Here is a 144,179-nt window from a genome sequence, read left to right as displayed (position 1 = left end):
CACACAATCCAAAAAAGTATAAGCAAGATTGGGATTGTAACCAACGAAAAGGAGGGGGGGAACAGAGGGCAAAGACAGTGATGGAGGCTGGCAACAACTTAAAATACACTTCCTGTTAAAACACGCTTGGGGGGTGCGGTCTAAAATACACAAAATTAGGTGGGGGTGTACAATCCACGCTTTCACACAGACAATGAAGCTAGAGAAGGACAACAGATTTAGAGGTGTGTTGAGGATGTTCATATGACTGATATCTAGAAGGCATGTGTATTTGAAAACAGGAAAATGTCAATAACAAAGAGAAGTAATGCCCTAGGCATGTAAGTGTAAATTGATATTAACAGCTAAACAGGGGAAACATGGTTCTATGTTACAAGTTTTTTTCAAATGCTGAATAGATATGTATGCTGAGCAGAACTGAGAAACAAAAAAACCCACACGTGAGCCATTCTTATACCGGAAATTTCATATGTGTAGATATTGTTCAGGCAAAAATTTCAGATTTGAGGAAAGTGATGATACTTGCATAATTTAATACAGTCACGATAGATATGGCACTTTCTGTTTAGTAGTGTGGCCAAGTTTTGGTTCATACAAGGGTTTCAATCCTATATCCAGCTGCCTAAGTGCTACAGCAGGCATCTCCAAACTCGGCCCTCCAGATGTTTTGGGACTACAACTCCCAACATCCCTAGCTAACAGGACCAGTGGTCAGGGATGATGGGAATTGTAGTCCCAAAACATCTGGAGGGCCTGTGCTAGAGCTTCTGAATTCAATGACACTTTGAATCCAGCTATAACAGATGTGGGAGATCTTTGGCCCTCCAGATGTTGCTGAATTACAATTCCCATCATCCCTGACCATTGGTCATACCTGCTGGGTCTGATGGGAACTGCAGTTCAGGAACATCTGCAGGACCAAATGTTCCCCACTCCCCATCTATAGGATTGTGCTCAACTTATAAGTATCCTCTGCATTAAAGCACACTTTCTTTTTTATCTGAGAGACAATTTTTAAAACTGGACATGGAGCATATTGATTTGAATACTGGAAATGAATGTGGTGCTGAATGAAGAGATTTGGGGGGGGGATTAAACAACCATCCAATAAACATATCCATACGCAAGATATACATATACCAGGAGAAAGAGGAAAGTGCAAAGTGTATTCCGTATGGTTTCATAAGAAGCTTGGGGGGGTGTTATACTCCACAAATGGGAGAAATAGCAGCTGTTTTTGAATCATATGATTGTGCACCACTAACATATGAAAAGGCCTGAATATCCTTGGCAGGAAAGCTAATGGCAGTGGATCCACAGAGTCCATATGTGTTTCATTACTATATCAATACAGTGACTCAGGATGGCCATGCAATTCAACACACAATTGAAATGCACAGATTGGAGTCAGAAATAAAAAAATTGTGTCTTACCTACATGAACCTACACTAAACTTTAACACAATCATTTTTAGGTACATTAACTCAACAACCCACATTAGGCTTGTTACTGAATTAAAGGGCAAGGTTGACTTAGGTAAAGGTAAAGGACCCCTGACAGTTGAGTCCAGTCGCGAATGACTCTGGGGCTGCGGCGCTCATCTCGCTTTACTGGCCGAGGGAGCCAACATTTGTCCGCAGACAGTTTTTCCAGGTCATGTGGTCAGCATGACTAGCATGACAGAGCAGCGCACGGAAACGCTGTTTACCTTCCCGCCAGAGCAGTACCTATTTATCTATTTGCACTTTGACATGCTTTTGAACTGCTAGGTTGGCAGGAGCTGGGACCAAGCAACCAGAGCTCACCCCATCGCGGGGATTCAAACCACTGACATTCCGATCGGCAAGCCCAAGGCTCAGTGGTTTACAGCACAGCGCCACCCGCGTCCCTTACATGCATGCAAAATCATCCCTGCACAGCAACAAGAAAGCGACCTCACAGCACAGACATTTACTATTAAATTGAAATTTCCTCCTGGACACCAATTAAGCTCTCACCACCGGACATTACCAGAATTTTCTGGTATATATGGTGACCCTATTCTTGAATAATGTCTCTCTACTTTCCAATCATTTTATTCAAACTCCTCTTCCCAGTTATTTGTCCTGCAGCGTTTCCCCCATTCATTTTGTAAAACGTTAACCAGGTCTCTCAAAAATGTCACCCTTATCTCTTTTTATTAGGATGGATGCATCACCTTTAACTATTTCCCCTTCAGCTCCTTACCTTTCTTCCCCAATCAGTCTTTCTCCCACCTACTATGTGTTTTAAGGGCTTATTGTTATGGTCTTCCTGCTTTGATCCTGCTTTTTAGAACAAGGAAAAGAGACAGGCAGATAGATACACAGAGTAAGGTAGAAAGTGCTTATTCATAGCAATGAAACAAATCATTTCCCCTTTTATCCAGCCCTACAGAGCCACCTGCCCCACAACTCCTTCAACATCGCAATTATTTCTCCCCATTACCCACCACTAGGAAAACCAGATGAAACTGTGGACAGAATTTTAACAGTTGTATTGCAGGGAAATTTTGTCCTGTCTTAATCCTGCAGGTATGATACAAATCTGCGCTTGCTGAAATTCCCTCTCCTACCCATCTATTAAAGGGGAGCAGAAACCTTTGTCTCCCAGAGAGATAGCTGTTAGTCTATTGCAAAAGAAAACACAGCATCTGGTGGCATCTTAAATGTGAAGAAGTGTATTATGGTATTTATTCGTAGATTAGCAAGGGTATTGTTGGAGCAGAGTAAGCCAACAGGATACCCTGTTGTTAGACTACAATTCCCACCAGCACCAGCCAAAATGGTCAGTGGCCAGGAATGATGAGAGTTGTAGTTCAGCAACATCAGGAAGGCTTCACATTTGCTTTTTCTGTGTTAGAATGGGGTCCACCCCCCCAAGCCTTCTGTACTGAACCCTAGACCCTGTCCCCTCCCCTCCCTTTTTATATCTTCATCATCATTGCCAACATTATTCTAAGGCAGGTGTGGGGAACCTTTGGCCTTCAACAGGCATAGGCAAACTCGGCCCTCAAGATGTTTTGAGACTACAATTCCCATCATCCCTGACCACTGGTCCTGTTAGCTAGTGATGATGGGAGTTGCAGTCCCAAAACATCTGGAGGGCCGAGTTTGCTTATGCCTGGCCTTCAAGTAGTTGCTGGACTACAATTCCCATCAACCCTGGTCGTTGGCCATGTTTACTGGGACTGACAGAAGTTGTTGTTCAGCAACATCTGGAAGGCCAAGGGTTCCCCACACCTGCCCCAAGATTTCCAAGCAACTTATGATGCATTTGAAAACCAAATGCATTACACCACTAATTCATATAAAACACATGCCATTCATTAATATTAATATATAATTTTGTAGGAATGTGTTAATGGCATAATGTGTTTATGATTAAGTTGCCAGGCTATTTACACATAAAAAAGCCCTGCATAACAAGATACAGAGCTACCTCGGTTTACAGACTTAATCCGTTCCGGAAATCCGTTCTTAAACCAAAACCATTATTAAACCGAGGAGTGCTTTCCCTAATGAGGCCTCCCACCACCGGTGACCTTCCACTGTTTGGATTCTGTTCTTAGGCCAAGGTAAAGTTCGCAAACCGGGACACTACTTCTGATTTTGCAGAGATAGGGGCACAGTTCCTTGGAGACAAGATGGTCCTTTAGCACTGAATTCTCAGTGCTAACGATATTTCCAGTTCTCATAAAAATGAGGACAATGCAAAACAGGCTAAAATTCAGGGCAATGAGAGTGGAGAGAGGAGAACTGGAAATTTCAAAGGAAACATCTCTCTCTCTCTCTCTAGCTATCAAAATTTATTATACTATGCTAACACCACCAGAGGGATACTCTGTGTTACTTTCGCCCCCTTCAGAAACATACTTTCTTGTGTATTTTCTTGTGTATTTACATGAGTATGTCAAGTCTATTTACATATCAATTCTTAACCCAAAACCAAACCTTCGTTTATTTACAATGCATAGTTTGCCACATACACAGGCACACACTTTGGCCAAGAAGTAGAAATTCTGCAGTGTAAATGTGCTAAGGTAAGCTTTTTTGGCTACTTTTGAGTAAAAGCAAACATATTTGCAGTTGATAGCTGTATTTTATTTTAACTATCTCACACAGCCTTTAAAAATAAGGAGAAAAATATAGCCTTGTAGGTATAAACAATGGGCTATTTAGAATTTTATGTTATTTAAACTGAAAAAACCCAAACAAGTTAGTTCAAACATCTCCTTTTATCTTGGAACACATCTGGAACACATTATTCAAAAACAACAATTGGAGCTACTATTCCATAAATCCACAACTGCTAAAAATATTTTGCCAAATAAAATTAAGACAGTTTGTAAAAGAAACCAAATGGATGGCTCCTAGCCCAGTGACCCATTCACCCCCCTACACCTACACCCACCAGAAATTAAAGATTATGGGGAAATCCAAGCCTGTCGTTCCTCTTGCAGAGCAGTGCAGGAACCAGTAGAGACATCCGCTAATGCAGGAGTGGGGAATCTTTGGCTCTCTGGGTGTTGCCAAACTACAGCTTCCATTGGTCCTCAGAAGCATGACCAATGGGAGTTGTAGTTCAACAGCATATGGTGGGCTAAAGGTTCTGTACACCTGTGCTAATATAAGAACTGGGGAGGCAATTTTTGCAACTATAACAACAACAACAAAAAAACCCCTTTCTGATGCAGCCTCTCGTGCTCCCCAAATTCTGAAGGACCCTCTATACCTTCACATTTTAGGTCAAATAGCCCCTGGCACATATCAAGATCATATTCAGCTTAGAGAGTGTGAATGGATTGGATCCAGATTCAAGACATGCATATAGCAGACCCACTGAAATAACTTCCAAACACAGCTGAGATTGCAATCCTAACTCCACTCACCTGTGAATTAGCCCCACTGGATTCAATAGGGTGTACTACTTCTAAATAGATGTACTTAGGACTGCTCTGAAAAATTGAGATCCAACTCAATGTTTCTCCTAGGATATTCTCCCTTTTCAAAGCAGCCACTAAGCTATAAGTAGGGGGTAGTTACCCTTTCTTGGCCCAAGGATCACATTCAACTTTGACCACCCTTCTGGAACTGCACACAAGCAGCAGATGTGGCCACCACATACTCTCTGCACACGTGTACAAGTCAACAACAGCCCACCTCAACTAATCCAATGCAGGTGATCAAGAAGAAAAGGTGCTTTGCATTTCCATCAGGGTGCTTGGTTGGACAAGATTTAAACCTCTCCACCCAATCCAGTGCACTGTCCAATTTATTATTATTTTTTCCTTTTTGCTATCATTGTCAAAATTGGGGGGGCAGTCAGGGGGTCAGAAAAAGTGCCTGGGGGGGCAGATCAAGCCCCCCAAGCCTGGGGTTAACTGGGAGCTAGAGCCTTCATTAGAAGACTGATCAGGAGCCAAAAGACTGAAGGCTGTACAATTTTGCTCTCAGAGTTTTCTAACAGGTATAATTCAAACACTTGTTTCCCACAGAACTGAAAACCAGTTATGCAAGAAAAAGAGCTGCACGCTGAATCAACAAAGATGGAATTCACAGGCTTTCTGCTGTGAAGGACAATATACAAAACCACTAACAGATGTGCCAACACACAAAAGCCTCCCACAAGATGGCAAAACCTTCATGAATAAAAGCAAATGAAAGGTGGTTTTATCAAGTCACTTCTTTTTAGCTGTAATAGTAGAAACAAAATAAAGATGAAGTTTATATACCTGGGGGTGGAGCAGTTCATTGTGCCATTGATTAGCATGGTGCATGGAGTGTTAAGACTGAAACAGGGCATTTTCAGTGGTGGCCACCCTATCGTGGAAGTCCATCCTTAATGAAACCCAGTGCCCTCCATACTGATGGGAGCCTTATGCCAAGTTAAGCCATTGTGGTTCATCTAGCTCACTACTGTTTACACTTACTGTTAGCACCTCTCCAGGGTTCAAGGTAGAGGTCTCTTCCAAACCTAATTGAAGACATCCGAGGTTGAACCTGGGACTTTGCACATGCAAAGCAGATGCTCCATCATGGAGTCACAAGTCATCCCCTGATAACACTCTGGTGTAGATTCAAAATGTATGTTTTTCTTCCACCAGGTATTTGGAACATAGTTGTGCTGGAATTTAACAGTTTTATTGCTTCCTGCCTCATGTTTTGATTGCTGATAAATTTTATGGAGATGTTATGGATATTTTAAACATTTTTATGTGTTCGTATTTTATTGTTATTGTTAGGGCTGGTGGGCTCCAGGAGGAGGAAGGGTGGCTTTGGAAAACAAAGAATAACTAAATATTTCAAAGCACTCTCTTATGCAAGGTGATTCAGCCACAGAGGCCTGTACTTACCAAGAGTTTGACAGCAAAATGCTAATTTGAATAATGTGCCCACACCCAATTAAAAGTATCATTTACATAAAAAAAACCTGATGGGTGCCAAACTACTGTCAGAGGGGCTGTGGCATACTACTTTTACAATTAGCACATACAACTATAAACAAAACTGAGTAATCCCTTCAGGAATAAATACTTGACACTGGGAACTAAAGCTATGGGTTTCAACCAGTTGCAGCTTCCTGCCATTAGAAGGTTCTTCAGTCCAGGAGAGGTTTCCATGAATGGAAGAGGAGAAAGCAATTTTTGCCAGTTCCCCCATTCCCCTGCAACCTTCTTCAGATCAAAGGCTTGGAGGACCTGTTTTGAATACTATGGGGGCAGCAAGAGAAAGGTAGATTTTTCTTTTTAAAAAAAAAAAACTTCCCTGCCCCCTCCATTTTTTGGAAGTCAATCTGCTGGAGCAAAGAGCTACCTGTGAACAGAGGGACACAACCCTCAAGAATCCACGCATTAGGCAAGGTGAGGCAACAGCCTCAGGCGGCTGGATCTACATGGGCAGCAGATCCCAAGGTGGATGTTTATTGTTCCCTGCTTGTTCCTGATGTTGATCCTCACTCACCCCTTCTTCCCTGGAGGGGAAGTGTCATTTTGTGGTTCACCTCAGGTGTCAGAATGTCTTATGCTGGTCCTGTGCTCAGTTGTCATCAGCCTGTTTTGGGGTTAGGGTTAGGGAGATGGGGGAGCAACTTCTGCAAATCTTGGGGCTTCTGAAGCCTGCTGAAACTTCCATCTTGTGACTGGCTATGTAAGAAGTGGCACTCAAACTGTGTTTGCTACTATTATATAGGATATAAGCCTTCAAAGTAGGAAATGAGTTGCTAGTATCTACAGGGGCACTGCAGAGCTTTGAAATGCAGGCTTCCCTCTCCAGTACTTCAAAAATGAAACCTTGTTCATTTTTGCAGTTTAAGTGCAAGGAAGAAGGGTACAAAATAGCTGCAACTCCAAGCCTACCAGTCAACAAACAGATACGGGTGTCCAGGAGAAGCTGTGATGAGTACTCTCAACAAATATTTGGAACTCACCAAAACCGCCACTATAATCCTATCCAGTAGAAGAGCAACTGCCAAATGCATTCCATCTCTGCTGATCCTCCACTAAAGTTATTCATATATTTCATACTGCATGAATAGCCAGCCAGTCATTTTCCAGCATTCCACCAAAAGGTTGCCAGTCTTGAAATGTTTTAAGAGCATAGGAAGTTGGCTGCAGCCAAAAAAACAACAACAAAAAAAAACAGAAGCGGGTGGGATACAGTGGTACCTCGGGTTAAGTACTCAATTCGTTCCAGAGGTCTGTTCTTAACCTGAAACTGTTCTTAACCTGAAGCACCACTTTAGCTAATGGGGCCTCCCGCTGCTGCCACACCACCGGAGCCCCATTTCTGTTCTCATCCTGAAGCAAAGTTCTTAACCTGAAGTACTATTTCTGGGTTAGCGGAGTGTGTAACCTGAAGCGTATGTAACCTGAGGTACCACTGTACTTTTGGACATCAACGCAAGTTGGGGGAAAGTGGCATCTCTTCAGATCACTGGAACATAGGAAAGTGTCCATCCAGCTCAATACTGTCTACTCTGACTGGCAGAAGCTTTCAAGGGTTTCAGACATGAGTCTCTCTCAGCCTAGGGATTGAATGTGGGACCTCCAGCAGGCAGGGCTGTTGTTTTACTACTGAGATACAGCCTTTCATGAGAGCCCTAAAATAGGAAGCCCCTTTTTTATCCATACACCCCCAAACAAGCTTATGCCATGATACGCTTTCAGCAACAAGAGGGTTATAGAACTACTCTTTGGAATACTTCCCTACCTGTTGCTTATTTGTCACTGAAATACATGGACTCTAGTCTTTCTCTAATGCATTTTTATTTCATGCTGGGCTCCCTCTAGCCACGGCTGACCAATTCAAATCTAATAATAATAATAATAATAATAATAATAATAATAATAATAATAAGTTATTTATACCCAGCCTATCTGGCTGGGCCTCCCCAGCCACTCTGGGCAGCTTCCAACAAAAATATTAAAATACAGTAATGCATCAAACATTAAAAGCTTCCCTAAACAGGGGTCCTCCTTTTCTTTTTTAAACTCACAACTGCATGGGGAGGAGCAATCTGGATCAGATTGATGGCGTCCTGAGGTTTTTAACCCTTTCATCCCATGCCATTTTCTCTTCTGAAAATTACTCTGCACAAAGCTGCTATTTCCCCTAAAGCTGCCATTTACAGCAAATTTCATAGACAGGACTTACTTCCAAGTTAATCTATCAAGGATAGGAGCCTCCCTGTCTTTCACCTAGCTAGTTATAAACCTTTTTATTCTGCCAGGCTTTTGCCTTCTAAGGTCATTGTTACTTGTGAGCTCTGCTGTTGTTGCTTTTAAATAAATTTTAATGTCATGTGTTTTGTGCATATAATTGCAGAGGTGGGGCAACATGGCCTAAGAGCCACATTCCCGTCTTGGCAACCTTCTGGGTGCTATATCAGAGCAACTAGCGTGAATTTTGTCTTTAGACAGTAGGCTAGTTTCTTCACAATCACACAACCCATACAAGCAAGAAAGAAGCATTATTGGAGTTCAAGGATACATTCCATCGAGGTAAAAACATAGTTTTGGTGCACAGCAAGGCTAGTGGTGGCATGGCTTGGGAGGGCAGTAAGTCCAGAGGACCAGAAAGAGAAGACTGGAGGGCTGCATTTGGTTCCCCAGAACTGGTTTAAAGTATTATGATTTTAAACAGTTGTCAATCATGGGATACCTTGGCCACAGCTGCCCATGCGCTGGCACAACTGGATTGCTGCAATGTGCGAGCCAGCAACATCTGGGGAATGAAAGGTTCCCAACGCTACCTTACAGACTTATTTTGCATTCAACAAGAAGCACAAATTTCCACTTACATGTATTTGGGTCTCCACAGCCCAAAGTGCAAGGATGGGACATTATTCAATCTCCCCATTATAAAATACAGTAGACAAAATAAGGTGCATTTAGTCCTGTGTTTTCTTAAGTCTCCTTTTTATAGCAAGTTCTGTCTCTTGCCATGTAATTAACTTTTCATTTTCCTAGCATAATGATCCCATTCCAACAACAACAAAAGATGTCATTTGCATTATACTTGACTTAATTTTGAGCACTGCTTCCTATAAAAGGTATTATCAGCACCCGAGAATTCATCTTTTGCTTTTTAATTTTTTTATTTTTTTTTTAATTTGCAAAATAATATGACTCTGACAGACTACTGCCAGGAGGACATGTCAAGAAAAGGTAAAGCAGAGCTAGAACAATTCTACAAAGTTCTACCTAGCTACAAAGTTGATCCTGCCACTGAGGTATCCAACAGGGTAATCTTAGGCTAGGGATGCAAGAAAAAATCAAATTCTGACCCATGTTTGTCACATACAGCACTGCTTCCTTTCTACTGCAGTTAGTTTGGCTTTCAAAAAAACTGTTATTCATCTCTTTGTCTGCTGGGCAAAATTTTAAATAATAAAGTACATAACTGATTACATTATTTCACGCCATCAATTTCAGTGCAGAGGAAATGCGATGCAGATGGGAAGGGGAGCAATCAATTACTTATCATTTACAGCCTGAAAGACAAAAGTGAATACTGATTGTTTTCACCTGACTGATTTGCCTTCCAGACATGGAAGCAAATAAGTGAGTTTCACCAATTTCTGCTCCTGTTTCCATTTGAGTTCTTTGACACCCCTATGCTGTGCATGTCTGCTACTTAGAAGTCACATTGAGCTCCATGAGACTTTGCCCCAGGTAAGCATGTACAGAACTGCAGCCCTATTGTGCAAGCATGTGCATGTTTAATTGGAAATCAGCTTCACTGTGGTCAATGGGGCTTAGTTCCTGGCAAGTGTGTGGAGGATTGAAGCCTTTGGCTACACTTGTACATAGATACTTACTTGGGAGTAAATTCCATTGAGATCTACAACTCTTAAATGTGAGTAGGCACATGTGCATAGGATAATATAGTCACTTTTCAGACCTCGTCATGCCTAAATTGATGGTAGCTTTTATGGGTTAATTCTTTCCTCTAGTAAAAGCATTTTTATAGGTGAACCTGGAATCTACCGTGTCTACCTGGAGTAAGTTCCACTAAGCACAATGGAATTTACTTTCAAGTAAGCATGAATAGGATAGCCCAACAGAATATTTATACGAAGGATAGGAAACCTACACCCCGCTCCCGAAGATGTTGGACTTGCAACAACTCTCACTCCCCAGCCAGCATGGCCAGTGGTCGGGAATGATGAAGCCCAACAACTTCTGAATGATCAAGGTTCTCCATCCATGATTTACGTAGTGTATGTTACACGTCACAAACTAACTTAAAAAAGGGAAGGTACATGCCCCAAAGAGCACACAATCTACATTTCAGAGTTGTTACAGAGGAAGACAAGGACTGGCAAAGGCAAGAGCAGGAGTTGGCAACTTAAGGCCCATCGGCCACAAGCGGCCCACAGGGGTCGTTTAACCGGCCCATGAGCCGCCCCCAGACCAAGCCACCTGCTCAGCAAGCCCCCATGTGCTGCACTAAACCAGTGCAGCGCAGTGTGGAGACTCGCTTCCACAGTGCTGGAAATCACGTCTGCGCAGACGCCAGAAACAGCAGGTGTGGGTGCGTGATCCGGCCCACTGGAGTGAACCAGCCCAGGCGAGGTAAACCTTGCCAACCCCTGGGCAAGAGAAACAAGAGATGGCTGTGGCTAATGTTAGGCTTTAATAAGGTTGTCATCAAGATTGTTTTAAAGGAGGGACATGCTGTTTTAAGGAATTTCATTTTCGTTCCACCACCCCTAGGTGCGTGCACACAAACACACACACACCCCACAGGCACCGGCAGGAGTTGTTATGCATAAAACATATTCAAATACGTCAAATAAACTTTCAGTAGATGCCAACTGCCTGCATAAGACTAGAAAAAGAATACAATGAGTGTTTCAAAGGTTTACTGTTCAAATGCAAAACATTTTGACCAATAATACCAGCAGGGCAATCTATCAGTATATTTGAATATTTAAATATATGGCATCCATTTTCATATCCTCTATTTTGAAGTTATTTGTACAATTTCTCCCAATCAAGTTTAACCATACCATAAAGCTTTTTGTAGATGGGGTGAGGCCATAACGCAGCAGTGGGAAACCTGTGAGCTGACCCTCTACGTCTTGTTCAACTCCAGCTTTCATCATCACCAGCTAACACTGCCAATGGTCAAGGAAGATGGGAGTTGTGGGCTTGAAACATCTGGGAGGACCACAGATTCCCCACCCTTTCCCATAAAGCATTCAGTATTGTACATTTGATTGCTATAATCTGCTCTATAACCATAGGGTAAAGAGCAGATTAGAAATAGGATAAGCAAACATTTAAATTAGCAGCATAGTATTTTCTTATGGATGGCAGCACTGACTGCAAAACATTTCACATAATGCACATTTAGGTATTCAGTTAAGTACTTTTATAATGTGGTGCTCTGGGACAGGGAGAGGATGCACATTTAATGTACAACTTAATAAAGTTCTGGAGATGCCTAGGCATCTCTGCTGAATGAAAATATTGCCATATGAAATTATTATTCAGTCATGCAGAAAAGCATGTGCTACAGCCCTCTGACATGTCTGAACCACCTCTGGGGTTTGAGAGTTTGAAAACATCATCACCTTAAAGTCCTCATACACACCCCATACACTGTGAGCTGGCATATCTGAGTGAGAGGCATCTCTCTCCAAAAACAAAGGGACTCTTCATACATTAGATTTTTAAGTATATGCTTAAACATCTTAAGTGTGCCCCTAAGTACACTAAGCACGAATGCTACAGGTTGATGTTTGTGTACCATTACTGTATATCATGCTGTTGTTGCACTTAGGAAAACAAGATTGTCTGGAGCGTCCTTCCAAATAACACTTTGTTGCAAATCTAAGTTTGCTGTGGTGCAATGTTGAAACAATCCCAAACATTAATTGTTTGGGAAGCAGAGAGCAAACAGCGATAAGCAAACTTGAAACTCTGTCAAAACCCTTTGAGAATCGTTTCCCACCTTTTAACCACACAACTGAAGGAGTCTCGTGAGCCACCTCTCTAATCTCTTTCCCCTACCCACTTGCAACCATGCATAACCTGATACTGTATTCAGCTAGAGGAGTTAAGCTAAGACCTTGTATTCCAAGAAGTTATCAATGGCTGATATAACAGCGGAAGATAACTTCTTGAGAACAAGAGTATGAACACATTTGCCGAAAGTAAGGGGGGTTGGCTGCAATGCCCAAACAAGCCAATTTTATTATTTTTTAAGGAAAGAGAGGTGTCAAAGGGTAGATGAATAACAGAGCCCAAGATTCTTAATTCACATTCTTGCCAGTGTGGTGTAGTGATTTGAGCATTAGACTAGGACCTGGGATCCGGAGACTAGAGTTTACATCCCCACTGAGCCACGGACTCCAATGGGTGACCTTGGGTGAGTTACTATCTTGCAGTCTAGCCTACCACACAGGGTTGTTGCTAGGATAAAATGGAGAAGGGGAGAGAAACAGGTATGCCACTTTGAGCTCCTTGGAATAAAAGTGAGATATAAATACAATAAAAATCTATTTCAGGCAAGTTTTCTTAGAGCAAATCCATAGCGTGCAAAACAGCAGCAACCTCCAGCCTGTTATATGTGTGATACCCTACTTCCCAAGGTGCCTCTGCAATCATCTCCAGTTGCCTGTTTCAAAATGAAAACTCCATCATGCACCACCTTTCATTTGGCTTTAAGAAGTGCTGGGCATGTCAAAGGCAGTGCTATATAAGCAACAGCACCGTTCTTTTCACGCTGTCCTGTGGTTTGCAGGCAACATGCTGCTGCTGCTGCCTCTACCAGCCATTCTGATATGACTCACAACCTGCTGGGCTTGTCTCTCACTAAAAGCCAGCTCTCCTCTTCACAGCAAGGCATTTTCTTGCACTTTGGATGGGGGTTCAAGCTGTGAATAAAAACACTTCTTAGGAGCTTACATGCCTCGATTGGGGGGGGGGTGTCCTATTTTGTTTTCCAAAATAAACAGATTGCTTATTTTCCTAACAGGGGCCTTTTTTATTTGTATTTCCTTATGTCATTTGGATTTTGCCATGGATTTGGTCCCCCACCCAGAACAAGTAGCACTGTGAACACACAAGACTTATTTGCCAGCTTCCTTTGAATCAAGAGTCTACTGTGTTTTGTTATTTTCAATGCACGGTTCTAAAATATACTGGGAAGTAGGAATATCAGCCGAAAAGGATTGTATGGCTTACCCAAACACCCCTTCCTGTAATTACCTATGCTCTCTCTCAATTCCAAACAAAGTCCCAAAAAAATTCCCCAAGCTGCAAGATAGAGATGAGAACTAAACATCTCTAGAATGAAAGCCTGCAATCAACTTGTCAGTCAAATGGAGAATTACAGAATGTATTTTCTTTCCGTTTTAGAAAAGGGATTGTATCTTACAATAAGGCAGAAGAGCTGAACATTACAGATAGCTATGTATTCTGCCAAAACTACATCAGAATAATAATTATTATTTATTTTTATTTTCCAGGCGTCCTGCAAATCCAGTAAAAATCCAAGCAAGCTTTATATGCAGCAGGAGGACATGTGAACTCCAGTGGACAGTGTGCTCCAGAACAACAGAGCAGTTACAGTTCTGGGCATATTCTAATTTTGTTCAGCACCTCATGGAACCCACAATTAAACAGTTGCTTATGTTTCCCACCACCCAAAAAGGCAATTGTGCAAAGGAGGGATTTCAGTCCCTGGGGTGTCTTACAGCCTCACTCTCTCCTTCCCCATACAAAAGTAGGCAAACACACTCTGCATGCTGACAGTGTTTCAGGAAGCATGGTGAGGATATGATGGCTGCATCCAATGTTAAGCCACATTCAAAGAAGGCCCACCAAAATGAATGAAAGTGACTAACCTATGCCCAATATCAGTGGGTTTACTCTGAGTAGCACTTAGTTGGGTACAGCCCGTAATTTGTGCAAAATGTGACCTGCACAATTCTAATCAAGGCACAGCTATTTATCTTACAGGAAAATAGAACTCACTTGAAAGAATTTTTTTAAAAAAGAAATCTAATTTTTGCTTTAGTTAACCAATTCTGTGTTTGAGAGCTGAAAGGAGGTGGAAGGAAAATAAAGCTCGGAGTTTATTTTTTAATAGCAGAACTCAGTTACTGTTCCTATGCATGAGAACTCCATGATTTCATGTTTAGGGTTTTCTCTCTCCGGCCTGGACTAGCTGGAAAGCCTGGGGCTGGATTTCAAGTCTTTGCAGTAACCACAGCTCACGAAGAGAGGGGGTGGGGTGAAATTTACACGGTGCAGGAAGGAATGAAAGAAGGGTTTTTTTCTTTCAAAAATAATAACAACACAGCGTTGTTGTTGTTTATGAAAACCCACACACCTTTGTGGATATAACTCGCTGTTGAACAACAACGCCGAACTACAACTCCGTGTAACAATTGCAACTGGAGAGATGTCAGCCTTAAGTGACATCTAACAGCCTAGCTGTGCTTTGCAACCCTCGGCGTGCATAGGCGATGAATGCAACACAACAGCTCCCCAACACCATCCTCCTCGAAAGAACTACGTGATTGGAGGGGGTGGGCGGGGGTCTTTATAAGTGGGAATGGGGGGAGAGAGGCTGAACTACAGCCACGGCGACCACTTGCTGGTTCCAAACACACACACCCCAGCACAAAAACTGCAACAAAGAGTTCAGGCCCCAAAAGCCACGCGCGACTCTCTTTTGCAACTGTGTATCTCGCCACACCGGACTTAAAAAACAACAGGCAAGAACCACAAATCTCAGCGAAGAAGCACAAAAGGGGGGAAAAGGAGCCATGATGTTCAGCCAGCCCCAAACTCGGAAGCTTCCCATTTCCAATCGCTCTCTCTCTCTCACACACGCACATTCTCCTCCTCCTGGATCAGTAACAGGGACGGATACAAGAGCTCTGGGCGCTTGAAAGTTTACTGTCCCGGGGCGGGAAGGGGGAGGCGGCAGCGGACGACGACGGAAAGCGAGAGGAAGCGATCCCTGCTCCCCCAAACTCTCGTCCACGTTTCCTTGGAAGACTTTCCGAATCCCAGCTCCAGCTCAGCTGACAAAGCTCCCAACCCCGGGCTGGGGGTGTCCCGATCGGAGCCCCCCTCGCTCCTCTGGCTCCCTTCCCCACCAGCCTCCACTTTTTGCCTCTCTTTCCAGCTCCCTCCCCTCTCCAGGAAGCGCCATATTGATCCCAGGCGCCCTCTCTCTCTCTCTCGCTCTCCCTCCTCCTCCAGCTGCTGCTGCTCCTTCGCCTCCAGCCCGTCTTTCCTGCTCACCTCGCCCAAGTTCTCTCCCCCTCCTCGCCGCCCAGCTCCCCCACCCCACCCTTCGGCCCCCACGTCGCGCCCACACACTCACCTTGGCGATCGCCTTCCTGTACCTGGTCACCGCTTGCTCGATCAGACTGAAAACTTTCATCTGGCCGTCCCCGCAGGGCACGACCACCCGGGTCCGGCCGAAGCACACGGTGACTTTCATCCTGCCGCCCAGCGCGGCTCCCGGCCCCGATCCTCGGCCCGCCGCTTCCCGGAGCCCGCTGCTGCTGCTGCTACTACTAGGCGCAGCCCGCGATCGGCGGCAGCGCGGAGGGAGACGAGCGCCGCTCGGCTGGCCCTTCGCGCTTCCCCGCTTCCGCGCCCGGCCAGCAGCGCCAAGCGGGAGCCCGGCCCGAGGGCGGGCGGCTGGCGGAGCCTGCAGCTACTAAGTCCGCGGAGTCCCGTGGCGGCGCGAAGGGGGAGGCCCGGGCGGGCGCCCGTTCACATGCTGCGGGGGGGAGGAGGAGCGGGGCGCCGCCGCTGCCGCCAGCGCTAAGCAGGCATGCTCGCTCCTCGCTCGCTCGCTGCTTGCTCGCCCGCTCCCTTCCTGGCGCGCCAGCCGCTGCCTCTGGCCACCTGTTCGGCGTCTCCTCCTGCGCGCAGCTAGGCGGCGGCTTGCCTCACTCCTGCGACACGGGAAGGGCCGGGCTGTCTCCCCGCGAAGGCCGTGCAGGGCATTGCTCTTCGCCAGTCGCTCTCCAAGGCTCTCCCCCCACCCAGCCCCGTTAAGGGGTCAGATGCATGGCCAGGCGCACTAGGTATCCGCCAGCTCTCTTCTTCTTTTCTCGGAAAGCTGGTTGTTTTCCACCTTCTGACCACTTTGAAAGTTTTGCTCTACTTCCTGACTGTTTGCTTTCCCGCTATCAGGTTTATTTCGGAGTAACTTTCGTCTTGCAAACCGTCTCCTTGCCCAGGGAGGGTGCAGTCCTAAATGGGGTGGGTGCTGGGGCGCCAGGCCTCTCCGCCTTGGTGGATTTAAGTGAGCACGCAGCAGTTGTGGCTCCAGAGATTGGGCGATCCGCAACAGATGCGCAGACCCAGCTGGTTCGGGATTACTCGGTGGAAAATGTGCGCAGCGTTAGGAGAGGAGTAAGGCTGCCGGCCCATGCTTACTTTCCACTGAGAGCAACAGCAGGATTCTGTGCATGTTGACGCACAAGTAGACTGTGGTCTGGAAGTAAGTGGGTTTAGGATTGCACACTTCGACTCCTCAAAGCATCCCTTCAGATTGGTTTTTTGTAAGTGTATTTTGCAACATCCCAGTTTATACAGAAGTAGTACATTAGTGGTGGATTTATGCCAAACCATCCATGCATCATTCCACTTTATTAGTTGTTCTGTGATACTTCCTCTGCATCATCACATTATTGCCATCTAGAGGGGCACTCTTCTGGTATAGCACCACAAAAGTGGAGCATTTGTGGAATAAAAAATTTGCAGGTTCTCAGCAGAAAGTTATGGCGTGTGCACTGGTGCACAGCAGCATGTCCACCCTGAAACTTTTGCAGTTGCAAACAGCATTGAAAGCATAAACCTGTAACTACTAGAAGATAAAGTGAGATAAAGCACTCCAACAGACAATGTCAGCAAGCATTTAGGAAGCAACATTCAAAGTTATAATAGTTAATACTGGACCCCACTCAAAATGCACAGAATAAATCCAGATACTTTTAAAGGGTGCTGGAAAGGGTGTGGGAAGAGAGAAAACAACTCAATCTATGATGGGGGGTGTCACTACATAAATTCTGGGACATAATATTCACTAATACATTAATTATCACAGATCAAATTATGCCTCCAGGTCAAACCCTTAACAATTGTTGTTATTATTATTATTTATTGAATTTATATCTCACCCTTTCAAAGGAGCCCAGGGAGCAAACAGATACACAATTTAAAAACCATAACAAAGCATAAGCATTCTAAAACAGTTAAAGCATTATAAAAACAATCACAGTTAAAAACATCTAAAACCAGTTACAGTTAAAAACTTTCTTCCATTCAGTGATCTCAGGGTTGCCAGTCACAGTATTCTTCAGTCACCAAATGCCTGGGTAAACAGGAATGTTTTCAAATTCTTCCTGAAAGTTGTATATAATGGAATCAAGTGTGCTACAACTGGGCAAACACCACTGAAAAGGCCCTGTCACAGGTTAACATGTGAAGCTGCTCAATTAATATACTGAGAATTAGTGGTTCTTGGGGGGGGGTACCCAGAATTAGCAGGTTACTGAAAAACCACAGGGTTTAAGGTAAAGGGTTGGCAGAATCTGGATATGGCTTTTTCTGAACAATTAACTTATCAGAATTGGATGGTAAAAGGAATTGCCAAAACGGATAACTTTTGATACAATTTTGACTCTCTTTATAGCTAAACAAGGATGGAAATGTACTACAAGTTGGACTAGATGATTCTCAGGGTCCCTTCCAACTCTATGAATCTATAATGTCTTGCCACTATGGAGGGATATTCTCACCATAAGGAAACCTGAAGCCCCCTGAGGGGCAGAACTTAGTAAATGCAGAAGTAGAGCACTGTCTACTTATACTTTCCCCTATTTTCTTACTGTACATTATTGCTATACTCTGCTTACAATGTTGTTTTTCTTGCTATATGTCAAAAAATTCCATAAATAAAATAATTAATCGAAAGCAGGATTACATATAACTTCCCTGATACTGTCATGAGCACCAGTCATCATGAATGCACAATAACGAAGATTTCTGGAAGGTCCAAAGTCAGTAGTGATTTCTGAGTAAGCATGCATCAAACTAAATCACAGGGAGTCATAATTTTGATGCCAACATGACCACTTGTTAGACAGCCTTATTACTATAGATCAGTATAGATCAGTCAGTTTGCCCTAGGGTGGTGGTTGTTGTTGGGGTTTTTTAAAAAAGTGTTTTCTTTCATTTGCTAGTTTGCGTTTTCATTTGATTAGGTTTCTCTCTCCCTGATTCAAATTCTCAGCTGAGGAAATGCTCTAAGCAATGTTAACTACGACAACTAGAAAGAAAAAGGTTTTGCATGAGATGCAAGATCGAACTAGAGTCCCATTGCAAACTTTGCCTCCTTTGCAAGTCAAGACACAGAGGGGACCCTTGAAGGCACAAGCACCAGAGCATTAAAAACCAGTTTATACAATCAGCAAAATCAGATGATAAAGAGGAAAGCTGATCCAGTCAGCTGATGAATGTGCATAGGATTGCAGCAGCCTTACGGGCCCAGACCTGCATAGTGTTAGCAACAGAAAAGAGTTGCTCTGGTTTGGTGGCTGGACCATTATGCATTCCAGATGACATTTGTAACAATTTGTTCAAACACTTAACATTTGATGTGTGTTTTCTTTGAGAAAACGCTGTCTTTCTGCTAGATAGGCAGCTAAAATTATACTGTAGCAACTGAACATACTACATATTTTATTGTGATATATTTGTTTCTGAAATTAATTGGTTACTGTCCCATTGGAATAAAGTAGTGAGTTTGAGGAATATGGCATGTAGCTTCAAATTCCTACTAAGCCATGGAGTTCAGTGCCCTTTAACCATAGATATTTTTTTTTTTAAAAAAAATCTGCTTTCCACCTGTAAAATGGATATTTATTATGTCCTGCCCCAGTGTCTATATTCGAAAGCATGACTAAATACATTTATGTTTACTCAGAAGTAAGTCACACTGTGTTCAATGTGGCTTATTCCTCAGTAAAGCTGTCATCCTATAAACAGTTACTTCGGAGTAAGTCCCAATAAAATTTGATGGAACTTCTAAGTATACATTTATGTTGTTGTTGTTGTTTAGTCATTTAGTCGTGTCCGACTCTTCATGACCCATGAACCAGAGCACGCCAGGCACTCCTGTCTTCCATTGCCTCCTGGAGTTTGGTCAGACTCATGCTGGTAGCTTCGAGAACACTGTCCAACCATCTTATCCTCTGTCACCCCCTTCTCCTTGTGCCCTCCATCTTTCCCAACATCAGGGTCTTTTCCAGGGAGTCTTCTCTTCTCGTGAGGTGGCCAAAGTATTGAAGCCCCAGCTTCAGGATCTGTCCTTCCAGTGAGCACTCAGCTGATTTCCTTCAGAATGGATAGGTCTTCTTGCAGTCCATGGGACTCTCAAGAGTCTCCTCCAGCACCATAATTCAAAAGCATCCATTCTTTGGTGATCGGCCTTCTTTATGGTCCAGCTCTCACTTCTATACATCACTACTGGGAAAACCATAGCATTAACTATACGGACCTTTGTTGGCAAGGTGATGTCTCTGCTTTTTATGATGCTGTCTAGGTCTGTCATCGCTTTTCTCCCAAGAAGCAGGTGTCTTTTAGTTTCGTGACTGCTGTCACCATCTGCAGTGATCATGGAGCCCAAGAAAGTAAAATCTCTCACTGCCTCCATTTCTTCCCCTTCTATTTGCCAGGAGGTGATGGGCCCAGTTTGATGTTGAGCTTTTTTTGCTGTTGAGCTTCAGACCATATTTTGCGCTCTCCTCTTTCACCCCCATTAAAATGTTCTTTAATGCCTAACTTTTATATGCCTGTTGTCTTTGTCCATGGAGTTTTTTTGGCAGGGATACTGGAGTGGCTTGCCAGTTCCTGCTCCAGGTGGATCATGTTTGGACAAAACTCTCCACTATGACCTGTCCATCTTGGGTGGCCCTGCACGGCATAGCTCATAGCTTCTCTGAGTTATTCAAGCCCCTTCACCACGGCAAGGCAGTGATCCATGTATAAATACATTTATAGAATTGTATTAAACGAAGCTTCCTTGCGCTGCATCAGACCGATGGTACAATTGTACTGTTATAAAAGATCAACACAAAAAGAATGACAACATATACATAGCCATTTCCCCCTTGTTACACTGAATATAAATGCTTTTAACATGTTTTCATTCTATTTATATTATGGGAGGGGTCACCTTGAGGGTGAGGGTCCTTTGGAGAAAGATAAGCAACAAAATAGATAATTAATAAAATGTTTATTAGCAAATGTGAACTTGAAACGTAAGTGTAATACCTTCAAGGAGCTCAGGAATTAAGATTCTAGGAAGGAATTACTCTGAGTGGAGAAAACAGTTCAGATCAGAATTGGTTAAAGAAGAGTCCCATTGATTTCATTGGAAGTTGTTGAGTTAAGTGCAAGCCTGCTATTTTTAGCAGATCATGCTGTAAGTCATCTTGAAAGCTTATGATACTTGTCAAAGTCACGTTGACACTTCTGAGAACAGTATTCCTCATTCCTTCAATAGGGTATGTCCAGTTTTGGCTATGCATTTTGAAGTTCAAAAGTGAGTAGGTAAGAAAGGAGGGGGTGGAAGTGACTAGTGTTCCTTTTAGTCTAAAACTATGCCAATATACTATTTTAAAAGGATGGGGAAACAGTTCTACTTTTTGATTAAGGATCTTGTTATTTATTTGATCTTCCATCCCTGGCATCTCCAGGTAAGGCTGGAAGATTCCTGCATCTGAAAACCTGGAGAGCTGATGCCAACAACACTAAGGTAGATAGACCAACAGCCTGGCTTGGTATATGACAGCTTCCTATGCAAATGGGTACAAAATATAATCTTCTGAGCTTTTGGAATGCAGTTCATAGTTGGGACAGCATTTCAGGGTTTTGTAATGTGTAGCTAAACAATGTCCAGATTAATTGAACTGCTATACCCCAATCCTGCAAAGAATGTTTACTTTGACATTGTCAGCGCCAGCAAGTCAGGGACAGACAGCTGCAAGTATCCTACACAGAAATACAAGAGTTCCATGTGGCTTACTCCCAAATAAGCATGGCTAAGGCTGTAGCCATAAGATTCATTATCTTTCCTTTACTTTCAAGCCATTATTTGTAATACATCCTTCAACCCTGAACTCAATACTCTTGAAAAACGTCACTGACTTAAGGGAAACAGTTATACTTGAGATTCAGAATCACCAAGGTATATGGTGGTTGACACAGCATAAATTAAAAATATAGGTCCCTGCCCCAAGAAGTTTTCAATATATCCCCACCCCTTTATCTTTTATCTTGCCCTTTCCCAAAGGATCTCAGGACAACATAGAGCATCCATCTCTAGAACAACCATCTAGTGCCTTCAAGTTGTTTTGAACCACAACTCCAATGACTGGTTCTGATGAGAGTTGCAAACCAAAACATCTGTAGGCCACCAGGCTGGGGAGGGCTAGCACAAAATGCTGCCCCTCTTTTCAAATCCTCACAACAATGCTTTGAAGACCATTAAGCGTAGAAAAACTGACTGGCCCGATATCACCCCTGCCATGGCTGCAGGGGTCAATGGGAAACATAAGGCGGCGGCTCATCTAGTCAAGCATCCTGTTCTGCTCTCAAGCAGAACCTGAGCACAGTGGCACTTTCCTGACCCATGATTCCCAGAAACTGGTATTCAGAGACATACTACCTCTGACAGTGGAGGCAGAACACAACAGTCATGGTCAACAGCACATGAATTTGTCTCATCTTTTAAAGTCATCCAAGTTGGTGGCAATTACTACATCTTCTGGGGGCAAATTCCACCGTTTCGCTATGTACTGTGGGTCACAGGTTCCTCATGCATATTCCAGAGTAAGTAGTTTGTTTGCATCTTATACACTGGGCATGAAACAGATTAAATATTAGGACATGTTGGATGTGTCCCAACTTCATCAGTTTTGTTTTCTTCTGCAGCCACTTGCCAATGCTGAGTTACCTGCCAACGACACTCAGCTGAGCTTAGCCCCAGATCATGTTTTCAATGCCAATAATATTTCAATGTCTGGCCCTCAGACATGTGAAGCAACAGTGATGAAGAGGATGCCTTTGAGCAGTACTCTTCAATTTTTTCAAACTAGGATCTACCTTGATCTGCAGCCAAAAGATGTGGACTGTCTGTACCTTTTCCATGGTAGGTGTACATTGTTAGTGATCTGGAAAACCACACCTTCCACAATTCAAGGAACAGGAGGCCTGTCCACCTTTGCATCTGGTTTGTCCTTCTCTTTCTCAAACGTGCCATTGAAATGTGGCAAAGCCTGTTCTCTGGCCTGGGTGGGGGATGAAGGTGGGTGGGAACCTCTGACATTTTCATGGCTGGAATGTAATCTATTATACAAAGGTAAGAGTCACATCTCTTGCTTTGCCCATGGTGATGAATAGGGAGACCCCACTCCTGCACCAATCCAGTTAGAGTAGCTCACTAGCAGTGACCCATACTGCTTCTCTTTCTCTTCCCACCCCACATGCTTATTTGTCACCTAGAAGATGGGTTGCAGTACTTCTACAGCCTTATGCCGGTATACTCAGAAGTAAGAAAACTACCAGCCCTTTTCAAAGGCTCCTTTCTGGCAACTTTAGCCTTAATTCCCTCCTGACTTCTCAGGCATTTTAAACCAGCAACATAGACCAAAAGACCAAAACAATGTTGCCAGACTAGATCTTAGTCTATTCAAAAACAATTACACTCCAGAAATCTTCTTAAATATCTATATAAGTGGAGAAGGGGGTGAGGGACAAGGGAAGAAACATAGACTATGCACAATCGAAAGGAAAACAAAATACTAAACCAGTATCTAATCCAAGGGTGGCAAATCTTCACTCTGCAGACCAATCTTGGCCCACTAGGGGAACCAGTTTGGCCCTCGAAACCATTTTCCTCAATGTCCACCTGCCCATCAGCTGACAGTCCTTGAGCTGGGGAAACGCCCCACCCCCACTCTGGTTTAGAAATGAACACTTGACCTGCCCCTTGATCTAGTCCCTATCCAAGTTGACAAGCAGGAGGATACCAAATTGTCGGAGAGGGGGAACAGGTAAAAGGAATTTACTTCAAGCTCTGCTTGTGGACTTCATCTGGATGACTACTGTGAGAATCTTGTTGCTGAACTAGAAGACCTTTGGCCTGCTCCAGCTAGGTTCTTCTTTTATTTATTTTGGGGGGAAGCAGATCCAAATAATCATTCATTCCTAGATGTGCCCAACTTTCTGGGAACCTCTGCCAGCAGACATGTCCAAGAGGCCATCATAAATGTGTGCCTGACAGATGGGCCAGCTATAAAAGATTGTCTCCTGTCAATGGAAAGCTTGGCCGTATGCATGTAGAACTTAGAAATAAATGTTCCATGAGCTGCGTTCAACAGAACTCACTCCCAGGTAAACATGGAGGTGATCATAACCTTAATTGTGAGCCTATGCAGCATGCTTACATGGAAGTAAACCCCACCAAGTTCAGTGGGGCCTGCTCTCAAGTTAGTGTGATCATGTTTGTAGCCATAGCCCAGGGATGGGGAACTGCAGCCAAAGGACCCAGATGTTTAGGTTCCATGGGTCATATAGACATGATTTCAAGTGTAGGACAGGTGGGCATGGCTTAGGGAAAACAGACTCCTGGGCCACATTTGGAGCCCTCTGGGGCTGAATTAGGCCCTCAGGCTGCTACCAAAATCCTATTTGGATTGTTGAAGGATGACAGTTTTAATGCAAGCCACTGGTAAATAAGACGATGGCTGCCAAATTAGAGCACATTCTGTTGTGCACTTGCTGTCCATAATTTTCCAGTTGCATTAAAAATGAAACAGAATGTGTAGTGCCTTGTAAAACTAAAACTGGCATAAACAGTTTTACAGCTGATACGCCTAGAGTGAGCAAATGCACTACCTGTTTAATAGCAATGGGTTATCAAATTTATTTTTGAAAACCATCAAGTTTTCCATCAACCTGCTATTGTATTTTCCACTGACTGTTGACATTCCTGGAAAATGTGCCTAGTTGAGGGGAGGAGGATAAATCATGGCATTATTATTATTAATAATAATAAATGTCAACCTGAGAAATGTTGTTTAGGAGCAGTAACTTGAGAGAGGCAATGCAGAGGAGCACTGTCTTTAATAAGTAATTTTTTTACAGTGGCATAGTAAACTTGGCAATATGCAGTTTTAATGTGTCACTTGTCATATCCATTAACTACTGAAACATATTAGCACTGTAGCATATCCAACCGTCTCTCTCTCTCTCTCTTGCAAAATTAAGTACATATAAATAATAAGGTTGCTGGTTGGAAGCCACATTTTTTATTTAGACTCATTTTACTGGACATTATAGAGGGAGAGGAAGGATCAGCTGAAAGGAAATTCAGACCACACATGAGGAAGAACTTTCTGACAGTAAGAACTGCTTGATAGTGGAACAGACTCCCTTGGAAGGTGTGGTGGACTCTCCTTCATTGGAGGTTTTTACGCAGAGGTTGGATGGCCATCTGTCAGGGATGCTTTAGTTGTGATTCCTGCATTGCAGGGGGTTCAACTAGATAACCATTCTATGATGGCAGGATACCATTTTTAGTAGCAGCAGTATATTTATCATAGCATCTGGTTTGGCCCATTTAAAGCAAAAGGACCTGAAATTGGGTATGATTAACTTGCTCCATTAGGGTGACAGAGAACACATTCTTACATCTGGTTACTTGAAAATATGTAGTCTTATTCTCATGCAGATTACATTGGATTTAAACAAATTGAACAGGATCAGAAGCTCTGCCTTCAAGGGCTACCCTTTTTTGCTTCTTCATTTCTCTCAGCATTATGTACTGTTCTCTTAAACAACACAGAAACATGCTTGGAAGGAACTTTAAATATTTCATCATATCCTTACAAATGGATAAACTAGATTTGCCTGTTTTGTTGACTGAAAGCCAATTCTTGCAAACCCATGGGAATATTTTACGTAAGTAATCACACTATCAAGTTCAAGTTAATAAAGTGTTGTTGTTGTTTTTCAAGATTAGGAAGCGGAAGAATTATGTGACTGCCAAATCTTAAACCCAAAAAGGGGTTTGAAAATAATAGAGCAAATACATCTCATCCCTCAACTCTGCCCAGTATTTTGTGATCATATATCCAAAGAGACATCACACAGATGATGAAATAAAAAATGGTCCAGGAAAAATTAAGCATATCTCTGAAAGTGTCAAGGGGTTAACTCCACAAAATACCTGAAATATAAAACATTCCTAACATAACAGATTATAGTAATCAGGAGTAAAACTGGCACAGGTTACTGATTTATACAAATTAGGAATTCTCTCCATGTGCTGACTAGAACAACGCCCCGCTTCAGTGTGGGTGGCAAATAAGTATCTGAAGTTTCTTCAGGTGCCAGTTCTGTCTTTTTGTTTTTTTGCTAGGGGTAATATTCTTCAAGATATGACAAATCCCTCATTAACCAGAGAGTTACTGGGTGATTTCCTTTATGAGGCAATTACTATTGTGACAACAAGGAGTCATTGAGAGTACCAAAAGATCCCTTTACAAAAAAATAATGCCTTGTGGAGTCACATAAGAAATAACTTTGTACCTTGTGCTTCTGTTTGGCCACTGTGAGAACCAAGTGCTGGAGGATCACATATACAGAATCATAGAATTGTAGAGCTGGAAGGGACCACAAGGGCCATCTAGTCTAACTCCCTGCGTTGCAGGAACACACATTTAAAGCACGTTGCTTCCCTCAAAAAATTCTGGGAATTGTAGTTTGTTAAAGGTGCCAGGAATTGCAGCTTCAAGGCAACAGTTCTCAGCACCTTTAACAAATCTCAGTTCCCAATATACTTTGGTGGGAGCCATGACTGTTAAAATGGTATGAGTGATTTAAATGTGGATGTGACCTATTATTGCTCTTTGGCACTTATTTTTCCAAGTTGGTAGTTGAATATATACGACACAGAATTTGACTGATGCATCTGGAAGATGCCAGTCTAGTTTTGGTAAGGTAAGAATATTCTTAATAACTGGACCAGTTTACTTGGAAGTACTGTAGTTTCCCAACGAGTTAAACGTGGATACTTCCAAAGACATTGAGCTGGATTTCAGCCAGGGGTTTTCAGGCAATGCTTATTATGACTCTTTTACATACTGGGATCTATTGACAATTGCCTACTGCCAAAATACACCATTTTGGTACCAGTGAATGTTTCCCACAAGTATGGAGAAATGATGACAGGGGCAGAGCCAGCAACTCTCAAATCTACAAGCACACGCAAAACCCTCTCAGACTTGGCTGCTTCTCCAAGGTCCATCTGGGTATGTGGTCTGGCTGGTACCGCTGATCTGGGAAAGCTTGGGTGGAGCCAGGACTGAGTTGACCAACATAGTACCTAATGTTGGCAGAGACTTTTCTGGGCACTTAAACAGCTTGGGAGCTTGGTGAGTGGCCTGAGGTGTCACTGGCGCTGCATATTGCCCCCTGCCCAGAAGTATTAACTGGCAACAGCTCATACTGTATCTACACCTAGGAATATATAAATGAAAGTATGGATGCACGTGAAGCTGAGGCTCCAATACTTTGGCCACCTCATGAGAAGAGAAGACTCCCTGGAAAAGACCCTGATGTTGGGAAAGATGGAGGGCACAAGGAGAAGGGGACGACAGAGGACGAGATGGTTGGATAGTGTTCTCGAAGCTACCAGCATGAGTTTGACCAAACTGCGGGAGGCAGTGGAAGACAGAAGTGCCTGGTGTGTTCTGGTTCATGGCGTCACAAAGAGTCAGACACGACTAAACGACTAAACAACAACAACATAGATGCACACTAATATTAATACTTATATTAATGCAAGCATAGTTATTTAAGTTGTAGATTTAAATGATTTGCCAGTGATCTAATACTTGTAGTTAGAAGTTTGTTGAGCACACTGTTTTTAAAATGAATCCAAGGCTTTCTCTTCCAAAGTGAGCACCTCAGGAAATCAGGAGGAATTGCTTCATTTACCACAGTAGCGTTAGGGCTTGTTGGATAAATAGCCTTAAGACCCAGGGATGAGCGGCCTAATTAGACTTTCCAGTTGCTCTGGAGAGTTCTCCAATGCTATAGCATTGTTAGATTACAGTACTTCAATCTCAGATCCCATTCCACAAGCATGACTTTCAAGGATTTGTAAGAGGGCTTCTTAGCTGATTAGGGACTTCTGTTTGCCTAAGATTGGGGTGATGCTTGGGTAGAGACAACGTCTCTCTCCTCCTATATTTGAAGTAATTCATAACTTTCATTGACAGGATTTCAATGATAGTTTGAAAGGGTTCAGAAGGCTGTAACAGAAAATGAGTAGGGAAGAACTTGACATGACTTAAGTCAACATCTAAACTCCATAGAGTCATGAATCATTGGAAGAAGCTTGGGTTTTTAAAAGGGATGACTGTATTTTACTAGCAAAATTCCTGCCACTTTAACTGAAGGGGTATTTGTGGAGGGAGGAACTGTCTGTATCAGAAGCCTAGCATTGGGTGGTGGATCACAGTTTACATAGCTTCCCCTATGTACATGCACTTTGCAGAGTACAAGAGGAAAGATATCTGCACTGAGAAGCTTACAATTTGTAATTTGACATAGGGAGAGACAACAGAGAAAGAGCCAGGAGTTTGGAGAAGGGATTAATATACATTCATTTGATTGTATTTAGGCTTAGTTACATAGTGGGCCTTCCTCAACCTGGTGTTCTCCAGATTTTGCAGAACTACAGCTACCATTATACCCAGTGCTGTTTCCCCCCCAAAAAAAATGTTTAGGGGTACTTTCATTTTCCTACTCATATTAAAATACTGCTCCTCAATGAGGCCAAACTTAGATTCACAAAATGTTTAGGGGTATGCGTACCCCTGTGTACCCCCAGAAAAAAGCACTGATTATATCTAACCATCAACTACGGGCCATGCTGTTCCCTCTAAATATTGTCTAACAATAGATGTATTGTCTAACAATATCTAGAGCCCCCAAGTTGAGGAATGCTACTGGACCAGAAGGACAGCATTCAGATAGCAGTGAATTCTATCTTTCTACTGTTCCTTACCTGTTAATTTCCATGTTTTATGTGACCTTTCACATAATGCAAAATCCACTTCTGGAAATCTAGCAGAAGTTTAGTGCTCATTTCCATGGTAATTGTTTCCAGAAAGAAAGAAAAACATTTGCAATCCTAGAACCTAGAATTTCTCATAAGTTTTACATTGTTAATTTCCGGAAGTTTTTGTGAATTAGTTTCCTGCCCTGCTCATGCAATGAAATTTTGGGTGCTATTTTGACATACTGCATGGTAAATAATGGGGGGGGGGAGAGAAATGTGTGTGTGTAGAAAGGGTGAGAGAGTTGCAATATGTCTGATGGTGTTCATTGTTGTGTCACATCACACTTGCAGGTGTGGATGAAATGTAGCATGACATGGCAGTATATCGTCAAAGAGCCACAGTTCTATAGCACAACAGGTACTGCAGTGTAAATGGAAGATTAAAAATCAGGGCAGAAGGGCTAGCATTATAACCAGTAAAACTACCATAATAACCTCCATGTCTGAATGCAGCTATGGTTTCATGAAGGTGTTCTGAGAAGCAGTTCCTAGAATAAGGAGCAGCAAAAGGGAAAGAGGCATGTGAGGAAATCAGTTTTGTCTAACCTCCCAACCTAGGGCCTTATAGATCTTCTATAGTCTCAATGTACTTGCAATACATGGTGGTCTCCTTGGAGTCTCTGTACTTATTGAAGTCATTAGAACAGGACTGAAGAACAATTGCCCATCCTTTCCCAGCCTTGTGCTCTCCAGATGTTTTGGACTACAACTCCTATCAGCCCTAGCTTGTATAGCCAATGGGAGCTGTAGGTCAACATCTGGAGAGCCACATGTCCCCTCCACAACTTTATAGTATCATAGGAGGATGACTAAAAGGAGGGAAATAGATTTACACAATAACATGGCCAAGCATGTGCTCCTAAAATTTATTGAGATGTTTTTTGCTGTCACCAAAATTCAAACCACATATAATTTCCTGTGTAAATATTGGATCCAGAGCAATATTCTCTTTTGCCCACAGAATTAACATATTGTTTTAGGTTGTAAACAAGTGGCTATGTGGGTAGGTTGTTCTTGGAAGAACACCGAGTAAAATTAATTCTCAGGGGCATCACTAGGATTTACTATGACTTTCCAGATTGTTAATTTAGTTCAAGTAATTGTGCAGCTACTGCTCAGTTGCTGTACCTGATCCAGAATGCTTTTCTCCAATATTGTTGTATTTTCCCAACACATAGGCCACAATATTTTGCCCTTTAGAAAATGCAACTCCTTTCCTACCACACCCTTAATCCTACTACATCAATTACAGCTCAGAGTATAGCATGTATCACACTCAGCCAATGTCTGTAGGAGCTTGACTAGTAACCAACACAACTACCCAACTCCATCCACACCATTGTGACTACTTTTTGCAAGGGTTACTTCTGAAACAGTTCCTCCACTCTTTATTGAAACAGTTCCTCCACTCTCCTCTTTATAACTTACCTAGCTTGCTGGTTTCTTATGTTTCTCTTTCCAAATTAAGCAACAAGTGACTTAACTCTCATAACTTACTGGTGGGACTAATTTAGTATTAAGATTACCATGCTTTATTTGGAATGGTCTTTTGTGTTTCAGAATTGGAATGATTATTTTATGTGTTTCTATAATTGTAGATTCTGTTGTTGTAACCCACCTTGGGACCTTATGGCAAAGAGTGAGTAAGAAATATTATATATAAGTAAAATTATTTATTTGTACATGCAAGTATGTCAACATCCCTTTTCTATGTAGATGTACATTTGTACATGTTTCTGTACATATTTTTATTATTTATAATTAATGCATATTATTAATACAACTATAATAAATTGTTTTTTTCATTCTTTCCATAATGTATACCCTACATTACTAATAGAAATAGGCACTTGAAGTAAGAGTGGCCTTTCTTATCCACAGCAACGCACATTGTTTTGGGTAACTTTTCCTTTTCTTTATTAATATATGTAGCTTTTTTGAAAACACACATACCAGTATTCTTCCCCCCTCTCGAGCACTGCAGCACACATCTTTAGGGCTGGAGTAAAGGGCATGTGACCTAGGCAACTGGCTGGGCAACTGGGCTTAGGGGGATGCTAAGTTCAAATCTCACCTGTTGTGCGCTATCTACTTAAGTATCCACGCAACAGGTGAAACAATAGTTGAAACAGTTCATCTTCATTTTCAAACTGGCAAAACTGACTTATTTCCCCAACACAGTCTTTCTTTACAATGTTCGTTTGGTGTGAGCATGTGGTGCTTTTTAGTTTGCAGGAAAACAAATCATACCAGTGCTCATTCACAAACACCATGTGAATGAGTGTTTGTGATTAGATCAATAGTTTGGATCCAGACTCAGCTGGATTTAGGTCCCACTGAAAAATGTGAAAGAGCAGATGAATGTTCAACTTTCATTCTAAAAAGTAAATCTGTAGCTCTTTCACTAAGGAAAAAGGAGCAGGCAGTATTCTACTTAATTCCTCCCTATGATGTAATTAAATGACTTTTAAATAACTTTGAACATATCTGGCTACTTGTATTTATTATCAGGCTGATCTGCAATTTTTCAGCAAGCTCTGTCTGGTGTGCAGAAATATACTGCCTCTGTGCATTCAGGTGGTAGGACAGTCATATGGAAAAGAAGACTCCTGTACCTTTAAGGGTTGTGTAGAAGGATTTCAGCTGGTGTAGCTTGTCAGGCAAGATACACCTGCTGAAATGCCCTCTTCTACATCACTATTAAATATGCAGGGGCCCCACCTTCTTTTTGCATCTGGCCACTGCAACTGGTAAACCTAGACCCATATAATTTATGTCTTTGCCGCCTTCAACGGGTTTCCCAGGGCAGACCAGTGCATATCTTCTTGGAAGTAAGTCCCACTGAATTGAACTGGACTTTCTCCCAGATGTGTATACTTAGAAGAGTGCTATTCATTTGTCAAGGGGCAGGGAGATATTATCAAGACCTCACTTCTTCAGACCTGTCCCCTTCCAGTAAAGGTAAAGGGACCCCGACCGTTAAGTCCAGTTGCGGACGACTCTGGGGTTGCAGTGCTCATCTCACTTTACTGGCCGAGGGAGCAAGCGTTTGTCCGCAGACTGCTTCCAGGTCCAGTACCAAATTGTAAGAAAACAATGTAAAGAAAAAATCAGAAACAAAGTCTAAGAAACAGAGACCAAGAGAGTAAAAAATTCTTTTGAATTATTTTCTCCTTTACCATTTTGTTTTGTTTTGCACTACATATTTTTTTTGTTTCCCCACCATTATTTGGTATACAGAATATCCTTTTCTTTACCACTCCTCTTCACCTTTTATCCACTGTCGTCATCTTCCACCCATACTGTCTTTTCAAGCTATAGTTTTAGCTCTTGAGATGCAGCAAGAAAATGCAGTGAAATAGGAGACCCCTTTCTGCTGAGCTAAACCCCATTTGACAGTATGCCATATACTGTAAATACATCTGCATTTTGCAGAGCATAAGGAAGACGTCTGACAATAAACAGAACAAGATAAGATGTCTGAAATGCAATATTTATGTTGTATGATTCAGCTTTTAAGTCCTGCCAGGCCTGCATTTCAAAATGTGCTCAAGTCCAAGTTTACAATTCTTTCTACCCAATATTTTAAAAACGATGTGTTACCAGTTTTGTTAATGATGTTTTGATGTCATAGCACATTTTGGGTTATATCAAATTGCCTTCCTCCACTTATAAAAGGCTTTTAGATACAACTGAAGCTTCTGGGAAGGGAACAGGAAAGAAGGTGATTTTTTTGCACATTCCATCTTTCTCCTGTAGCCACCCCTGCATAACTTCCCAAGCAGTTCTAAACTTTAGAGGATGGGGTACAGCTTAGGGGTAGAGCATCTGTTTTGCATGCATTAGATCTTGGGTTCAATCTCCAGCACCTCCAGGTAGGGCTGGCAGAGACTTCCTGCCTGAAATTCTGGAGATCTACTATCAGTCAGTGTGGAGAATACTAAATGGGCTAAATGGGCCAATGATCTGACTTGGTATAAGGCATCTCACTGAGTTCCTAGGGTCTCCCAACCTTCTGGAGCAGATTTGGAAAGGTGCAGAGGGATGCAGATGTAAGTGGGAACCAGTGAAAATTGCCTTTCTCCCACTTGTGGAAGACTCTTGAAGAACTGTTCAGGGAAGATGGGAGTTGCAGTCCAACAACATCTGGAGGGTTACAGTTTCCCCACTTCTGGACTACATAGACCACTGCTCAGACCCCCATGTTGCATATTCAGTGAGCTGGTCTGCTTTGACAGCTACCAAAAATAGTTGCTAGCGTTCTACAGCAGAAGTGAGCAGACTTCTAGACTCTACTTTGTGATTTCTTTTTTCCTTTCCTTTCCCTTTTTTTTTTTAACAAAAACCCTGAGATCTGTTAACTGGAGCCTGATGAAAAAAGACACACCTTAAGATTGTCAGAACTCAGAGCCCAGGAATTTGTTTTGAGTATGAGAACTAAACAGAGATCACTGTCCTTCCACATGTACAAATCTCCACTCCTGGTTACCTCAGGCTTTCTTCAGTTCACTAGTATAATTTAGAGCAGGATGAGGAGAACATTAGCTCATAAGAAGAGCTCTGCTGGATCAGACCAGGTGCTTATCTAGTAGCTAGTAGCCATTGATAGCCTTATAATCCAAGATAAGGAGAATCATTTTTTTACTGCTGTTGTTAAACACAGTGGCAGAGTGTAGTCAAAAAGTGCCCAGGGCGGGCACTGAATGTGCTCCCAAGGGGACAGGATCTGGCATGGCCTAGCATATCACACCCCCACCATGCTTCCCCACGCTACACACTGTAGCGTGGTGTTGGGAGTCAGACATCCTTGCCACTCTACTACAAATGACTCAGATATTTGCTGGTCGATCCTGATCACCTTCTCTACCCTACACTTGAGGAATGCCACGGAATGCTAAGAACCATGGGCTGTCTGTAGTACTTGAGTAGTGGTAATTTTAGCACAGATAAAAGGTGCCAGATCTCAGAATGTAAATCTTTATTGTGTTTCCCATTCACCAGTTTTCATAACATTTCTGTAGGCTCAGCATCTCTCTGATTAACACAGTAGTTCAATGGCTACGGAATCTATTTATATATACACCTAGTCCCTGAAGTTGTTTCTTGTTAATGCTGTTACTGGGGGTACTCTATCCACCTCTATAAGCATGCCCACACATGCACCTGCTGATAAATGTGTCAGAGCGGCACATGCATTTTCAGTATTTATTTATGAGCATTAGTAATGCCTGTAAGAAGAATGAGCATCAAGCTATCTGAAGAAGCCAGATGAACTGGGGACAATGTGGCTTTATCGTTAAGGAGGTACAATATGACACTCCTACTCTTCTCTTGATGAGTTTTTTTAACGAACACAGTCAAATCCTCTATATCCTCTCAGATCCTGTTTGTATAGACTGAGGAATCAATGCATTTCATTTGGGAGGGCTGGGAAACATTGCATTGATCTTGCACTATTAAATATATGCTTGTGGGTTACGTAAATACTAGTTACTATTTAAGCCCACTGTGCACCTGTAGCGTCAATGAAGGGAAGCTTTATTGCCCAATGTTGGTCCACTGGCAATAACAAGTCTCTTGAGTCTGGCACAATAGTGTCTGCTTCTGGGGATAATATTTGGATATTATGTGGTAGAGTAGTTAGAGTAGTTTGTCATGGGAGGCCAAGATTAAATACACACTCAGCTGATTGGGTCACCTTAGGCTAGTCACCATCTCTCTGTCTAGCCTACCTCACAGGGTTGCTGTGAGGTAAAATGGGTAGGGGGAGAACCATGTACACCAACTTGAGCTCCTTGGAGGAAATGCAGGATATAACTATGATAATAAAAAAATTAAACTTGGGAAGCTGATTTGGAAGCATTTACCTTTATTAGAATGGGGGCCACCAAGCTCAAGTTGTATAGTGCAACCTTGTATATGTCCATTCAGAAGTTTATTGTCTTTTCTGGGACTTACTCCTAACAGACTTAATAAACAGAAGGGCTTATATAGTGTGCTGTGATTGAAACAATTTGATTGTAAAGTTTGCTATCAGATGTTTTAATTGTTCTTCTCATGGCATATTTTCTCTTTCTCACAGATCATATCATGATTTTGGACTCACTATTACAACATATGATTCTATGTGGCAGTAAGCAACCATAGGCTATTAATAGAGTCCTCCAGCCTTTCTGGGATCTTTGTTGCAACAATAGTCTTTAAACAAAGATCTTTTAACTGTATATTTATATATACAACTCACTACATGGCATAATTGTTATATTATAGCCAGGTTTCTATTTGCTCAGTGCAAAATTCTGTTTAAGTGCAAAAGATGATCCACATTCTGTATATCAGCTGAATTCTACAACTTGTGTACTTTATGTAAATTAAGCAATTTTTGTGTAACTTAGTATACAGCTTGCAAGCATGGGGACAAGCAAGCAGAAAATGTTCCACATTGGTGCTATTTAAAAAGCACTTTTTAGTGTGTCTTTTGAATTCTCAACCATCAAGTGTTTTCATAGGATGTGATTATTACATCTGTTTTGAGGATTGGCATAGTGAGTAGTCTATAGATTACAGTGATCCAATTACTGTACCAAGACCACATAGAATGTTAGGGGCCCACTCATTGATTGAATCTAGGCATATTGCCTTTCACTTTCGTGATTTAATTTCAGAACCATACTTAGGTATCTAAAGACCTTCTTTTGCTACACTTAATGCTATTTCATGGTTTCTCATAGCTCATGCATGGAGCTTTTTTGGAGACCTGTAAAGAGCCGACCATTCATATAGACATACGCAAACCGAACCAAATTGTTAACAGATGCAGTAATATAACAGCTCGGCCACACTTATGCTTGCAAAATGAAGGCTAACGACAGAAAAGGAGAGCTTGTTATTGTCTTTTATATGAAACCCATCAAAGCAACTAATGACGTGTGTGTATTTTTAACCCTGCTTTGGGGGGGGATGCAATGTGAAGTTTAACATTCCTACAGTTTAACATATAGCTAGCTTTCTTTTCACTCCTAAATCTCTCCATGCCAAAACCATACTTTGTCCCCAGACATTTTCCTTTTTCACTCTATCCTATAATTCTCTAACCACAAGGTTATAAGAGTTCAGCTCCAGCGAGATTAATTGAAGGCTGCAGACCTCTCATCCACAGGAGCAGGAGCCATTTTAATTTGAGGGCCCTCTCTGCTAGCTAGTGCAACACCCACAGTTTACACAAAAGTCCATCTTATAATGGTTGTCACACCCCAATCACATAACGCTGTTTCACCAGGCCTAGCAATGAACCCAGTGGTAATTAAAGGGGTCTATAATTCCAAAGTATCTAGCTTGTTTTGTGGAAATAAATTATAACAATTGCTTAAATCTGTGCATTTGGGATGGACATGATGCATTTTGTTGTTTGAGATGACAGACAAGATGATGTCCATCCCCATTCCATGTATAGAAGTTGTGACTGCAGGACTTAAGATAACAGAGTTAATTTAGGGAGTGATGGACATCAGGCTATGTTAGAAGTGTGAGACAGGCTGTATGGCATATACAACTCTGTCAACCAACACCTCACCACCACTTGTCACCCCAAAGCACTCTGTGCTGTTGCCCAGTGGGTCTCCAGGAATATTAGAGTGGCTGGGAAAACCCAGTCAGATGGGCGGGGTATAAATAATAAAATTATTATTATTAGATATCAGGGAGTGGCAGGGCTCTGAAGTGTATGTGTGGTGGAGGCAGGGGATGAGGAGAGTGACCTAGGTGAGGGCACCAGTGATTTGTGGAGTATCACGCCACCCACAAGGAGCCAGGGGATGAGGGAGAGTCAGGGCAGTCTGAAGCAGAAAAGTGAAGAGCAGTGATGACTTCAACCTATCAGATGAGAGTATATAAGCTGGAGGAGGAGAGAGGTCCCACTGTTGCTGCAAGTGCTCCATATGGCCCAGATCAAACCCTAGCTCATGATTACTCATATCTAAAAGCAAAGCCAGGAAGCTGAAGTATATTATTAATATACCAACACCATATGGAAATCCTGCAGTCCTGTCCACATTTTCCTGAGAAAAAGCCTCACTGGGCTAACCAAGAAAGCACACAGGATCAGGCTGCACCTCTCCAAAATGCCACTCGAACAAAAAATTTTTCTCCCCCCTCCCTTAGAGAGCTATAATACAATCACTATGAAAGACAGAAATGGGAACCTGAAATACAAAGCGGCAGGTTATTAGACTTGCTGAAGGCTAAGTAATGAATCAGCTCTTAGACTTTGGGAGTGCCTGGCTCCAAGCTCCAAGAACACAGAGAGAGTTAGAGGATAAAGTAAGCACTAGTTTTGGGGGAAGAGCCAAGAAAACAACACATGGGCAACAGCATGGTTCTCAGGCCAGGGCCATACAGCCTGACTGAAAACACATGATCCAAAATGAAGAAAACAGAAGCACTGCCCAGAATAATCAGTAGCATTTAATCCCACAAGTAACAAGTAATTTAGATGTTCTAAAACCTTCCAAGTCAACCTGGGCGTCACACCATTTGACATGGAAACTCTGTACTGGTAGGTTGTGATGTGCTAGTGATGAGGAAAAGCACTATGTACATATTCAAAGGAATTTTGCCATTATTTATATGTCTCAGATAGAGTTATCACTTTTCAATCAACCAATCAAAACTCTGTGCCTTTAGCAACTGTATAATAAGTAGAGATTTGCCAGTGAATGTGCATTAGTGAGAAAATATTTACATTTAATTTATGCCTATCATGCAACCATTAAAGGCTCAGCAACTTGTCCTGGGGATGTATGTATTCCGTATGCAAATGATTTAGCTATGGAAACATTAAATTTGCTTCTGCTATTTGGTTCAAGCTTCTAGGTAAAGGTAAAGGTAAAGGGACCCCTGACCGTTACGTCCAGTCGTGGACGGCTCTGGGGTTGTGGCACTCATCTCGCTTACTGGCGTTTGTCCACAGACAGCTTCCGGGTCATGTGGCCAGCATGACAAGCTGCTTCTGGTGAACCAGATCAGCGCACAGAAATGCTGTTTACCTTCCCACCAGAGTGGTACCTATTTATCTACTTGCACTTGACAAGCTTCTAGTCCTCACCAAATGACTTGGTGTACTTGCTCTCATTTAATGTTCTCCCTCTTGTTTGTGCAGGTGCAATTGTGGCCTTTAGGAAGGCTCCCATTGAGGACCCACTTCTTGGAATCTGACCTGGTGCCTAAGGGTGAGACAAAGCCAAAATGAAGAGCTCCTGACTATTTGGAGCTACACAGCTAAATAAGAAGAAAAAAGTGCTTGCCCCTACAGAATTATGACGAGTCTCAACAAGTGAATAGTGACTATGGTCTGTGGGAGGAAGCAAAAAAAAAAAAAGTAGCTATGAAATTAACACACCACATCCTGACCCCAACAAGGAGAAACAAACCTCTGAAAGGTACAGACATTCTCATTCTAATTAATCACAGAGAGTGCCAGAGAAAGAATCCAGAGCCACCTGATGTGTGTAAAACGTTAGTTCTACCCAAATGACAATGCAGCAGGTGTGTGCATGGGAAGGCTGAAGGCAATGACTTCAGAAAAGGGAGAATGGCTTTTAGGAGATCTGCCTCAACCTGTCTCAATCCACTCTTGAGAAAGAAATGAATGGGGCCAGGGCCTCGGGTGTTGGCACAAGACAATGTGCAAGTCAAGGAGCAGCCGCACAGAGATGGCTTAAAGCCACCTTTACATCAGTTCAGTTCAGCTGGAACTAGAAATTGCTCCCAACATGCATTGGCCGATAGCTGCCAAGGAGGTGTGAAAATATCAATAATTACACTTATATAGACATTTCAGATTATTACCTAGTTAAGCCTCACTGCCAACCATTTGTGTGGGGGTAAGAAGGCTGTTGTTCATATTCTACTTATCTTTTAAAGATTTGCTAATGTCAAGTTAAGGAAAGATATTCATCTGTTGAGGGCCCATTTCCATATAATATTTTATGTTCCTGCAATGACTTCTGGATGCCACCCTAGATTCTTGTTGAAGCCTGTGCAAGGGACTATGCCTGGAAATGTTACAGGGTTACCTCATTCCGACTCAGCCCTTGTCACACACGTTACAACTTCCTTCCAAATGTTAATGCAGAAGCCCTAAACAATAAATCGAAATCTGAACCTCCAAAACTGCAAAACTGCAAAAGGGCTAATTTTATCTTCAAAACCAACTGACACCACGTTAACATGGCCTTCTTATAAAAGTAGAGCTATAAGCAATGGAGATGAACCCATGGTCATCCAGATGATATGGGACTACAACTCCACTCATTCCTGATCTTTGGTCATGCTCACTGCGACTGATGGGAGATGGAGTCCAATAACATCTGGAGGGCCAAAGGTTGCCCACTCCTGAGCTACAGACTCTTCCAGGGATAAAAGCAAGAGCACAGCTATTTCCTACATGAACAGGGATGGTCAGCTTTCAGGGAGGTGCTCTGTTCTCCCAGCAGTGGTTCACTATAAACTCAAAAGAGTCTAGTTTCCATAATAAAATGATGCAAATATATGTAGACTGGTTGACTTATTAGATAAGGAGGAAGCTCTCTGCTATTGCAGCGGCCTTGAAAAAGGTGAAACCAGATGGAAAGAAGACAAAATGCCTACCAGAGAGGAATGGCAAATTAAGCAGTTGGAGTACGCCGAAATTGCAAAACTGACCGGAAAGCCCAGGAACCAAGAAGAAAAAGACTTTAAGAAAGAAAGGGGGAAAAACACAATCTATTTAGGAGACCACTGTAAGCAGATAAAAACACTTGCAGGATTTTAATAACACTTGTAACATAACAAGCACTGTGGATAATATGGAGAGATAGTTTATGGCCTGTGAAATAATATGCAGTTGAAGATGTTGACAATAGGACCCACGGAGGGGAGGGTGGGAAGTCAGGAGATTCAGAGAACTCTCAATACAGTGGTACCTTGGGTTACATACGCTTCAGGTTACATACGCTTCAGGTTATACACTCTGCTAACCCAGAAATAGTGCTTCAAGTTAAGAAGTTTGCTTCAGGATAAGAACAGAAATTGTGCTCCGGCAGCGTGGCAGCAGCAGGAGGCCCCATTAGCTAAAGTGGTGCTTCAGGTTAAGAACAGTTTCAGGTTAAGAACGGACCTCCGGAACGAATTAAGTACTTAACCTGAGGTACCACTGTATATGGTTTTGTATTTGATATTGTTATAACTTGTTTGTAAAATCAAATAAAAATTATTTCCAGGGGAAAAGGGGGGGGGGAGCTGCACACAGAATCATCTCTGCTATTGCATTTCCACCATCCCTCACATTGTTCTTGCTATAGTTTGGCACTCGCAGGGCAAAGATGTACAGGTCAATACCTGCATGCAGAACTGTTGTTAAAGATATTGGGGAAGATCTGCAGATAAAGTTCGAAGTCACAAGGGGGGGGGAGGCGGAACCAATCTCACCATCTTTGTATACCTGCAATAAATCATTTTCTTTGCCAGTCTCATATCAAGTAGGTGGCCAAATTCCCACTCGTATCTTTTGAATCCTACAGAGATGCAGCCAGCAGTCAAAAATCCAAGAGAAAAACTTGCATTTATAATATCCTCCAAATGCAATTTTTGGACAATATCCCCGTCTGAATTCAAGAATGGGGTGGGATGACTTGGGCTAGGCTGGGCAAAATAATTGGATTGACATCTGGACATTTGCCACCTTACAAATCATTTTAAATACAAAGGGGGGGGGAAACAGGATATAAGAGTTCTGAGTAAGTTATATATTACCTCTGCGAAGCTTCTGCTAATGTATCCAACTTATAGTCGACAATGTTAGAAGGAGCATGGGCAGGTTGGTTCATACTCCATGGAGGAGGGAGCAAAATATGGGGAAGATCTGGAACATGGTTGGTGGGTAGGAGAATTTCTCCACATAGGCAATGAGTACCTCCTAAAAGCCATGCTTCTGGATTCCTACATGAAGAAAGACTTTTGTAAGCATTCATAGACAGGATGTGTCATATAATAACTAGAAGTCTCCCAAGCAAGCCTCTAAATAGCAATAAAACAGCATAAAACAATTTATGTTTTTATACTGTTGTAAACCACTGTGATATGTTTTTTATGATACAGTAGTATATATTTTAAATAAATAAATAAATAGCTAAAATCTGGGAAATGATAACCATGTACAAATTCAATGAAGAAGTACAGAAAGCATATAATTACAGAAGATACTCTGATGGCATATTTTCTGCTGCTGTTCTATATGAAAGCCAGTGAAGCCTCTGATCAAATACTGATTTGATCAACTATAGGGTTTTTCTGACTGCTGCGGTTTATATAATTTACACATCCAAAGTCTCTCCATAGTTAGCAATAACGATTGGTTACTACATATAACCCATAAGCCCACTCATTATAAATTAAGGTGTGTAATTGGCAAGTTTAAATTATTGATTTATTTACTTTCTCTTAATTTATAACTCTCTTTTCTTCCCTCCATCTGCTCATAATGAAAAATCAAAATTCATGTCCAGTTAAACCAGGAGCCCTCTGGAAATAAGGGTTTTACAACTCAGGCAATGATGGGGCATTACACACAAAATCCCCAAAGACAATAGTGGTTAGCAGGGCTTTTTTTCAGCCAGAACTGAGTTCTGGCACCTCTCAGGTGGGTGCCATTGCCATTATAAGAGAACAAGGGAGGTGTTTGTAGTGATTTCCAGCAGCTCTTTTTCTAGAAAAATAGCATTGGTGGTTAGTGCTTATAGGAACTGGGAAGGAGGGAGGCAAGGAGACCAACAGTAGGGGGAACCATCTTCTGAATGACTGGCAGGTGGGGTGGGTTGAGGACAGGCTGAGGGTTGTTGGGGCAGTGCCCCATTAGCCCTAATGGACAAGGGCCCAGGGCCCAAAGAGAAAAACAATGTTAAAATGTGGAGTATTTTACTACTATGGGTGCATTCAGATTATTATTGTGAGGATTATTGCATTAGTTTTCCTAGTTATGATGCTATTCACACTTCTGTCCTAGCTTCTGATGCTCCTTTTACATTGCAGTACCCATTCTGTTCTGGAACTGTGGATTATTTATGTCCTGCTAAATACAGTGGTACCTCGAGTTACAGATGCTTCAGGTTACAGATGCTTCAGGTTACAGACTCCGCTAACCCAGAAATAGTACCGCAGGTTAAGAACTTTGCTTCAGGATGAGAACAGAAATCACATGGCGGCAGCAGGAGACCCCATTAGCTAACGTGGTACCTCAGGTTAAGAACAGTTTCAGGTTAAGAACGGACCTCCGGAACGAACTAAGTTCTTAACCCGAGTTACCACTGTATCTGAGTGTGATGTGACATAACAGCTGATGTCACCAGATATGTCACTCCCCACTCTTTATACACGTGTACTTCTGTGCCATGAAATTGGGGGGGGGGGACTGTTGTTATTGTCATAAAGGGCAAAATAGTTTCAAGGTCCTTTTTTCCACCCGTTTATTATCCATAGATGTGATAACTTGTTCAATATACTCACTTTTAAAATTGCACACAAACTAGTAGTTGAAATGGGCAATTCTTCTTCACCCCATACCTGGGAGCCTATACAAGCAGTTAGGCTAGTCTCACATGTGAAGAGGATTGGCAGCTTTGGTGAGGGAAATTGTACTCTGCATATGCTCAGAAGCACTCTCTTTCATTACTAATGCACAGGGTCCAGGGCTGAGCTCTGGCAATCAAAATAGATTCTGGGTTTGGGCTCTCCTGAGCATCAGAGATTAAATTAAAACCCAAGAATGCCCCTAATTCAGAGGAAAAGAGCTATAATGTAACATTTACCCAGCAAAGCAGAGAAACGTATATTAATGTTTTCTTTACTATGATGCAATTGCAGAATGGTTTAGCCAGCTGGTGGAAAAGCCTTAAGCAAACACTTCTTGCTAAGTGGAATCTGTTTTGTGTGCATGTGGTGTGTGTCTCCCCTTCTCCAAGAGTCCACAACTGCATCGGCTAACATGGGCGGAAAGATCAATGTGTACAAAACGGTAACCGAATCACAGACACCAGATGCAAGGCCAAGTGTTCAGTTATACTGAGACAGCTGAGTCAGGAATTCAAAAATGGGAGGTGGGGTGGAGGGAAAGAATAGTTATCAGTGGGTTAAGGCTGTGTAGCTGCTGGCAGCTGCCACCTGTCTGCCTTTGCTCTCACATTCCTGATCACTGGCCCATAAGCAGTTGTTGACCAACTTGCCCTTCAGTGGCCCCTGTTCCTTTTGCACCAGACCTTTGACAGCTTATCTAGCTTCTGAGGGCAATCATCATTTAACATTGCTCAGGTGTAGGAAACACAGGAAACTGCCTCATTCTTGAGCCAGGGACCATGGGAACATCTAGCCCAGAACTGTCAACACTGACTGGCAGAGGCTCTCTGGGGTTTCAGTCAGGGAGTGTTTCCCATGGGAGAACTCAACACTATTATTCTATGTGAAGGGCACTGCTTGCCATTGTTTACTTGTAATGTGGAATGGTCGCTTCAGTTGCGTAGACTGAAGAGACAAATGTGGCCTTTGAAAGCAGCCGTTCCTTGGCATTTTGGAGTGAATATTGAATGCCCTCAACAAAGCATGCCAAACTGAACTGTTTTTGTTTGTTTGTTTTTTAACTGAATTTGAGAAGGCCATGTCTACAACCCTCAGCAGGCAAACTTGAAATTTGGCGTGGTCTGTCCTCAAACTACACTGGCAAGTTTCAAATCAGACCACTGCTATGCAGCCATTTTCAAGCCATCAAAGTTACTAAAAAAAAAAAAAAGACACCAATTTTTTCAGCTTAATGGCAGAATGCTACTTTCCTGACTCACCCTTGACAAATAGGACTACAGCTGTGGCCTTATAATAAAGACATATATTCATTTTATTTATTTGCATCTCTCTTGTCTCCTCCCCCCCCCCCAGTTTTTCCTGTTCCTCACACAGCCTCATCTAACTGTCATTTTCCAACTGTCAACCTCTCTGCCTGACACTCACTCCACCCAACATTCCATTCAACACCCCTCCCCCTCCCCCCACTTACCCTCTCAAAACAGGTTCATGCTGAGCATTTCTGGGAAGAGCCTTGTGAAATCCCTTTGTCTTGCATTGCCCCCCCCAAGCCTTTAATAAACTACAAACATGTAACACATCTACTACACAAAAGCACATATTAGACACCTCCTGAACCTAAGGAATCAGACAATTCCCCCCCCCAAAAAATGTAGTGAAAACAGAGAAATCTTTATGGAAAGCACACCCCAGGAAAGCGTGTGGAAGAAAAATGCACAGAACTTGTCAACAGCCCCTCGTCAAATGTTGCAATTGTTTTTAAAAAAAGCCCATTATTATTGCTTCTACCCCAAATGCAGCATCCACAAACTTACTGCTCCTGTTCTGTCAAGCTTCAAATTAATCTGTTCAACCATTTTCTAACAATAAACCACAGAACTCCCCATTATAATAGTAGAATGACTTCCCTGATCCCTGAGAAGGATTGTTTTTTTTACAATATGGGTCTCAGCACCCTTAAACCAACAAAGCTGCCAGGATATATATATATATATGGAGTGAAACACGGCTGTTTAAAATGGCTCCTTTAAATATACAGTGCAGATGTGGCGGTAATGAAAATTATTTTTGCATGATGTGGACTGAGACAATTCAAAGAGCAGCCATTAGGATGAATAAGTACTGAGCCACTAAGTCCGTAATAGTAGCTGCTTGTTTGTACAAAGCACATCTTGCGCCTTTGTGAAGATTAGAATGTGGCTGCTACCAAAGGAAAGCTTTGCTGGCTTGTTTACTACAGCCTTTAATCATTTGACACAGAGGAAAGCTTAATTTTTATTTCCTCTTTCATCCGAGATATCAGAGTCTCACTTGTTGCCAGCATTTAACACGATTCCCTCAGGACCAAGCCGCAGATGCTCAGGCAGAGCTGCTAACACTAGAGCTGGCTTCAAATTACTTATAAAAGCACCTGAAATTTCTGCTCTCTGGGAAAGGGACCCATCTAGTTCTCAAGAGAGTAGGCCAGCAATGCTATGAAACACTAAAACACTGTATACGTGTATATTAGGTGTTTTTTCCATGGCTACATAATGAGTGAGCAAACAAGCGCTTTTTATTTCTTGTGTGTTCCTGTGAAGTGCTCAGGGAATAGATTTTTTACCTCAAATCGCAAGCAGGGGTGAAGGGGCTGGTTTAGTAGCAACCTACCCAAAGTAGCTAGCACTGGATGCAACCCTTGATCAGCTACTAGAAAATTGCCTGTGGTAGAGTACAACAACTCTTCCCCATTTTTCATTATGCTTCTCCAGTCTGGAGCCACTAGCTGCTTTGCTCTAGTACCTATGTGCAGCTAGAACACTATATCAAGAAATCGCTTATTTCTGGAGTCATAGAACCAACAACACACCTTAATACTTCACTCCATATTTGCTTTTGTTGTATTTTCCCCAGTTCTGCTACTTTCCACTTCTCTGCCCAATACTCTTTTTGGCACTGACATTAATAGTTACCAATCCACCAGGGACTATATCTAATCATGCATCAGCATGTCTCTACTGTTGCAGGAAAAGAGATGTTCCATTTGAGATTTGTTTTAGATTTGTTCAAATACTAAGCCATGCTTCCATAACAATTGTGGTTTGGCCTTGTTCTTAAAAATGGAGAAATGTTTCTTATCTCATTTTCAAAGTTAGAATCCCCCAAAGGACAAATAGTTAATATTCTCCCAAGTGTGGGAAATGTTGCTCTAAAACACAACTGTATTACATTCAAATAAAAATATATACAAACGCCTTCATTTCCTAATATAAGGCAGCCACAAATACACACAGCAATTGCAACATAGGATCACATTTCCTTCCCTGAAGAAAACGTTCATTACACAGTTTGCTTTTCCTTTTTATATACATTTTTAAAAAATCATCTCAAGGGCAGAAAATTCACTTGTTCTGACTTTGGTCAAAAGAGCTTCTCAAACACACACTGAAATTCCCAGAGGACTTGAAAAATAAACAGCTCATACTGAAGAGCCCAGATTTCCTCCGCTCTTTTCCATAATGAGCTACACAAACAACTGCTTTGCCTTAAATAATTTAAAATGCTCCCACTAGGCTCCTCTTCACTTAATAAGCAGGAGCAAATCCTGCAATTACAGAGTGCTTCCCACAGCATGGAAGTCATGCCATTATCATAGGATCACTATCTAGAACCAAGCCTCAATTTTCACAAGAGAATGCCAAGGGGAATATGCACACTGTTGCAACCAAACAATTGCTGAAATTCCAATGTAGACCCAAGTTTTGTACCATTTATTCTGGGTAATGTTATTAAATTTGGAGGAAAGGCAAAACTGATCCCAATCAACTGCAACAGTGTTTTTCAGAATCCTATCCAGTTTAAGAGGACTAGTTGTTAATAAGGGGAAACATGGCTGCTTCTTTTTTTTTAAAGCTCACAGCAGAATTAAATATAGAAAGAAGAATAAATATCTCAATCAGCTGACAAATATACAATGCACTTCAATTAATTATAGTGTTCAGTTAACTCAACTGCACAATGCTATTATGTAAAAAATGTTCTGGAGAAAAGTCTATCAAGCAAAGAGATAGTTGGCTTGCCTGTTTGCTACTTTTTAGATATGTCATGTGTTCCCTGAGTGGAAATGAGAGGTTTGTTTGTTATGATAAAGCCAAAGGTGGCAGGATAAGTAATACTGCAAATTCTTCTATTTTCTGCCATAAGCAATTGCATCTTCAGTTTGGGCTAAAGCACTGAATCTGGAGATGGGAGACTAAATTGATCCTGGAAGAGAGAAAGGAGCACATTGCAGGCATAAAATAGCCTTCTATATTGCAAGAAGAAAGTGGGATGTTCAGATGAAGAGGAATTGATCCTCTGAAAATGAAGTCAGCATCCAATAATCAGACAGAAAACCTGTGTTGGGCTTCAGCTTTCCCTTTTCCCTTTTAATTGCAACAAATGTGTTGTCCCCTGCAAATTGGCACAAAGTTGTAAATTAAATGTTACACGATGACACCTTTACCTGAAGGAGCTCAAGGTGCAATAAATCAAGGTGCCATACTCCTTTCTATTTTTTAAATCCTCAAAATAACACTACAAGGCAGATTAACCTGAGAGACTGTGACTGGATCAGGGTCACTTTCATGGCTGCATGGGGCATTTGAACCCTGGTCTTCCAGATCTCTAACCACTTTGCCACAAAATGATAGCACGCTCCAAATGATCTTGAACTACATCTCCCATCTCTCAGCCAGTATGGCCATTGGTCAGGGACGATAGGAATTGTAATGCAAAATATTTGGAGAGCACCAGGTTGGGGGAGGCTGCTTTAATTGGTTATGACTTTTAATTCCGCTCTCCTGATTAGCAGCCTTCATATTAGCTACCAAATAAATTGCCATTTTAAATTATTTTTTTTAAGCAGTAAGTAAAACAGCAGTAAGTAAAACAGGAAAACCCAACCATGTGGTTTCTTAAGCAGAGTTTCTTAAGGGGAAAATGATCTCCCTCCTCAAGGGCTATTTAGAGAAGATGGTAGTATCAGCTAAGCAGGTCAGCAGGGTGGCGTAGCCCAAAACAGCGTGGCAATTATTAGTTGGCAAGCACTGACAGCTGAATAGGCTCAGGAGACAATGGTGGCAAGTGTGGTTGACAGGAAACTCATTTGCATTGATTTTAAACACAGCGCAAGTCCTACTGTCAATGCAGATGGGAATCGGAAACTATGCCTCATATAATTAACCCCCCACCCTCCATTATTTAAAAGGGCCTTCTTTAATTATTATGGGGTGGTAGAAGCCATGTTAGATTAACAAATGGAGCACATGTCTTTAGGATTTTCAGATGCTGCCACAGAACTCCTACTTCTTGCCCTCTAGGCATATTTCCATATAAATAAGTTCAATTGTAAAGTCAGAAGCCCATGGCAGGCCACTCTGCTGCTAGAGATGAGGTTCACTAGTTTCCAATTGCCTGGAACAAAAACAAATTCAATGATAATGCCATACCGGATTACCTGCGAGGTCTCAACTTCAATTTATTATGTGCCTGTTTACACATTGATAGACTGAAGGCTTGCACTGAGATGTCTGATTCATGCATACAGTCCCATATTTAAATCCTCTGCTTCACTCTAGGGCTTCGGTTAAATCTCTGCTTCACAGGGGGTAGATTAAATTAAGAAGAGTAAGTTGAGAGCATTTCATGCAACTAAAGTGCTCCCTAGAAGGGAATAACTACAAATCTATGGCACAATGTTATAGAACTATGATGTAGATAACATATTTTGTTTCGTGTTCAATATTCCTTTTGCTCCCCAAAGTATTAAAATTTACCTCTCTTATATTGTAAAAAATATATATACTAAAATAGACAGGGCTTCCTCCGAATACTTCAATATGAGAAACAGGCATTTCACAACTCTTGACTGTCAGAACATTATTCCCTCAGACAATTCCTCTGCCCATTGTGGGACATCGCAAAGCATTTCATTTTCAGCCCATGCTTATTTTATTTCAGACTGTCCAAGCCCTGCCAACTCTGATTTATTTTTATTATTATTACCTGAATTACTCTGTGTCGCAAGGTGCTGAACCTAACAGCGCTTTAGAGATGTTCCCACATGAAATCTCCTCACGGAGCTGTCAACAAAGCAAGGCATGTTGGGACCCATTCTTCCCGCCCCACACTCACAAGAACAGCACAAACAAGGGAAGGAGTGGGTTTACTGGCCCTGACAGGCCCACACTCCAGAGCTCCTTCTGGGTGTGAGAATGAGTAAAAAGAGAAAGAAACACCCACAGCACATATTTTTATTTACTGGCGAAGCTCCTCTTCAAATAGGGGATTTTTCGTCTCTAACATCCTAGCGGGCTTTTTTTTCTTTTTCTTTTAACAACCTCAAGTTTTGTCAATTAACTGAATTAGCCCAGCTGGATCAGATCACAGACCTATGACAGCACATTCACACCATACATTCAAAGCACTTCAGCTGCCTTAAACCAAGAATTATGGCAGCTGTAGGTGATGAGAGTTGTTAGGAGATCCATGTTCCCTGCCCAGAGCTACAATTCCCAGAATTCCCTGGAAAGTGGGAATTAATTGCTAAACCGCTCTGGAAATTGTAACTGTGAGAGGAATGAATATGGGTTTCCTAACAACTCTCAGTACTCTTAACAAACTACAACCCCAGGATTCTTTGAAGGAAGGTAAGCCATGACTGTTATAAAGTCATACCTTGGATCCCAAATGCCTTGCGAGTCAAACCTTTGTTTCGGCTCCTGAACACCGCAAACCCAGAAGTGAGTGTTCTGGTTTGCAAACATTCTTTGGAACCCAAACATCTGATATGGCTTCTGTGGCTTCCGATTGACCTTGGTTTCTGAACATCTTGGAAGTTGAACGGACTTCTAGAATGGATTACGTTCGACTTCCGAGGTATCACTGTAGTATCCTAGTGCTCCAAATGTATAGTGTGAATGGAGCACCAGTCAAGCCTCCTGTTTCTCCACAGGGGCTGATTAGATGCCTCTGCGAAGCTTACAAGCAGGGCATGAGGGCAATAACACTCTCTCACTGTTGTTCTGTAGCAACTGGCATTTCTCAAGGACCAGTCAGAGCAGCTGGAAGCACCTAGCCAGCTGCAACAAACCTTTAGATGGTTTGATCTAGCAAGACCATTGTTTCACCGTTTTAGAAGCTACATCAGAACACACAAAGCTGCACCTTACCGACGTCAAATCTGTGGTGCTTCTGGCTCAGCACGGCCTTCTCCGACTGACAGAGGCTTTTAAGTGTTTCTGGCAAGGCTTCTTTCCAAACTCTATTAACTCAGGGATCCTTTAACAGGAACAGGAACTAGGCACACATGCAGCATAAAGTAATTTGGTTGGCCGTTAATTGGAGTGACCATATGCAAAAGAAACGAGATTTCTGAACTTTCATTTGGCACGTGTTAAGCTATGGGATTTTCTACCACAGGATTTAGGGATGGCCAGCAACTAAGATAGCTTTAAATGGGGATCAGGTAAGGCTATCAATGGTCATGATGTCTATATTACTTCAAGTGTCAGGTTACCTCTCTGAATACCAGTTGCTGAGCATCCTAAGGGGGAGAATACTATGGCACTCATGCCCTACTTATTTGACTATTTTATTTATATACAGGACCCCAGTCCACTTTTTTTGCATCTGACCACCCTATGTGGCATACTGCCAAATTAAGGTTCTCCTCAAGTATTCCAATTTGATTACTAGGGCAAAGTATAGCAAGTGAAACAGTGAGGGCCCAGAATGTGGAAAAGGGAACAGCCAAAAGAATGTAAGAATCATTTCCTGGATCAGGCCAAAGATCCATCTAATCAGCATCCTGCTTTCATAGTGGCTAACCAGATGCCTATGGGAAGCCTCCAAGCAGGACATTAGTAAACCAGCACTCTCCCTGCTTGTGATTCCCAACACCTGATATGCAGGAGCAAGAATATAGCTTTATCCTCCATGGTACTGTACATAAAGGTGTGGCATTTCACAACAAATGTGATTCAGCAAACAAGCTCTTCCACATCACTAAGCCAAGTTGTGTTTAGCAGATAATGTTATTGACAAACAATGAACATTTAGGATTACACTGAGTTACAGGCTTGAAACAAGACACCATCGCTGGTGCCAAAATAAATTGCAAGGCAATTGCAAGGGGTCTAACTGCTTCACAGCTGCAGCAGAATGCACTTCAATATTGAAGAAAATAACGGGCACTCAAAAGGCCAATAATTATAGTATTTCTCATTCACTGAATGTGCTGAAAACAGGGTAATCTCAGCTGCTGTCCTCTTAACCTTGTGTTTTTATGCATCCATCCCTCTTGTGATAATTGTCTAAGACGTAATTTCTTTTTCCTCTGCCCCCTCCCTCATGGAAGTTTAACTTCAGCTGCATAGAGAAGTATCAAAATGAAGGAATGGCCTGGGTGTGGGAGATGATAGATGCATTTTCCAATTTGTATTGAGGAAGTATTGTCCTCTCTTAGGGAGATCACCTCTACCACCTTGCCTTACAAAATAATATGTTTATTCACCTTTTGGTACAAACAGGGTTTCCAAAGTAGCTTACAAACGTATTACAACAAGAGAAGAATGGTAAAATTTAGCTGAGAACTTAATAGAAATGTTGAACAGTCAACCTGGGATCCCAAGCAATAACCATAACTTTGAATTGTTTGAGTTTTGTGAATTTTTGTTCATTTTATTGCATGTTGTGGATTGTTTTTGTGCACACTGCTTAGAGTTGTGAATGATTAAGCAACACATAAATGTGTTAAATAAAACAAATAAGAGGAAATGGATCACATACAAAAGAGAACAAAAGTGGACAGACTTCCATAAAATTTGCCTGGTTTAAAATATTGTTGCAAATTTAGAAATAATTGCTGTAATTTAAATAGAAATGCAATCCGTCTCAGCAGTGAAGAAGCCTCTGGCCAGTGTTGTCTGCTCACGTCAGCTGCCCTGGTCCAGCCCCTATTCTCTTTTCTTAGCAGTTCTTTATCTTCAAACAAAGTTTGGAGCTTCAAATAGAGTATTTCTGAAAACGGAGGACTGTCCTTTGTCAAGTAGGATATATGGTCATCCTAAGCACATACCATCCACGGCATACACACAGTTTGAACAGTGGTCATGAGTAGGGCAGAGGGCATGAATGTTCAGTCAAGACCTGCAGCTGTTTGAGCATACTGCCTCTCTCATTCTGTCTCTACCTTGCCTATATTGGGGGAAAAGTATTCTTTACTTCAGGCCAAATGTTTTTAAGAGCTGGAGGAAGTTCACATTCTTCCATACATTACCTTGCACAATCTTGGCACACATTTACCCTACATCCTTATCCATTTGCTTAAAATAAAACCTTTCAATGGGGAAGGGAAAGTGTTTGCACACTGCACTGCAATGATGCTTCAAGCACCGGCAAAGTGTGGCACCTCCTGAAATGAAAACTTGACATCCACTTTGCTAGCACAATACAAACTTAATTTAATTCCCGGCTGGTCTAACAGGAGGCCAATGCTCATACCATTTCAATGTGTTCGGGGAAATGTGGTGCTGCAAGTGATGGACATAAAAAGTGGAAGTGTAATAAATAAAAAGGCAATAAAAAAGGAGTAGTTAGCGCTACATTGCTGTTTTCCAGCCAGCCTGATGAAAAATAAAAACATGCTCTAGCAAAAGAAAGCACCAGAGAATTTGGGTTATAAAAGTGCCAAGGAGGTTTCGGAAGAGTACAATATATAAATAAAATACCACTGAATTAGACAAATTGGCATCACTTTATACTCTGGAAAGGGCGAGCTATCTAGCTTGCTAACTGTTCCCGTTCCATCCATTTTTCTTTCAAAAGCCACAAGTTCACAGGCTCTCAGGAGATCTGACTAGAGAGGAATGCAGCCGCCATAGAACTGCTTTTTATAAGCAGGTGTACATTCCACAGTACAATGGATTCACTCTGGCCCTTCCATCACAATGAAAAGAAGTATGCACACCACCCCAAACATTTTATACTTGGCTTCAATGCTCCCTTAAACCTTGACCTCTCAGAAAAAGCAGAGAGGTAGCAAAGCAGAGGGGCAGTCATGCTTTTAAAACAGGAGGCAGATGTAGTGCTCAAGCAGTGGTGTTGCACAGCAAGTAAGTAAGTTAGAGCAGGGGTGGACAAACAAGGGCACTGTGTCCCATTTCACAGCTTGAGGCAAAATGGGAAGTGTCTCCCTGCTCGGCTGCCTCTGCCAGTGGTACAGACATTGGCAGCAATTTCTGTTGAGATCTCACTGGAAATCAGCGCTGATGTCAGTTCTGCTTCTCCCCCAGTGGCGGAGGTGGCAGAATGCCAGTGAGGGTGCTGCCTCAGGGTTCCCACCACCTGAGCCAGCAGTGTCACCCTGCCAGGTGGGATGGTCTGGGCTAGAAAGAAGTTTGGGATCTACTGGTAGATCTCAAGGTGATTTGCAGTAGATCAGAAAGTGTTTGACCCTCCCTCCCACAGTGGTTTCACAATAGCAACCAAAATGCCTTCCAAATAAAGCTTGGAGAGTGGAATTGTGTATGACAGGATCTTCAGGTTATAAAAATATGCTCCTGGGCTGAACATCTGCTCCGAAGTACCTTGGACCTTGTTCCACAGAGTGCAGAAGCCTGTCAATCATAATGTTCTAGTAAAACCACCAAGCAGAACCTGACATCTGCTCAGGGATAGGAACATGAAGGAAGATATGCATTTCTTATCTTTTGGTCAGATGCCATATAAGGGCAAGGAAAGGATGCTGAAATCCAACCAGCGGTAAACAGGAGAGAAAGGGGAATGACTATTCTACCAAACTGTACTAAAATGAGCAAAAATCACAGCAGCAGCATGCAGCAAGTGCATTACGCTTCCTTGTGCTGTGTGGTTTGCAAAAATGCTATTGAATTAGGAAAAAGCCAATAATATCAACCTCCTAAGAGTCCCAACATTTTTAGGGGTAGCAACTAGACCACAAGTAGTTGAATTTGCAAGAACACTGTATATAATTAAAACATCTCCCCTATCTTCTTCATATCCAGCCTCAAGCTCCCCTTCCTTCCCTTTACCCAGCAGTCAGGTAGCTAAGCCAGAGTCCATGTCAACAATTAAATATGTCATGTGCTCAAATATTGTTCTAAAAATCTCATGAATAAAAGAGCCCATCTCCTTCCAGGTCCTTCTTGGACTTTATATTATTCTTTCCCAAAACCTTAATAGCTGGTTGATGTAACTGCTGCTGCTGCTTGCCCTTGTGGACTCATTTCCCCAGGGCATTAGTGCTATTTAAATTCCACTACACTTTTCACAGCAAGACTTAACAAGTTTCTAGCAGATTAAAATTCATCAAGATGGTATTTTGTACTCTGAGCCAATCCAAAGAATTCATGGCATCTTTATATCTAGCCAATGGTCAGGGATTATGGAAGCTGTAGTACAAAACATCTAGAGGGCACTAGGATGGGGCAGGCTCGTTTATCCTAGCAAGGATACTTGCAATTTGCTAGCAGACAGTGATGCAAGTTCTTAGCTGCTATATGCGGCTCCAGTAGCTTTGTCCCACCCCACCACTGCGTGGAAAAAAATTATTATACTGCTATGGTCACTTTTAAAATGTTAAGGAAAAAAACACACTCAGGAATGTGTCTTGAAAGAAATATTGTGCCGATCTTTTGCCATGTTCTACACAAGACTATTTCTTGAAACCTGCTGCTGTTGTACCATGGATGACCCAGCTGCGGCAGCTGCTGCTAATCTGAGCAAAGGAATGGAGCACTGTGAGCCTGATAGAAATGGTGTGCGGTTGCTGTGAGAAAAACAGGCGGTGGTCCTCCAACAGGGCTTTCTGGTCCCAGCACAATTCATTCTGAGTAAGGAGTCCTTCAAGAGCGAGGCACTGTGGGTGAAGTTGCCCTGGAGACGATCTATGCCGCTGCAACTTAGGCAGGATGGTGGCAAATCCTGCTCAAAGTTTAATGGTCTCTGAATGGCTCATCGATAAACCAAAAGTGGAACAATAATGGAAAAGATCAAAAGGAGGCTTTTAAGGATTCCTGGATGGGTCAATGTTTAGAACAGGTATTTCGTTTATGTTTAGGAGAGTCAAAAGAGATGACATACTGAAGGAAATATTTGCTAAAACATCCTTAGGGACATGTTCAACAAAACGCAAATGCATCTGTTTGCAATCCTAATCTAAGTTCAAAGGTTAATCATTTCCCATTGTGCCATTTGCTAGAAAAAGTGCAGCCACAAACACAGAGCTGTTTCCTGGCTCCCTATAACTGGTTCACACACATTGTTCACGTTTGTGTATTCACACACACAACAATTCTTTTAACACTAGATAAATCAACACAAAGAGTCCTAATCATATTGCAGATGATCAGAATCCCCGTTTCCAGACTTGCACTTCAATGCTGGACAGAGTAACTTGGAATATGAACAACTGCCTTAATATAATAAAACTAACTAGACCACAATCTCACTGACGTGAGATAAACCCCACTGAGCTTAGTGGGCCTTTGCTTCCAAATAAAAACACACAGCTACCTGCAGGTAGCTCTGCGCAGCTGCAGAACCCATGGATGGAAGTGCACATAGAACGGTAATTTAGATGTCCTTCAAAGTTGATTTATTAATTAAAATCAAATCACCACAACATATTCCATTTCTTTATTTATTTGACAAGCAGCAGTATCATGTTCTTTTTACATTTTAATGTAGATACAATTATTATGTTATCTGCCATATTACAATATTTAGTCTGTTTTAACTTTGTCTTTTAAGATACATTAAAAAACATCAACTGCAAACGTGGGGGGCATGGAGGGGGTGGAAGGGGGGAAGCATGGTATCCAACCAAAATTTCCACATTTCAGCAATACTTTACTCATTCTCGTTTAGTAAAGTTTTAAGAAATGTCATAATGACATGAGCTTGGAATATCTATAGGCTTTTCATTTCTTTTCGTTGACGCTCATGACGTGGCACTGGTGATGTTGTAAACAGCAGAAAAAACAGGGGCTGCCAAAGTGACCAATTATGGAGGCACAGCAGGCCTGCTTTTTCCCCCCCCCACAGGACACACCAAGCAGTGACAGCAATGATCTCCGTACAACCATACCTGCAGGATATTAACCTCATGCTACATAGCTGTACTCATCTGCTGAGGACTGGCTCCGCTCAATGTATTGTTTGTCAATCAGAACTTCAATACACTTCTTAATCATGCTGATACTTGGATTAAACCTAGCTCTTGATTGGCTAATGACCTGAAAGAGAAAGAGAGAGAGAGACGCTTTATTTAACATACACCTAGTTCAAATGACTTATAAAGCTTCAAAACCAAACCAATGTCACCTTCTGCACATCATTCTAAAAGGGCATACATTCTTTTTTTTCCTGAACTTTGGGACGGTTCACATAATATTGTTTTTCCTCCTTGTGAACAGTCTTGAGCTTTCCACAGAGTATACAGTCGTACCTTGGTTCTTGAACGCCTTGTGACTTGAACGTTTTGGCTCCCAAATGCTGCAAATCCAGAAGTAAGTGTTCTGGTTTGCTAACTTTTTTTGGAAGCCGAACGTCCAACTTCTGACTGAGTGCAGGAAGCTCCTGCAGCCAATTGGAAGCCTTGGTTTTCGAACGTTTTCGGAAGTGGAACGGACTTCCACAATGGATTCTGTTTGAAAACCAAGGTACGACTGTACTTCATGTGGAGGAACGCACATGTAAACCTGCTGGTAAAAATGGATACCGCTGCAGCTATTTCCATAATCAGCACTGCTAGTAAAATGACTTTTGTGACAACAGAAATTATTGCTGTCAGTTGCAGTTCTGGTGTACCACTCAGTTTACAGCACTTCTCTAGGCAACCTCTCGCTGAAACCCCAAGCATCTTTTGGGTTCATTATGACACCTCTATGTTGTTTGATTTGCATCTGCTCGGGGATACCTAACATGGCATTTTGTGCCCTACGTTTTGTATTTAAAGTTGACAGTTCTAACACCAGAGTTCCAATGTATATTTAGCATTAGGGGCTTCCAACCTGGCCAAAAACAGCAATAACCAAACCACTGTCCTTAACAAGATCTCCTACTACATTCTACAAATTTCCACCAGAACAGAATACGTTACATGTTGGCACATGCTCTTACCTCCTGAATAAGAGCATTGTGTCGCAGCAGCTTCCGCGCTTTCATGATACGAACTATAGCAGCTTGAAGGTACATTTTTCTATCTTCATCTACAGCGCTTCTGGTTTGCTCCATTTCCTGCAACACACACACACACATATTAACTGATTTATATACTAAGAGACTGATTCAATAGTCTAACAAGGTATAATTCAGGGGGTTGGCTGTGAAGTTTGCACCAGGAATGCAGTCATGGAATTGTATGTTCAGGCTGTGCATTGCACTGTACTCATAGCTAACACTATGGTTTCTGTTAGTGAATCCTGATGGCGACGCTAATGCTATTGTGCACTTGGAAGTTAAGGTGAGTTGGATCTCAGCAGTGTCTGGATGTGAGACCACTGAAACACTCTCTAAGCTACTTAACAAAAAGTCAGCAGACTCACAGAGAAAACAGGGAGGACTTTGTACCATCCTGGTCCTTGCCTGGTCTGTCCTCCCAGCCAGCAAGTGTGTGTCGCGCTACAGCATTTGATTGACCTGTGTATCATCTGGCTGAAGGTAACAGTGTTTGCTCTGCTTAGTAGCGTGGGTTATTGCCTGATTGCTGGCTGAGTGAATGCAGTGGGGGGGGGGGTTTCCAGGGCCTGCCTTGCTATAACCAGCTTGACACCAAAGGGGTTTGCCACTTTTGAGTCCTACGTCAGGAAGAGACAGGGGCAGGGGCGCCCCATACTGTCAGTCAGGATATAGAAGGCACTGTGTGAACAGGCCTGTGACCCTCAGCTAGGGTGAGAGCCAGGTGGAGGGGAAGTCTGGCTTTGCGGAAGCTGTGAGTGAGAGGCAGGGGGAAGAGAGCGGCTAGGGGATTTAACATCAACTTCTGGCTGTGTAGGATGCATATAGTACTGGTCCTGAGTTTGCTATTCTGTACTCCAATCTCCAAACTGCATATGGGGTGAATGGTGGCTTGTTAATGCTTCTGGATGGGCATGATGCTGTCTCAGTTTCAGTGGTGTTGGGCAGGGGAAGGCACATTTTGAGCAGGGGTGGGGGCTGACCACCATCAGGGACAGAGGCCTAGGGGTTTGGTCTCCGATCCTTATTTCAGCCCTCTCCATCAGAAGTTACTGGTAGCATATCCACTGTGTCCTCTGGTCCGGTGGTGCTGTTGCTGAATGCTAGATTGGTCCATAATAAAACCATGCTCACGCACAACCTGATTGTGCATAACTAGGGAGTCAAGGTGGGGGTGTTGCTATTGTCCATAAGAGCAACATCTCCTAGGCCAGGAAGCCTCTTAATCTTGGGATGGGCTCAGAGGGTGTGCATCTGGTATTGGGCCAGAAAGACAGGGATGCTACTGGTCTACTAAACATCCGTGATCAGGCTTTCTAAAGTAGTCTCTGAGGAGGACCCTAAAATGATAACCTTGGGTGATTTCCATATCCACATCCAGGCTGCCGTCAGGCCAAGTAGAGATTTCATGACATCCATGACAACCATGGGTCTCTCTCAGATAGAGATTGGTCCAAGACACCAGGCAGGGCACACTCTTGATGTAGTGGGAGTGCAAGGCACTTCCTTGTCATGGTCAGACCCTTGTCACTATCTGGTTAAGTTTGGGCGGACACTGGAAATTCTCCCCCGTAAGAATGGTGGGCCCATTCAGATGGCCCACCTTCAGAGGCGTGATGGAGCTGGAGCAGCTCTTTGGTACTCTAAGGAGTTCTAGACCAGGGTTTCCCAAACTTCCCAGCATCCCTGATCACTGGCCCTGCTAGTTAGGGATGGTGGCAGTTATTGTCCAATAACAGCTAGAAACCCAAGTTTGGGAAACTCTGTTCTAGACTATGGACCAGGCCGGAGAAGACTGGAGCACAAGTGGCTAGTCTCGCTCTGAAGCCAACCGAACACTGGCAAGAATTCACAATCATGCTTGCCATGTGGAAGTGTGGGCTGTGAATAAAGCTCTTTTTGCAGTTTGCATTATGTCCTCTAGTAGCCAGCCGAGTAATTATGGAAGGTCCAGAGGTTACTGACTCCCAGCTATCGGCCAGCTGCAATATCCGGTTTTTGGAGAAGGTGGTGGATCAATTGGATCAGTGAAGTAATAAGACTAATTTGATAAAAGTTTAGTTCATTATGCAACTGAGATTCAAGAAATATTAATTCTTAGCTTATCTAGATATCTGCCATGACACATGGTTGAAAGGAATGACATTCCTAGTTCAAATGTTTTATTTTTCAAGCTGTAATCACTGTGAACAAGTTGGAATGACTAATGCTGTTAGCTGTAAAGGACTGATGAGACTTAGAGCAATTCGGTAAATTGGAATTTCCCAATTTAATCCACACTTCTCAATTTGAAGCCCAGTTTGCACTGGATCGCCTTGAAAATGCCATGCTGTCTATACTAGCAACCTCATTGCAATGATCTTGCTTGCCTCCCATTAACTCTTTCTACTTCTAACACCAAAAAGTTAGCAGTTTTAAAAATAGGTTTCAGTTTTATACTATTCATGCAATTCAAGCTAGTTCGTATCAACGAAATTAATACTTGCCTGCGGTGTATCTTTTTGCATTGATGTAGTGATTTTAAATTTTGTCCGTTTACTGCTGAAGTTCATATTTAATGAAAAAGTAGACTCTGCTTCTACATCTTCCTGCAATGAGAAAAGCATGTGTATTTCACACACAAATGATGCCAAACACATTAACAGCTTGTCTGTTTCCCCAGGAACAGTGAACAGCTTGCATGAAAAATATCTAGAGTTACATATGGCTTACATCTTCGCTGTTGAAATATAAACATATTGCTATTTTTTTTCTTCAATTTGGCAGGTCTGAATTATTTAACTTCCCTATGGAGCAGTTTGGCAACTCAAGGCACTCAAGATAATGCATTTTACATATATGATTGTTTTTAAAACGAGCCCAGTGCAATTGTTCCACTACGCTGAACACAAAAATGCCTAATGTTGTTAACAAGATTGAAATATAGCAAGACCAATTACTGGAAAATAATTAGAACATGTTTTAGTCTATCAATCCTGTGACATTCCTGGGGAAAGTTAGAAAGTGCACTTCCTAGTCCTCTTAAATTGAATTACAAAAAGGCACTGAGGAAAAACGGACCATTTCTTACAGATAATCTCATTTCAGCCTATGGGGATAGATACAGCTTTAAGAACATGAGTTTGTTGCACTGTTCAAGGATTAGATTTGCAATAACTGTCTACTGCCTTGTCTAGAAGACCCACAGTCAGGAATGTTCTGGGTAAGCTGTACTTCAGGATATTCTTTTTGCTAACTATGGAAACTCAAGTCCCCTCAGATGCACAGGAAACAGGCACACACAGCACTCCAAGCTTCAGTACTTTAGTTGGGACCCAGTGAGATTTTTGAGGTTTTGTCCATTTTGAGGAGTAAAAGTTCAAGTCATTTTTATAAACTGTTTCTGAAAGAACACTGAGTTTCAAAAGCAGTTTGCAAAGGGGCATGGGGACTGGTACTTGAGAGGGACATGGGTGGGACTGTGGTCTAAACCACTAAGCCTCTTGGGCTTGCCGATCGAAAGGTCGGCGGTTTGAATCTGCACAATGGGGTGAGCTCCCATTGCTCTGTCCCAGCTTCTGACAACCCAGCAGTTTGTAGGCGTATCAGTGCCAGTAGATAGGTACCGCTGTGGCAGGAAGGTAAATGGCATTTCCATGCGCCCTGGCACTTGTCACCGTGTCCCGTTGCACCAGAAGCAGTTTAGTCATGCTGGCCACATGACCCAGAAAGCTGTCTGCGGACAAACACCGGCTCTCTCAGCCTGGAAAAGCGAGATGAGCGCCGCACCCCATAGTCCCCTTTGATGGGACTTAATCGTCCAGGGGCCCTTTACCTTTACCTTACTTGAGAGGCATGAAGTTCAAGGTTTTTAGACAGGTGTAACTTGCATTGTTCTCATGGACAGTGTGTTAGAATTCCTGCTCCACGATTGCAGTTATGGGATTGTTGTCTTTCACATGAAGTGGTATGTTTTGACTCCACAAAGTGGGAAGTGATGGAGACAGGATGTTTGTGTTACTGTGTTCCATGAAATGGGACTATTGTCCTTTGTTCTTTCTCTTTGCTGTCTGATGCTAGAGAGAGACGGAGCCATGTTGCAGTGCTCCATGTGTGTTTATACATAAATAAAGTAGATTAGCCAAAATGCTGAGGTCTGTTACGCAAGCTGCCAAGACTCTGCGGATCCCTAAGTGTGCCGATGTCTGTTGGCATCGTTCGGTGTGATGTTCGGGCAGAAAAAAGCTTTTGAAGCTCCTGAACGAAAGACCAGGAGGGAGAGAACATGCCAGTCGGGCATGTGTCTCTGCCAGGGTCCTACTCGAGTGTAGGACAAGCTCCTGACACAATGTTCCAAAGCCACATAAAAATATGGCCAATCTGATATTCTATAAGCAAAAGATGAGGAACCTGTGGCTCTCCAGATGTTGATGGACCCCAACTCCCATCACCCCCCAGCCAGTATGGTCAATGGTCAGAGATGATGGGAACTGCGGTTCAGCAACATCTGGGGGAGCACAGATTGCCCTCCATTGTTATACAAGCTGTGGGCGATAGGGACAGAAGGCAACACTTCATCTCCCCCATAAAACAAACACAAAACACTTGCAAATGTCCAGTAAGCGGAGACAGAAGCAAATACATTCTATGCCCCTTTGGCGACGTACCTTCTCAGAGTCATGGTTGATCATTTTGACATCAAGTAACGACTTGATCGTTTTTGTCAATTCCTTCTCATTCATCTGCGTACTGTCTTGAAGTTCTCTATAACTGACAGTTTCACTGTTGTTGAAGGCAAGCAGCACTGCCATTTGGTATGTTGTAACCATGGCTACATACGGTTTGCACAAATAATTCATTTTAACTTCACCTGCAAATCAACGATGCGTTTCATGAACAGGTTTAGCTCATATTACAAATTTTAAAAATGGCACTCTCCTTCAACGTGGGGCAGGCATGGAGAAGCCCAAGGCCTGGTGGTTAACCGAACTAAGCATGCAGAGAAGAAATGAGCTAAGGGTTTTATTAACTGGTCCTCTCAGTGCAAGAAATAACTCAAAGCATGTTTCTGTACACAGCTGGGATACTGAGGTATATAAAAATGATGCACAGTGTGAGAAAGTGGATAGCAAGATGTTTTTCTCCTTCTCTCATAATACTAGGCCCCAAGACCACCCAATATGGCTGAATGTTGGAAGATTCAGGTCAGACAAAAGAACAAACGTCTTCGAACAGCGCATAGTTGAACAATAGAATTTACTCTCACAAGTAGCAGCGCTGGCCACCTATTTGACAAATTCATGGAAATTAAGGTTATCAGTGGCTACTGGCAATGATGGCTATTTACTACCTATACTGCCAGAGGCAATGTGCATCTGAATACCAGCTGGTGGGAAACGTAAGTGGGCAAAATATTGTGGAGTTTAGGTTGTGTTTGCTGACTTCCCATAGGCATCTAGTTGGTCACTGTAAGAACAGGATGCTGGACCAAATGAGCTGCCAGTCTGATTCAGTGGGGCTATTCTTATATTCTTTCATTTAGTGTAGTCATCTCCACATCCATTACTCCCCAATCCTGTCTCCTGGTGTCTGCATTAATTTGTTCCTTGTACACACACTTCCATAATGCCCTTCGGTCCCAGCTTTCCAGGTCTTGCTAACAAACCTTAAACTGTTCCAGCTCAAAGCACTGTTGAAGAATCAAACTATGCCGGGTTGCCTGTATAAACAAACTGAATCTTATGCTAACATTTTACTTTTTTCAACCTATACTAATAACTGGGTGTTTTCCAAAAGGCTGTCTCGAAATACAACTCATTTCTGGAGAACACTGTGTTAATATCACAAAGATACAATCTGTAAAGCAATAAATCCTATAGGCAAGCTTCAAAGGAGATGAAATTAAGATACCTATTAGTGCTAAATCAGCACAACCATATTAACAATGTCAACGAAAGTAATTTTAAGAGGGTTTTTAAAAATTTACTAAACTTCCAAAGGATTTATGGGTTCCAATAATAAAAAACCAGTATTAGCATATTAGAAATTTCCAGAAGGTAAAAAGCATGCAGACTCATTTTACCTGTGCAGAGATAATGAAGCCAGGTGAGTTTCCTCCCACTGAAATGCTGACTGTAAAATAATTCAAACTGTAAAACAAAATCATTCTTTGGGTCAAATATTTTAAGAGATTAAGACCTCAGCCAAATACCTCAAGACAAAGAATTCTGGTTAGTGCAGAGCTTAGCATAATAATACACAATAATACAATGAAGCTTCTTCAAATGTCAGCTATAATGCGACATATGCTTGTAAAATCATGAAGCAAAAAGATCCAATCACAAAGAAAGTGCAAACACAGAATCATGGAATTGTAAAGTTGGACGGAACCCTGAGGACCATCTAGTCCAACCCACTGCATTGCAAGAATATTTATTAAGAGTTTAACATTTTAATCATCCTACTCCCCATGTGAATATAACATTTTAACCACTGTAGAACTGGGTACTGTGTGTGTGTGTGTGTGTGTGTGTGTGTGTTGCATCGCTATCAGTACTCAATGCTTTTGACAGCATGGTTTGGGCTAGGCCCCACATCTCTGAAAGATGACTTCCTTTCCTATAGACCCTCTTGGGTGTTAAATTCAGCATAGTATGCTGGAGACATGCATCTTTACTCTGGCTTTTGACACTATGCATTTTCAGGACCTTCTTTTGACGAATCTGTTTTAACTATTTTTTTATATTGAAGTTTAAATTGCTGTAATCTGCCCTGGGCCCTGATGGTGATGGGTGGATAATACAGTTGAATAAGAATAATAATTACTATTATTACTGCCAACTTTAATTAGTACAATTATTGACATGTACCTTTAACTGGATCTATTAGCATTCCACTGCAGAATATACCTTTTTATTTATTCATAGCTAATCACTTTATTGGGACGCGGGTGGCGCTGTGGGTAAAACCTCAGCTCCTAGGACTTGCCGATCGCATGGTCGGCGGTTCGAATCCCCGCGGCAGGGTGCACTCCCGTTGCTCGGTCCCAGCGCCTGCCAACCTAGCAGTTCGAAAGCACCCCCGGGTGCAAGTAGATAAATAGGGACCGCTTACTAGCAGGAAGGTAAACGGCGTTTCCGTGTGCGGCTCTGCCTCGCCAGGGTAGCTTCGTCACGCTTGCCACGTGACCCGGAAGTGTCTGCGGACAGTGCTGGCTCCCGGCCTATAGAGTGAGATGAGCGCACAACCCTAGAGTCTGTCAAGACCGGCCTGTATGGGCAGGGGTACCTTTACCTTTTAATCAATTTATATAGATTCTTAATATGACCAGCCACCACCCTGTGAAGAAAGTAACTAGCTCCTTAAGACACACATGAAGCAATTTCAAGCAAGCAACTTGAGAGGCAGGCAGTTCCCGCTCTTCTTAAAGCTTAGACTTCTGGGCAACTGACAGTGTTTCTAAGGAAATGTGTGTTGGTTACTCCTGAGCACCCCATTGAGTCCCTCTTGGAAGATAGCAAAAAGGTCACTAGAGGAGCCGGCAAATCAGGCTTTGTAACCCGTTTAAGGGTCTCTTAGCTCTAAGAATTAGCTTCAAAAGCTGCTAGGCAAGCTCTAAATTCAGAGCAAGTCATGGATAAGAGGACTACAAAATTTCAAGAGGAGTATTCCTAGTTCCTTTCTTTTTCCCTTACTTTGAGCTAACTAACTATACAGCAGTATCTTCGGAGATGGTAGAATGTAATACCACACACTAGTTAGGGTTAAATCATATTATTGAAACCGGCCACAGAATCTTTAAACACCACAACAGAACTTTGAACATTCTGTCTTTTGTTAAAGGAGGAATTGGGAGAAAAGCCTGCAATTCTTCAAGCAAATCCAAAGAATGTCTCATGCTATACTTATTATAAAAGATAAACCAAAAGATTAATAATTCACTAATGATAATTAATAAAGGTTTATTACTGCAATTGAGCACTAGATATTCATGAAAGTCAAATGTACACGTTGACAATTCAAGTAATAGCCTTTAGAACTGTATTTCATATCTTTCCTATTAAGAAACATTTATCACTCATTACTTACATTAATTGCTCATTAAATAAAACTGATAGCTACAGTGGAGATTGCTAATACAACATCAAAAAACCCCGGTCTAATTTAATTCACAAGCCTCAGGGGTTAGAATTTATTGGGGCCATCTCCCACTGACACAAGGAGGTTCATAAAAAGAAAAAGCACAGGAGACTTTCCATTTCAGAGCCTCCCCTTTTCCTTTGAAGCCTGTCTGAAACCAGCTCAGAAAAAGGCAAACTCTATCTAAATTCTAAGTACATTAGTTAATTTTGTCTGATCAAATAAATTAGAAAGCGGGATTTAGAAAGCAAATCACTGATTAAAATGACAATTTAAATAGCACAGAGTTAAGCCCTTATTAAGGCTGCTGCTAACATTTCAATTCTGCAAATCTGCAAGAAAGGTTGATGTCAACTAACAATTTGTGCATCAGTCCCGTCATTACCATTCGCTATGTAGCAGCATCTGGCCCCAGGGATGTACACAAAAAAGTAAGCAGTATACCTTTATAGTTATGCTGGACAGTCCACTGGTATCAAGCAGTTCCTAATAACCATAGGATTTTAATGTGGTGCATTTCATACCAGTTTGTAGTACTAAAATTTCCTACTAACTTCCCTTGCCCATCTGTAAGGACACACAACATATTTCTGCTTCTCAGGATTGGGTCAATATCTGGTTTTCGACAAGATGATATATCAGCAGCTAAATACCGCAATAGGCTGATATATCACGATGTCTGAAATGTATCTCGGCTGCCTCCCCACTTTACCAATAATTACACTAAAAACAGCAGCGCACCAGCTCTCTCATCATAAGCAGCCAGTTTCCAAAAGCCTGTTGAAACAAGAAAGACTTAACCCTGATGCCCAGTTAACTGCATATGAAACTTAGTAAGAATGTACCACTCGGCAAGTTACTGTAGTTATATGTTGTGCTTGCATTTACATGAAAACCAATAACAATTATTTGGATAAAAAAAAAGAAAGTCTTAAACTGCCAGCTGGAGGACTACAAGGAGGGTGCCTGTCTAGCTTCTCTGAAAGGTAAAGGGACCCCTGACCATTAGGTCCAGTCATGACCGACTCTGGGGTTGCAGCGCTCATCTCGCTTTATTGGCCGAGGGAGCCGGCGTACAGCTTCCGGGTCATGTGGCCAGCATGACTAAGCCGCTTCTGGCAAACCAGAGCAGCATATGGAAACGCCGTTTACCTTCCCACCGGAGCAGTACCTATTTATCTACTTGCATTTTGATGTGCTTTTGAACTGCTAGGTTGGCAGGAGCAGGGATCGAACAACGGGAGCTCACCCAGTGGCAGGGATTCGAACTGCCAACCTTCTGATTGGCAAGTCCTAGGCTCTGTGGTTTAACCCACAGTGCCACCCGCATCCCTCTAGCTTCTCTAGGGAGTTGCAAAATCTGGGAGAAGCCACTGGGAAGTCCCTCTCCTGCATCCCTACCAAGTGTGCTGGGTGGAAGGTTAGAAAGGAATGGCAGCAAAAATCCAACAATACTGTGATAGTATCTGCTGTCTTTTTATTTCAACTTTTTAGGGCAGGAGAGGGAGTAGAAGGCGAGACCATATAGCCCCATCGTATTTGGAGGCAGGAATCCAGTGCAAATGGAGGATGAAAAGAGTGGAACATTTATTAGTTATGCTGCCTGCAGAAGAAGCCGCCAAAATGTGAATTTTACATGGTCAGGTAACACGGTTGGCTCTGCTGAAAGGTGGTTGGTTGCTGAGGCTGTGTCAAGCACTGGGTATTAGTTACAAAGACTGTCCTTACCGGAAAGAAGCCCTCCCTTTATGAACAAACCAGGGACCCGAGTTAGGATTGACCAGCTTCTCTGTACCCAAAAGAATGATCTCCCACCCACTATCATAACCTTGCCACTTTGATTTCTACACTTCTTGGAACTTGTGAAAAGATGAACAAATTGTAGCGGTGGCAGTTCTCGGTTTCCAACCCAAAACCACACAACGACTGATACCACATGAAGGATGGAAGGAACAAGCCTACAAAATCAGCTGTTAGGAATGGGAAAGGTTTAGGAACTTTAACAATGCCTTTTAGGTTTGCTATCATAGGACAGCTATGTTTCTCACCTGGTCTCCTAATATATACGCAGTCTGCCAATCCTCACACTGGTAAAAGTGAGGTTGCTATTTAGAGTGTTCTTGGTACACAGGCCCCCAGCCTATAAAGGCAGAGAGTATCTCATACTCTCCGAACAGATTCTTCCAAAACTCTAAAGCATCCACATTTAATAATAATAATAATAATAATAATAATAATAATAATAATAATAATATACCCCGCCCATCTGGCTGGGTTTTCCCAGCCACTCTGGGCGGCTCCCAACAGAATTTTAATAATGATAATAATAAAGCGATAAAACATCAAACATTAAAAACTTCCCTAAACAGTTAATAGCCTAGCAGCAAACAGGAGCTTTAAAGACTCCATGGGAAAAATCACCTCATGGGCAAAGAGCAGATACTTCCCATTCTTCCACTATGTCTAACCCACCAATCCTGATAGTGCTAGGGAGAAAAAAGCAGTTTTTTAAAAAAGAAAATGATGGTGGAAGAGGAAAGCTAAACTGTTTCTGACTTCTTAGGGAACGAGAAAAGGTTCCCTAGCAGATGGGTGTCAAATTCATTTTATCTGACAAGTTCTGTGTACGTGCCACAGCGGAAGTAACTTCCAGTCTGAAGGCTGACTACTCCTTTCCCCAGAGATCTGAAAAGATATTCAGCAGCCATCCAAGATCTGCAAACAACACAGAACTGGTCGGATTCTTTTCATTTAACTAGTCATTTGAAAACAGAGTGGCCTCTTCCCTTGGTGACACAGAGTTGCATCAAGAGGTTAGGCCGAGCTGATGGCTGTCTAAGTGGAGGAAAATAAAAAGAGGTCCTTAAGAGAGATGGTATTTTCTTTATGTCAACTGGAGTACATCAGGTTGCAAGTACAAGGCTGTTTTAAAAGGAAAAGCCATTCCCCCCCCAAATTGCCACAAAAGCAACAAGAAATCAGGAACTATGTTCAAGAATGAATTCTCTGGCTATAAAATGCACAATGCAGACAGAAAGATGTGTCTCATGGTTTCTAATAATGGGAATATGACCCAATCTCTGTTAATCAAAGTTGCCAGAAAGAAAGAAAATACAAACCCTGACACTAAACATGACATGTGAACTCTTAAGACAATTGTGCTAACGATGAAGTAGATGCAAAAGATCTTCCCATAATGAAGTGATGGAAATTGGAGCACTCTTAGAAATAATATATTCCAATCAAATATCATATGTACTTTGGATTGTGTTTTAGGAGGTAAAGTCTATCATATGAAGAAACTATTTTCAATGGAGGAACAATATGTATATATTTTGCTTTTTCTTAAAACCCAGAAGGAACAGAGAGTTTCTGAACTATAAAATGTCAGTAGCAATTAGTGTTTTCAAAACTGTTAGGAACAAACTATGAGCCAGTGGCTTGAATTCAGTTTCTTTCTTCGTGTGTGTGTGTGTGTGTGTGTGTGTGTGTGTGTGTGTGCGCGCACACACACACACACACACGCAAGTATGATAGAATATATCTTTCAGTAGAATCAGCAAGAGTTTTATGACACAACTAATCTTTTCCTAAGCACCCAACTTATAACCTACAGAAAGAACAGGTGGTTTTTCAAATTATACAGAAGAACATCAAAAACCATGCTTGCCAGGGAACACAGGATTTATGCTAGCTGTACACATGGGGGGGAAAAACTGAATCAAACTACTTGGAAACTGAACATTTTATCCAGACATCTTACTGATATTCCCACATACAAAAAACCTTATTTATTAGAAAAGTCAACAATACTGAAATTTCAGTCACCTTCAAGTTGTAATATACCAGGGTGTTAAAAGTTCCTAATGGTTGCCAGAAGCTTAAAGCTGAGTATTTGCTGCTAAATTTGGGGTGTTTCTCACGATTAGCTCCAAAAAAATATTAAGCAGCAATTTGTCCAAGATGAAAGTGGGCAGAGGCAGTGAAAAAGTGTCCAGAGCATTCAGCGCTCAGGAACAAATACATTTTGCTGGTCTAGAAATTAAGATAAATTTCTCAGCAAGTGAGTATGGAATGCCAATAAGTAAAAGCAGCAGAGGGGAGCAATGAACTTATGAACACACAGGTTTGTTTCAATGCGCCAATACTACAACCATGAGAATGGGGTCAAGTTAATCAATAGTATAAACTCGTTGTAAATCATAACACATAGGAAAATATGTAGCAAGCAACATATACTGGAAGGATACTGATGCACCCCCTTGTTGGAGAAAGTATACAGTATTCCAAACACTTTGTAGGTTTTTTATGCTTGCAGGTTACATTGTAACTTAGAGAGGAGTAGAGTTAAACTTCAAATCTAAATGAGTCAAAATGGGAATTTTAAATATATGTTTACTGGCAATTTGGAAGTGCTAGACATCAACCCTTTTCCCTGCCACAGAAGGATTCTCATAATATTAAAGGATAGGAGATTTGTGCTGTCCTGTTAGCAGAATATAAGTTATCATACCTCACGTTCCTTACAGAATTATGAAAGCACTTTGTGACAGCATCCAAACTGAACAAGCATTTAGGATACAGTGGAACCTAGTGTTACATATCGTCCTCCTTGCGAATGCTGCGTGTTACAAGTTCTGAAGTTCCGCTAACCCGGAAGTAGATGCCCGCAGTGCGGCAGCAGCGGGAGGCGCCACTAGCGAAAGCGCGCCTCATGTTATCAGCAGTTTCGGGTTACAAACGGACCTCGGGAACGGACTGTTTGTAACCAGAGGTACCACTGTATTTATATGGACTGATCAGTTAAAGGCGGCTTTTCTTCTACAAGCTGGTGCCCTCCACATATGTTTGAACTATAGCTCCCATCATCATTGACCAATGGCCATACTGGCTACGGTCGATAGGAGTTGGTTTCCAACAACATCTGGAAGGCAACAGGTCAGGGAGGGCTGGTTGAAGTATTTCAATTCTCAACGTAAGACTGTTAGTTATTAAATCTGCAAGAAATCTCCTACTAACCTACCATCTGTACACTTTTTTCCAGTTCCTGAGGAATTGCAAATGTAGATGAAGGCGCCTGAGTCAAAGGCCATGCACCAGCCTGAAAAATAAACACATTAAATACATTGTGTCATACTAAAACTTTTCTAGAAAAGGCATATAAACCAGCCATCATTCTCTCTCTCATATGCCCACACTCACCCACATTATATTATATATGTGTGTGTGTGTGTGTGTGTGTGTGTGTATACATACATACATACATACATACACATATACATACATACATACATACACACGCACGCCATGACAGCCAAGCTGAATCACAGCAACCTTATTTGAAATTATGGGGTGCAAATGGAAACCCATGGAATACCATAAAAAAGTTTCAGAACACAAAACAAAAGCTCCCCACATAGGAAGAGTTGGCTCAAAAGCAGAGAAAGACTCTCCCATCTGTCAAAGCCAGCTGATAAGGGTTTCAGCCTTGATTGCTACAGGCTGAAAACTATGGCTGCTTTCCCTATTAGCAACCAAGGAAGGAAGGAAGGCTGGGTTGACTAGAGATTGACTGTTCGGGCACATACTGTTTATCCTCCCATACTGCATCCATCCAAGCTATACCTGGTTGTGATCACTCTGCTTTTCTGCTCTTGCCACCTTGTCCCCGGAGTTGAGTGAAACACTTCAAGCCTTGGTTTAAAGCAGACCTACTAACATGGGTCCCAATTTGGCCTGCAAGGTTCCCCATAAACCACACCCATCTACCCCATATCTGCATTTCTGGACACAATTATACAGAGACACCTGGGAGTTTTGAACATGCTGCAAGTTGCTCCTTCGTAAGTGCTGCTCCCTATCACACATATAGCTTGGCCACACTAACTGTATTCAGACATTCAGAGTGAACATATATGAACTTAAAGTGGGGAGCAAGTGACTATGCACATGCAAACCCCAGTTCCAATGCAATGAATGTGGGAACGCCCTCCCAGCAGATGTCAAGGCAATAAGCAACTATTTTACTTTTAAAAGACATCTGAAGGCAGCCCTGTTTAGGGAAGTTTTTAATGTTTAATGCTGTACTGTATTGTGTTTTTAATATTTGGTTGGGAGCCACCCAGTGGTTGGGGAAACCCAGCCAGATGGGCGGGGTATAAATAATAATAATAATAATAATAATAATAATAATAATAATAATAATAATGATGATGATGTCTGAATTGGAACAGGCATGCACAGCAATATTAGCAGCAAGGCCTGCATGCTCACTCCCACCCCCTATCTCCACTTTAAGGCCACATGTGTTCACCCTGAACGCATGAAGAAGGCTATTTGAAATGAAGCAACACGCACACACACATGCGCACAAGCCTCAAATACCTGAAGAACGTATATCTGAAAACTAATTCCCAAATCTACGACGGTGTCCTGATTTTTTATGAAGTTGTTGAATTTGTTATTAAGATCTGCACTGACACTCATGTCTGTATACATTCGATGGAGCTTGCTAGTAAACTCATAACCACAGGCTTGCTGGAAAACAAAAAATGCACATACAAGATTTGTAGTTAAGGCACACATAGACAGTCAAGCAAGTGAGTAGCCTGCTTTTGTTTTAAAGAGCTACATGATAAATACTGAACAGGCACACCATCTCCACTTTTGAGGACAAGTTTTAAAACCACTCCAGCACTTGGAGGTTGGAGGTGTGGTGACACTAGGGTTGCAATTGTATTTCTCTTTTAAAAGCTACTTGATAATAGCGGATACGCTCACACCCTCGACTGTAATCCAGAAAACCACCTAAAAGGGCTTTAGGCATGAGAGCAAGGAGGTGCTCAACCTAAGTGGTGCCATGAGGCTCAACAAACAGAACCAACAGCCATATACACACTGATCACAGCAGTACCAGGACTAGTTTTGGCTGTTCTCAAGATACCAGCTGATGAGCTCTGCAGAACCAGACTGTGGTAGCAGACAAAATTAAGATGCATATTTCATGCAGCAAAAGCTCCACAACGGGTGGGGAAGCTGTGACCACATGTTGTTGTACTACAACAACTCCCATCACCCATAGCCATTGGCCAGGCAGGCTGGGGTTGGCAGGAGTTGAGGCTCCAATAACATCTGGACATCTCAGCTGTACTGAGAATGGCAAGGAATGCAATGTGCCAGCTTGCAGCTTTTGGGCACCATCTGCTGGTTGGTTTTTAAAATGACAAGCATCAGCTTGCTAATTCTCAGATAAAACGTACAGACTGGACAAGCCCACCAGCTTTTCGGGGGTGGGGGTGGGTTTGCAATCGTATGATTTTATAAGCACAACTAAAAGCAGGTTCCTAAAATTAGGTCAGATTCTAAGCATGTTTAGGGACATTTCCTTAGAATCAGCTTAGTAGCAGCTTAAAAGTGTCAAGAACGGCTACTACTGTACTGTTGATTTTACTGTTCTAGTAAGCTGGAAATTACCTTCAATTTGTTAATCATAGCTTCTTCAGAGTCCATGGACATAGACAAACCATGTATAAGTCGTTTTGCCAACATTCTGGCATAGAACTGTATAGAAGAAGAGCAAGAGTTCAGATTTCGTTGCATTTCAAGACACGCTCCGAGAGAGGAAAAAAACAGAATAGAAATAATTTTTAAAATAGCGATTACTTACTTTTTGGAAAACATCTTTGTCGTCAATGTATTTGAAAACAGTAATGAAGCTAGTAAGTTTGTCTTCTACTTCATTTTCTGTCATGCCTTTTGCAGATTTTTTTAGCAAGTTGTCACAATACTTGGCCAGCTCAAGTGTAAAGAAAGAAGAAAAGGACATTCGTCAAGCAGAATAGTGTTAAGGTGGGACTAACAACGTAGTTAAGGCAGCATAGTTGTGTCTTCTTTTGCAAAATGTACATGCCACGGCAAGTACTTTTAAGAATGCACAGATCAAGTGTCCAAAGAGCGTCACATACACTTTCGTTATTGTTAAAAACAGGCTTGTAAGTCAAGGATGGGCAACCTGCAGTCTTCTAGATGATACTGGTTTACCACCAGCCATGCTGACTAGGGCTGACGGGAGCTGGCATCCTACAACATCTGGAGGGCACACAGGTGTCCCACCATAGTTGTATGTTAAGACCAGGGGTCTTACCCTTTTTTAAAAATGTATATCTTTATTGTTTTAAAATAGATACATTTATACCAGGAAAGCAAACAAACCAACAAACGAACATACAATCAAATAAAACTATAAATTGACAATCAGACATAGTTACATTCATAGGATCATGGAAAGAAAGCACTTTGCATTCTTTAAACCAGGCTTCAGCAAACTTTTTCAGCTGTGGGCTGGTCCACTGTCCCTCAGACCATGTGGTGGGACGGACTATATTTTTTTTTGGGGGGGGGAATGAATGAATTCCTATGCCCCACAAATAAACCAGAGATGCATTTTTTTTAAAAAAAGCACACATTCTACTCATGTAAAAACACCAGGCAGGCCCCACAAATAACCCAGAGATGCATTTTAAATAAAAGGACACATTCTACTCATGTAAAAACACGCTGATTCCCAGACCGTCCGCGGGCCAGATTTAGAAGGCAATTGGGCTGCATCCGGCCCACAGGCCTTAGGTTGCCAAACCCTGGTTAAGACAAAGCAAGGACCATTTTGCCTCAACAGGGCATCTCAGTACTTAGATGCACTTGTCTGGAAAAGCCTTTGAAAAATCAGAGGATGTTACCTGAATAAAGTTAATGCTTACAGCTAAACACTTTAAACAAGTATCTGGTACTTACCAGCTCAGGAGCTTTGCAGATAGACTTTGGTTCCCTATAGTTCACTACGGATGTCAAGGCCTATTTAGGAACACAAGAAATATATCAGCCCCACTCACATGGTCATACATAATATCAGAGGCAATTCCAAGTGGGTCCCAAACAAATGCATATAGGCTCTATCATGCTTCTTGAACTAGATCCTGGCAAAATCAAGCTCTTCACAACTGTTTTCAATTACTAAACATTTATTGGGTGTTAGCAGTGTGCTGTAAGGTACAAAAGTGTCTATCAGGTATACACACAAAAACAAGAAACACAAAAAACCCTGCTCTGGCCACTGGGTAAACCTAGTGTAAAATGTAAGGGTGAAAAGTCAAGCCCTTCCCACTAACTCAAGACTGAAACATTCAAGTAACTGCTTTTAAGAAAGTCTCAGGACAATATTGGGGAATAGGGTAAAGGATATGTGTTTTAGGAACACCAAAAACTAGATTTCCAAGATTTTAGAAATTGTGGGTTATATTCAGTGCTGGACAGGTTCAGAAGAGACCCAATGAAGTAAATGAAACTAAGCCATGCCCATTAACTTCAACAGGTCTACTCTGAGTAGGACTAGTACTGGATACAAACCTAATCCAAGTATGTTAGAAAGGAGTTAGTCTCCTTCCAACGTGCAATGAACTTACAGGTATTTTGTGATAATACGCAGGATTTTTTAAATGCGACACTATCGTATAATAATTAAGTGTAACTGCATAAACACTGTATTACCAAAAGGAGTATACTTCTCATAACTGAATGATTAAAAAAACCACAATGGTACTGTATAGGCCATTGACCTATGCCTCCAATTCCAAACTTGTGCGCATTTTCCATAATTGCTCATTTATTGGGATAGAAACCTATGCACAGACCACTCTAGATGACTATGAAAAGCCAATGAGCACCTGTAATTCAGGACCATGGATTATGCTTGTGAGTTTCCCAGTAAACACAATCCATGAATGGTTTGTTGACATTAGATCCTGTAGCACATGTGAATGGTTATCTCTTTTATCCATCTAACACAGTGTGGGAGATTAGCTTAGCAAAAGGTGTGGGAAACCTATGGCCCTCCTGATCTTACTGAACTACAACTGCCATCAGCCCTAGTAATGGTCAGTGGGCAGAGTTGATGGGACTTGTAGTCCAACAACATCTGGAGGACCAAGGTTTCCACTACCTGGTTTCATACATCCATGTACCAAAGCCTTATACGTTTGGGGAAACCTGTGCTTATTTATTTGATTTTGCTTCCAAATTGACTTGAAAACATTAGATAGCCATCCTGTTACAATTACTTTATGTCAGGTGAAATCATTTATACCAATTTATGATACATCAAGCCATATTCACAACTGATATTCAATTTCACTATTCAATGCAACAGGTAGGATTCCTCATAAATTATGTTCCTTACAATTATTTGATAGACGAAGCCTTTTCACTAGGCTTACCTTGTCAAGGGCACTCATAAATCGCTGGTCACCGTTCAAAACGCTGCTGATGAGCTGAACAAATTTACTGTGTACTTCCAACACTGACTCCACAAACTGAGTGGGCATCTGAGGATAGAATCACAGGTATGTATTTTTTTCCAAATGCAACAGAGTAATATTACAAACAGGCACTTTGCTTGGCCAAAAGGTGTTGGGAATTATGCCAGAGAGAAAATGTGAAGTGCAGCACAGGCCCTATAATGTCTACTCAGAAGTAAGTCCTACTGGATTTGATGTGGCTTATTCCCAGGTACTAGGGTGTGAAAATGTAACAGAATAATACAACCTCCAGGGAATATTTGCTGTGCTCAATTTACACAACTGTGCATCACAGAATTCAGGTTGGATTAGTTTATGCTAGCAATAAGTACAGTTACATGTCTCATATAGAAATGTAGTAATTGCACCTCTCTTATTGAAAGATTGGCAGCAAACTGCAGCTATAAATGCATTTACTTTAAGCTACCGTATTTTTCGCACCATAGGACGCACCGGACAATAGGACGCACCTTGTTTTAGAGGGGGGAGAACAAGGGGAAAAAATTCTTCCGCTCTCTGCCCAGCGCCCCTTCAGCAAAGCGGCAGGAGGCGCTGCGCAGAGAGTGGGAGAATTTTCCCCCTCTTGTTTTCCCGCTCTAAAACAAGGTGCCGCTTAAGGTGCGTTCAGGCGGCTACCTTGGAAGCCTGGAGAGCGAGAGGCGTCGGTGCGCACCGACCCCTCTCACTCTCCAGGCTTCAGGTTCCTTTCGACCTGCTCTTTGGGGCTGGTGGGGGGAAGCCCACCACCAGCCCCAAAGAGCAGGTCAGGGAGCAGCGGAAAGGCGCAGCGGAGAGGCTGCTGCCGGGAGAGAGTAAGCCGGGCTTCTTTAGCCCCGCGCACGCTCTCCCGGCTGGAGAGGTGGCACGCGGCTATGGAGGCTCCTGCCATAGCCGCGCGTCACCTCTCCAGCCGGGAGAGGGTCGCGGGGGGCTGCTTTAGCCCCGCGCACGCTCTCCCGGCTGGAGAGGTGACGCACGGCTATAGAGGCTCCTGCCATAGCCGCGCGTTACCTCTCCAGCCGGGAGAGGGTAGCGGGGCTATGGCGTCTTCGCTCCATAGGACGCACACACATTTAGAGCGAAAAATACGGTAGTTCCATTCTATTGGTTCCCTGGGTGCATGAATACTAAAGGACACATGAGCATATTAACAAATGTCAGATTTCACGCTGTGTTAGAAAGAGTAGTGAGGTGCACTACTACCATGTAATCATTTTTGGCAGGGTCAGAAACACAGTAGACTTTCTTACACTGATGACATGTTCAGTAATAAAGGAATGCCATGGCTATAATAATAGCTTCTATCCCACTGTATGCTAAACCACTAGCTCTTGTGAAAAAACAAAAATGGCAGCAAAGAAAGCACACAGATTTAGTATAGACTAAATGGCGACAACCTTATAGAAGCACCCCCTCAACTTCCCAACATCATCTTTATGCTTAGATTGATCAGAAATTCCACACTATTCCCATTGAAGACAAAACTTACGTTTTCCTGAGAGAGATTGCTGGTTGCTCTAAGGCCCTCATCATGGATATGATTTTGTAGTTCCTGAATCATATGAGGTAATCCACTTGGCACAGCATGAAGCAACGTGTACATATTTGCCATGTCTGCAAAAAAGGAAGGTCCAGGTTTTCAGATGCACTAAAAAAAATATCACTATAACAACATCAATGTTTAAACAGCATAATGATACTAAAAAATGAAGGCACCACATACATGCAAATTTGGCAAAACTGCAACAGGGAAAGAAGAGGCTGTGGTCAAGACTATGCTGTAATTCAGGGGTGTCCAATAGGTCGATCGTGATCGACCGATCGATTATGGGACGTCCCTGGTCGATCCCGTTATCCTGATTGATTCCCCCCCCCCCCAAAAAAAACTCAACTTTGGTCAAATCACTGCCAGCTTTTTTTATACTGGGAGTAGATTGCAGTCTCTTGGGAGGTGGACATGCCTGCTTAATTAATAAGAAAATTAACTGAAATTAAAGCAGAAAGGCTCTCAGAGCAGTTTACAAAAATTAGTAACACCCCCCCCCCCAATTCTCATTACTTTACATATCCTAGACCACCACCACCTGAGCAAGCACTGGTTAAGCTATCGTAAGTCACTCAAAACAGCACCAGTGAAGAACCTGTGGTCCTCCGGACATCGTTGGACTCCAACTCCCATCAGGCCCAGCCTGCATGGCCAATGCTCAGGGATGATGGAACTGTAGTCTATCAACACCAAGAGAGTCACAGGCTCACCACCTCTGCTTCCTAACACAGGCAATCACAGCACAACATTCTTCTAAACCTTTGATGTGTTCAGAAATTGTATTCTGTATGGATGTTATGTATCAGAAAGAGCACTTGCTTACAGAATTGCTTTAAAGTAATGTGTGAATATATTGTTACCAATGTTCCTGCTAGAAAATACTATGAAACTTTGTTACGATGTGTGAGACGATGCTATAGACAAAATGACAAAATTGCCCCGGAACAGATTGCTGAGCTGTGATACTGAATCATCAAGTATATGTGGATTCCTTCCAGTGCTACAGAAGACCTCAGTAGGTTACAACCCTGTGTTATTGAGATTACTTGCGACAAGGAAGCTTATTGTGAGGACACTATCCCTTTAAGTGGTTGTGCTTAAGTAAGTCAGGTGAGACTGGAAGGGGCCTCTGGACAGAATGATGCAGCAATAGAGAAGCTATGGCTTCCTTTAACAGAGACTCCTCATTTTGAAAGTTAATAAAGTTTATATTATGTTTATGGACATCCTGGATTCTAAAAGTTATTAATCAAAGAATAACACATGGCACCAGAAGTGGTTGGGCGCAGGCCGGACTGACTGCACAGAGTAACAAAGAAGGTGGAAAAGATACAAAAGACCAGGGAGAGAGGGAGATTTTTTAAAATAAGAAAAAAAGATGGAGCATCTAGTAACTCCAGAACCTCTTGCTTGCTCCAGGAATGCAGCAGAGTGCTGGAAAAGATTCAGGCAAGATTTTGACCTCTTTACGAAAGCAAGTGGAGCTACAGAGAAAGACAGAAAGCAGAAGGCAGCTAGTTTTCAAAATATTGCTAGGTGAGAGGCATTAGCTTTATTCACTCAATTTGCAACTGAGTGAGGAACTAGCTAATTATGAGACCACGTTGCAGACAAATGAAAACTTCGAGAGATACCAGTTTCGTAAAGGTAAAGGGACCCCTGACCATTAGGTCCAGTCGTGACCGACTCTGGGGTTGCGGCGCTCATCTCGCTTTATTGGCCGAGGGAGCCGGCGTACAGCTTCTGGGTCATGTGGCCAGCATGACTAAGCCGCTTCTGGAGAACCAGAGCAGGGCACGGAAACGCCGTTTACCTTCCCGCCGGAGTGGTACCTATTTATCTACTTGTACTTTGACGTGCTTTTGAACTGCTAGGTTGGCAGGAGCTGGGACCGAGCAATGGGAGCTCAACCCATCGCGGGGATTCGAACCGCCAACCTTCTGATCAGCAAGCCCTAGGCTCTGTGGTTTAACCCGCAGCGCCACCTACGTCTCTACCAGTTTCATAGGAGAGTACAAAAGGCTGGGGAAACATTTGAATCCTTTATTGCACATCTTAGACTGTAAAGCAAGACATGTAATTTTGGAGGGGTATATGGGGTGTTGGGGGAGTACGTCTGCTGGGAGACCCGTCGTGCTGCTTCTGGGGTAGTTTGTCCATCTTCGGTCCCCATCCTGGACTCAGCTCTCACCTGTGGTTCCTAGACCTGTCGGCATGCAACTGTATCCACACCCCAGGAATGGCTACGACTGGCCAGCTAAACCAGGTGAGGGTAGCCAATGGGTCTTAAACCCTTGGCAAATTAGGGACTTGTCCAGTCAATCTGCCACACAGAATGGACAAGGCCAATAGCGGGGCTAAAGGTCAAGAATGTGGGTTCTGCAGGTGCTGTAGAGAGAAGTGAGGGACAGATGGGGCTCATCAACCTGGCAAGGTAGCCCATCTAGGAGAAAGAAAACTCTAATCTTAAACCTTGGCTGCCTTGTGGCTATACTCAATCATGAGAAAGGCTTCGGGAGTAAATCCTGAGGAATAATCCGCATCCCACTGCCTTGTGGGACATCATCAGGAGAGGAAAAGCCCAAGGAGTAAACCCAACACAAACCCAGAGTGCAGTCCCTAAGGCGGTTGGATGGCGCCTCTTTCTGCCAATTCCTGCATAACTGAGTGTTCACACTGTAGGAGCAGACATAGACCCAGCCAATGTCCTGCATTTGGAAAGACCTGCAACTTTTGCAAAGAACAAATTCACTTTGCAAAGGTTTGAAAGCAAGCACAGACTGGGCTCGGATCGAAACAAAGAGGATTACAGCACCAGCACAGGAGAAAACTTTTATTTGGGAAGTCTTCCAGAGGCATCAGGATTCAGTTACTGGACTGGACTCTGAATACAAATGGGACTTTTGTTACTTACAAATTGGATACTGGAGCTCAAGTAAATGTATCTGTATCTGAGGCTGCTGTGAAAGACTTGGGAGAGAAAGCCAAGCCATACAGCATGCAAACAGCTCCAACTTAAAACTTAAAAGTGGAAAGCTTATTTGAACTAGGGGAGTTTGGAAAACTGATGTTCAAGTAAGCAACAAAATGGTAAAGTTATCATCTGTAGTTGTTGTTGCTGGAAATGGGATACCTATATTGGGACTGAAAAACATGTCAGATTCTAGATTTTATTAAGAAGTTGTACAGTGCAGAATGACAGGGTCACATGAACACTGAAGATCATGTGTCTTTATTGGCACTGGTAAGCTCTCAGCAGATTATAAAAGAAACTGTTTGAACCCTATTTTCAAGTTATACATGCATCCAGGAATGTCCGGCTGGCTCTTAGAGATAAAAGAGGAACTAGATAGACTAATTAAACTTGACATTATAGAGGAAGTTGAAGAACCCAAAGAATGGGTTCACTCTCTAGTCATAGTTACGAAAAAAGATGGATCCCTACGGCTGTGTCTGGATCCTAAAGAACTGAACAAATAAGTTGAGAGAACATTTTCCAATTCCTACTAGAGAGGAAGTCTTTGGTTAAATGGCAAGTGCAACATTTATTTCATATTTGAATGAATCTTCTGGATTCGGGAAGGTGCCCCTAGAACAAAATAGTAAATGACTGTATGTTTTCAAAAATTTATGGGCATAGCAAACATGCAAAATAATTTCATATTTTAATATATGAACAACCAATATTGGCAGAAGCAGACCACAAGCAATTGGTAGTGCTGCAAAATGGAGTTTAGCAGATACATCTTCCAGGTTAGACAGACTGTTTTCTGAATTACAATCAGATGATTTGCAACCGGAATATAGCTCTGGTAAATGCTTAGTAACTGAAGACACTTTGCCCAGAGTTTATGATGGGACTAAGACTGAGGCAAATTCAGATTCTGGAGTAGTACAAGAAAATCTGGTCTCTAACCAGATGTGGTCCATAATCGCAAGGGCCACAAGCTGAGGATATTATTTTGAAACAAATAATACAAGAAATCAATTCCGATGGATGTGGAAAACACATGAAGTCCTGAGAATTATTTTGCAGGGGACTTGTATGTGCTGGATGGAGTTTTGTTCAAAGGCACCATACTGGTGGTTCCTAGCTCTAAAGGAAGAGATGCTGCAGTGGGTGCATGAAGGACCTATAGGCATGGACAAATGAAGGTTTGCTCCCCACACGGGGGGGGGGGTGCTTCCTGCACAGCACCACCAAAGCCCTTGGACGAAGTGTAGGTCCATAGTTTCCCCTTCTCTCAGAAGTGGGAAACATTGATAGCATTGCAGCCTTCTTTGTCAGGTTTCCCTCAGCGGCAATGGGTGCTTGGAAGCCCCGCAAGAGATTCTGGTGGGCAGGAAAACCTTCTTGTTAATCATGTCACATCATAATGACACCATGCGATAAGCAGGCAGGTAGGCTGCCCACTTGTTAATTCTGACCCATGCGACTTCCGGGTTGGCGCCATCGCCGAATGGCGGACTCCCTCCGAGCTCCGGAGGGAGCCTGCTCGGCAGGGGCTGGGTCCTACCGCATCGGCGACGCGGGGACCCTTAAAAACCACGGCCACGGAGGCCGTGGACATGGAGACTCGGCTGGCACTGCTAGCGCCCTCCCGACTCGTGAAGGAGCCTTTTTAAAGGCTACGGATCGGGTGCCGGGGAGAAGCGTGGTGCTTTGAGTCCTCTGCTATCCCTGCCGAGCGAAGCCGCATGCCATCCGGCGGAGAGCGCTGACTTCTTCCATTGAGAATTCGGATTTGTAACAACAACCCGTGAGTAATTTGGAAACCGGGTTTAAAAGGAGAAAAAAAGAATTTTTTTTTCGGATTTGATACGAGCGGGGGGGGGATCCAAAAAGGAAGTCAGTCCCCCTCCCTACTGTAAACCTTCCAAAACAAGGACTGGGAAACCAAGGTCCAAAAAGAATTGAATTGCTGATAAGAACTAAGAATTCCACGATGGGAAACTACAAGAACTGTGCTGGAGGAAGAATTGAGGGAGAAGGAAAACGTAACCCCCCCCCTGGGAACCGGGGTGATTGAGGAGAGAGCCTGGCGAAAAGCGAAGGAGATTTTGACAGCTGTCAAAGTAGCTGTCAAAGTCCGAAATTTAAAGAGGACTTGATTATGAGGACTTTGCTGGTTAATTTTGCTACAATTTGTTACAATTTGTCAAAACTTGGATATAAAATGGCGAAAACATGGATAACAATCGGACTTTTGGACTAGAGAAAACAAAGTTACAACAATCCCCCTAGAGGAGTTTCGGGACATTACAAAGAAGGTCGTAAGTGGAAAAATACCATTGGAATTCTACAGGACTGGTTATCTTCTGGGAAAGCTGCGAAACGGAAACAATATTGTGTCTACAGGGTGTTTAGCTAAACAATAGAATTTTCTATTGAAGAAAGGAAGGGACTGAACGTATGTTTTTGTTCCTGAATAACAATAATCCCTGCAGACCTACTAAACTTCTGAATTAGAACGTTTTGGCAGCGGAACAAGAGGAAACTGGACTACAACTTGGAAAGAACAATGGGGGGAGCTTTATTAAAGATTGGAAATTAAATGGTTTAAAAATAACTTTAAAAATAATTATAAAAAGAAAAAAGCCAGCAAGGAATCGGGGGGAAAATGTGATTTATGGACTTTAAGAATTCCAGGCAGACAATATGGATTAGTGGTCAGGGGGAAATTAAACCGGGGACGGGGGGGGGAGAACTAGAATCCAAAGGCTTGTCAACTATTTTTTGAATTGGCTTTTTTTCATTTACTATACTTTTTATTTCTTGTTTCTTATTTCTTTATTGTGTGAGGTGTCTTTATCACTAAAAAAAAAGGGGAAATTGTGGAATGGAAAGGGGGTGGGCCCTGGGGAGAGAACTCTTGTCTTTTATTAAGGGTACTGGTGAGGACTGAATAATTTTAAATTTAAATTTGAATAATGGTTTAAACAAATTAAGTTTTAATTAGAACTGAGAACTTGTGGAGCCAACAATATGATAGGGGAATATGGTAGGGGTGGGGGAAGGAGGGAGTCCCGGAAAGAGGGTGTTTGAAAAGAAGGCTTTGAATGTATTCTATTCTTTTTCTTTCTGTATCTCTGAAAATCTTAATAAATATTATTTAAAAAAAAAAAAAAAAATTAATTCTGACCCATGAGGCTGATCCTGACAAGGATCTACTCTGTGGAGCCAAAAGGGTTCCCCCCTATTGAGATACTCGAGAGTGTCCCTTCCTGGATCACTATGCTTATTTATACCAGAAAACAACATAGGTGACTATAAATTCAATTTAAAAATATTTAGAAGGTATATTATATTTTGAATTCAAACTTAATCACCCTGTATGTCTTTACCGTTTCTCTTCTCTTGTCGGATAATGTTATGGCATTCTGCGTGAAGGAACTGTAAGTGATCTGCTACCATTCGCTGTTGGCATTCATTAATTACTTTGCCATAGGAACTGGGGTGTAGATATTTTCGACACCTCATTTCTTCATCTTTTAATCTACATAAAACCTAAAAGAATTTTTTGAGATGGGAGAACAAAACGAAGCACTGCATGGTTATTTAGGGGCAGAACAAACATTCATGTTTAAAGTAACAGAAACAAATTATGACCAAGGGAACTATTTAGGCAGAATGGATGCCCCAATACAATGCAAACTCCTGTCACAATTGCTCATATTCTTGAAACAGAAAGAACAGTGGACCTTATCCTGACTCTTTAGGATGCTAATCAAATTTATTGCAATCTTCTTAAGTTCTCTCAACTATCATCAGCTATGCATGATTGTCCATATGGATAGCATGAGATCTCTGAATGGAAATAGGCCTTCTGAATATCTCTCTTATAAATCAGCATTAGAAGTCAGCTGCATTTGAAGAATGGAACCTACTTAGAAAAATAAAAAAGCAATCAGTTGCTAGATATCTCCATTGCAAATGGATATCCTCTTCACCCTACCAAAAACTTTTATCACTCAGATCAACTTTAGAAGCCCTATTTTGGGTTTCTCCACTGCCTGGTGGCAGGTGGCTGGATATGAGGAGCATGTTAAGTGCCTTAATCAATCGGGCCAAGGTCCACAACTCCAGAACCCAAGGGTAGCACTCCACCTTGCTAGGGGACAAGAAAGCTGAGCCTCATCCCTGAAAATGGTCAAGTTCCACTGCCACACAGGTTGCTCACCCACATTTCTCATATGCCATGGAAGCTGACAATCCAGGGGTCAAATGACCCCCAAATGATAAAGTTTACAGAATGCAAAGTGCTTTCTTCCATGATCCTATGAACATAACTTGCGGAGTATGCTAGCCCCTCCCACTTGCCTTAATTTTGGTTGTTTTGCTGCCTTTTAATGGTGGCAACCTCTACCCTGGCTTATATTTTTCCTTTTCCTGGCAGTGCCAGTATATACAAGGGGGACCCACCTCCTCCCTGCCTGCCTTTTTCAAGGAAGGGAGATGGTACAAAGCCTCCCCCAGGTGAGAAAGAGGCAAAAGCACTGGCAGTGAAGGATGGTCACTGGCACAAGGTGCAGAACCCCTAAAGTGCAGGGCCCAGGGCAGTCACCCCATACTCCCTGAGATGGCCCTGCCTATGATGTACAGAAACCAATGAGCTGGTGTATATTTTCTCTTGAGGAACACTGAATAATTGGCATCTATGCTGCACATAAATATGAGTGTCTTACCTTTTCCATATACTGTGAGCAGTTTGACTCTTGCATTAAATTTGAAGCTTCTTGTTTATAATACTCCCCTGTTTCATTCAGAAAAGGACACTCAAAAATTTCCTGATAAAACTAAAACGAGAGAGGGTGATCAAGTACAAATAAGGCAAGGGGTGGAACAATTGCCACAATAAGCCAAGACAACGAAAGAAAAAAGGAAGAAAGGACCTTTTACCTTCAGAGGGAATTTCTTCTTATACTGTTCAACATGAACAAAGGAGTTAATAACCCCATGGATTACTTTTTGATTTGGATCTTCTCCACAGCGATCACTGAAAGGTGGAAAAAAGAAGCTCTCATAATGCATGCAATTTTACACATGGTCCAGACTTCAAAACCAGAAAGACAAATAGGCCTGGCTGTTGGTAGCCTTTTCAAGGACCAAGCAGTCTGCTGTCTGCACTGTTCAATTCACAAACCCTTTGGGGAGTGCATATGTAATGCAGGGGTAGCCAGTGTGGGGCTCTGTGCATGTTATGGGGCTACAACCTCTAAGCTCCCTGGCTGGGGCTGGTGGGAGTGGCTGGACTGCAGCATCTGGAGGGAACCACATTGACTGCACTTCATTAGTGGAAAAAGCAAAATGCAAACTGACACCTATTTTAAAGTGCAGGCTTGTACTCTCCCAGTCCTCAGGCAAAGTCTTTGGATCTCATTCCCCATTCCCACCCCTTCTGCAGCACTAAGACCTCTCAACGCAAAACAGCCAAAACCAAAATACAGGTAATCTTTGTTAGAGCGTTTACCTTAACATTATTTAACAACTGTATGCTTGTTTAATACCACCACACAAAAAATGTAATACTATCTTAAAATACTATTTCTGTAATACTACCCAAGCATATTTCATTTGAAATGGAACTTGGCACCTAATTTTAATTTTTAAAATTATTTATAAAGTGCTTCTTGATCACCTTTGGATTTCTTGGCCAGAGCTCAGGGAGGCAGAAGCTGGGCTATTTCTTACTGAGAACAGAAGGGAAGCCTCAATTTCTCCTTACTATCAATTATTCAAGCTTTCCAGAAAGCATGGCTTTCTTGCTAGCGGGAGCAGGCAGAGTCTTGCCTCACTTGCACACAAGATTTGGATAAGGCGGTAAAAAAGCATTAGGAGAAATGTTTCTTTTATTATCCAAACTACAATGCAATTGAGGCTTCTGAGAGTTCTTCTCCCCAGAGGGCAATGAGCATTCACACCTGATAAACAGGTGAGGGTGACCCGCAGCGGGGCTGGCTTGCTCACCTATGGTGGGTTGAACAAACAGTAGTCCACTTTTTCCTTTTAAAATGTTTTCAAGGTGAGGCAAAAGCATGAGAGAGAGAGAGAAGAGTGGAGGAGAGCAAGGTAGACCAAGAAAGAGGAGAAAGTTCAAGGTATACTGTACAATATTCCAACTATGTCCCACATTGCAGGCTAAGGATAAGGAGTTCTGACACCATTATATGATGCAGGCAAAACTCCACAACAGCAGGAAGAGAGTCAAGAGAAATGTGTTTTCATTCCACCACATATTAAGAACAGGAAGAGGGGGGAAGGATGGCTTCGATGTTTAATAGCGACACCTTACACTGACCTCACATTCTTATTTATGCCAAGCAGATTAAAACTTGACAGCACTGTTGCCACCAAAACTGGTACCCTCAAGACTGAACAGTGTGAAAATAAACAGACACAAAATTGACCTAATGGCTTGGAAGCAACAAGTAGCAGACCTTCAGTTTCCTCCCACCTTCCTTGAACAGGCAGCAAAAAAGCAGAAGGTGGGCTTCTAAAGGACCAAAATTAAACCCGAGCAAATGGCAAATCCAAAAGTGTCTTAAAATCTGAGAGGGACTTGCTTTATGCTTCCCTATACCAGTTTCAAAACAGAAAAAGAGCTTCATTCGAGGCAGGCAAATGTATAAACCATTTCAGCTACACTTTGACACAAGCTGCATTTTAGAGTGCTCATTATCATCATGCAACAGATAACAGTGGTATGGTAGCAAGCTCTACGCCCTTCTGCACATCACGCTGCATGCCTTTGCAGCCCCTCCTGGGGCCCTCCAAGAATTCCTCGCACAATTTAGAACCCTGCAAGGTGTCATGCTAAAGGGGACAACTCTTGCCAGCATGCCTCTTCCTCCCCATCCATGAGTGAACTTGAGGCCAACTGAATCATAACCTAAGAAGATAATCAGTTAGGTATAACTTTTGTTCTCCAGATTTGTTCCCTGGTCTCTTACTTATGCCTGAGCTAATCTTTCCCTGACTACAGTACACGCAAGCATGAGACTGTCACAGAAAGAGCCATAGAACAACTAGGCTTAACAAGAGCCAAATGGAGTGCTTCCTCGTGACTGGTTGCCTCTTCTCTTGGTGAGATGCACTGACATTTCAAGCAGCAAACCTGCATGACAATGTCTGGCTCACTGTCACAAGGAGGTGCTATGTTCCATAGAACCAAGTCCAAAACACAATTCTAATTGGTGACTAAAAGTAAAGGTACCCCTGACCATTAGGTCCAGTCACGGACGACTCTGGAGTTGCGAGCTCATCTCGCTCTATAGGCCGAGGGAGCCGGCATTTGTCTGCAGACAGCTTCCAGGTCATGTGGCCAGCATGACTAAGCTGCTTCTGGCAAAACCAGAGTAGCGTACAGAAACGCCGTTTACCTTCCCAAAGGAGCGGTACCTATTTATCTACTTGCACTTTGACTTGCTTTCGAACTGCTAGGTGGGCAGGAGCAGGGACCAAGCAACGGGAGCTCACCCCGTCGAAGGGATTTGAACCACCAACCTTCCGATCGGCAAGCCCTAGGCTCAGTGGTTTAGACCACAGCGCCACCTGTGTCCCAATTGGTGACTACCTAGGACTAAATTCCAGCACTGCAGGGGCTTGGATTAGATTACCCTTTGCGTCTGTCCCCACTCTAACATTTTATGTAATATAATCTATGTCGCATGAAGCTCTGGCACAGCGAATTGCTCCAGGATATCCAAGTCATTCCCACTCCCCTTTTCTTTTTGTGTCATGCCTCTTAGATTGTATTTCTGAGGAACTGTCATCTCACTGATAATCGTAAGCCATTCTGGAAGGCTTTTGTGTGTGCTGAAGAACAATATAATAAATAACAAAATCAAGAATAATAAAAAATGCAACGGGAAAAAACTATCTACAGACAGGTCTACGGGAAACCCTAATTCAAACTGAACCAAGCCTCTGGGCTGTCAAATCTCGGTTCTATGAAGTTACTCTTACTTCCAGTTATGTGTGGTTAGGATTGCAGCATTAACAGCTGAAGAAATGTCTGTGGCTGAGCTTAACTAAAAGAAGTATCAGGTGTTCTTATCCAGAGATTTCTCCCCACCCCTTTCACCATGTCAGTTAAGATGACCACAAACAGCCTAGCATGCCTATGGAAGTAAACATCAGAACCTTTTCTTCATCAGATATGACACTTGTCTGTATATGAAGGGGGAACGTGAACTCATGAAACTACTACAGTACATGTGCCAGCTGCCCAATATGCAAAAGTTCTATTGCAATCTTTTAAACATGATATCTTTTCTACATCTCTGCCTTCAATAGTTGCAAACCGAAACACACAAAACCTTCTGGCCACTAAAACACCAACACTTACATCTGCAAAACAGAAACTGATAACCCGCACAATATTCAAGAGGCTAGGTAGGAGAAAAAAAACATTAGGGGCAGGCAGAGGCCAACCTGAAGAGTCCTCCGTACAAACTATAGCAGCTTCTATAGATATTAGATCAGGACAGTAAGAAGCAACCAAGAACAGCTTTACATGAAAAGAAAAGGAAGTTAAAATTCAGGATAAAAGGGGCAAGATATGTCCTTGTGGAAGACACTGATCATGCAAATGCCAGTACACACAGAACAAATCTGGTGGTACTCAGGATCATGGCCACAGGACTGCTAACTTTACAATTCTGCCTCAGTTGCTGAGCACTGGGTCACTGCAGGTTTCACAGTGGTTCCATGGAGCAAACTCCTATTGGGAGTATATTTTTTTCTTTCCTCTCCTGCACTTCTTAAAATTAACAGAAGAGTCATGACTTGGCCCTGGAGTTTAATTATTTTTTTAATTGTCAAAAAGAACTGGTTTCTATGAAACACCCATCCAGGAAGATGTGAATCCTCTGTTCGTATGCTCAGAGAAGCTACTTCCATATGTGAGCTTTAAAGAGCACATTCAAGCTTGATTTAACTGTTATCTGCCCAAAACTGTTGCTTAGAGCTATAGGGAACTTCATCCCTATGCATTTATTTTTGCAAATGATACCAAATATAACCTAGGGCACAGTTAAGCACCTGCAAGATCAACAGGACCGAAGCACACTTAATTGTGCCTTGGATTGTGGCTGCTTTTCGCAACTCCTGTAAAGGTGCCATAAGGAAAATTCTGTTTCACCTGACAGGAGCTTTGGGACAGGAGGTCACAAAGAAACCTTAGTGCATGGTGAAATATAGAAGGTTGGTTGGTTAGACTTGGTTGGCTTTTCTATGCATTTGCTAACAAGCTATAGAATATGCAATATTTTACATTGCTGGCAATCAGAGCCTTACCCTGGAACAAGGCTGACTGACAGAAGTAGCTGAAGCTTGTACTGCTGCTCAGTTCTGTAATACATTCAGAATTTCAGAAAGAATTCTAGATCTAGCGTCAGTCCTCTTTTTAAGAAAAACAATTTATACAATACTCCATAACACCTAATTCGAAGTAACTTAAAAGTACAACATTTGTTTGGTAATTCAATAGATTCAAATGTTCTAGGCCAGACTGCAAAATCACTAGATCAAGATCAAGGTTTCACAGCAAGTAGCAGAAATGAACACTGGCTCTAGGGCTCCAATAACATCCTCTATTTGCTAGGACACACTACCTGCTTTTAGAGCCAATTTCACGTCTCAAAAAAGATTCTGCTTTCCCTGATTATGTTGCCAACATATAAAAACCCAGTTACGATCTAAAGAAACAACAGTAAGAAGTGAATAGTGACGTTCTTAAATCAAGCAATTACAATTCTCGGGTAAGTACAGTAAGTAAGCATATATAAAAAAGGCAACTTGCAGTAACAACAACAACAACAAAAGGATTAACTCACTTTTTGATTTCACGGAGGAGCATTCGAATAAGGACAGCCTGTAAAGGCTCGATCATTAACCTCCTCCACATATCAAGTGCTAGCTGTTATGAAAAAATGCACAACAGAAACATGTCAAACAGAGATGATTCATTTGTTTATTTTAGATTATTTTTAGAATTAAAAACTGCTCAATCCTAATGGATTCAGTAGGGTAATATTGCATTAAAATAGGGTAATATTGTATTTAAATGTAGAAAATAGCAGATTAAATTAAAATAATGTAGGGTTTGGAAATATGTGTTGCTGGCTGGGGCTGATGAGAGCTGAAGTCCAGTAACATATGGAAAGCCAAAGGTTCCCAACTCCTGTGATCAACAATAGCCAGTACCGAACTCAAGCATCCCCTCAGATTAGCTTTGGCTACTCAAAGCCAGTCTGCATTTATCTTTTGAAAAATCCTTACAATACTGTTGGAATGTGCAGAAAGGAAAAGTAGTCCTCTTTGGCCTGCTGTACATGTGTACAAGGCAAAAGAAACCAACAGTAGTAACACTAAGGCTGCCTCTGAGTGTACGCTCAATAGCCATGGTTTGTTCTTGCCTTACCACTCGTGGTTGGTCTGGGGGAGACAAACCACTAGTTGGTTTGGACACAAAAGCTGAGCTCTGGGAAATGTGACAGCAGCAGGACGGAGGTGGGAGGAATCAAAGTGGCCATGATTTTTGCTCCACGCACTTGCATGCTTACTCATTCATGTTTTGCACATAACGCTAAGCCCAACCATGGCTAACTGGGCTTAAACTAGTTGAAATCAATGGGACAAGTTAATTCCCATTGAAATCAATGGGACTAGATAACTAACTTATTGCACAATGAACTAGCCATGTCTTACTCAGAAGTAATCAGTGTTATAAGAAGGTGTCTTATATAGAGTCTAGTTTGATATAACTGCCAGCGGCTCTCCCAGGTTTCAGAGAGAGATCTCTCCCAGTCGTACCTGGAAGTGCTGAAGATTTAACACGGGACCTTCAGGCAGCAAAGCAGATAATCTAACATGAACTATGACTCCTCCCAAGGGGGGAAACTTACTCCCAGGTCAGTGTAGTTAGGTTGCAGGCATAGGCTGCAATCCTATAAACACTGACCTAGGAGTAAGTTCTATTATACTCAATCAGGATTACTTCTAAGTAGACATGCATAGGACCGCACTGTTGGTTTGGATACAACCCATTATTATTTTTTACATGTGAAACAGCCCTAAATAAACCCTCCCTATATCTGGGCTTTCTTTTATTCCATTGGAGATGCAAAAACTTGTCAATTCCAGGGATCAATTAACAGGGTCCAGAGATGAGTGTCATTCAGAGATCAGACTTTCCTCTTTGAGAAAAGCAAGTATGTATGTAGGGTTTAAGTATATGCCACCCCAAGCATCACTTCTAATGAAACAGGTTAATAAAACAATGCCTCACCAAGCCCTTATTCTTGCCTGCTTCATATTAAATAACTGTAAATTATTGAGTGTTGTGCATTTCGTGCTTCTTTCTTTGCAGCTCTTTATCATCAGAGCCCCATTTCGCTTTCTGTATCCACCAATCCCACCAAGATACTGTATAATCTATATTCATTTCAGTAAGTAAATAATACACAACAATGGTCTGCTCACTGAGGCTGGCTAAAAAACCAATAAAAGCATTGAATGCCTCACTGCGAAGACTTACGAAGGCAATAAATGAGGCATTTATTTTACTGATCCAACAAAATGGGCTATACGGTTTTCAACAAAGGTGACCATGGCAAGTTATTGTGAGGAAGAGAGAATTAAGTGCACTTCTTATTAACTTTCTGGAAGAACATCCATAGACTGCCTACCTCTCCAATCTCCATCAATGGTTCACTCATATCCACACCTCCATAACCATACTGAAGATCAGCTTCAGTCAATTTGTTCTTCTTAATAAACTGTGTATTGAGGTATCTATGAAAACAAAACATATTGTGAATGTTTTCAGATGTTTTCTGAAGCAAATCTAGGTCAGGGAAAAAAGACACATCTCACTATCAAAATCATAGAGCTGTAGGCAGAAGACAACACCACACAAGAAACAATGGCTGTGTTAGACATAATTATTATAAATCTTTATAAAATTATTTGCTGTGTCATAAAAATATATATCAAAGTGGTTTACAGCCATGATGGCTATGCTCTGCTGCTGCAGTTGGAGGCTTCTAAAAAAAACAGTTCCTGGAAACTGGGAAGAGTGCTCTTGTGTTTGAATTCTGGTTGTGGGTTTCCCACAGGCATCTGGTCAGCCATATGAGAGCAGGATGATAACTAGAGGAACTATTGCTCTGATCCAACAGGATTTTATTACATTCTTAAGCAGACCCTCCACATGAATGCCTGATTACATGGAAGCCTGATGTACATGGTTTCAGAAGACCTGAAAACCTGCTGGAAACCTAGCTGTGTTCTGAATAGGCTTGTGCATTACTGTTCCAGCTGGATTTATGAAACAGGGTTTATGCCCATAGAAGCATGTTTAAGACCAGGGTGCACTCTCACTTTTTATTGCAACTGAAGCCTGTTCTTGTTCTTCCTCCAAGAGCCACAGTTAACTCTTTTCCCATTCCACTGTTACGTTACTTTAAATGAATTAGTTAAATGAGATCACTTGGTGCCCATCCTACACTATGGTTGCTGGATCCACTAGAGGATAGTGAGGCTTTCTCTGGAAAGGCATAGAATAATTGCAAGGGAAATGGACAAGTTGCTCGCATTCTTCCTGCGCATCTGCTGATCTAAATTGTCATTTAACAGCAAAAAAACCTTTATCAAAACCCCACATTTCTGCATATACACACACAACAAAGAATATATTTCATACAGAATAACTTTTTAGTGGTCATATTTTTATTAATCTGAGTTTTGTAAATAAGAGAAGCATCTACATGTTGTAACCTACATAAATAAAATAATGCTGGAAGCACTTCATAATCCTGTCCTAAACATAGTTTGTCTCCATCTCCCAACAGCTTCAGCTTTCTTCTATATTTTTTTTTGCATCAATTACACTTTTAACATGTTTTCTCCAAAATTTACCTGTATAAACAGTCCATATAGTCTGCCCCTTTACTGTATTCATCCCAGTATCTATGATACATTACCAGTACTTGTTCTTCAGAGTCCATGACTCTCTACAAAAAAAAGCATGAGAGAAAAAGATCAATTCCACAATTTGCACTATAGTAACAATGTCAGAAATGCTGAAGAACAAACTTCTATAATACATTCTGATATCTGCACCGTTTCAAATTTTTTGGGGGGAAATACCATACATATTTACATGCTACTCTCAGGTAGGGTTGGGCAATATCTGGTTGTCAACACTGCAATATATCACCAGCTAAACACTGTGATATACCAATATATAATGATGTCTGAAATAAGGATGGAACTATGTAGACACAAACAGTAGGGCTGGGTGATATTTGGTTTTCAACTTCATGATATATCACCAGCTAAACGTTGCGATATACTGATATATCACAATGTCTGAAATAACAATGGAGCTATGTTGAGGGAACGGCTGGCTTCATGGTTTCTCCTACACTATGATTTCTGCACAGCGCGCACACACATACAAATCATGATGCATAATATATTGCCAGGTCAAAATTAATAAAACCAGTATCACAATAGGGACTTCAAACCGGTTTTGGACTATATATTGATATACAGTAGTACCTCATTGTGAGTCCGCCCTGTTTAGCATCCATTGTGTGGAACGTCCGCAGCAAACCCAGAAGTACCGGAACAGGTTACTTCTGGGTTTGCCGATTGCGCACGTGCAGAAGTGCAAAATTGCTTGCATGCATGCGCAAAGCAGCGCTTTGTCGAGCGTCCCTTTCGTCAAGCATCCGGGGATCCAGAACGGATCCCAGACTCAAAACATGGTACCACTGTATGGGCTAGCCCTACTCCCAGCTTGTAATTCACAAAATATTTTACGAATTAAAAAATGACTGTAATCCTTAACAAATAGTGAAACAGCTTGTATTCACAGTCATGGAATTCTCATACAGTGAGAAGACTCACGTCTTGTACACTTTATAGTTACCTTGTGCAAATGGCGTACATGATTTTCCAAAAAATTCTTTGTTTCCATATAAAGTCTCTCCCCCAGTGGTTCAGGATAGGCCACACACAAAGCGTAAATGTCCCTGGGTTTAAAGTCAAGGATGAAACATATTTTCAAATTCTCTTAACCCAAACTTTTAACAAGATCTTAAAAACAAATGAACAATGTGGCTTGGTTTCAAGGCTTGCACATGGAAAAGTTGCTGGCTTTCTCTTTCGGTTGCAGTTCCATGTACCGCAGAGAAGGCTGTTCAGGAGAAGCCTTCCCAGCCTATAGAAAAAGCATCACAAGTGGGAATGTAGGGCCTGAAAATCACCAGAATGCCATGCATGGGCCTTTTGCCCTAGCCTGTATTTACAGTGTAGCATAACCTGTAAAGAAACGGTATCTTTCAAACAATCCTTTTTTGAGAACAGTGTCTAGAGCAGGAATCAGTTCCTCACAACAAGAGCAAAGTTACCTACAGATTTTTAACAATACACCACTTCATACTAGTAGAAGCTTCAGCATGTTCTTCTTGTAAACTTTGGCTTCCGAGAAGATGTTCTTCATTATGGTCTGCTTCCTTTGAATACTCAACACTAACAACCTAACAGCTGGCCATATGTGAAATAATATCTCCTCCAGAAAAATGTCTTGCAGTCTAATTTGTCTGTAATAACAGGCTACATAGTTCCTAAAATAAGGCTCCCCCCCCCCAATACCCCACCTCTATTAAAGCTTTCCTGGAAGACAGAAGAGAAAAGTAAGATATCTAGCCAAAAAAATGATAATGGCACCACGTTATCATTGCTCATTATAAAAAACACACTGTCAAATTTGTTTCCCCCATAAGCCATCCAAAACACAAAGCACTGAAACAAGCAAGGTTTTTCCAGAAGGATCTGATCCATAGCTGATGCATCTATATGGAAAAAGAACTATTATACTCTTGGTCTTTTCTAAAGCAACTGAGTAGACTAGAAGCACGAAATAAAGGATGAAACAAAAAGAATTCTTTCTAAAATAAAATCCTGCCTATAGAAAGAATCAATGAAGCCAGCTTTTTATTTCTGAATACCAGAAAATGTTGCTGCTGTTGCATTTATGAGAAACCTTTAAAGTCTGGGGAGTTCATTACATACCTAGTAGTTTTCATAAGGACTGACTCATTGTAGCAAATAATAGGCAGTTGCCCTAACCATGTTATTCTGAAAAATACAAAGATAAGCAACAAATTGTGAACTGGACTTTGAACCAAGTGGAAGCCCTTCTTCAATTCCTAAGCTTTTCTGCATTAAGATTCACTAAACTCATATATTTCTGTGTGATCAAGCCCCTCTGATAGCAACTTTTCCAATAATGATCAGAAGCTTGTCTCATGGCCCTAGAAACTGCAATATGTAGAATTTCAGTGGGAACTTTCCAAAAGGAGAAGAAAAAGTGACTAGACCTCAGGTCTTGAAATGGTAGCTGACCTTTGGGTGAAACATCTGAATTGGTCTACCCACTACCCAAAGCAATTTTCTGTTTTAAAAGGTAGAAGCTATCATCATTAAATAGCATCTGAGTCCTTTAATATCCAGCATCTTCATTTGATAGGTGGAGTTCTAGAGGCTATCCAACCTGCTTGATGAGATAAGGTCTCAGTTGAATTTTGGGTCCTGTTGTATTTGCCTTGCTTGGTGCTGCAAAGTCTGATTCTCTTAACCCCAATTCTGTTTCAGTTCCCTTCACACCTTGCTTACATCCTGGCGAGGACACTCCTGTAGGAGGCAGTGGGGGGACCCACAAAAAGCAGAACCCTCCATAATTTGTTCTTCTTCCTATGAAGGAAGGTGAGGACAGGTGACCTCACCTAGGCCTGAAGTCACGCCCCACCAAAGCAGGCTCAAAGCTTCTCAGAGCTTTTCAAAATCATTTTTCTCAGCAGCTAAAAGGCATTAGCTAAGCATCAGAAACATTCTGCTTGCTGCAACTAAAAAGATTGCAACAAAGGTAGGGAACACAGTCCATTGTTTCTCAGGCCTTTCTGATGCCTTCTGGCCTTGCTAAAGAACCGCATTGCAACTTACTTTCTGTCCGGGAACCATGCCAGAACAAGAGATTGAAACATATCTGAACACTCTGAAACCCCTTTCCTTGGAAGAGTCCACAATAGTCCCAAGACAGCTTTCTGTTCATGCTCAGAGGACTCCTGAGGGAGGAGAGAGGAGGAGGGAACTGGAAAGGGGTATATATGCTTGTGCACATGACTGTGAATTTCGTGCATGCTTTTGTGGACTATCACACTTGCTCCTTCTACCAGTTCATGGATGGTAGAAATAAAAGCCTTTTCTCCGAACTATTCCTTGAGTGTCTGTTGACTCCCATTTCCCTTTCCCAGGCGCAATATTTTTCCCACCCGAGGGCAAAGCCTCATGAGGCTACATTTCTTGGTGCATTGGCCGGGAAAAACAGATTCCCTGAGGATAAGGGATGTGGGTCCAAGGCGTCCCTGTGGTGAACAGCTCGGTTCGTGTCAGCAGTTCCAGTGCACATCCTGCCAAGTTCGTGGGAGGAATTGCCACCCGTTCCTGAGTGGATACACTGCAAGGACCGGAGAAAAAGCAACCGCCGTAAGAAGGTACCTCGAGGACAAAGGTAAGGCTCCACAGGGTATAGGTGGGAGCAAGCTCCACAGGGTTAGGTGGGAGCAAAGAGAGTTTGATCAGCTCCGCCAGCAGGGTAGAAGAAGTGCCACTGGTTTTGGTGTTGCCCAGAAAAGCAGCAAAAAGGGTGCTGCTGGGCCCCGGTCGAAGTTGTGAAGCGCTGCCGGTTGTGGTTTTGGTTTTTGGTAAAAAAGGGGGTTGGGGGAGGTGCATGGGTTTCTGAATGTTTGTGTGGGGACACTACAGTGAATGTTTTGAGTGTGTGAGACGCTGAAAGCAACGTCTGGCCTGTGACTGAGTGAAAAAATAACTAGGAGGGCTGAGTGTCCCAGTATCCCAGTAGTGTCCAAGTGTTTCAGGGTCATGGAGAAAAAGCAGTAAAAACAACTCCCACGACCCCCCTGCGATGTTTCCTGAACAAACTGGAAAGATGCCACAAAGGGAGAAGATTGGGGATTTAAAAACCTGATGAAAAATAGACTCCAACACTTATGTGAAGTTCCTGACCGTCCCCCATGGCTTAGGAAAAGTAGAACTGTGATTACTCATGCCATGCCAAACTGTGCCCAGTATGGCAGCAAGTACAAGTTAGGAAAAAAAACCCCAGCAGTCTTGCCAGACCCAGAAGAGGAAGGAGGAATAATTAGCCCCCCTCCACCCTATGCAGCAACTGCACCAGGGCTAAATGAGGTTCCCCCTACCCAACCCCCAAAGCAAAGAGACTGAGGAAGAAAGACAAGAGGAAGTTGAGAATGGTGAAATTCAGAAGAAATCAGGTGAAATGGACAAGCAGACAGTCCAAAAGAGTATTTCAGCATGTGAATTGGCAGAAAGAAAAGAGCAGAAGATTTTAAAGAGCCGCGTGAGATAGAGCCAGTAAGCAATCCAAAAGAGTGAGCTGGATGTGGCTTCAGTTCTAGAAGCAGCACAATGCAAGGATGTGAATAGGCAGACAGAAAGAAACAGAGCAGAAGGCTTTGAGAGCCGCATGGGACAGAACTGTTAAAAAAAAAGAGACAATTAAACCCAAGGGATTGAAAAAACCCTGGGATTACAATACTGACCATTGAGGAAATCCGCAAGATAAATGCCCTCAGTGCAGCGGACAATACTGATGTTGCAATTGAGGCAGCTAAAAGTTGCAATTGAGGCAGCTAAAACTCCACTTTGATGGCCCCACCCCACCGAGTGTACAACCCCCTGGAGTCATCCAACGCCCAGGACCACAGACCTCCAAGCACTTAAATCAGAATCCTTCTTTTGAAGAGGACCCGGCCAAAATTAAGGGTTTGTCTTCAAACAGCCAGAAGGCATGAGAAATTGGAATTGATACTTTGAGGAATTTGAAACTTTGCCAGAAGCAAGGAGCGCATTGTTCTTTCTACAGACACTGGCAAATGAACTGAAATTTGCAACATGGTTTACAGGCCGCAAAAGCTCTGAAAAAAAAAATAGCGCGCAGAGACAAAAACTTTTAAAAATCTCACCTGGCAAAAACTTAACCCAAGGAACAGAACTATTAACCCCTTGCCAAGTTTCCTGCCAAGCATACCCTTTTGAGTTAATATACCTTATGTGCAAATGTTATCTATCAATTTGTTCTGTGCAATCGCTGCCGTCTTTGTTATCTCTTAACAGGTGGACTTTTGCCAGAATACCTTGTGCATCCCTATGAACCAGGTGAAGAGGACCCAGACGCCCAGACATCGCTCCAGCCTTGTTGAAAGAGACCCAAGATGCCCAAAGCCCACCAGACGCCCCGACGCCCGTGAGATGACCACCCTGCCTTCCTGCATCACCCCTGGCGTTTTGCATGGCTCTAGAATCCAGCATGGATTGAAAGAGGACATTTTCTCATTTTCTTTTCTTTCCTTTTGCATAACTGAACTTTATAGAAGGTTGCTGGCCCCCTGGATAGCTTTACACCACCCCTGCAGAGGAGGGTATTTGTGTGGGTTGTTCAATCAGGGAAATTACACCCCAGCCCGCTTCCACCTGACAGAGCTCCACCCAGAGCCTCCAGAACTTAACTAAAGCCCCCTTTGAACCACAGCACCGACTTGGTAATGACCCTGTGCACAAATGGAATGAATCATCAGTTACAACCTCAATCATTCCACCACCGTATTACTGGCTGGCTTTGTGTCGATAAAACAAAGAGTGCCAGTGACAATCTGCAATCGTACGTTCCCAGCCCAAACCGTTACACCTGAGTCCACGCCAGGAACTTTTTCTGGCTGCAATGTGGGCTTCAGAGGGGGGGTATCTGCACGCATGCTTCACCCCCAGATTATAGCGCTGGCGCAAGTATACCAGCCTGTACCTTCTTGGGACAAGCAGCCTGTGCCTTCCTGGGACGAGCCTTTTTAAGAAAAAAGGCTGTCGAAAGATTAAGAGGGGGGAATGAAGGAAGGTGAGGACAGGTGACCTCACCTAGGCCTGAAGTCACGCCCCACCAAAGCAGGCTCAAAGCTTCTCAGAGCTTTTCAAAATCATTTTTCTCAGCAGCTAAAAGGCATTAGTTAAGCATCAGAAACATTCTGCTTGCTGTAACTAAAAAGATTGCAACAAAGGTAGGGAACACAGTCCATTGTTTCTCAGGCCTTTCTGATGCCACATTGCTAAAGAACCACATTGCAACTTACTTTCTGTCCGGGAACCATGCCAGAACAAGAGATTGAAACATATCTGAACACTCTGAAACCCCTTTCCTGGGAAGAGTCCACAATAGTCCCAAGACAGCTTTCTGTTCATGCTCAGAGGACTCCTGAGGGAGGAGAAAGGAGGAGGGAACTGGAAAGGGGTATATATGCTTGTGCACATGACTGTGAATTTCGTGCATGCTTTTGTGGACTATCACACTTGCTCCTTCTACCAGTTCATGGGTGGTAGAAATAAAAGCCTTTTCTCCGAACTATTCCTTGAGTGTCTGTTGACTCCCATTTCCCTTTCCCAGGCGCAATATTTTTCCCACCCGAGGGCAAAGCCTCATAAGGCTACACCTATATATAGATTTCTGTGTTTAGAACCAGAACTATACTGCAGTTTATGGATTACTGGGGTCTACCTTCCTGAAGCAACAAACAGGTTTCCAGGGGACAGAAGTGGTATTTTGGTAACCACTGGTATTATGGTAACACATTGCAAATGCTGCAATAAGATCTTGTTGAAAGCCTATCCACCAATTTCAAGAACAACCAATGCCAAGAAATGAGAGCAGGGACATAAAGAAACAGGAGTCATTTACTAGGGTGAAAAATGGAGTAAAGACAGAATGACAGAATTGTGCTAAAAGGCACCCTGCCACATCAAAAATCTGTTTCTACCAGCCTGAACCATTCAATGGAAACTTGGAAATGACTTTTACTTTAAAAATCAAAACTAACTTTCTAGAATGAAGTTATAAAACAGTAAATTACTTCTAGTAACATGCTTAAGTTATGCTGCGAGGGAAGCACAGTGCCAGAAATATCTTGTTCCTGCAGGGGTTCAGGCTGAACAGATCTGAAGGTCAAAAGGTAGCTGAAAGTGAGTCAATGCTTTAAATAAAAGTAGCATATGATCTCCATTGCTCTTTACAAGAGGACTTGGTATTATACTGGAGCACAGTATCCTGAGCATATTTACTCTGCTTTCAGTCTCAAGGAAGGTACACACTATCGAAAAACTGAATTCACCTGCTGTGAACATCAACACATTTGGGCATCATATGAGCAAAGGAACAGCAACTGCCTACATAGGACAACTTGTTTGCACCCATCTGTAAGGTACAATAGATTCCCCTCTACTAATGCATCATGATGTACTAAGTTTACTGGGATGCAATATCAACATAATAGGTAGGCAGGTTGTTTCTGTAAGAAAAGCAGGTTGTTTCCATCCCCTATACTACATATTCCAAAAGATAACTGGTCATGCATCCAGCAAAATATAGCTTCGATTCCTGGCATTTCCAGGTAAGGGCTAGGAAAGAATCCTGTCTGAAACCCTGGAGAGCGACTGCTAGTCAGTGCAGACTATACAGATAGCCCAAGTGTCCAGCTTTGTATATGCTGATGAGAACAGTCGCTCTGCTACTGAGTCATAAAGGAAATAGCTACTGACAGATTCCACCTGGCTTGAGGTTTTACTAGTTCCTTCAGTAGCATGTGTCTTATTTTGCAAATGTAAACATTCACAATTTGCATATATAGATGGGTTGCATCCAGCTTATACAAATAATTAATTGCAAATACACTGACAATCCTTCAAAAAGGCCTTTTGTTGAACGATTCTCTGGAAAAAGGCAGTCAGTGTTACCAATAATACAAAGGATGGCTATCCTTTCTTCCAGAGCAAACCAAACATCAAGCTATCCACTGTCATAGTCAATCAAAGCAACAGTTGGAAATCTAACCCAACTGCAGTAAAGCTAAACAATATTTCAGATGAGGCTACTTGTGCCAGTCTGACTGTTGGCATATTTATTAGGGATGTCAATTTGTCTGCTCTAAGTGAATAAAAAAGCCACATCTTGCATTCAGAATAGATACCAAAAAATCATGTACTAAACTCAATGTAATTAGACAATCATTCATCCATAGCAACAGTTCTTAGGAAGTGATCGATTCAGATTTTCCCCATTTCACTGTATGCAACATTTCTGACAACTTTTTTTACAATGAGGTCCTCATTTTCTCAGAAGTAGTCAAAAATGGGGGTCATAGGAGACATTTTATTCCAGCTAGCATTTATGCAAGGTTACGCCAAACGAGTATCTGCAAGACACACAATCACATGCAATCAGAGGCCAGCTTCTATTAAAAGGATACGAAAAGCGGTCATTCCATGTTGATCTTTCCACATAATCCAACATAACAACAGCTTTAATTGTTGTAAGCAGCTTGTTCCATGTTTCATCAAAATCAACTACTCGTGGTTTCAAGGACATTGTGGGGCGTTAGTATTGATCTGCAAAAAAGAGAAAAATCCAGTTGATTAGTTTCAAACTAAGGTTAGCCACAAAATATTACTGTATTGCTTAACTCTTTTGTTTTAAACCTTATAATTGGTTAGAGGAGGAGGAGGAGGATGTAGATGATTGTATTATTTGTATGCCGCCCATCTGACTGGGTTGCCCCAGCCACTCTGGCCGGCTCCCAACAGAATACTAAAAACACAAAACATCAAACATTAAAAGCTTCCCCAACCGACCTGCTCTATTACCCAGGCTGATTTCTGCTGGTACTCTTAGAAATCTTTGCTACAGAAATGTTGCTCTGTGGTACTTCTCTAGCAAAGTGCAATATTCCGTGGTCCTCACTGTTGCCATGTATACTACAAATAATGTGCGCAAGAATGAATCACAGAACAAACAGCGTGATTCCCAGAAAGAGCCTGAGTAGATCGGGGTCAATTACATGCATCAGACCTAGAGAGGTTTCTAGGAAAAGTACACAGAGTAGCACAGAGCTGAGAAAAAGTAGCCAAACTGTTTCCTTTTAGGTGTTTCTTGCAATAACAAATGGAATCCCGTAACAATGAATGATTTTGTTGTTGCAACAGGAAGCCAATAGGGAGGCCGATGATGCTGCAATTAAGTAGCAAACAAACAGAAAATTTGAGTTGCACTTAAATAGCTTGCACTTCAATTGTAGAAAATTACTTTTAAATGAGTCAGTGTAGCAGAACAGTTAAGTGCATTGAAGGAGGACTGAACAGACCAAGGTTCAAATCCCCACTCAGTCATGGATCACTGGGTGATCTTGGGACAATCACTGTCCTGTATTAATGTCCCAAAGAGATCATTTACTTATACTGTATATATATATATAAGATCTGGTGTGTGTGTGTGTGCATTTTATGCTATATAGATTTAAAATTAAATCTGAATTTAAACACAAACCATACTGAAATGTACACTTAACCAAGCACCGAATCCAAGACTCTCTACAAAGCAAAGTGGTTCAGGTCAACACATCAGTTCTTCTGCCATCAGGAACCTACTGCGGGCTTATACAACCCCTCCTCCTTCTCATGCAAGCAGACTCCCTCCGCCACTTCCTGGTCACTAGTAACAATAGTTTGCTGCTTACTGCTAATAACAGTCTGCTTCCAAAACAGAATCAGAACCACAATTTGAAATAATCCACAGAGTCAACATTGGCGCCAACCTGACCTCTAAGTGTGGTTACGGCAAGGCAAGGATATCCAGCTGAAGAGAGGATGGGGGGGGCAGATATACCCATATACCGATCTCTAAACTACAGTTAATAACTGTACTAGCCCTCGGCTCATTGAGGGCTAGAGCAGAGATTCTCAAACTCTAGTTCACAAAATCCATTCAGGTCCACAGAAAAGTTGTGAAGCAGCTGAAAGTATCTAGACTTGGCATAGCACTTTGGTTTTTTGATAGCAAGAGTCACTTCAGAGAACTTAGCACTCCAAAAAGGTGCATCTGTCACACTAAAAATACTGTCATTATTAAAATTTGAGTTGTGTAAGTGGTTTTATTTGTATAACATATGAAAATGACTATTTACACCTAGACTCCTAGCAATTTCCAAGTGGTGTGGAATATTCAATATTCCTCAATAAGTTTGTATTTGTTCACTCATAACAGCAATACCAACATTACTTCAAGTTATCTGAGGAGACCAATGAACCCAAATTTAGCTGATAATGCTGACTATTCTAAAAGCGCATTTTTTGCCATTCTGTAGAAATAAGCGAAATCGTCATTTTAAAACACAGCACACTGTATGCTTCCTTACTCATAGCAAGGATGTATCAATATAACTATCTCCGGAATACAACGAAAGAAGAGAAGAAACAATGGAAAACAAGGGGCAAACACTCGGAAGTAGAATAGAAACAGAAGCAGAATAAAAACGTTGACAGTTCTCACAGTGGTGAATCAATTGCTATTGCTTTTTGGAAAGATGGAAATTGGTTAATTTACTATGGGTGGTATGTCAATAAGTAAAAAACTGTTTATGTGAACAAACCTAACACAGCTCTTTAAGGTACATAATTTATAGAGTTACAATTTCCTATAGTATGGTTCCTTCTTTATGAATCAAGTACAACATTTTACCTTCAGGCAATTCTGTTAACAACAACTTACACCTGCATACCTATCTTATCCAGGCATACTTCACACACAAGAAGTTCAGACTGGTCTTTCTTGATAAATCTAAAAGATGTCTTAAGATGAGTTGGAACTAAAATTGCTTATCCTGAAGTCTACAAAACTTGGGGGAAGATAAGACACAATATATGAAAACGATATTCTCAAGGACTGAACTTATCAGACAAGCGTCTGGAGGCCTGCTAGATTCTTCCCCATAACTCCCATGTACAGCATTTTTTAAAAACAAAAACACCAAACCCATGACTAACACCATATCAGATGTCATAATGACATTTTCCCTAATGGAGATAACAACTGTGCATTAAGGGAAATGTGGGCATGAATTTTGTTTCAGTCAATCTAAGCATGTTTTAGCTCACTCCTCATTAGCAAGTGAGCTCAGGGATAAAACAATAAAAGATAACTACAAAAATATTCAATAATAGCATAAATGGGTCAGTTAATAAATTAAAACAACTTCCCAGCATAGTAGCCATCAATAACAAATGGCCGAGTCTTAGCACAAATGCCCTGTGTAAAAGCAAATAAGAGTTGGTGCCAGCCATTTCTCATGAGCACTTCAAAAATAGGAGCGCCACCATGGAGAAGGTTTTTGAGTCCCTATCAAGTGTGAAGTGGTCCTAAGATTCTACAGAATACAACGACATTGTGGTAGTACTTCATTACTGAGGTATGCACATTACATCTCTCCACATCTTAACTTTGTCCGAGCCTTGGAAAATTGATACCTGCTAAAGAAAAAATCCTGCCTGGTAGGTAGTCTGCCAGGTCCACTGCTGAAGTTACAGCAACAGCCAAGGCGACATTTTTCCACCTTTGCCGCATCAAGCAGTTGGTCCCTTACCTTTCCCGCCCCGACCTGGCCACAGTGATCCATGCGATGGTCATCTCCAGGCTTGACTACTGTAATTCGCTCTACGCGGGGCTGCCCTTGAAGCTGTCCCAGAAACTCCAGCGGGTACAGAATGCTGCAGCGAGGCTCCTCACGGGGTCTCTGCCATGGGAGCATATTCACCCAGTGCTTTTCAAGCTGCACTGGCTCCCGGTGGAGCACAGGGTCAGATTTAAGGTGCTGCTTTTGACCTTTAAAGCCCTTCACGGCCTAGGACCCTCATACCTACGGGACCGCCTCTCCTGGTATGCCCCACGGAGAGCCTCAAGGTCCATAAATAACAACACTCTAGTGGTCCCAGGCCCTAAGGAAGTTAGATTGGCCTCAACCAGAGCCAGGGCCTTTTCAACTCTGGCTCCGGCCTAGTGGAACGCTCTGCCTCATGAGACCAGGGCCCTGCAGGATCTGATTTCTTTCCGCAGGGCCTGTAAGACAGAGTTGTTCCGCCTGGCCTTTGGCTTGGAGCCAATTTGATTCCCTCCCTCCCTCTCTTTCTTTTTTCTTTTCCTTCTCCTCCTGCGATGAGGCTACATTTTAATATTTTAATGTTCCATTATTTTAATGTTGTATTTTATTTTTGTTTTTAAGTTGTAATCATTCATCTTGTTTTTATTATTGCTTGTAAGCCGCTCTGAGCCCGGCCTTGGCTGGGGAGGGCGGGGTATAAATAAAAAAATATTATTATTATTATTATGAAGTCATCTTGATAGGATACATTAAGTGAATGGTGAATTGGGCGGTGTGTGAATGGATTTATAAATAGAGGTACAAAACATATGATTACACCAAAAAAGGAAAAGGCTTATATGCTAAAATGGAATGAGATACATATATACAGGTGACTCTCAACTTATGTGGTGGTTACATTCTGGTGATAGCATATAAAGCCAAAATCATGTATAGTCAAAGCACAGTGGGTTTAACGACAAATGGGTTTGCAAAAAAAAAAATTCCCCCTGGAAGCCCGTTCCCTTTCCAATTTTTAATTTTAATATTTTTTTTTGGCCAAGTATGTAAAGCTGATTGCATGCAAATTAAATGTGCATAAGATGTATCCCTGGTTTACTGCATGACACAGCATGACGTTTGTATTTTATAATGCTGTAATTATAATTCAGTTAATTTGCAACTAGAAGAAATGCAAGAGATATAATTCTTGCATTCACTAACATGCAGTCCAACACTGACTATTTTAATTCATCTCTCACAAATCATTTGAAAGAGGCCTGGAGAGAGCAGAAAGCAATGAAAGAAGGCTCACTATTGACTTCTGTCAAGGCAGTGTCAACTACCTATCTCCTTATTTGCAATGTAAACGACAACAGGAATATAATGTTCATTGCTAATATCTTTCACACTCTTGTGCAGGAGGATTTTTTCTGATAGGATAAATGCCAGGAGAGTGTATTGTCAATGATACTTTTTTCTGGAGAAGTTGTTTTTAAGGCTATGGCTTTCTTACAGGTAGTTCTTCAAAACTGTTGCAGATAAATTTAATTTTATGGGCCAAACAGTTGGTGGCGTTTCAAAGGACACATTTTGGATGCCCAAACTCCCAGTGGATTTAATAAAACTGTCTTGTTTTGCTGAGGCGATAATGGAAAAAAGTGATACATAAATTTTCAATTTACTGCATGCAAGCCGGATTTTTCATTATCAGAATTCTTAGAACCATCACCTTCACTCTCAGTACCTGGTTTAAAAATCCAGCAGTATTACTCATGCAAAGCAAAACCGGAAACACTGAACTAAAACAACATTAACCCTCCCTGCATTTTGCCATTCATCTACACACTTCTTTGTTTGTGACTGACTTGCCATTTCCAAAATGGGAACAAAAGGCCTGCGATTGTACCCTCGTAGTGCTTGCTTGAGCACAGTCTTATTCAGGTGTTCTTCGATGCCACACACTCGACAGGTAAGGTTATGATCCAAAACTAGCATCGCAATCCTTAACCGTGTCTACTCAGAGGTAAACCCTGATGACTTCAATGGGCGGGTGGGGGGGACTTGCTCCCAGGAAACGAGCCCTGAACGAGCCAAGGGGCTTAAGCCCCATAGAAAGCAATGCAAAGAGCTTTGCACAAGTCTGGATCCGACCCGGAGTTTCTGAACACGCCCGCAAACATCCATGAGGTCGGGGCTCAGGGTAAAGGGCAGCAAACGGGGATGGGTCGCAGCAGCGGGACACATACCGGCAGGGAGATCCTATGGCCCGTTCTCCAGACATGGGGGGAAGAAGGCCGAAAAGAAAAGGAGAAGCAAGCCGGGGACGAGGCACAACATAAGGGGCGCCTGACCCACAAGGGAAATAGGCGAGGGGGGTGGGGGGAGGCGGAGGAAAGAGAAGCGGAGAAAGAGGGCGGCCCCGCTCCCCCCCCCGGTTACCTGGCAACAGGAGAGGCCTGGGTCAGTGTCGCCTCCCCACCCCCTCCCCACACGGCGCGTCTCCTGCGCAGGCTGCGGCTCCTGCCCCTCCGCTCCCCGAGATCCTCCTCACAGGGCTGCCATTACCCAGCCGCCACGGCTGCCCGTTGAGCCCCGCCCACTGGCTTCCCAGTAGCTCAGCGCGGGCAGGTTGTGGGAGGGGAGGGCGCGCCCATTCACCTCACCCTTTTCCCGCGGCCGCCTCCGAGGCACGCGCCAAGGCCGCTTCTCCCGGCTTCTCGGCGCGTCAGACTCCCCCCATCAAGGTGTCGCGTTCGGCCCCCGGAGGCAGGCCGTTCATAAGCGCGCCTTCGTCTTTCCCCCTTTTCTCTCCTCTCCCTCGGAATCGCAGAGACAGTTGGTATCGCCTGGACTACGGGAAGCGCGGAAGGCCAAGCTTCCTCGCCACTTCCGTCGCCTCAAAGAAATAAATAACGCGGCTTCCTTTACCGCAGACGAAAAGGAGAGGTTGGGCTGCGCGTGCGCCGCTGTCTTCTTTTGTATGCGCGCGCTTCCTAATTTGGCCGTGCGTGATTACGTGCTCTTTCGCCGGGGCAGCCTGCCGCGCTCTTGCGTGGAACGAGTTAGGACGTGCAAAAATAAAATAGTGGCCCCGCAGGAAAGGGAACGTTTTAGCAAAGTAGGCGTTTCTGTATTGTCGCTAGTCCTCAAGTCAGCAAATGCAAGATGGGGTATGGTGAAAGAGAAAAAATATATATTTTAAATTATGTATATACCGTTTGATTGTAAAAACAAAAACAAACACACGAAACCGCACAGCAGTAATAGAAATAGGCATCTCTGTGTGCGAGTGATGTATCAGCTGAAAGTATTGGGGCCCAAGACTTCATAGAAATCCAGTATCTTAACGCCTGGTGAGAAGCCTGGGCTTTGTACAGTATGGCGAGTAGTGATGTGCTTTGAGTATGCTCAAATGCAATCACTATTGTTTCATACATACATGAGCCCTGCTAGATCAAGCCAAACCCCATCTCATCCAGCATTCTGTTTCCACAATGACCAATAGGCAATCTGTGTTGTGGAATACCACAGAACAGGTTTTGCTGGGGCTGAGTCATTTCTCCCAAATCCCAGGTCCCTCCTCCTGGTTTTCTTGTGTTAGGTGAGGTATCTACTACAATGAACCTGCAGTGGGTGGAACTGGATTGTCATTGTGGTCTGCTTATCCTCAGCTGTGGAATCCCCTCTGAAAACTCAGCAAAACCTGTATTTTTGTTGTTAGAAGTTGGTATACAAGTTGATTAGTTTGAAATGAAATTTCAACCATTAGTGAAATTTGGAATTGACGATTTAACAGAGATTTAACTTTGGCCACCTCATGAGAAGAGAAGACTCCCTGGAAAAGACCCTGGTGTTGGGAAAGATTGAGGGCACAAGGAGAAGGGGACAGTGGACGGGATGGTTGGACAGTGTTCTCGAAGTTACCCGCATAAGTCTGACCAAACTGTGGAAGGAAGTGGAAGACAGGAGTGCCTGGTGTGCTCTGGTCCATGGGGTCACGAAGAGTCAGACACAACTAAACGACTAAACAACAAAACTGATTTTAGTAGACTATACATCCAGGCCAGCTTTATCCCTTTGCATGAAGATAATGCTGCTGTAACATTTTAACTTTGCAATCCCATGCAAAATAAGCACTGAATAGGTTCCAGTTATACTTCCAAGGCTCACCATTGTCTTGAATCTGAAAAAGCAGCAGCAGCAGCAGCAGCAGCCACCTAGAGGGCACCCGATCCTCTGCAATTTAAAGTTCGCAGACTGCAGAATGAGAATCCTCTTTCACTATTCAGCCAAATATAAAGTTCTGATACTAGTGAAGATAAATTATTTTTATCTAATGTAGGGTGTCTTTAATAACTGAGGAGAGTATTTTGACAGGATAATACTTCACACATCTGATTAAGTGTGCTGTAGTCTATGAAACCATATACAGTATACCATAATAAATCTGTTTGACTTTAAGGTGCCACAAAGCTCCTTGCTTTTGTTGCAACAGATAAGGATACCTCTCTAGAAATTGTGTCATGTTTGCTATGTTTGATTTAGAGAACCTAAATCAAGTAAAACTAGCATCTCATGCAGCCAGGTATCATAAAATATGCAGTTTTTCCACCTTACCATAGTTTATTATTATCATCAAAGTATAAGCCAGTGAAAACATTTACAATAACAAAGAAGAGATACATGAATGATATAAAAATGTGTACAGTAAATAAAAGTGATTCTGAACTTTTGCAGAGTTCTCATAAGAAATGCATATCTTACATGGTACAATAACTGGGAACAGTTACAGCTACCAATGTGATTAGTAAATCCCAGTGCTTTTTTTCTGGGGGGCGCAGGGGTACACATACCCCTAAACATTTTGCTAATCTAACGGGAGAAGAAACTTAATTTTTTTAAAAAAAATTAGATTCTTCTCTAGCACTGTGAATTGTCAGTTCTGTTGAAAAGCAAGGTGAATATCAGTTCTGTTGCTAACTCCAATGGCGGCCTCATTTCCAGTCACGGTGTTTCCTGAGTCTCAGACGGAAGCGAACATTTAATATGTGAAGTAGGAGTTGGACTGTAGCACGGTGATTGGTCAGTTTCGTTGTTACCACCTCCGATGGCGGCTTCATTTCCTTTCCCGGTGATTTTCTTGAGTACCCCTAAAGAATTTTTTAGGGGGAAAAAAGCACTGTTAAATCCAATGGAGTAAAAAAATCCTGTAGGCTCTTTTATAAACAAGCAGGTCAACTCTCAAGTGTATTTTCTGTGCAAGTAAAAAGCTAACTTGATGAAACATTAAATATCAAGTGGGGGAAAATTGTGACAGGGTTGAGGAACACCAGGGTTCTTGCAAAACTATAAACAAGCAGCACTAGTGGCAAATGATGTAGTTTGCAATCTCAAATGCCTTACAGAATTCTGCCAACAGCCTACTCCCAAGGCCAAGCTTTATGAAAAGGAGCACAGTAATTGCACAATCTGAATTGCTGAATTTGTATAAAGAACATCCAGGAAATCCTATTGTAATGCATTTGCTTCCAAATCCAGGAAAGACCATACCTCAGTGGTATAGCATATGCATATCACATGCAAGCCTGGTGGGGTCTCAGGAGATGCCTTCTTGGCGGCTGCTCCCAGATTTTGAAATGCCCTCCCTAGAGAAGCTAGACTGGCCTCCTACTTGTTGTCCTTCTTCAGGCAGGTGAAGACTTTTTTGTTCCAACAAGCTTTTGGAAACCGGTTGCTTTTAATGAAAGGGCTGGTGCTGTGCTCTTATTGTAATTATTTGTATGGTTTCATATATGTATCCATATGTATCTATATTAACATATTTTATGTACGTATATAGTTTTACTTCTAAAAATTTTAATTGTTATAAATCAGTTTTTTCTGTTTTTAGCAGTTCTCATTTTTACACGTAAGTCCCCTTGAACCACATCAGGGAAAAAGGTGGGGGAATTAATAAATAATTCATAATATGCATTGCCTGCAGAAGGTTCTGTTTGTACCCAGGTAGGACTAGGAAAGGGATGGGTGGCACTGTGGATTAAACCACTGTGCTGCTTGGGCTTGCCAATTGAAAGATCGGCGGCTTGAATCACCACGACGGGGTGAGCTCCCGTTGTTCGGTCCTAGCTCCTGCCAACCTGGAAGTTTGAAAGCATGCAGTGCAAGTAGATAAATAGATACCGCTCTGGCAAGAAGGTAAACTGCGTTTCCGTGCACTGCTCTGGTTTTGCCAGAAGCAGCTTAGTCATGCTGGCCGCATGACCCGGCAAAACTCTGCAGAAGCGGACAAACGCTGGCTCCCTCGGCCTGTAAAGCGAGATGAGCGCCGCAACCCCAGAGTCGTTCGCAACTGGACTTAATTGTCAGGGATCCCTTTACCTTTAGGACTAGGAAAGGCCCCTGCCTGAAACCCTGGAGAGCCACTACCAGTCACTGCTAACAGTACTGGGCTAGATAGACCAATGTTCTGACTTAATATAAAGCAGTAACTCAATCTCAGTAGTTTACATAGCTTGTCTTATTGAAGAACTGATGCAATAGGAAAATAAAACTGCACATTAAAATATAAATTGATGATGTGCATTCCTGGTCTCATGGCGTACTCTCAATTATGTATGGTACTCCTACAGTTCAGTGATCTTGGGGAGACTATCAGAAATACATGTGAACAGTGTTTTGGGGGATGGGTTTTAATCATCAGGTTGGAAGGGACCCTGAAGATCTTCTAGGAATATGCAGGAATATGAACCCATCCTTGGTGGCTTGAACCCATGACCGTGGCATTATCAGCACCACACTCCAACCAACCAAGCTAACTGCCTTGGAAATGCCATATTAATTGCAATTTATCATTCCAGGCACCCCACTATGTGGGTTGAACAGTTTCAAAGTCTCATCCTTGGCAGCAAAATTATAAGCATAGGAATTAGGTTGTAAAACCTTGTTTTGAGCAAGTCCAGCTATGAAGTAAGCCGGCTCTCCCTTTCTTACCCGGCTTAACAAAGAAACAGGTAACAACTAGTATCAGTGGCTGCTAGCCAAGAAACCTATGCTCTGCATCCAGCTGGAGGCCATTATTGCTTCTGAATACCAGTCGCTGGAAACTTCCAAGAGAAAAGAGTGCTCTTGTGCCCAGGTGGACTTCCAAAACACAGTTGGCCGCAGGATGCTGGTCTAATAGCTGACACAGAAGGGTCTTTTGTCCTTGCAGCTTTATCTATAAGTCTCTCCCTCTCTCATTAAGGAGTCCTGGGATTGTTCAGTTATAGATGACCCTTGTGGTCCCTTTGCAACTCTGCACTTCTAAGATCTAAACCTGTAACTCTCCAGATGATGCTATTGGATGTCCAGCATAGGCAATGATCAGAAGTTCTAATAGGGAATAGTAGCCCAAAAACATATGCACGGCTAGAGCTTCACCACCTCTGCTTTGTAACTTTTTTTAAAAGCCCTCACTGCACGCACACTGCCATTGGCACATTTCCCATCAATGTAATATGAATTTCGCAGGCCGTCATTTTGGAGCACAGCCTAACGGTTAGATCCTACCTGTTTTTACTCAAGAAATGTGCCCACGAGGCTAACCCTGCAGCAGCAGGTCTCTTTATAAAGAGACCTGCTGCTGCAGGGTTAGCCTTTATTAATTTTTCCAATTTACATTTCAAAATATTCATTTAAACAACCTTAAATCAATGACTTCCTCAAATGCAAATGGATTACAAATGAATCAAATAAATATGTATTCTGTTGTTGTTTCCCCCTTGTACTATGTTTTAGAAATACATGTTTAATTTACAGAAAAATCAATTTGTTACAATGTGATAGGACAAATGTATGTCTAAAGAAACCAATAAAGATGAATGGCAAAAATAAAATAAAATCAATGACTTCTCTTTCCATGGTTCATTTGCATACTATACATCCGTGCATATTATACATTAACTAGACCGTTCAGTAATCCATTGTTATATCCATCAAAACTTATTTACACTGTTGAATTTATCTTAATGCTACCAGCGTTTTTAAATGAACACAATCTTCAACCATATCTTCAGTAAACATTTCCCAGTCTTCTTTGAACGTACATTCTGGTTCTTATTCTATATATTAAATCTGCAAACTCGCAGCAGTACCTCTCTCAGCCCTTGACAGTCCTGTTTAGGGAAGCTTTTAATAGTTGCTGAATTATTATATTTTAATATTTGGCTGGAAGCCGCCCAGAGTGGCTGGGGAAACACAGCCAGAAGGGCGGGGTATAAATATTTATCATCATCATCATCACGCCGCGTATCGCTTTGTAAAACTTTACTCGGAAGTAAATCCCTACTGCTTAATGGAGCTGAAATCCCTAGTCAGTCAGCGAGCGCGGCCAAACTTCGGACAGGTCGCCTCGGGGCCTCTGTTTTAACACACCCACATTCATTTTGCATCTTGCGAGCGGGGGCGGGGGAGTATTACACCCACGAAAAACACCGCAATCACCATCGCTCAATTTCCGCGCCCCCCCCCCGCCGTTCCCGATTAGCCAATCAGTGAGCCGAAACGTCGGCTCGGCGGTTGGCGCGAGTTCCAGCCGTTAGGCCGCCTAAGTAGCCAATGGGCGTTGGCCGGTGGGGAGGGGGGGCCAGGCTGGCCCTCGCTGGCCGTGGCCCCGCCCTCCGCTTCCCCCACTCTCCCTCTTTCTCTCTCTCTCCCCCCCCCTTCCTTTCGCCGCCGGCTCAGCTGAGCGAGGCTAAAGGCGCGGCGATGGTCGCCATTTCCTGAGCAACCCCCCCTCCCCACCCGCGGTGACGGCGCAGCGGCATCAGCGCTGACGTGGGGGCGACGCGCAGCCTCGCCCGGCCCAATCCCTCCTCCCCGACCTACTTTCCCCTGTGACGGGGGCGCCACGTACTCGGGTGAGTCGCAGGAGGGGGCGGGGACAAGGCGGGAGCGCGCAAGGCGGCCGGGCCCTTCGGAGGGGGCGGCCCGGGTTTTGAGGAGGGGAAGGCGGTTGGGGCGGCGGGGCGAGCTCTGACAGGCAGCTCGGAAGGGGCTAGGCGGGACGGCGAAGATCGGGAGAAGCGGGGCGGGCAGCATCGGCGGCGCTCGAGGGAGGCTGAGTCAAAGCCTGGCTGCTTTCTCCCTCACACACGAAGGCCGAAATCAACGCGGCTTCGTTGTGACAGCCAGAGACCGGCCGTGTTGCCCCCCTCTGCGCATGTGCAGAGTGGCCACCGTCCCACGCACCGTGGCAGGTTTCAGAAAACACAGTATTTTTTCCCCTAGAGGGACGCAGATCCCATGACATTTGGTGAATCTAAGTTTGGCCTCATTGAGGAGCCGTATTTCAGTATTAGTAGGAAAATGAGAGTACCCCTAAATATATATATTTTTAGAATAAAAGCACTGAACACAGTAATACTAAAAATACAGCGCAATCCTGTTCAGGGTTACTTGAGGGGAAGTCCCACTATGTCCCTCTATAGTGCATATTTGCCAGTAAGTACCGTAGGGGACGTGTGTGGCGCTGTGGGTTAAACCACAGAGCCTAGGACTTGCTGATCAGAAGTCGGCGGTTCAAATCCCCGTGACGGGGTGGGCTCCCATTGCTCAGTCCCTGCTCCTGCCAATCTAGCAGTTCAAAAGCATATCAAAGTGCAAGTAGATAAATAGGTACCGCTCCGGCGGGAAGGTAAACAACGTTTCCGTGCGCTGCTCTGGTTCGCCAGAAGCAGCTTAGTCATGCTGGCCACATGACCCGGAAGCTGTATGCCGGCTCCCTTGGCCAATAAAGCGAGATGAGCACCGCAACCCCAGAGACGGTCACGACTCGACCTAATGGTCAGGGGTCCCTTTACCTTTATCCGTAGGGGAATGGCCACAGCTCAGGGGCAGAGCATCTGCATCGCAGGGTCTCCAGGCAGGGGTGGGAGAGAAATCCCATTTGAACCCTCTGCCAGTCAGTGCAGACAATACTGAGCTAGATGGACCAATGGGCCTGACTCAGAAGGCAGCTTTCTGTATTTCCTTCCTAAAGGCATAGTCTTCAACATGTTTATGCAGGAGTAAGCCCTCCTGAGTTAAAACAAACTTGTTCCCTAGTAAAACGTGTTTTAGGATTGCAGCCTTAATCCTGAGTTTGTGCTTTTTCTCCTCTGGTGTTTCCATCTTTTTCAAGAGATTTCCTCTTTGGTAACTATGCTGCTGCTGAGGGTAGGGTGAGGAGTTTAATAGAAAGAAAGGGGTTAAGTTAAGCCCTGCCTTAGGCTAGATATGAAAGAGGAAGCAAAACATTAGGCATGTGGAGTCAGAACTCACATGGAGATAAGAAAGCAGAGTTATGGGGAGGCCTCCCCTTAGTGATAGGTTTGGGCTTATCACATAAATTAAGAATGAGAAAGGAAAATTTGAAAATAAAGCAAGGAGAGTTCCATTGTGATCCAGTGGCTGCAGTTGGCCTCTAATAAGCAAACACATCATTCAGAAGATACGATGTTATGGTCTCACTGTCTGATCTGGCCTTGGTCAAGTTATGTTATCATAGCCTCAGTTTGAAGACAAGAAAGGAATCCTAGCAATGATCTGTCACACTCTTTTGGTAAGCATGAGCACACAGATTGTAAAGCATATTACAGTTTAAATTTTAACAGGATGAGCCTGGGAAATGCAATATTTGCTGATAGCAAAAGAAAGAATACATTCTGTGTACGGGAGGAAAGACGATAGTTTACAAAACATTAAAGTGTATTTTTAGCTGATTGGTGTGATGTAACCCAATGCAGACCCCCCTTATAAATGTTTCATAGGTCAAGTCTTGTGAAGCTGCTTGGCTGTTAGTATGAAATAACTGGCTCTTCATTGAACACAGTGGGGCTTCCTTTTGAGTAAACATGCCTAGGATTGCTTTGTTTGACTGTTTCATCTGTCTTCCATGCATACCCTGCCACAGATTGTAGAGAAAATGTAAGAAACAAAGGCACCATATTCTCCATCAAGGCTGAAGGAAGTTGTCAAAGGAGCCACCAGTTTTTCTTTATCTTGAAATAGAAAACACTAGGCTTCAATTAGAAAAAAGGGACTGTATGAGGGGTAATATTACAAACAACCAAGGCATACATAATCTCCCTTCAGTCTGTATATGGAAAGCCTTCATGCAGACCCTGGCTGTCTTCAATAACTTTGACTTTCAATTTTGTTGATAAAAATATCTAATTTGTTGCAGGGTGGTGTCTTTTAAATACTGCTTAAATGGAGTAAAATAACTAGTAAAGGCAGTGCTTCTCTCTTCATCTTGCCCTCCCCCCAAAAGCTATACTCTTTAGGCATAACAGTGTTTAGTTGTTGGTTATACAGAATAAAAGAGCAAGTGAGACAGTATCTGGTCCAGTGAAAGTAATCTTATACACAAAAACAGGAAACAGAATGGAAAGTTTTACAACTTTCAAGGAATAGGGTTGTTTTGCTGTTATTTCTAGTGTTTAAACGAACTAGTACATCAAAACAATAGCTCAAGCCCTGCACTAATTTTAAAATCTAAAAGTATAAACAAAAGGGAAGCAGGGGAAGGAAGGTAGAGGAGAAAGGTTAGTTTTACATGACATATTAGTGAGTTTCTTAATGGGCATTTAATTCCAGTAGTGATCAGGTTGATCATCCCTTTATGTTATTGCTGGGACAGAGGTGATATAGCTATGTAATAGTCCTTGGTTCCATGTAACAGTAAGCAAAAGGTGTTTGGGAACACATAAGTCAAGAATCATTGCACTGTACCATGTCATATAATGAGGTTTGGATTTTCTTCTAGAACATGTTTATGTATGTATTGTAACAAGAAACGTAGCTGTTTAGTGTACCTTATACCTCCATTGTACCTGGATTATGGGTATGGCTTTATTGGCTTTTTTGAACTTGGAATGTTAAATGAAACAACTGCTGTTTAGTATGTTCTGTAAATAGGCACCTAAAAATGATGCTGTATTAACTATAGTTACCTGAAAAGGACTTGTTTTCAGCTAAATGTGAGATTCATGCTTTTTTCAGTCAAAGTCACTGTAGTGAGGAAAATTTCAGGCTGTGCAGTATATGAAGCTGTTTAGCATTTTTTCCCTTCATACTTCGACATTTCCTGGACCAGGATGCAGCTCCATCACGTACAGAGAAGCAGCACATATGATTTTTATGTCATCACGAGTTGAAGTGTGACATTATGAAATGCAAGGTTTCAGAGTCTTTGAAGCCACAATGAAAAATGGAGAGAAATTTCTTTCTCTTGCACATGAACATGAAAAAATACCCAGCATCAAGATTTATAAACTACATCCATAAACTGTTAACTGCAAACAGTATAACAAGGCTTTGCAAAAATAAACAAAAAACAAACCTATAACTTGGAATAAAGTAAAATTTTGAAAGTGTACTTTTAAGACATCATCAGCATAATGCTGCATATTCTTATTCAATTATTCAGCAACTTTCATTATTAAACATTTGGATCCACTCTTGTTTCTAGTATGTGAAATAAGATTCCGTGTTTCCTGAGAATATATTCTATAAAGTGCAAAACTATGTAGATTTGTTGTAGGATGTATTTTCTTGCATCCAGGCGGGTGTCCCTCCCCAAATAAAGGTTTGTTTCCAAAGTTTGAGGCTCTTCTTTGTGTTAAAACCCTTCTATATTTGTGCTGGGGAGTGTTGGAGGTGCACTCTCACTTCACATGGGGTAACAAGCCTCCTAAACATGTCAAATCAATAGGGCATGTGCCCTACAACAAACCTATCCCAGAATCTTTGGCCATGGACAGAAATTCTCTGGCAAGTGAATGCATATTGTTTACCTGATGTATGGAAAATACTTGCTGACAAAAGTTTGAAAACCACAGTTGTGGAGTATGAAATCTCCAAAAATTGAGTTGAACATTGTGGCATAGGTACCTTGGATCATACAGTCTTCCTTGCATCGCAATTAGGTCTCCAAAACTCTTGTCAAATCTTTAATTCAGAACTTTAGCTAAGGTGCCCCCCCTCCCAATTCTTCACTGGATGAGTGTGTTCCATAATACTTATAAAATCTCTTGCGTGTGATTGAACGAAAGCTTTTCTTCTCTTTTGCGCTTCTGTTCAATATTCTAGTGAACCTTGTGTACTGTAACATTGTGAGTGTTGGTTGCTATGGTAGTTAGTTATGACATCACAAATGGAACATAACTTCACTGCAAGGTTCACTAAGAGGGAGAGTGGTCTGGAGAAGGAAGAAGTCCTTAAAAAAAAATCAATCATAATGAGCAAATGTGGCAAAAAACAGCATGCAAGAATTAACATAAGGTAGCCATTGTATAATTAGTTATTGTTAAAATTTGTTTCCGCACTGCAAATATGTAGAATGTGTCTCATATATTAGTGGCTCAGATAACCTGAGGAGCAACCAAGCACATAAAGATCTTAACATTTAGAAAGAAGGCTTTTCTTTATGTATTCAATCTAATGCTCTCAATTTGACTAGCAACAAAGTTGAAAATTTTGTGTCAAACTTTTTTTAAAAAAAATACTCATTTACTTGCTAGGCATGTTTTTTTGTAGGAGCCAGTTAATGAAATGTAATATGCCGCAGGGATCTATCAAGGGCCTAGTGTTGTACAACATATTTATAAATGACGGCTAAAGTAATAGAGAGGATGCTTATCAGATTTACAGATGACACCAAACTGGGAGTGGTAGCTAATATCACAGAAGATAGAACAAGGATTCAAGACAAGTTTTACAGATTGGAGAACCGGGCAGATTGGAAAATAATAAAATGATTTTTGGTATGGACAAATATAAGGTTCTACACTTAGGGAGGAAGAACCAGCTGCACAAATTCAGGATGGAGGACACCTTGACAGCAGTACATGTGAAAAGGATCTGGGGGGGGGGGTGTCTTAATGAGTCCACAAGCTTAGTATAAGAGATGTAGCAGCAAAAAGGCTAATGCAATTCTTGACTGCATCAACATAAGTTTCGGGTCCAAAACAAGGAAAGTAATAGTACTACTCTATTCTACCTGGTCAGACCCTACCTGGAGTACTGCATCCATTTCTGGGCACCACACAGGATATTCACAAGCTGGAACGTGCAGAAGAGGGCAACCAAGATGATCAAGGGTCTGGAAACCAAGCCTTATGAGTAATTGCTGAGGGAGTTGGGTATGTTAACCTGGCAAAAAGAAGACAGAAGTGAAATAATAATCTTCAAATATCTCAAGGGTTGTCACAAGCAATCTTGTTTTCTGCTGCTCCAGAGAGTAGGACTTAAACCAAAGGATGCTAATTATGAGAAAGGGGATTCTGACTAAACATTAGGAAGAACTTTCTGATGGCAAGAGCTGCTTGACAGCAGAACAGACTACCTTGGAAGGTGGTAGGCGCCTACATTGGAGGTTTTTAAAGAGGTTGGATGGCTATCTGTCAGGGATTTTTTAGCTGCAATTCCTGCATTGCAGGGGATTGGATTAGATGACTCTTAGGGTCCCTTCGAAGTCTACAGTTCTTTGATTCTATAACCCTTTATATCATATAGCTACAGGTGCCAGAAAGCCAAGACTGCCACCATCACGGTGGCAGCTGCATCTCTACATAATTCACATTCACACAGATAGACACATGTTTTGGGGTCACTGTGATAACCTGGTTACCTTTGGGATAAAGAGAATTACATGGTGCATTACACTGAGACTTTTTGCAGACATGTGGTTTCCATATATGGATATCATGCACTGCTTAAGATATTTTAAAAATATAAAGTGGTATATAAATGCTTTTAAATAAATAAGTCATGATGTCCACTGAAAAATGACATTAATAACTCTTGATTTCAACGAGTCTGCTTTGAGTGACTAATACCTGATACCACCCATAATAATTAGCTTCATGTATCCTAAGCTATTTCTACAAGCCAATGTTACAGGTTGAAAACAACTACAGTTCCTTCAAAATATTTCTCTCTCTCAAAAGATTGACATGCAGAATTTACTAGCCTACAGACAAAACCTTGATTTAGGAGAAACAAAGGCTGAATGGCTTCCAACTGAGTTATTACACACTAGAGTAGTTTCACCCCAGTGCCAGCTGTTTAATAGAATGCTTTCCTTTCTCCTAAGTGATGCATAAAGCTATTGATGTTAGACGTATTTTAAAACCAATGAATTTAACAGAAGTTTCTGCAAGAAAAACCTCTCTGTGTGTGTGTACCGGAAAATTGTTTCAGACCAACGTGGCACATTCAGCTACAACTTGTGTCCCAGCATCTGCTGTGATGTTCCAAGGAATCATGGAAGGCCCTTTCATTTCCTTGTTGGCACTTCCAAAAACATCTCACCCAAAGGTACCAGTTTGGTTGCTTATCCATCATGCTGGTCCTGGCATCTTGAAATGTACTGAGCATATGTTTGTCAAAGACACTTCCTGTAACCTTAAATGGATGTGATCTTTTCACCTATCTGGACATGCCTTTTGGTACCTGAACAAACTTGGGGTTATTGTGAGCTTCTTGTCCTTAACAGTGCAAGGACTCATCTTTTTATTATTAATTTTATCTCCTCTAACTTGTTTTCTTAAATACAAAAAGACGAAAATCATGCTATTTTAAAAGTAAGATCATATATATTGTAACATCTGCTATTTTACATAACCCAAGATATAGGATAGAAACTAAAACATAATATGTTACATGCACTCCAGTCTCTTAAGTAGTGAGAAGTTTCAGGGCTCCCAGCAAAAACCTTGGGTTTTCTTTTCTTAGAATGAAGGTAATTGAGGACTTGCGATGCTAATATGATATAAGTCTTATTTACACACATACTCTGCACAAACCTGTGATGGAAAATTCACTGCACTAACACTCCAATAGATCCTGTCCTGTTCCTCTTCAGATTTCTTGGAAGTACATAGATTTGCTTTCTCCCAGAGAGTAAATCAAGCCTCTGTGCCTCTTTCAAATCCAGTTTCAAGGCCATTGTTCCCTTTTGTTCTCTTTAACTGCACAACAAACCTCTTGAGGACACCACCTCCAGCCCCTGGGTGGAGAATAAAGTTCTCTACCAGTTTGCTCCTATGGCTGCTTGGCTAACTAGCTATGCAAAGCCCATTCCTTTGAACAAATATGCCAAGCTAAACTGGTCCAATCTATTTTTATTTTCTTAGCAGTCTCTTTTTACAACCAAAGTCTCAGGGCTCGGGTGATGGTTCAGAAAACCAATTAACAGGCCTGCTATTGGGACAGCAATGAAGCCCAAGAGATATACGTAGTACTAAAACTTGTATATTCAAGTGTAAACCCTGTTGAAACGGGGGGGGGGTGCTTATTCCCTGGTAAATGGGGTTAGGATTCCAGCCTAAATCTAATTCCAATCTATTTATACGAGGCAAAAAGGTAAGGTAAAGGACCCTTGGATGGTTAAGTCCAGTCAAAGGTGACTATGGGGTGCAGCGCTCATCTTGCTTCAGGCTGAGGGAGCCGGCGTTTGTCCGCAGACAGCTTTCCAGGTCATGTGGCCAGCAAGACTAAACCACTTCTGGCACAACGGAACACCGTGATGGAAGCCAGAGCACACAGAAATGGCTTTTTATACTATGATAATCCAAATGGACCCAGTTTATAAGAAAGCCAAAACCTCTATGATTCTATGATTCCTGGCACGCTCACACAATTCAAGTAAATAAAGCATGGCTCTTACATTATTGTGGCATACTGCTTGGGCTGATTCTGCTGTCCTGGGCTCTTTTATATTTTTAAGCTGACAACGTTCACTAATCCATCACTTTTCTCTGCTACGTCTCTACAGTGGTACCTCGGGTTACAAACACCTTGGGTTACAAACACTTCGGGTTACAGACTCCGCTAACCTGGAAGTAGTACCTCGGGTTAAGAACTTTACCTCAGAAATCGTGCAGCTGCAGCGGGAGGCCCCATTAGCTAAAGTGGTATCTCAGGTTAAGAACGGTTTCAGGTTAAGAACAGACCTCTGGAATGAATTAAGTTTGTAACCAGATGTACCACTGTATTGGTGTCAATTGCTCCGGAGTCTAGTATTTGCCCAACAGTATTCTAGCTGAAGTAAATTAGTTTGCAACCTAAGTTCTAAGTTCCATTCTTCTGTAGGATGTAAACAATTCAGTAATAGTCTGAAAGGAGACCACAGAATCTTACAGGCAGCAATACACTTAATACAATCCACACATTCTTCCAGTATTTGGGGGCAACTGTACAGTCCCACCAACTTCTTTTAAAATATATGGTAACAATATTTGTATGCTACTTGGGTGCTAAAAAGCTTTAAATAAATAACATTTTCCAAAGAAATAATAATTTAAAAGCAACAACCAAGAAGCAAACTCAGCTTAACTAACCCACACACAAAAAAACCAAGAAATACATGGTCAAATCTCCCTGGGGACAGCATTTCACAATTCTAGTGCCACCTCTGGAAATTCCCTACTCTGATCACTAGAAGTTGTTTATTCCTGAAACAATGGCATATGGAGGAAGGCCTTGTCCTCCAATCTTAAAGTGGGGATGGTGAACCTATGGCCCTCCAGATATTACTGGACTGCAACTCCCATTATCCCTGATAGTTGGAAATTCTGGCTGAATCTGAGAGTTGGAGACTAACAACATTTTAAGGGGCACAGGCTCCACAGGTTCCCTGTCTTAAATAATGGGGAGGACATTCATATATCAAAAGGTGGTTTCCTTCATTTGGGTTTTCAGCTGGTGATAAATGCACTGGATCTCTCTTGTGGTATCATATTATGATGTCATGCTTTATTTAACCACATATTAAAAAGAAGGCAAAAATGAAGAGATGAAGTGAATGCTGATAGAGGCATGAATTGTTTCATGTACTATCTTGTGCATTTTTCTCTCATTTTTAGACAAATGACCATGGAAACAGGTGAATCACAGCAAGATGGCAATGCAGCAGACTCTGTTGCAGAAAGTGATGCTGCTACTATACAGTCTCCATCTGGCCAAAATCAGATATCTACTATAGCACAGGTAATCTGACATGTAACCTGACACCAATACTGTACCTATATAGTTAGCTACTGCAGGCAGGTAGAAGAATGCAAGACTTGCCTGCATACTTTGGGCTTTGGGGAAGCCGATAAAACGTTGGACCTCTCAGTTCAAAAGCCCACTTAGCTCAGTGGAAGGTCTTGTGCCATTCAGCCCAGTGGCGTAGTGTGGGTTGTCAGCACCCGGGGCAAGGCAAGTAATTTGCGCCCCCTAACCCTAACCCCCAGATGTTGTGCCTGGTGCGGCCGGCCCCCCCTGCACCCCCCACGCTACGCCACTCATTCAGCCTAGTCTGCATTGCAAAGTTCCTGTGAGGATAGATTGAGATAGCATGGGGTACAGAGATAAATATCTGAGCAAAATGTAAAAAATAGGTTTAGAGCTTTCTAGTAGTTGGGATTCTGATCATAAGCAATGCATGAACTATGTGTAAAATGATGATGAAATCTCTACTTACATATCCAGTTTTGCGCAGAACCCCTCAAGTACATGGACTCCATCTCTGCTTAGGCTAGCAGCAGGTGGCTATTTCACCCATTCCAAGCCAGTGTTAGGAATATCTGTGCCATGAGGGGCTGCCTTGTTGGGAACGTGGCCACTGTCCTTTGTATGCAGTGAAGTTGCACCTTTTCTTCCCCAGGTGTTTTCTTTGGGGGCAAGGACTGAGAAGACAGACATGGATTGATATTCAAGGAGATGAACTCTCCTTGCCTGTAATCTGCCTCTATGTTGTTTTCATCATGTTTCTGCTTTTTTTCTGTCCAGGAGGGCTTTTTATGAAAAAGCATTCACTCTGGCAGCACAAACTCCACTTTAATTCACTTGCATTATTTGTCTCTGATTTTTGGTGCTACTATTGTATGAGTTGTGAGCCAGGAAGGCCCTATTTTGAAATGTTATCTCAGCCATGGACTATACTAGGTAGTCCAAACCAGCCAGTTGTGAGTTCAGCCTCAAATCTGCCTTGGGATAATAATCCTAACCTATTTTACAGGGTTGTTGGAAGAATTGCTGCAATATATACACTGCATACTCTGAACAATTAAAAAGTGCTATATAATGGTAAGGGTCAGATAATTTTGGTTAATTGCATTTAGGTTCCATTGAAATCTATCAAACCTAAATTCATCTAACTTAACCCCCAGTCCAACAATTATGATACTATTTTATTTCTTTAAAGCTTATAATGAAACCTTTGAGACTTTCCCCAGTTTTAAATAAACACCATAGAGGCTGGGTCTGACCTGGATTTAAATGTCTATATTGTACAATGGACTAAGTGTAGTTTTGGAAGTTAAGCATTAACAAGCCTGGAATACTGCGCATATGCAGTAGAAGCTGCAGAATACCTATTTATCTGAAATAAATTGCCCCTGAAAGAGCTGACTGTGTGTGTGTGTTTCTGACCATTTCTGGAATTATTCTGTGCAGTGCTATAAAACTTTGTTTCCCAGTCTGCTAAATTGTTCTGCAGACTGTCTGCTTCCAGTAATATAGAGTCTTAGTACGTATTCAAATGCAAGTGCCATAGCTGGTTCCTCTCCTTATTGACGTCAGGATTGCTAGAACTGCTGCCACCTCCACATGAGTAATCAAGCAAACCTTTGTGAATGTCAGAATAGGAAAGGGTGCAGTTTTAAAATATTGCAACTAAAGCAGAGGAGGAAACAAATGCATCTTTCAAATAATTTAAACTTGTTCACTGTACTGTCAGTTTACCATTAGAGAATAATTTTGTAAATCCAAAAAAGTAAAAGGAGCACAGGATGCTTGGGAGATTCCTTGTAAACTTTCAAATATTATCCAGCCATTTTAAGAAATTGAAAAGTGCCTTTAGTACTTCTCATTGTGCATGTAAGTTACAAGAGAGAGGGCTTTCTCCTGTGATTCATGCTCAGTTCTTTATATGCTTGTCTTACATCCCAAAATGAATACATTGGGCACTTTTGCCATGAACTTTTAAAAATATTGTAATTTATCATGACAACATCATATAGAGCAAACCATTGGGCATAGTTTTCTTCCTATGCAGTTTCAGTATAAGCAGCTGCTTGGTGCACTAATAGTCCCTGTATTTCCATGAATGAAATGTTGGACTAAGATGGGGAAGATTCACTTTCAAGTTGACATTAAATGATGGACTTGCTGACTCGCCTTTTGACAAGTTGCTAGTTCTTCTGTTCTTCATTTGTAAACTGGGTCTCAGATTTTCTTTGTGTTCAATATGCAATGTAGTGTTTAGACGAGAAAAAATTAAAAATGGCTTTTATCATTAACTTGCACAAATAGACTGTCTATTGCTATAAAAGGACTACAAAAACGATCACCCCTCTGTCCCCATCAAAGTTATACAATATGGGACTGCATTGTCATTTCAACCAAAAAAGGCTCTTTCAGTTTTCACTGGGGTGAAGTACCATGTGCCAGTGCTTTATGTGTTACATTTCTGAAGCAAGAAGCAGAAGTATGAATTATATTTCACCTGCTATTGGAAACCCAATTGTCATTGTAATATATTGACATCAGGCAGGTGCCTTCACTGTTCTCCTTTCAGTGCCTGCTAAAAACATTTTTGTTTAAGCAGGTCTACCCTGACATGTAGAATATTGATGTGTGTTTTAATCTGTTTTTGGCTTATTGCTGATTTTATTTCATTTAATATTTTAAATAGTTGTTTTTAACAGGTTTTCCTGATAATTTTATTGTTTTATTCTCTAGGTAAACTGTTCTAAAGTCTTTTTTTTTTTTACAATTAAGCAATGTATAAATTTTATGAAATAACTAAAGTGATATAAGCTGATATAACTTTTACTGTATTAGAAAACAGCACATCGTGTTTCAAAGGCTAAACCTTAATTTCACCCTGGAGACCTTTTGCCAAATCATCATCACTGGTATGCAGGTGCTCACACTGCTAATGTCTTACTGTTATTTTTCACCAATGCAATAGGTTTCTGTAGCGGGATCAACAACTGGAAGAGGATCTCCCTCTGTAACTGTAGTGCAATTGCCTTCTGGTCAAACGGTCCATGTGCAGGGAGTGATTCAAGCAACTCAGCCTTCAGTTATTCAATCACCACAGTTGCAATCTGTTCAGGTTAGCTGCATGTCTCTTAACGTTCCTGCAGGCTTTACTTAACCTTTACTTGGCATCATTGACTTCTAATTTTTGCCCTAGCAATGGAGAGAAGAGCTTCATTGTATTTCATAGCAAGGGTTGACTCATATTCAGTGGCGTAGCGTGGGTTGTCAGCACCCGGGGCAAGGCAAGTAATTTGCGCCCCCTAACCCGTGGATTTTAGCACTCGAGTCTCGAGCGCGCCCCCCCCAGATGTTGCGCCCGGTGCGGCCGGCCCCCCCTGCACCCCCCACGCTACGCCACTGCTCATATTCTGCCATCAGGAGAATATAAAGATAATACTTCTGTCTGCTTCTTTAAAGAGTGATTACTTCAAACCAGAGCACGTTGTCATGCCCATGTGCTGCTGTTTTTCTTTTTCTTTTTTTGTGTGGATAATCTGACAATATTGCAAGGTATGCGGTGGCCAGGAACTCTGTATGTCACCAATTGTGACATATATGCTAGGAAAAAATCATGCATAGATGTGATATTTAGAATTCTGCATATATTGTTTATTTTTTTAAATTATTTTTTAAAAAACCCACAACGTGTTTCTAGCTCTCATAGTAGTGGGGGGGGGGGGTGTCACATACCAGTGAGTGTGGCTAAAGGAAAAAGTGAATGGGGCAACATATGTAACTCTTACTTTTCTGCAGTAATCTGTATTGCAGCCATGCAAACTTCAGAGGTTTCTATATTCATGCCTACACAAGCACACTTCCACCCATAGCTCAGTCAGCAGAGCATGAGACTCTTAATTTAAGAGTTCTTGGTTCAAACACAGCAACTACAAACAGATAAAATGCTTCTCCAAAGAGAAAATTACAATACTGTTTGTGAGTCAACTCATCCTTCTGGCGAAGCCTGTGGAAATTTTTAACATCCGACGAAATGTGTACAATGTCGGAGCCTGTCTAACTCAGGTGGGCAGTGTGTTCCCCAAGGCAGGTGCCACTGTCCCGAAGGACCCCATCTGAGTTGCCTTGAAATCAATCTCTGGCATGTGTGGCATCACAAAGAGGCCCCCATAGATGCAGCAGTGAAAGGGCAGATATATAGAAGGTAAGTCAGAGATCCTGGTCCCAAGTTGTTTAGGGCTTTAGTTTATACAGTAACAGTAAAACCTTAAAACTGACCTAGCAGAATACTGGCAGTTAGTGTAGTTCCTTCAGCACTGGTGTTACCTTCGCTTGGTGTAGTTTCTGGACCAAATGTAAGGGCAGCCACAACAGAGCACATTTCAAAATTGTCCAATTGTAAAGCACTCCCTTCAACCACAGTCACTTAAGCCTCCAGTGACAATGATAGATTGAGTACTCCTAGATAGATTACATACCTGTTCTTGCATTTACCTTTTAAGCTCTCTGCCATTATGCTCTATGTTTTTCTCTCTCTCCAGCTGCATTCCTGCAAGCTGTTCTGCTCCTAGGCCCCTTTTGTTCCTTTCTCCCACTCTTCTTATACTATTATTTGTAGATTATCCTCTCCTCTTCTGCCCGTCAAAGATATATATTTGCCATTTACTGAAAAAATGCATTTCTACCTGCAGAGCTGTTTCTAGTTTGTCATTAATTCACCTCAATGTTTCCTCCTTCCATATCAAGATTTTGCATATGCTGTTGGGGCATTGCTAGGTATTTAAAATAATCAGGGTATAGGCTCATGAAACAAAATTTACCTATGCTAATATATAACTAGATAGAAGCAAGTATGGTACCCAACACTCCTGTTCTGCTAATGGAAGAGACATGCACTAGAGGATCAGAACTTTTCATTCCTCTACTCCGCATTCTCCCCCTTTCCCACCCTCAAAATAGGCACTTGAGAGCTGGGGGACACGCTGGAGAAAATTTGGAGATCACACTGGGGGGGAAAGAGGAGACAGATCTGGCACTGTGTTGGCAAAACACCTCTGGCACTGCTTTGGATGTGACCCAATAATAATAGGTGATCAGGGATATGACCAGCACAGTGGTTTGAAGTATGTCCACCAGCTCTGCAAGCAAGGTTTTAAAAAGTTGTGTTTTTTTAAAAAAAAATAGGGGTGGTGTAGGCAGGGAATCCAAGATCCAGTGCAAAACACCTGAGGATTCAGCCCTCTGGGCCACCCCTATCAATAGCCTTACCATTAGATGCTGGTGCTGCTGTCTTTAATTTACAAAGCATTGTTAAATTTTCAAAACAGTTTTATGACAGTCCTGTGAGATGGATCACTGGTAGTAAAATCTCCTCTGCAAATCTGGATTCCATGCTGCAAGTTAACTCTTCTGAGTCGACTCCTAAGATGGTTAATTTTTTAATGTTCATATTTTAGGTAGCATCAGCTACAAGTGCAGATGAATCTACAGAGTCAGAGGTTGTCATTGATTCTCAGAAACGGAGGGAGATCCTTTCAAGGAGGCCTTCATATCGGTAAGCTATAATTTCGTGTTGTAACAATTGGTGCCTTTCGGTTAAAATGAGTCACTCCTTTCATGGGCCAGCTGCTTTTAAATGTATATGTGTTTTTACTTGTGTCAGAAAAATTCTGAATGAACTGTCTTCTGATGCACCTGGTGTCACTAAGATTGAAGAAGGAAAGTCAGAGGAAGAAGGAGCGCCCTCTGGCATCCCTGCCATGGCAGTGCCAACGAGCCTTTATCAGACTAGCACCGGGCAGTACAGTATGTATCCCATAACATCAAACAAGATATTTAGCTTTCGTCCTTAAAACGCAAATGTAAATTGCAAACTTAGTAGGCTAGATCTATTCTGGAGAGTGGGGGGAATATTCAAGAAAAAGTCTCAATTAAAACCCAAGTGAAATTCATGCTTACATCAATAAAGATCTCTTATAATTTACAGTAATGATCTGATAAGCAAAAATTAAATTTTGCTCACTTTGTTCCATTCTGTTTCTTCAAATCTTATGCTCTTTAATGTGTGTTGCTTCCAATCAATGTATTTCGTTATATAACTGGAAGCTAGGGTACACAAGGAAGTTTGTACAATTTTCTTCCATAAATACAGTCCTTAAGATAAAAAGAAATGCAACTTGCAATCTTTTTTATGAGTTTAGAATTAGACATCAGTGCACTGGGAACTAATCCTGCACTAAGCATCCTTGACTTAAAGGAGGAAACACTCCAAATCCTAATAATTGTACAAAAGTTGTTCCCACTAGATTGTGCCCTTTGGGGATTTTGTGTAGAATCTAGCTTTGGAGTGCAGAGTCCAACAACTTGGCATTGACTGGAAAATGCAGTAGAGAGTTGTACATGGTGACAGATAAAACTTCAATAAGCATATTTTCCATGTAAAGTATGAGCAGAGTTGAAATATCTGTGATGGAGAACTTATTTAAAAGGTTGTTTTGTCATGCTTGAGAATGGAACATTTAACTTTGCATCGCGCTGTTCCTGTTCTGACACCTAAAATCTATATCCTATAATCTAGCATTTTGTTATGAAAACTGTAACAGGTCATGTAAGGAAAAGTTAACAGCTTATTCGTATTCTTTTCTCTTTTTAAAATTCAAATATAATTTATGCAGCTGTTTTGTACTGTCTTCTGTTGTACAAGATTTCACTGATAAAAGTTGTCTCTGCACGGCAAAGCATCCCTTGAGGCAATACAAAGTTGACTTAGATCAGGGTTGGGGAATGTGTTACTAGATTTTTAGTTCCCATAATTCCTGTCCATTCACCATGCTGGCTTGGGCAGATAAGTGTTGAAGTCCAAATATATCTGAAGGGCTACAAGCAACCCTTTCCCGAGTTAGACTGTATCCAAATTACAAAAGTGGTGGTACACACTGGATCAGTGTTTCCTAAACCTCTGATAACTGAGTCACCCTTATTTTCTTCTAAATCAACACAGGAGGCATACTACACACACACACTCTCTCTCTATATATGAGTAAATAGCATAACCAGAATTAGAGAATTGCAGAGGTGAAATGGGAGGCCTTTTCTGAGGACAGGTAATTCTGTTCTCTGTCTGTATCAGGTGAAATCACTTGCTCCTGATGCAAAGACTCAGCAGTGTTTCCTGCATTTGTAGAAGAAGACTGACTGGAAAGCAGTGGTTGCAGAGCCTCAAAAAAGCTCTTCATTATTAGTTTCTTATGGCACACTACTAGTTCTTTTAAAGTGCACTAACGTGTCCCAACACACAGTTTAGGAATGGCTGGATTAGAGCTGTTCCAAAGACCCTTGTTTCCGTTGGTTAATACCATTATTGCTTTTCTTAAGTTGCTATAGCCCAAGGTGGAGCAATCCAGATCTCTAACCAGGCATCTGACGGCGTTCAGGGGTTGCAGACATTAACAATGACAAATTCAGGAGCTCCTCAGCCCGGTGCTACAATTGTACAATATGCAGCCCAAACAGCTGATGGCACACAACAGTTCTTTGTACCTGGGAGTCAAGTTGTTGTCCAAGGTATGCTTTCATTTTATATTTGCTTTTAAATGGCATTTGTATGTCTCTATTTGTTTTGAACTCTTAATAGATTTTTCAACAGAAAAGTGGGCTATAAGTAGCCAGCAAATAACAAACAAAAACAGGAAAAGACCCTCTTCCCTTAACAGAATACAACTACAAAATGACAGAGTTAAGGTAAAATACTTAATGATGAGCTTACAAACATGAAAATAAAGTTTAACCATCAATATGGTAAAATATGCACTATAGGCAAATATATGTGTTTTATGGCCAATTCATCTAAGGAGCAGAGCATGGTTTGATAAACTTTAATCATTGCTAGAAAAAAAATTGAAGTGTACTTACATAGTATGGATTCTTGGATAAAAGGATGATACAGTAACTTAGTTTGCAATGTTGAGGTGGGTGCAATATATTTCTGTATATAATTTGATCAATGTTGGCCTTTTCACTGTGTGAGTGGCTCCTGCAGGACAGGAGGTCCTGCATTGGAAAGTCTTATTTTTCTTCCTTTTTGATGTATACCTTTACTAAGACACAAGGGTTGTTTCTGTGGTCTTTTGGATGCTATGCCAGGGAGTAACTTGTTCCCTTTATAATCCTCTTCTTGCTTTGAAAAAGTCTCTTGCACTTTACTTTCTGCCTTTCCTCTAATAGACATGAAAGAAGGGTTTGTTTTAAAGTAGATGGTAGAACAGTTGGTAACTTCAACTCAAGTACCACATTTGAAAGTCAAGAGTCTGCGAAATTCAAGCTCTCTTTAGAGGTTGGCAAATTTGCATATAACTTAATGCACTCTGAAGTAGTAGGTTCTTATGCCTCCTTGCCTTGGATGTAATGTCCAGAGATGAAGCACGTAATACACAGAAGTCTGATAATCTGTGATCTTTACCAGGCAAAATGAGAGGAGAGATTTGCATATTGTTGTTGTTTCAGTTTTGTTACAAGCAAGTAGTATATAAATTTTGTTAATAAATAAAATAGCCACATACTCTTCAGCTACACATTGTGCCCAGTTTATGGTGACAAGGGCACATTCTGTCATGCTATACTACTGTGTGTTGCTTATGTACAATGGATGATGTGTGAGTAGGAATTAGATTAAATGTTTCTTAGTCTTAGACATAACGATAAACTGCAAGATGATCCTAAGATGCTAGTGTGAAGCCACAAAGAAGCAGGGTCAAGAGTATTCTATTATTATTAAGTAATTAAATTTCTATACCGCCTTTCATCTGAGGATCACAGGGTGGTTTACAATATAAACATGAAAAAAATACATAACACAAAAACAAACAAAAACAACCCCCCTCCAGCTTAAAAAGCCATAGATTGTTTAATTCAGTGTTTCCCAACCTTTGGTCTCCAGCTGTTTTTGGACTACAACTCCCATCATCCCTAGCTAGCAAGACCAAAGGTCAGGGATGATGGGAATTGTAGTCCAAAAAGAGCTGGAGACCAAAGGTTGGGAAACACTGTAATTAGCCAAAGGCCTGGGATAAGAGGAATGTTCTTGTCTGGTGCCTAAAGATATATAATGAAGGTGCCAGGTAAAAGTTGTGTTCAAAAGTGGTAATCTCATTTAATTCTAATCTCATTTAGTTACCAGTTTCCCCAAAGGAAATGGCTCGGACTACAGCTGCCTCAATTGACATGTCACAATAAACCAGTGTTGCTGGGTTATTATGGTTTGCTAGGAAAGGGAAGTGTGCTGTTGAACACTGTCAAATTACACCCACTTCTCTCCTTCCCTGATGCAAGCAGGATAAACAAACCAGGAAGCCAACAATTATGACTGACTTCCTGTAACATCCAAACCCAGGATTGTGGCTTGCTCCCCAACTAGCCAGTACTCCTAAACCAACAGTTTTAGTCTGGTTAGCAATACTGGCTTGGTAGGAAGGAAGAAACAATGATCTGAGGTCTAGACCTCATGGAAAGCTGAGCTTAATTATGACATTCTGGTTTGTTTATCCCACCGGGGAGGTGGAGTGAAGCAGGAGCCATCAGACAATAAATCCTGTTTGCAATAAACCATGATAAACAGCCACTTTGTGAACACTACCTGGAAAGCTGCTACAATAATGAAAAGAGATTGCTAACTTCTCTTGTGCACAGAGTAAACCAGGCCTGTTGAGCAAAATAGGAAGGAGGTTGAGAGAGAGGATATGAGGGTGAAATATAGTCAGAGTCGAGAGTGAATTCCATGCTCTTTATTCAGCTCATAGTGGTGAGGAGGAATGGAAGTTCCCCCAAAATATCTGCTTTATATACATTATTTACACAATGGGCTGCACATGATTGGCTAATTCCGGGATTTTCCATAGGCCAATCAGGTTGTGGATTCACTTCCACCTGGAGCTGGATTGGGTGGCTCCTGCGGACCAATCATACTGCTGCATTGTTCTAGGACCAATCAGACTGATGCATTTTGGATCCTATTGTTCTAGGACCAATCAGACTGCTGCATTTTGGATCCTATTCAACTCAGTACATAACAGAGGGTTTCTGAAAATACACCTGGGTGGACATTTACACAACAAAGCAAAGGCACCTCTTACATTAACTTCAGCACTAGAATACTTTCCTTTTGCACTCTTGTGTTGCCTCTTCAGTGACGTGGAAACTAAGCCAGGGGTGGACAGACTTCAGGCTCAATGGAACTAATTTGATTTTTACTATGACCTCCAGATCTACCACCCAGAGCCAGATCAGAATGATGGCACAGAGGGATTTCTGCACACTTAGAATTGCTGCTCAGCCAAGGCATTTGTTCTCTCTGATGTTGCAGTGCTTTCTCACACAAATCCATTCCTGCTTTCCCCAGAAGCTTTCTTCATTTCAGCAAGCTAATTGTGTGTGAGAGAGCCTTTTAGTTGTTGCTAGTGCTAAACCTCTGGGTGTCTATAGCTCCTGCTGATCCACTGAAAATCACCCAGAGATTTACCTGTAGATCCCAATCTATCTTCTGCCCACCCTGTACTAAAGCACTTCTGTTCCTTTGCTGCTGTTTCTATTCCATGCTGAGGACCAAAATGTGCATGATACTTTTTATAGCAACAACCGTATACATCTGGTGACTCCTGTGATTGCACTCCATTGTCATCACACCAGAGGCTGAATGGAACTGTGGTTCCAAAAACTGCATATGAGAGCCTCTTAGTCCAAGTAGTTTATATACAAGTGGTTATTGCCCCGTAACATTCTGCAATGGAGTCCCTATAATAGTTGTTTGCCTTGATGCTGGAAAGAGTCTATGTACAGAAATGGTAGAGGCTCACAACATGGCTGTTGGAGACAAGAAGAAATTCCTGTCAGTCACAAGATCTGCAGGAAAATATTTATGAGAGGTTAGTGTGAACTGATGGGTTTGGAGAAAATCAACATCATCTTTTTTGTCTCTTAGTACTTACCAAGAGCTGTGCAATTTTTATCAAGTGCAAGTATGCCAAGGGATAACTGCCGAGGGCAACATGCCTTGAAAGGCAGGGTGGCAATGCATGAAAAGTAGATAAATAGCAATGGAAAATTTATTCATGTGGGTTTATATTCATCCTTACTCAGAAGTGAGGATAAAGGAAAGAACATACTGCCCCGAGGGTCAGAGGTACTGTGCCTCTGAGTATCTGTTGCAGGGAAACAGCAGTCCACAGAGGATATTGCCTTTATGTCTTGATTGTGGGATATCTGGCTAGTCAGTGTGAGGAACAAGATGCTGAACTTGACGACCTTTGCTCTGTTACCTGGTTTTGCAGAGCTGAAAGGAGGCACACTCTAGCCTCTGTCACTAGCCAGGTGACTTAGGACCATCTGGGAGGCTGCTTCCCCTGCCTCCCAGGTAGAAAATTAGGACAAAAAGGAGACCAACATGACTTTTCCCACTAGCTAGTGAAGAAGCAGTTGTCCCTATGCTTCCTTTCCTCTTCCCTCCCCTTTCCTTTTCCCTTTTGTATCATGTCTATTAGACTCTGAGCAGGGGCTGTTTCATCTTTTAATATATGTATAGTGCTTGGAGAAATGTAGGTGTTTTAGTAAATGTTAAGTTGTCATCATCATGAAGCAGGAGGGCTCCTCTTCTGGTGCCTTGACTGGCTAGTATGCCACAAAAGTCAACATGGTACGAAACAGTTCTACCCTGGCTTGCCAACTTTTAATTCATACAGATACTGAATTGCATTATTGTTTAAAGTACAGTTTTATTTTGAAAAGCGTTGGCAGCGAAATAACATCTGCCCTTGCTGCAGATGTGTCTGTGGAGCCTGATTTATAGCCGGCTCCCTGGATCTGTGCCTGCCTTTGTATTGCGGGGAGAGCGAAGCTAGGCTATATAAAAAGTCTGAAGTGATTGTTTGTTAGCAAAGGTTTTCCCTGGGCTCCTGTTTCAACGAGCTGTTCCAGTGAGAGAGCACATTAATGACGGGGTAGGCTAGTGAGGTCATTATGATGTCAGTGCTGGAGCTTGTAATCCTGCACATGCTTGCTTGTTTGGAACATTTCATGTTCTGCTGGTGGCAGAGGAGAAGCCTTTGAGCAGACGCTGGCCATGGCTGTAACCAGAGACGAAACCGGTAGGCAATTCTGTAAGCTTCTTTTTCGAAAGGGGAAATTGGGGCTGTAGTCCTGTTCACAGCTGGGCTGCTGAAATCCCACGGAATCTGTGGGATTTAGGCAGCCAAATTGCAAGCAGGGGGAATTGTTTGCTAGAACACCCAGCGACAGCGTTGCTGGTCTAGAGCACTTAGTTACCAAGCACATTTTTTTTTTATAGATTCCTGGAAGCTGTCATTAACATTTCTTTAGCTGATGCAGCATTTTAGTTAGTTAGACCAACGGGTGCTCTTTCAGTTCTTGTGCTGTTTTTCTTTGCTAACATGAGCTTTGAAGCAATCCTTTTATTTAAGCAGTGCGAACAAGGAACTTGTCTCCCTTGGTGCTTTTTTAGAATGATTAAACAGCTTGGAAGTATATGAAAGATTGCTTCTTCAGCTTCCGGCAGCCAACGTGTAGTTGTGTGGACTGTGCTCACTTCAGCCATGTAATCGGTCTTCCATCTCTGACAGGTAATAAAGAGCAGAAATGAAATCTGAGTGACCCGCGTGGGTGCTCCAGCAGTGCTTTGGGCTTTATGATTTAGTTCTTTTGCGCCTCCTCCACTCGAAAAACTGCCTGTTCCACAGCAGAGTTCAGCAGGCTGACGTCAGATAGATTTCCTGGAATCGCGTTTCAGCGGGGCTGGAAAAGTTAAACTCCACAAACAACAAACACATTGACGTCAGCTACGAGTCATGCTGTGATTTAGTCAGTTCCTTTCTGCTTCAACCAGTGCTGCCGCCGCTGCTGGCATGTTTGTTACAGCGTTAATTCAGTAGCCTGCATGCTGTCTCTGGAGCTAAGTAAGCCTGGCTTGTGTGTCTTTTGTTTGTTTGCTGATTCAACGGGATATTTTCTTTAAATAATAGTAATAAAAGACCTCAGGCTCACACGAGCCAAAGGACCAGGAGCAGCGCAGCAGACTTGAGTGAAGTTTATAATCCTTGTGGTAAAGGTTGCTAGCCGTGTGTGGAGGGGAATGTGGGTGAAACTCAGACTTCTGTTATATGTAGCATGCCTGGTTCTTCTTGCCAGTACTGAGTGGCAGGTTTTTAAAAAAATAATAATATTTGTGGTGGGAATCAGGAGCGGACTGATCATTCCTTGGAGGTACAGTTTTTGTACCATAGGATATTTGGTTATTTTATGAATTATGGTTTAGTTACGGAATGAAACCTGGATTCACCCCCCTTCCCCAATTCAATTTATGTAGCAAAAAAACAGTAACAGCTATAAACATTGCCGATAGCCATATTGATACCTGGGGGGGGGGGGGGGAGGGAATCCAGAAGACACAGTTGAGTAAAAAAAATAATTATTAGGGCCAAGTAAAATGTCTCAGAGTAATGGAGAAGCTTTGGAGTTCTCAATATTTTTTCTGGATGTTAGAATTACAAAAAGGGGTGTGTATGGGGGAGCATGAGCAAGTTTGGCATAATGGACAAGACCAGAGTTCTCCAGTTTGTATCAGTCTTGAGATGGAGTTCTGTAAGCAAAGCTTAATTAAATGACCCCATGCAATGTACAAAATAGGTTCCTTGTTGCAATAAGGGTAAAGGGGAACAATGACACAATGGTTGTTGCGCTTTTCTCAAACTTGGCAAAAGTTGAACAGTGTACTGTATACATTTTTGGGAATTTATTTATTTATTTCATAAAATTAATACACTGCTTGATTGGGAAAAAAGAACAACACCCTCAAAGCAGTTCACCTAAAACCAGAATACCATCTCTTTACTTCTGCATTTTTGCATGCTGTTTTAAAGCCACTTTTATCACGCAGGAATTTAAAATGTTAATGGTCAACCATGTCAAAACTTCATAATATGGTGGGGGGTAGGAGCAGAGGAAGAATGATATCACTGACTGGAACTTTAATCCCTACCTGTGTAAAGCTACCAGATTGCAGCCTGATAAATTTAATAAATAATAATTACAGCAGCGGCCATTCACGTACTTATTGCTGATATTTGTAAGGCATCTAAGGCAATACTTTACAAACTGTAACAAAAACAGACACCCCCCCAGGAAATGGAAGTAGGAGCAAAAAAACAATAGGGTGAATGAGATTCCTGCCCCCCAAAATGCTTTTCTTATGACCATAGGAAGAGACAGCACCATAGCTGTCAACGTTTTCCTTTTTTTAAGGGAAATTCCCTTATTCCAAATAGGATTCCTCACAAGAAAAGGGAAAAGTTGACAGCTATGGACAGCACATCTAAATGTTCAGTCTTTATGTCCCTGAAATTCCCTGAAGAAGGACTAGCAGGGTAAGACATTCATTGGAATATTATCTCTTTTATCTATCCTACAAAGAACAACATTGGACATTGCTTGGTAGTGGTTACCATGACAACAGATTCAATAGATAATAATTGCAGAATTTATCTGGATGCATTGACATTTGTTCTGTTAAAGGACAGAAGGAAGAAAATGTACTTTTTGATACTTGCATTTAGCTATTAACTACGTTTAGCAAAAGTGAGGTAGAGCCCAAGAAAAATCTGCCAGTTTGGCAGCCCATCCCACTTTCTGTGATCATTGGCTTCGAGAGATCAAGAGAGCATCCATCTGTCTGGACAGACCTAGGCTGACCTGAGGCTCTTGCTTCCTACATGTGAGGTGATGAAGGCCCTGTTAAAATTCTGTTAAAAAATCCCTGTCTTTTCTGGAGTTACTGATTGCTGGTACCTCTCAAAATAGGCCTGCAAAATATGTGACCCGCCAGGCTGAAAATGGCCTCCAACAGCTATATATAGTGGCCTGCCAGGGCTTGAGGAACTTGGTTGCCCATTAATTAGCTAACTTAGTTGGTAGAGCATGAGACTCTTAATCTTAGGATGTTGAACAAAATATTTCTTCAGTTGCAGGGAGTTGAACTAGATAACACTTGTGGTCCCTTCCAACTCTACAATTCTATCATTCTATGGTTTCTCTTATTATTGTTTTTATTTATTTATATTTATAGAAATATTTATATACCACTATTCATAAAAAAATACCAGAGTGGTTTACAGCAATTTTTGCTATTGCTTATAAATTAAGTCACATCTATAGTGTGTTAAGCCCTATGTAGAGTATAGTATAAAGTCCCAGCACTTTGTCACAGAGATGGAGAAATGTCTCGTAGCTGCTAAGGGGAGGGCTTTTTCAATACAGTCATACCTCAGGTTGAATATGCTTCATGTTGAGCACGTTCGAGTTGTGCTCTGCGGCAACCTGGAAGTAACTGAGCGCGTTACTTCCGGGTTTCGCCGCTCACGCATGCACAGACGCTCAAAATGACGTCATGCGCAGAAGCGGTGAAAAGCGATGTGCGCGTGCGCAGATGTGCCGTCGCTAGTTACGTTTGCTTCTGGACGTGAACGGGGCTCCAGAAGAGATCCTGTTCGTATCCAGAGGTACCACTGTAGTGGCTTCCCAGTTGTACGATGCCTTCTTCAGAAAAGCTCGCCTCACATCTACATTGTGGTATTGTCCATCCCACCATTTTATTTTCCTGGGCATCTTAGTTTTTGATTGTTTTTGTTTTATAAGAAAACATGTTTGTAGTGCTTTGTAGACCTTTGAACATTTCTGTGTTGCTGGTTTTCTCTACAGTAAACAATGCACTTTTTGTTCTGTTTGCACTTGAATAGATGGAGAACATTCTCGTCTGGATCTTATTTAATTCATCTATTTGAATATTTTTAGGCTGCCCATCATCCACAGATCTCAGGGTGGATTGTATAACTTTAAAATAACACAACCACCACATCCATATTAAGTAAATAAAGATCAGGTAAAAATACCATGTTAAAACTACCAAAATGAACTTCAGCAGCAGACTAATATCCCCAAGCTGCTTGGGCAAAAAAGCAGATCTTAGCCAGGTGCTGAAATGTCAAAACTTTTGGTGCCTGGGGAAAGGCATTCCGTAACTGGGGCGCCAACAATTGAGAAGGCCCTATCTGTGACACCGCAGTGGTGGGACAATGGGAGAACCTCCTCAAATCTAAGGAACTGGTCACAGAATGTGAATTAAGTTCTTCCTGGTATTCGAAACCAACATGCTAACCAACGTTTTAGATCATGGAACTGTGTGACATTTCTTTTGTGTCATTTTCTTCTTTTGTTGCAGCTGCTACAGGTGACATGCCAACTTACCAGATCCGAACTCCAACCACAGCCTTACCTCAAGGGGTAGTCATGGCAGCATCCCCAGGAACATTGCATAGCCCACAGCAGCTCGCAGAAGAAGCAACGCGTAAAAGAGAGCTAAGGCTCATGAAAAATAGGTATTGCTATTTCAAGAAAAAGCAATGAGTTGAATTTACTTTCAAGAGCTGATGACAGGAAAGATGGGGGTGGTAAATCAGTATAGTTGCTAAGGAACATTTTCCCAAAGATAAAATTGGCCAGTGGGTTTTTCCACGTAATTTACTGGGGAGAAGAGGGCAGTGCCTTCTCTTTGCCCTGGCACTTAAAGTGCCGTTGAATACTATACAGTTGCATTACTGAATCTTTGTGGCTTTTAAAGCAGGATTCCTCAATCTGGTACCTCCCCAGATGTTTGGCCTACAACACCCATCAGCTCTAGCAAGCATGGCCACGCTGGCTGGGGATCACGAGAGTTGTAGTCCAATAAATTTGGAGGACCCCAAGTTCAAAAAAGCTGCTTTAGAACAACTGTTCTCCAAAGGCCGAACAGCCAAACTTCCACCACTTCATGTGGTAGCGGATTTGAAACAGGCTGTGGCTGTTTGGGACAAGAGTCAGCCTAGTCTGTGCAGGTTTCTAAGTTCACCAACCTGCCAACTATCCAAATAGAAAAGAAACACAATTTCTTCACTTGCTATGGGGATATAAATGGCAACAAACCTCCTGAAGTTCCTTATGAGATCATGGAAAACTTAGATTACCTTTGCTTTATAGTTCCTGAGGGGGAGATAGGAGGTTAAAGTGAGGTTAGGTTATTGAATTTATGCATTGCTCCCCGCTAAAGAAGTCCTGAAGCGATTTACAACCAAGTAAAATATAAAATAACAGAATTGTATGAACACGGGGAGAGCATTCCATAAACAAGGGGCTACGACAGAGAAGGCCCGTTCTGTCTTTGTCACCCTCTGGACCTCCCTCGGAGGTGGCACACACTGGTGGCTTTTGGCAATGCATATTATTGGGTGTTTTGTAGAGTTCTCCCCCTTAAGATCTATAGCTTATGAAATGCTATATTCAGTATTTTCATATATTATACAACTATATATGGTGTAGATGTGGTGAGAAGTTATATTTATGCATTTCTCTTATTGCCAGCGTTTGGTATATGAATTTGAGGCAGGCAATTTCAATGTAGCATCTGCTTCTATAAAGGAAGGGTGGGAGTGTTTTGCTTAATTTGAGGGGTATTCTGTTAACTTCCCAACAACTGATTTCGTGTCTGTTACAGCAAAACAAATTTGCTGTAATTTGCAATTTGGATGTCTCCCCTCCCCCCTTTTGTGGTGGTGGTCAGCTTATTTGTGCTATTTGTGTGTCTTGTTTTTGGTGTCAGTGCATGAACTCTGATATTAATGTCTGCTGTTGGCATGCGCTTTGTAGGAAAAAGTCGTCTCAGTTGTAACTAACCTTGCCATTGCTCACTGCATCCATGGTATTGCTTTTTCTCATGCCCTTTGTCTTAAATTGCTCATCCATAAAAATTCATGCCTTAGATTCCAGATGTTTGCGCTCTCTTTTTCTCTTTCATTCTCTTACCAGGTTTAGCCTTGTGTCTGCCATCAGTAACACATGTGCAACACGCACCAGTTTTTCTTAAGGTGTACTTTCTTTCTGTATAAATAAATATGGTAGCTAGTAGGATCCCAGCTTGAGTGTGCAGATGTTTCTAGGGGGAAATCTTGCCCACCCCCTCATGCAAGCAGAAGTGCCTTTTGTTTGTGAACCCTACAAAAAAGAGGGTGGATCCCACCCCATAAAATCTCCCTAGCTTTTAGGTGAGTTAACAGAAACTGAGGCGCTGATGGCATGGCTGAAAGCTTCTCACTGTTGCTTGTTTGGGCTTATTTACAATATTTACGGTATATACTGCTTTTCAACAACAACAAAAATGTTCTCAGAGCTGTTCACATAGGTGACTTTCAAACATGCTTCAGTTAAGCTGTTTTGAGTTTCAGAGGAGGAGAGAAGGCGCTTCAGATTGTTAACCGAGTGCCCAAAATAGTATGAAAAAATGTGCCCATAACAGCAAATCCAAGATGGAAGGTTCCCATATTTATTTAAAGAACAGCTGGATCTTATTGTATACACCATTGATGGAAGGGATGGACTTTCCCTTCCTTTGTAAAGAGCACAACATGTTAGTTTAAATGCTGTTCCTGTCATTTAGCCATAGCTGGTACAGTAAAATGGCTTATAATTTGAACTGTAGCTAGTAAACCTCCAGCTGGTCTGCTCAGCCATGAACTTACTAGGGAGTCAGGCAAGCCATGCTCTTTCAGTACAGTGAGTTAAGCTATAATAGTTATTTTAAAACTTAAGATTCGAATTGCAAACCCATTCGGGTTCCTTTTAATGCCTTTATAACTGATTTGACCTTTTGCCCCAAACAGGATTTTGGGGGGCAAAATTTCAGTCTGGTATCTAAAGATCATGACATTGATCTTTGCAGACAGTTTAGTTGATAACATTTTGGCAGACATGGGCTTTGATGCTTCTCCCCCCTGTTTATGCATGTGAATATGACGAATTATGGAAACAGATGAGGTGGGATGTTTGTCAATCCTGTGCTTTTTGTTCTAATGCGAGTTTTGATGTAGCGAGCGGTGCTTTGTTAACATCTGAATAGAACGCTGTCCATCCATCTGTGTTGCAATTTTCTCACTCTGAATATGCTACGTTGACGCTGTTCCTGTGTTTATCATCAAGCTTCTCCCGCTGCTCTGCATTGTCCGTAGAATTGGCGGTGTGATTGTTGTACAGTTTACCAATTTGGCACTTGCTGATTTCAGCTTTTCTGGTGGTGGAGGTTCTTTTTTTTTAATCCTGGTTGTCATTGTGCTGTGCCTTTTCCTATAGTCATTTGCCTTGTGTTGCTTCCAGGGAAGCTGCTCGTGAGTGTCGCAGGAAGAAGAAGGAGTATGTCAAATGTCTTGAAAATCGTGTGGCTGTGCTTGAGAACCAAAACAAGACTCTCATTGAGGAACTCAAGGCCCTCAAAGATCTTTATTGCCATAAAGCAGAGTAACTGGCAATGGGCAATGGACCTTTTTTTTTTTTTTTTTTTGCTAAAAATGCTAGTCAAGGCATGAGATGAAGCAATTCTACAGATTGCCATGTGGCCCTTGAGGAAGGGACAGTGCGTTGCCCTTGCAATCCCAGTTGTCCTTAGGTGTTTTTGAAGAGTTGTTCTAAATTTTGGAAAGCATAACAGTGTCCATATTATATTGACCATCATCACTGCGTTTCCCGGCCCCCTCCCTGCTCCCGCCACTCCAGTAGCATGCCAAAAAGTGTTTTTGTTTGCCCTTTTTACTTCTGCTTTTTTCAGGGAGGCTGCAAAAGAATGTCGACGGCGGAAGAAAGAATATGTGAAATGTCTGGAGAGTCGTGTTGCGATGTTAGAAGTTCAAAACAAGAAACTTATAGAAGAGCTAGAAACCTTAAAAGACATTTGCTCTTCCAAGACAGACTAGTATCAATATTGAAACTGTGAACTGGCTACAGCATGTACAGATGCTTCTGCAGGCAATGTCTAGTCAACAAGAATTATGACTTTTCCTTTGTATCATTTGTCTTCTACTCCAGCCTCTAACATTCCTGAAACGCTGCATTTTTGTAGATTCTTAATTGAAACTTCAGGTGTCTTTCTGATCCAGAAAGAGTCAAATGGTTAAGGCAGTGTCTGTTCCATCTTTTCAAAATGCAACATGTGTAAGAGCTGTTCCTCTGCCCAATCTTTGCATTAATTACTTTAAATGTATAATTTTGGTTGTTCCCACTTGCACCAGTATTTTAAAGTGATCAAAGATAATGCATCCAACACAATAAAATGAAAACCACCCTAAGTATCTCAGGAAAGAGTTATATATATAAATATATATATAAAGGTATGTTGTAATGACATACATGTATTAGAATACTAGTTTACAAATGAATTTATGGCATATTTTTATATTCATCACTTTGTGAAGAAAGTATTGTACTGCTGTCACTGAGTGCCATGGTTGAAACTAGTTTTTAAATAGAACCATGTTGGTTAAACTTTGTAGTGTTTGGTGTTTATTTGGACATCTGGCCCAGCTAAGAAATTTTAAAATTTATGCTGCACGTTATGAAGTAATTTTAGCAGACATATATTTATGGTGTGTCTTATATTTCATAAGCCACCACCAGAATTGTAATGCAGGGATTTAAAATCTGCTCATGCTCAGACCCACTGTTTGCACAAAGGCTACTTGTAAATAAGACTGACGCTGGTATTTTTAAAGGTCTGTGTCATACCAATGATTCCCTTGTCATCATCTTCCAGGCTAAGCAATCTTTTTTAAAGGGTATTTCATACGACGTGCACAACCATGGTTGGTCAGCTCTACTCAGTGGCTGTTGCCTGTCAAAATCTTATTAAATACCCCAAGTAGGAGGTGATTTTTACTGTTTGATATGTGCTATGGATGTAAACCACATTTGCTGAAGGTGATTTATTTCTTGTCCATCTAATCAAGAGAAGTGCAAAGTGTTTCTCTCCACTGCCATCCTCCGTGCCCTCTTCATTTGGCTATATGGCTTTGCAGTTGTGTGACGCCAGTCTCTCTTGTGTTTCCTCCTGGCCTACATTCCCACCCCTGCTTAGCTGAAGCAGTGTTTCCTGCTGATCTGGAGCTCTGAAAAGAGAAAGCACGTAGGGACATCAAGCAACTCTTCAGGAACTGTGTACACGCCACACATTTAAAGCACATTTCCTCCCCATCCCCAAAAACAGAATCTTGAGAACTGTGACTTGTTGAGGGTGCTGGGGAATGTAATTCTATGAGGGGTAAACTACAGTTTATCAAGATATGCTTTAAACATGAGATGTGTATGCAGCCACAATTGCTGTCACAAACAGGAGCTAGGGGGGGATTTCCTTTTGCGTGAACATAGCCGTGCTTCCTTTCCCTATGATAGCATCCTTGGGCCTTTTTTAATGCCTGCAGTTAAACCGGATAGAGTAAAATCACAAAAGACTTTGCAAACAAATATTTTGAAAACAAATACTAGAACAGATTCATTCCAAGCACCTTCTTAGATGATGAACTGTGGATATGTGCTGTAATTAAAATGAATTGCAGTTTATTCTTCTGTTTTTAAAAAATGAAATAAAAGCAATAAACAACGAGTACCAATTCTACCAATTTGATGATGGATCTGCTAGAAGACATTCCTCTAGTTGGCTGCCATTTGCTTTTCAGAAGACAGTGGAAAATAGATTCTGGAGCACTTCTCAAGTCTTCAGCTCATCGCATTTGGCAAAAAAAGACCAGTGTTTCAGTTCTTTTAAAGTATATGTGAAGTGCAATAAATATGTCATGGTGAGGTAGGTGCTTGTTGCTTCCACTTTACAAATGGTAAACTTGAAGCTGAGAAATTGCAGTGTGTCCAGGCCTAGTCAATGGAAACTTGCAAGGAGACCCTGGAACTCCTGTCTTTTGCAAACAGGTTACTACAGGCTGCTCCAAAGCAGAAGGACTTGATAAATGTTTTATGTGCCATAGAATCCCAGAACTGTAGAACTGGAAGGGACCTTGAGGATCATCTATTCCAATCCCCTGCAATGTAGGAAAATGCAATTTCCCCATATGGGATTGAACCTGCAACCTTGGCATTATCAGCACCATGCTCTAACCAACGGAGCTATCCTTGGAGTTAACTGGCCAGCAGCAAATTGTTGGT

The 144,179-nt window shown here is 42.0% G+C and overlaps 3 protein-coding genes across 22 annotated transcripts in view; 1 reads left to right on the top strand and 2 right to left on the bottom strand.

Moving 5' to 3' along the window:
- PARD3 (par-3 family cell polarity regulator) overlaps positions 1-16,534 on the bottom strand; it is a 542,078-nt gene extending 525,544 nt beyond the window's left edge. For 2 of the 5 annotated variants that reach the window (XM_053359112.1, XM_053359111.1), the window contains exon 1: positions 15,870-16,533. In XM_053359112.1, coding sequence (XP_053215087.1) covers positions 15,870-15,989 — 120 coding nt within the window. In that variant the 5' untranslated portion in view covers positions 15,990-16,533. Of the gene's footprint in view, positions 1-15,869 lie in introns of all 5 variants that reach the window. The other 3 variants (XM_053359113.1, XM_053359109.1, XM_053359110.1) reach the window with 3 other exon arrangements.
- Positions 16,535-54,973: 38,439 nt separating this feature from the next.
- Positions 54,974-112,546, bottom strand: CUL2 (cullin 2). 7 transcript variants are annotated; one of them, XM_053359692.1, is made up of 22 exons: positions 112,429-112,546; positions 100,941-101,079; positions 93,479-93,581; positions 92,461-92,555; positions 91,230-91,335; positions 89,376-89,458; positions 88,837-88,890; positions 84,439-84,535; positions 84,225-84,335; positions 82,869-83,046; positions 76,482-76,606; positions 74,912-75,019; positions 73,434-73,493; positions 72,310-72,438; positions 72,117-72,203; positions 71,028-71,180; positions 69,667-69,744; positions 62,587-62,653; positions 61,172-61,374; positions 59,012-59,113; positions 56,469-56,585; positions 54,974-55,582 (listed from the first exon to the last, which is right to left on the bottom strand). In XM_053359692.1, exons 2-22 carry the CDS (start codon positions 101,057-101,059, stop codon positions 55,451-55,453), a joined length of 2,307 nt encoding a protein of 768 aa, XP_053215667.1. In that variant the 5' UTR covers positions 101,060-101,079; positions 112,429-112,546; the 3' UTR covers positions 54,974-55,450. The 7 variants fall into 7 exon arrangements, with proteins under 7 accessions (XP_053215667.1, XP_053215665.1, XP_053215664.1 ...); XM_053359690.1 differs by lacking the exon at positions 112,429-112,546 and adding an exon at positions 106,761-106,994; XM_053359689.1 differs by lacking the exon at positions 112,429-112,546 and adding an exon at positions 106,766-106,994.
- A 195-nt stretch (positions 112,547-112,741) lies between these two features.
- On the top strand, positions 112,742-142,511 carry CREM (cAMP responsive element modulator). Of its 10 annotated transcripts, none has more exons than XM_053359698.1 (8): positions 112,742-112,999; positions 121,991-122,114; positions 125,086-125,232; positions 127,571-127,668; positions 127,777-127,919; positions 129,489-129,677; positions 138,391-138,547; positions 141,351-141,910. In XM_053359698.1, the coding sequence occupies exons 2-8, from the start codon at positions 121,995-121,997 to the stop codon at positions 141,493-141,495; spliced, it is 999 nt and encodes a 332-aa protein (XP_053215673.1). In that variant the 5' UTR covers positions 112,742-112,999; positions 121,991-121,994; the 3' UTR covers positions 141,496-141,910. The 10 variants fall into 10 exon arrangements, with proteins under 10 accessions (XP_053215673.1, XP_053215672.1, XP_053215671.1 ...); XM_053359697.1 differs by lacking the exon at positions 112,742-112,999 and adding an exon at positions 117,289-117,404 and having other exon boundaries at positions 141,799-142,511; XM_053359696.1 differs by lacking the exon at positions 112,742-112,999 and adding an exon at positions 117,289-117,404.
- Positions 142,512-144,179: the final 1,668 nt, after the last annotated feature.

The sequence above is a fragment of the Podarcis raffonei genome, chromosome 12 (assembly GCF_027172205.1).
Source record: "Podarcis raffonei isolate rPodRaf1 chromosome 12, rPodRaf1.pri, whole genome shotgun sequence".
In the NCBI taxonomy this organism is placed as follows: Eukaryota; Metazoa; Chordata; class Lepidosauria; order Squamata; family Lacertidae; genus Podarcis; species Podarcis raffonei.
This window is presented reverse-complemented; position numbering and strand designations above follow the sequence as displayed.

Excerpts from the sequence above, each read along its gene's own strand:
- CUL2 (XM_053359692.1), bottom strand. The coding sequence starts at position 101,059 with ATGTCCTTGAAACCACGAGTAGTTGATTTTGATGAAACATGGAACAAG. Across the intron at positions 92,556-93,478 it reads ATGTACGCCATTTGCACAAG|AGAGTCATGGACTCTGAAGA; the intron begins GTAACTATAAAG and ends TTTTTTTTGTAG. Across the intron at positions 76,607-82,868 it reads AAACGGTAAAGACATACAGG|ACATGGCAAATATGTACACG; the intron begins GTGATTAAGTTT and ends CCTTTTTTGCAG.
- CREM (XM_053359697.1), top strand. The coding sequence starts at position 117,361 with ATGAGCAAATGTGGCAAAAAACAGCATGCAAGAATTAACATAAG. Across the intron at positions 117,405-121,990 it reads CATGCAAGAATTAACATAAG|ACAAATGACCATGGAAACAG; the intron begins GTAGCCATTGTA and ends TCTCATTTTTAG. Across the intron at positions 127,669-127,776 it reads TCAAGGAGGCCTTCATATCG|AAAAATTCTGAATGAACTGT; the intron begins GTAAGCTATAAT and ends TACTTGTGTCAG.